Source organism: Leopardus geoffroyi, chromosome D1 (genome assembly GCF_018350155.1).
Source record: "Leopardus geoffroyi isolate Oge1 chromosome D1, O.geoffroyi_Oge1_pat1.0, whole genome shotgun sequence".
NCBI classification, from domain to species: Eukaryota; Metazoa; Chordata; class Mammalia; order Carnivora; family Felidae; genus Leopardus; species Leopardus geoffroyi.
Window position 1 is genome coordinate 70,100,518 of NC_059329.1, and position 144,179 is coordinate 70,244,696.

The 144,179-nt window shown below is 39.6% G+C and overlaps 1 protein-coding gene and 1 long non-coding RNA gene across 8 annotated transcripts; one reads left to right on the forward strand and one right to left on the reverse strand.

Moving 5' to 3' along the window:
• Positions 1–3,704: 3,704 nt before the first annotated feature.
• On the reverse strand, positions 3,705–36,049 carry LOC123601405. 2 transcript variants are annotated; one of them, XR_006714094.1, is made up of 2 exons: positions 35,709–36,049; positions 3,705–4,802 (listed from the first exon to the last, which is right to left on the reverse strand). It is a non-coding gene; the product is annotated as an uncharacterized LOC123601405 (long non-coding RNA). The 2 variants fall into 2 exon arrangements; XR_006714093.1 differs by having other exon boundaries at positions 35,700–36,049.
• Positions 36,050–36,156: 107 nt separating this feature from the next.
• Positions 36,157–114,266, forward strand: FAR1 (fatty acyl-CoA reductase 1). Of its 6 annotated transcripts, none has more exons than XM_045484596.1 (13): positions 36,340–36,478; positions 38,272–38,369; positions 76,446–76,641; positions 80,472–80,647; positions 87,836–88,015; positions 90,212–90,389; positions 91,422–91,466; positions 91,580–91,698; positions 92,563–92,630; positions 94,117–94,288; positions 101,972–102,101; positions 108,172–108,299; positions 111,051–114,266. In XM_045484596.1, the coding sequence occupies exons 3-13, from the start codon at positions 76,453–76,455 to the stop codon at positions 111,211–111,213; spliced, it is 1,548 nt and encodes a 515-aa protein (XP_045340552.1). In that variant the 5' UTR covers positions 36,340–36,478; positions 38,272–38,369; positions 76,446–76,452; the 3' UTR covers positions 111,214–114,266. The 6 variants fall into 6 exon arrangements, with proteins under 6 accessions (XP_045340551.1, XP_045340555.1, XP_045340552.1 ...); XM_045484600.1 differs by lacking the exon at positions 94,117–94,288 and adding an exon at positions 94,598–94,769; XM_045484598.1 differs by lacking the exon at positions 38,272–38,369 and adding an exon at positions 49,103–49,298.
• Positions 114,267–144,179: the final 29,913 nt, after the last annotated feature.

A 144,179-nucleotide genomic window follows, 5' to 3' on the forward strand; every position in this document is an offset into this window, starting at 1 on the left:
GGGCTCTGGGCTGATGGCTCAGAGCCTGGAGCCTGCTTCCGATTCTGTGTCTCCCTCTCTCTCTGCCCCTCCCCCGTTCATGCTCTGTCTCTCTCTGTCCCAAAAATAAATAAACGTTGAAAAAAAAAATTAAAGACTGAATAATATTCCATTGTATGTATGTAATGTATTTATCTTATCCATTCATCTGTTAATGGATATTTAGGTTTCTTCCACATCTTGACTATTTTAAACAATGCTTTAATAAACATCTCTCCTTCATTTATAAAGGATTATTTTGCCAGATGTAGAATTCTTAGTTGCTAATTTGTTTTCTTTTAACATTTTTAATATGTAATCCTGCACTCTGGCCTCTATGCATAGTTTCTGATAGGAAATTAGCTGTTAATCTTATTAACATAATTTATAATTTATAAATTTATAATTATAAATTATAAATCTTCCACCTTTGTTCTTTTCCAGGATTGTATTGTCTCTTCTGGGTCCCTTGCTATTCCATATGAATTTTAGAATCATCTTTTCCGTTTCTGAAAATAGGCAGTTGAAATCTTGATACGAATGGCATTGAATCTGTAAATTTGGGCATTAAATCTTAACAATATTAAGTTTTAATCCGTGAACACAGAATGCTTTCCATTTATTCAGGTTTTCTTTAATTTCTTTCAGTAGTATTTTATCATTTTCAGTATATGAGTCTTGCACTTTCTCAGTTAAGTTTATTCCTAAGTATTTTATTATTTTTAATATTATGAATAGAATTGTTTTATTAATTTCATCTTCAGATTGTTCATTGCTGGAGCATGATCTCTTGTTCATGACAAGTCACTTTTTTTTGCTGTTTTCATGATTCCTGCTGTCTTTGGCTTTTGACAATTTGATTATAATGTGTCTTAATGCATATCTCTTTGAGTTTATCCTACTTGAAGTTCATTGAGCTTCTTGGATATGAAGACTCATATCTTCTATAAAATCTGGGAGGTTATATCCATTATTTCTTCAAAAATTCTTTCTTTCTCTTCTTTTCTTTTGAGATTCCCATTAGATGTATGTTGGTATACTCACAAGTCTCTGAGACTAATCATTTTTCTTCATTCTTTCTTTGTGCTCCTCAGAGTGGGTAATCTCAAATGACCTCAAGTTCACAGCTTCTTTCTTCTGGCTGTTTAAATATACTGTTGAACCCCTTAAGTATATATTTTTAATTTCAATCATTGCATTTTTCAAATCTAGACTTTCTATTTGGTTTCTTTTTTACATTTTGTATCTCTTCATTGATATTATCTATTTGATGAAACTTTATTCTCCTGGTTTCCTTTACTTCCTTGTACAAAGAACATTTTGAACGTTACAATTCAGGAACTCCAGAAATTACATTCTTCCCTCCCTAGGATTTGTCGTAGTTGTTTGTTTATTGAGTTTTCTCAACTAGTTTTGTAAACTCTTGTTGTTGTTGGTTAGGGGCACTGTAGTATCTTTTCCATTAGTTTAGTGGTCAGCTAATGATTTGACAGAGATTTCTTTAATGCCTGGAACAATGATAACAGAAAACCTTCCAATTTGCCAAGAGTCTCTCTGTACATGTTGTGACACATCTTCAATACTCCATCAACAACTCTTCCTGAGCCTTCTTTACTGCTTGAGCAGAACCTGAAGGCCAGCTAGAGGTGGAAGTTCAGTGTCTTCTCAGGTCTTTTCTGAGAATACACTAGCCTTGGATATGCACCCAGCCTTTTAGAGCCTTAGGAATATGTGGAAGCTTTCCGAAGGTCTTATTCTCCAAAACATCTCATTTCTCATACTTGCATCGCAAGCTTTTATATTTTTTCTATTGCTTGCCCCAGTTGTTATCTTTTACCCCAGGCATTAGCAACGAATACATTTGCCTTTCAATATGTTTGATAAGCACTCCCCCAGGTAGCTGCTTCAGACTTTGGAGAGAGCTAAGTTAAGTGAAACTAAGGCAAGTCCTTTGGTTTGGTCTTTCAGGGAACCATCAGACAAATCAAAATATACCACCACAGTTCTTTGAGAATGAAGTTTGTTTTGCTCCCTCTAGTACTAGAAACCTATACCCAAAATGGAAGCTGTTGTCTTGAAGGGTGTTGCTAAACCAGGCAGTAGGGAATGAAGGATGGGGAGGAAGTAAGTTAAAATGCCACAGAGCTCTCTTACTAAGATTTGGCTGTTTTATTTATTTATTTATTTAGCCTTAATTAATCATTTTCCTGGTTGCTATAAACTTTTAATTAGTTTCTGGAGTTCTGAAAAAGTTGGTTTTGATAGTTTTTGCTACTTACTGCTTTTGTGGAGGGACAGAATTTTGGATTTTTGTACTTTGCTCTTTTCACTGATTCACTCTGATTTTGGAAACTCATTTAAAGACTTTCTATTTAAAGGGTTATAAATATATTCCCTTAAATTTTCTTTTACTATTTGAACGATAATGTGTGTTGTTTTTTTTTTAAACACATGGGACTGTAATCCATAAAAAATTATTTCTGTGAACAATGTGAGGAAAAGATTGTAGTCAGCTGAATAGTAGTCCCCCAGGAGCCAGTGAATGTTACCTTATATTCCAAAAGGAACTCAGCAGATGTGATTGGAGAGTTTGAAATGGGGAGATTACTTTGTATTATCTGAGTGGGTCTGATAGAATCACGAGATCCTTATAAAGAGGAGGCAGGAGATCAGAAAGTAGGAAGAGGAGTAGGAGGAAATATGACAGTGGAAGCAAGGGTTAGTGTGTTGCAAGAAATGGACCAAAAGGCAAGAAATGTAGGCAGCTTCTAGAGGCTAACAAATACAAGAATACAAGAAACCTTCAGAAGGAGCACATTGATTTTAGAATTTTGACTTCCAGAACTATAAGAGAATAAATTGTTGTTTTAAGCCACTAAGTTTGTGGTAATTTGTTAAGCAGCAATAGGAAACTGATACAGGTTATTTTGGTCTGAGCAACTGACAGAATGGAGTGTCCATTTATAAGATACATGGGAAGCAGGTTTGGGAAAGAAAGACAGTATTCAAAACTAAAGTTTATACTCTCCAAATGGAGTTACAAAGAAGGGGTTGGAAAAGTTATTGACTTGTGAGTGGGGTAGAGGTGAGGACTAGAGATAAGAATTTGGGGGGGTCATCGACATATAAATGCCATTTAAAATAATGAGACTGGCTGAGATAATCTGGGGAAAGAAGGTAGATAGAAAAGAGGGCTGAGCATTAAGCCTTGGTGGACTCCAATAAATGGTCAAAAAGAAGAATCGACAAGGGAACCCCAACTCTATATGTGTTACTCTGGAAGATAATCAGATAGAAATTTTTGTAGTAGGATGTTTAACCAAAGGCATTGTAGTGCTGGAGAAATTGAGTTAAATCTCCCACTTAAATTTTTAACATGTCGAAAAATGGAATAGTGGTATCATCAAAGAAAGTCATTAAAAATTTTTTTTAAAAATGTATTTATTTTTTAATTTACATCCAAGTTAGCATTTAGTGCTATAATGATTTCAGGAGTAGATTCCAGTGATTCATCCCCTATGTATAACACTCAGTTTTCATCCCAACAAGTGTCCTCCCAATGTCCCTTACCCATTTAGCCCATACTCCCACCCACAACCCCTCCAGCAACCCTCAGTTTGTTCTCTGTATTTAAGAGTCTCTTATGCTTTGTCCCTCTCCTTGTTTTTATATTGTTTTTGCTTCCCTTCCCTTATGTTCATCTGTTTTGTATCTTAAATTCCTCATATGAGTGAAGTCATACGATACTTGTCTTTCTCTGACTGGTTAATTTCGCTTAGAATAATACCTTCTAGCTCCATCCACATAGTTGCAAATGGAAATATTTCATTCTTCTTGATTGCTGAGTAATACTACATTGTATATATATAGACTACATCCCAAGAAAGTAATTTCTTAAGGAAAGAAAGGCACAAATATTTGTGAAATGGCAGAAATACAAAGAGGCTTTAACATATAACTGGAGTTCTTCAAGCATTTAACAAAAAGAGTATGAACATAAGGGCAAAAAAATTTTTATAAGCAACGTACAACTATATTGTAGTCATCATCTGAAGGGATGCAAAAGAAAAATACAGTTAAGAGCAAAATGGATCAGAATTTGAATTTTACTTTGCCTCCTACGCATTGGGTGACCTCAGGTTTAGGAAATAAGTTACTCAACTTCTCTGAATTTCATTTTTTTTTCTCATCTATAGAAACAATCGCATTTACTACAATGAGCTTTGTGTGGATTGGGTAACGCGTTTTAGTGCCTAGAACACAGTTTATATTCAATGAATGGTGGGTTTTCTCGTTCCATGCTCCCATCAGAATCCAAGTCTTAAATATAAGCAATGTGATAAAATTTGACTTGTGGATCTGGTTTTCAACTTATGTTTTGAGCAGAAGTATCAGGCTTACCAAGTTCTATACTATGAAGTAAAGTGAGTTGGAGAGGAGATCCCCAGATTTTAGTAAAATCCCCAGATTTAGTAGTCTTCACAAGTCCTCACAATATCTATGGCAATATAAGGCGCAAGCTCCCTCCACCCTCCTCTCAAGATAAAATTAGAAAGTTTCTAAAGGTCTTTCTAAAAAGTGAGATTTGTTTCTCAAAAACGGAGTTGAAGCCAGATTAGGAAGCCACTATTTCAGAGAAGGGTACTTCAGACATATAATAATTAGACAAGGATTGAAAAAGAGAAAACAAACCCCACAAATGAAAAATCTTCCTGGAGGTGGAGGTAAAAGGAAAGGATTGCAAAGTCCATCCTCTGGCTCTTGTCCGTTGTCATCTGTTCAAGCTTAAAAACAAAACAAAGTAAAATAAATTGTAAAATAAAGTCCTGCTAAATCTGGTTCTAAGCCAGATGCGTCCATAGCACAGCTTGTCCCCCTTTCTTCTTTAAAGGCACAAAGGAAACTCAAAGGACCAGATAAAGGGCTATATTGCTAGCGCTGGAGAACCAGTCACCTCACTCCTGCCAAATGACCAAACACCTCTACACTCCCTCACGATTTAGTGAACTCCCTCTTTCACCTGCTCTGTTCTGCTCTTTGGACACTCACTCCTCCTGCAGTACAGCCTATGGCACACACACGGTGCTACCCTGGAGAAGGAGAAACCCCAGTGAGGACCTTGGGTTGCTGCCTGCACCACTGTTTATGGAGGGACAGGGAGAGGTCTTACAACAACTCTTAGCACACTGTGTCATTCTCTGTGTCTGTTCCACCAAGCTCCTTGTTGTGGCTGTGACTTACATGTAACGATGTTGGATACAAGAGAGAGCATTCAACATATGTGCCATGTTCCCAGCCCTATCAATGGCCCATGTCGATCGAGTAACCCTGTTTTGTATCATGTGACTACCTCTCCCCATATTCTCTGCTGAGGCCAGTCGTGCCCCTGATTGAAAAACCACCAACACATAGGCTGGCTCATGTCCTGTGCAGTGAAATGGAATGAAATGCTTTACCTTACCTGAAGTAAGGGTTTGCTTACTGAAGATTGAATCTTATAAAAAAAATGAGTGCAGTTAAATTTTTACTTTATATATTGCAAGCACTTCCTGCTATCCAGGATGGAAACACAGCTTGCTTTTGGAAGCGGATGAATGGAAATTGACGAATGGAAGCCTAGGGAGGAGAAATTTGTTCAAGCATACTCTAAGAAAGAATTGGGCTGCCCTTACCTGGGGGGTAGGATAACTCACAGCTTCTAAACACTGTACCAAGGAAGTGCAGGGCCAGCACTAGGGTAAAGCAAGCAAGGCACCCAGGATGCAACATTTCAGGAGGTGCTCCCTCTCAGAGTTGTGCAAGTGCATGGTTGGGACATAGAGTTGAAAATCTTCTGGAATTTTACACCCTGGGCACTTTGCTTGCTTCACCCTAGTCCTGGGTCCATGTGGCACTCTAGATTATTAGGTAATGAGCTGTGGCAAACAGATTCATAGTCACAGGAGTTTAATTGCAGAATATTTGAAAGAGTCAGCAAGTTGAGGCACCTGTGTGGCTCAGGCGGTTGAGTGTCCTACTTTGGCTCAGGTCATCATCTCATGGTTTGTGAGTTTGAGCCCCATGTCGGGCTCTGTGCTGACAGCTCAGATCCTGGAGCCTGCTTCGGAATCTGTGTCTCCCTCTCTGTCTCTCTGTGCCCCTCCCCTGCACACCCCTCTCTCTCAAACTAACTAACTAAATAAATAAACATTTTAAAAAGAGAGAGAGAGAGAGAGATTCAGCAAGTTAAAGTGAGAGCAGACGCTCAAAATTCTGATCTCTGAGAGGATAAGAGCATGCCAACCCAAAATATGCCACTTCTGTGTACTAATGATTTTGAGTTGAAGGCAGCTGAGAAACAACAGATTAAGGAAAGGCTTTCTGATCTCCCCCTTCCTACCTAAAAGCAGATCAGAAATTTTCTCTTTAGAAAGGTACTCTACTAGGAAGAGAAGAAGAGTGTCACCATCAGACACTAGGAGTCAATGCCAAGATGGATATGTACAAACAAACCTACTGAAATAACCCTTAGCTTCTATTAGTTTCCCTGTATATCCTAGTCACTTCCTTGCAAACTACCACTCCTGAAAGAGTAAACTCTTCTTTGTCTTGTCACTTCACAAATTTATAATTCTTTGTTTGTTTTTTAAAGTATATAAGCTCTTGGTACTAAACTGCTACTTCAGTCTTCAGTTTTCCTAGAAAGGCTCCAAGTGCATGTAAAAATATTAAATGAAAACTTTTTACTTTTCTCCTGTTTGACCTTATGCCAGTTAATTAATTAATTTATTTATTTATTTTTGAGGTGTTCTAGAAAATTTTTATTTTTTATACAATTTATTGTTAAATTGGCTTACATGAAACTTACCCAGTACTCATCCCTCCTCAATGCCCATCACTCATTTTCACCTCTTCCCCACCCTTTGATCCCCTCTCAGTTTGTTCTCTGTATTTAAGAGTCTCCTGTGGTTCCCTCCCTCTTATGTCAGTTTAACTCTCAGGTCCAGCTACAGAACATAAGAGGGTAGAGGAAAGATTTTCTTCTGCTATGTGGGCCAAGAATATGTTGAAGAGAACAAATGAAATTTTGAGTAATCTGAAAATGCAAGCTGGAAAAAAGATAAAGAGTGAGGACATCAATGGATAGTAGAGAGAGAAAGAGATCCACAGAGTAGCCGATAGGCAGAGTAGTCGGTCATGTCACATTAGACAGGTAATTGTTAAATTTCTACTCCTTAAGGCCCTAGAGCTATTTTGGACCATCTGGCCCTATGGAACCCAGCCCTACCATGGCTTCTGCCACTCATGAGTGACTCTTTCTGTGGCAAGCTGCAGAAAATAGCTCCAACCTTAGCAGAAGAGAATTTATTCAAAAGGCATTGGGATTAGAATCCAACTGACTAGAGGTGGGCGAGTCATGCCTGAGAACCAAGATATCCCTGGAGACAACAGCAGCCTCAGTATCAAGAAAGGTCTGGTCAGAATGTGTAGTACAGACAGAGTAAAACTTGATCATTGATAGCTTTAGTGTGCTTTCCCCTGTGTTAAGAGATTCACATTCCAGGGTGGAGGGGAATATACAATGCCCTAGTTTAGCTTGGGTCAAAGGCCTGCCCTCCTAGCTTGTGTCACAAGCCACATCCCACATAATGGTTCTATCAAATTAAGTGGAAGAGGTGATAGGGGCAAAAGGTAATTGGGCCACAAAGAAGGTTGAAACGATGAATATCGGGAAGCCCAAATAAGAACTGTCCGCCGCCCAACAACATGGCTTTTTTTCCTTCCAGGGGTTCCCACAGACCTTCCCACATGTCTGAGATCCCTGTCTTTTATTCCTGTGAGTACCATTACCCCAGCTACCCCATAAATGTTATTTTTGAATGATTCTCTGTTCCTTGCAACCAACACAGCTGAGGCATATTGCTGAGGAAGACCGTGCTTTTCTGTATTTTCCTTTGTCTGTATCCTACAGAAATTATCAAAACTTCTGGAAATACTCCAAACTTCCTTCTTCAGGGGGTATTTTCTTCTGGATACTTTGGTCTTTTCTGTCAGCTTTCTCTTGGGACTTTTTCCACATGGGAAGGTGTGATGAGAAAAATAACTTTTGTTTTTCTAAGTTGCTACCTAGGCATTTTACGGTACGATGACCTTACACTGAGTCTGAACATTTAGATAAGGACTTGAGTTTAGGATTCCCACCATAAATTCCCATTCTGCCGTCCCCAGAGCACCTTTTAAAATAACAACCTAGTGGGGTGCCTGGGTGGCTCAGTTGGTTGAGCGTCCAACTCTTGGTTTCAGCTCAGGTCATGATCCCAGGGTCGTGGGATCAAGCCTGTGTCGGGCTCCACACTGAGTGTGAAGCCTGCTTGGGATTCTCTCTTTCCCTTTCTCTCTGCCATTCTCTCTCACTCATGCTCACTATAAATACATAAATCACCACTTAGAAATAAACAAATAAAATAACCACAGTTATTAAGGCTGTGAAAAGTTGGTGACCTCTGCCCCAGCCACATTAGTGAGTAATAGGTGCATGCTACCCTATTCTATTTCCTGCTCGTTCATGACCTGACACAGAGGACTGCCCTTCCCCTAGCTCATTGCACATCCACTCCCATTTCTGGGATTTATAAGTAACAAATCTTAGCGCTTTACTTCTTTTGTGAGTGTACTAAACCTGCTTCTTCAGTGAAAACAACCCTGGGGTATTTTACTTGCCCAAAATTGGAACTCCAATGCTTGAGGAGCTATGTGCTGACTCCTGTGGGTGGATTGTGCCCCCTCATGCAGCAGGTCATTTTCTGAATGTTCTTAATTCAATACACCAGCTCCAGTTTTCCAAAACAAAAGGGAAAAGGGTCATAATATTATAGCTATTTCCTTTCTCAGTTAATGTCTTAGCCTGGTATTGCTCAGAGATCAGCCCAAGCAGGGGCAATACATGGGCCCTCCTGCTCCACTGCAAAGGAAACAATCAACAAAACTAAAAGGCAACCGATGGAATGGGAAAAAATATTTGCAAATGACATTCTGGATAAAGGGCTAGTATCCAAAATCTATAAAGAACTCACCAAACTCCACACCCAAAAAACAAATAATCCAGTGAAGAAATGGGCAGAAGACATGAATAGACACTTTTCCAAAGAAGACATCCAGATGGCCAACAGACAGATGAAAAGATGCTCAACATCACTCCTCATCGGGTAAATACAAATCAAAACCACAACGAGATACCACCTCACACTGGTCAGAGTGGCTAAAGTTAACAACTCAGGAAACAACAGATGCTGGAGAGGATGTGGAGATACGGGAACCCTCTTGCACTGTTGGTGGGAATGCAAACTAGTGCAGTCACTCTGGAAAACAGTGTGGTGGTTCCTCAAAAAATTAAAAATAGAAATACCCTATGACCCAGCAATAGCACTGCTAGGAATTTACCCAAGGGATACAGGAGTGCTGATGCACAGGGGCACTTGTACCCCAATGTTTATAGCAGCATTTTCAACAATAGCTAAATTATGGAAAGAGCCTAAATGTCCACCAACTGACAAATGGATAAAGAAGATGTGGTTTATATATACAATGGAATTCTACTTGGCAATGAGAAAGAATGAAATCTGGCCATTTGCAGCAACATGGATGGAACTGGAGGGTATTATGCTAAGTGAAATGAGTCAGTCACAGAAAGACAGATACCATATGTTTTCACTCATATGTGGATCTTGAGAAAATTAACAAAAGACCATGGGGGGAGGGGAGGGGGAGAAAAGTTACAGAGAGAGAGAGAGAGAGAGAGAGAGAGAGAGAGGCAAACCATAAGAGACTTATATACTGAGAACAAACTGAGGGTTAATGGGGGGTGGGGGAGAGGCGAAAGTGGGTGATGGGCATTGAGAAGTGCACTTGTTGGGATGAGCACTGGGTGTTGTATGGAAACCAATTTGACAATAAATTATATTTAAAAAAAAAGATATAATTCACATGCCATAAAAGTCATCCTTTTAAGGAATACAATTCAATGGTTGTTGTATAGTCACAAAATTGTACAACTATCATTACTATGAAATACAGAATATTTTCATCAGTTACTTCCCATTCTCCCCTTCTCTCAACTCTTGAAAATTACTAATTTAACTTTCAATCTCTGTGAATTTGCTTATTCTAGACATTTCACACAAATGGAATCATATAGTATGTGACATTGTGTGTCTAGCTTCTTTTACCTAGCATAATCTTTTTGGGGTCCATCCACACTGTAACATGTATCAGTACTTACTTCCTTTTATGGCTAAATAATATGCCATTGTATGGATACATCACAATTTATCTTCTCATAATTGATAGATATTTGGGTTGTTTCCACTTTTTGGCAATTATGAATATTGCTGCTATAAAAATCATGTACAAATTTTTGTATCAGCATATTTTCAATTCTATTTGGTATCTATGGTGTACAATTACTGTGTCAAATGGTACTTCTATGGATAATATTTTGAGAAACTGACACACCGTTTTCCAGAGTGGCTGCACCATCTACAAAATATGAGGGTTCCATTCTTTTAAAAAAAAATTTTTTTTTAACGTTTATTTATTTTTGAGACAGAGAGAGACAGAGCATGAACGGGGGAGGGTCAGAGAGAGGGAGACACAGAATCCGAAACAGGCTCCAGGCTCTGAGCTGGCAGCACAGAGCCCGACGCGGGGCCCGAACTCATGGACCGCAAGATCATGACCTGAGCCGAAGTCGGCCGCCCAACCGACTGAGCCACCCAGGCGCCCCTGAGGGTTCCATTCTACATCCTCAACAACACTTGTCCATTATTTTTATTTATATTTTAATCATTCTAGTGAGTGTGAAATGGTATCTCATTGTGGTTTAAAATATTTTCTTTTAACGCTTATTTTATTTTTGAGAGAGAGAGAGAGACAGACTGTGAGCAGGAGAGGAGCAGAGAGAGAGGGAAACATGGAATCTGAAGCAGGCTCCAGGCTCTGAGCTGTTAGCACAGAGCCCCATGCAGGGCTTGAACCCACGAACTGTGAGATCATGACCCAAGCCGAAGTCAGACGCTTAACTGACTGAGCCACCCAGGCACCCTTCATTGTGGTTTAGATTTACATTTCCCTAATGGCTGATGATGTTGGGCATCTTTTCATGTGCTTACTGGCCATTTGTGTAACTTCTCTGGAGAAATGTCTATATGCCCATATTTTAATTGGATTATCTTTTTTTTTAACATTTATTTTTATTTTGAGAGAGCGCAAGAAGAGGAGGGGCAGAGAGGGAGGGAGAGGGAATCCCAACCAGTGGCAGTGCAGAGCCTGATGCGGGGCTTGTACCCACAAACCGCGAAGTCATGACCTGAGCAGAAAACCACCTGTATTCTGTATTTATGTATTCTGAATACTGGTGTCTTATCTATGAGTTGCAAATATTTTTTCCATTTGGCTTGTTATTTCACTTTCTTGACAATGAAGCACAGATGGTTTTAATTTTGATGAAGTTCAATATATCTATTTTTTATTTGTTTGCTTGTGCTTTGGGTGGTGTATCTAAGAAATCATTGGCTAATCCAAAATAATAAAACTTTACACTCATGTTTTCTTCTAAGAGTTTAATAGTTTCAGCTTTTACATTTATGTCTTTGATTCATTTTGAATTAACTTTTGTACGTGGTGTGAGGTGGGGGTCCAAATTCACTCTTTTGTGTAAGGATGTGTACACTCTTTTGTGTATATCTAGTTGTCCCAGCATCATCTGTAAAAACAGATTATTTTTTCCTCATTGACTTGTTTTGGTAGTCTTGTTGAAAATCAAATGACTGTATATATAAGGGTTTATTTCTGGATTCTCAATTCAGTTTCATTAACCCACATTGCTATCTTTATGCCAGTATCACACTGTCTTGATTACTGAAGCTTTGTAGTGTTTGTCCTCCAACTGTGACCTTTTTCAAAGTTATTTTTGCTATTCTTGGTCCCTTGCTATTCCATGTAGAATTGTAGGATTAATTTGTCAATTTCTGCAAAAGAAAAACTCCTAGGATTTTGATAGGGATTGCACTGAATCTGTAGGTCAGTTTGAAGAGTATTGCCATCCTAACAATGTTAAATTTTCCAATCTGTGAACACATCTTTGCATTTATTAGGTCTTCTTTAAGTTCTTTCAAAAATTTAATAATTAAAACAATTATTTCTAAGTATTTTTGATGCTATCACAAACAGATTTTTTTTCTTAATTTTCTGACTGTACTTAACTGATATATAGAGTACAACTGATACTTGTGCATTGATTTGGCATGATGAAACTTCAGTGAATTAATTCATTTCTAGTTTTAATGGATTCCTTAGGTTTTTTCTATATATGTTCCCTGAAAGTATAAGTAGTATTACTTCTTCCTTTCCAATTTGGATGCCATTTATTTATATTTTTTGCTTAATTGCCCTGATTAGACTCTCTAGCACTATGTTGAATAGAAATGGCAAGAGCAAACATCTTATTATTCCTGATCTCAGGAGAAAGCTTTAAATCTTTCACCATTAAGTATGATGTTGGCTGTGGCCTTATCAAATTGAGGAAATTTCCTTTCTATCTTAGTTTGTTGTGAGTGGCTCAGTCGGTTAAGCTTCTGAGTTCAGCTCAGGTCATGATCTCACGGTTCGTGAGTTCAAGCCCTGAGTCGGTCTCTGTGCTGACAGCTCGGAGTCTGGAGCCTGTTTCTGATTCTGTGTCTCCCTCTCTCTCTCTGCCCCTCCCCTGCTCACACTCTGTCTCTCTGTCTCTCTCTTGAAAATAAACATTAAAAAAAATTAAAAAAAAAGACATATTGAGATGATCATGTGGGTTTTTTTCTTTTTAACTTTATTGTATTAATTTGGTGTATTACATTGATTTGTAGATGTTAAACCAACCTTGCATTCTTGGGATAGGTCCCACTTGCTCATGGAATATAATCTTATATGCTACTGGATGTGCTTGCAAATTCACAAACATGCAGCTAGTATTTTACTGAGGATTTTCTTTTTTTACTATATTCATGAGGGATATTGGTCTGTTCTTTCATTTTTTCCTTGTGATGTCTTTGGTTTTGATATTAGGCTGATTCTGGCCTCACAGAATGAGTTGGGAAGTGTTCCTTCCTCTTCTATTTCTTTAGAGAGTTTGGTAAAACCCTTAGCAATAGAACTAAGGCCAAGAAAATGAAAGACTGCTTTGTGCTAAATAATTCTACCCTTCTGGGTTATAATACAAAATACTATATACAAAGATGGATTCTAATGAATAAGGTAATAAATATTTAAGAGATAAAAATCAAGCCAACACATTTTGTCCCAGATAACGTTTACCCATACCTGAATTTTCTAGAGGTAATCTACTTAAGCCGTATCATAAATTTATTTTTAGACTAATTTAGTGTTTGTAAAATGGAAATATAGCATATTCTTTGAAAAGCATTCAAGCAACAGAGCAACATATCAATAAATTAAAAAAATAAAATCCTATCACCTAGAAATAAACATCAAACTATTTGGTGAACACCATTTTAGATTATGTTTGATATGGCAGCTATTTATGTATTTAAATGTACTCATTGTTTATCTCCAGTCCTTTTATCTTACCTTCGCTATACTTAAATTTCATGGATATATGGATTTTATTGAAAGTAATTTTTTTCTAGGACTCCTGGATACAGGGATTTCTAAGTTTCTTTATGCTTTGGAGTATAAATATGCTTCCTTATATGCAAACAACTTGCCTGTGTAGTATTCTTGTCTTCTATTTCAACTTTCTAGGTGTTGCTCTATCTTCTGGCACTGAATATTGCTGTGAAAGAATCAAAGCATAATCCAAATTTCCCATTACAGATCACCTTCTTTTTCTGTGTGGATGCCTGAAGAACACTGTTTAATCCTTGAAATTTAACCGAATTTGACAAGTTTCATCTCAGTTCAATCACTCATTTCGCTTTTTTTTCAGAAACAAGATGGGCCTTTTAGTTTGCAGATCTAGTTTCTTTTAATACCTTTTTTTCCCCCCTGCTGCACATTTTAGGCTCACTCTTTTAGGGATATTAATTGGACAAGGTTCTCTACAATGCTTTAACATTTGTTTTCTTTTCCTCTTCCATTGTAGTGATTAATTAGGCCTTCTCTTGCATTAGAAATCTCATTTCAGTTGCGCCTGTTGTTTCTTGATATTTTATATTAATTTGTTAGGTGAAAGTTGGTGCTATTTTGGTCCTTATATTGTCTTCTTAACTCTGCAATCTCCTTTTTCTGTCTCCTATGGTCATTTTATATCGTGTCCAAGCTTTTGCTTTATTAAATTAATATTCTTAGTAAATTTTCTTTAGGTGTAAAATATCATGAAAATTTTTATTCTGTTCCTTAGTACCTAACATGCATAGTATTTTAAACAGTTATAGATGTTTCTTCTTAAACATTCCCCCATCCCTCTAAACTTTCACCATTCCAGTATGTTGCTAGGAAGGGGAGAATGTTTAATGTGTTTTTCTATTTCTACCATATTTTAATTCTATCAGTTAGGATGCTTTTGGCCACAAATAACAAAATCTCTAAAAATGTTTTAAACAAAAACTGTAGTGAAGCCCCCTGAAATCCCCCCCTTTTTTGTAATGCAAGTGCCTGACTTAAGCTTTGACTGCGGAGACATCCATTACAAAGAGACACCCACTTCAAAGAGGGCTATCTCAAACACAGGTCAGACACACAAGTACAGAAACCACCAGGCTCCTTCCCTATACCAAGGCACCTGTGTTTCAAAAATCTTGGTAGATTCCCATAACTGACCTTTTGGGCCACTTGTTTTTCCTCTTCCCATGCTTTAAATCCCTGCTCTTATGTTTTAAATTCACCATTTAATAGTGAGCCCATGAAACCCTAGGCCCCGGCCCTCAACTCCAATAAAGCAGAACCCCAGGCCAGTGTGCACTCAGTCTATCTGCCTACAACCTTGCTGTATGGTGCCATGTGTGCTATGTAATTTACGGGTCCTGTAGGGGCTAAGCCTTCATTTTTACAAAGTTTCTTGATGATTATTGCTGAAAGCCATCTTGCAATCAATAATAAAAAGCACAAGGGCCCATCCAGTCACAACACTGATTACGGACAGTCTGGGACTGGCACAAAACAAAGACATTCTATCTAGTATCTAGAGGTAGTCAGTTCCAAGGCTGGCTCCACAGTTTATGTCATCAAGGATGCAGGCTCTTCCCATCTTTCTCTTCTGCTGTACTCAAAATCAGAAGATGGCTGCCACAGCTCCAAAGTTCAAATCCATACATACCAGCATCCCAGGCTGCAAGGTGGGGGAAAGGACTCTGAGGACCTTGTTATTTTTTTAGCTCTCTCTTTTTTTTCAGAAAGGAAAATCTTCCTCAGAACTTTTCTTCTTTATGCCACAACACTTAAACAGACTTCTTCCATTTTGCCAGAAATAGATCGTGTGCCTTCCCTAAATAAGTCCCTGATAAAGAACTGGATTGTCATGATTGGTCTTAAGACAGCGATTCTCAACTGAAGGTGATTTTTGTTTTCTGGCAATCTCTAGAAATAGTTTTGGCTGTTGAAACTTGTGAGAGATGTTACTGGCGTCTAGTGGGTAGAGATCAGGGATGTTGCTAACCATTCTACAAGGCACAGAACAACCCCCCACAACAAACAGGTACCTGGCCCCAAACATCAATAATGCTGAAGTTGAAAAATCCTGGTATGAGCAAGTCATAATTCATCTCATTCTCTGGGGCTTGGCACATTGCCATCCAAACCAAAATCAGGGTTCTATGGGTATAGATGAAGGGGAGAATATCAATTGAGTATACATACTACCTATCCATACACCATTATCTAGTGAGAGGAAACTGATTTTTAGTTAGAATACTAATCAATAATTTATTTTTCTTACCAAAAGAATTGTTGGACTGTCCTTCCTTTGCCATACAAAGGACAAAATAGAACTCAGGGAGAAGTAAAAGGTCTCAGCTGTATACAGAGAAATGCTTCGGAGTTATGCAGTCAGAAAAAGAGAGAACAATTGGGGTTTAACAAGTGAAAAATACTTTTACAGAGAATTAGAAGAATAAACTTATGAAAAATAAACTAATCAAAGTAGTCCTTAAAGTGAACTTTGTCAATAACTTTATGAATGAAAATAAGGAGTACATAAAATACAAAGTACATTAGGAATAAAAAAAGACATCTATGGTAGATTATCTCAAAAATATCCATTTCCTAATCCTTGGAACCTGTGAATGTTACTTACGTGCAAAAAGATTTTTTTTTTTTTTGTTTGTTTGTTTTGTTTTGCTTTTGGATACGATTAAGTTAGATTGTCATTATATGGGGAGATTATTTTGGATTATCCTGGAAAGCCCAATGTAATCACAAAGGTTCTTATAAAACGGAGGTAGGAAGGGTCAGAGTCAAAGTAAAAAATGTGATGACAGAAGCAGAAGGTGAAGTGATGTGATGGGACCATTAACCAATGAAAGCTAGTGGTCTCTCAAAACCAGAAAAGGCAAGGAAATGGATCCTCTCCCTTAAGCCTCCAAAAGCAACATATCCCTGCTGACATCCAATTTGACTCAATCTCCAGAACTGTAAAATAATAAATTTGTGTTTATTTATCATTAAAGCCACAAAGTTTGTCATTAATTGTTATAGCAGCAATGGGACATCCAAGTACAAAATGACATGGAATAAGAACAGCATGAGACATAGCATGGAAAATCTACAGGACTTGCAAAGACAAGAGGAATTGGAACTGGATCAAAAGAGAAGCAATATGTAAACACTAAGTAAGAGTTTTTACCATTTCTCATAGTGAGAAGGGAACTGGATATTTCTGTGGAAATTCACTGTGTATTTGTTATACTTTGATGTATATATTAACCACAGTTCTCCAGAGAACAGAACCCATTGGAGTTTTATGTCTGTCTGTTGTGTATGTGTTTGTAAGGAACTGTCTCATAAAATTGCGAGTGAGGGTAGGTTGGCAAGTCTGAAATCTGTAAGGTAGGCTGGCAGACTGGAAATTCAGGTAAGAGTTTGAGTTGCAGTTTTGAGAATTCTGTAGGGCAGCAACCAGAAACTCAGGCAGGGTTCCTATGTTACAGTTTTGAGGACAATTTCTTCTTCATTAGGAAACCTTAGTCTTTGCTCTTAAGACATTGAACTGATGAGGCACACTCACATTTTAGAGGGTAATCTGTTGTTGTTTTGTTTTTGTTTTTAGTTTATTAATTTATTTTGAGAGAGAGAGAGAGAAAGCTCAAGCTGGGGGGGGGCAGAGAGAGAGAGAGAGAGACAGACAGACAGAGAGAGAGAGAGAGAGAGACTGATGCATGATGGGCTCGATCCCATGAACCGTGTGATCATGACCTGAGCCGAAACCAAAAGTTGGATGCTTAACCTACTGAGCCACCTAGGCTCCCCAATGGTAAGCTGGTTTATCCAAAGTCTACTAAATTAAATATTAATCATATCTAAAAAATACCCTTACAGAACATCTAGACTAGTGTTTTGACCAAACAATTATGTACTACAGCCTAGCCAAGGTGACACATTAAATTAGCCATCACAATGTATATGTGTACATTTAATTCTATAGTAGAATACACTCATTTATTATCAACAAATCCTTTGTTATGTTCAACAACTTGCCTTATAGTGTTCAGATCTAGATTCTTAATCTGGAATCCATGGACCCCTAGCGGGTCCCCTATCTTCAGGTTAGGGGAGAGGGTTCATGAATTTTTCTGGGGGAGAGATCCATAGCTTCACATACTCTCAGAAGTCTAAAAGGGTCTGATGCTGGCCCAGAAAGGTACAGAGTCCCTATAGACAGATATCTAAACTGAGTGAAACATTTTTGAAATTTGAAGGCAGGATTCTGGTGTTGAACAAGCAGCACCCTTACAGACTGCTCTGGGAGTTGCTCGGTACATAAATACAAAGTCCTCACCAACTGTAAGTAGTAGATTAGATACATATCGTGGCTTTCCAATAAGGTTTTTCATATCTTACTCATATTACAAGAGAGATGGAACAGTCCAAAATGAGTCTCTTGGAAGCAAGTTTTTGGGCATTACAGTTTTATCAGCTATTTAGTTAATACATGGCCAGAGTGAGCAGCAGTGAGGAACTTTCCAAATTCTTAGAGATCAGAAAGAATGCTGACCTCTGAATCCTAAACTTATCAACTCAGCACATATGAGAAGCTAGCAAAATGTCTCCAGCACTCTAAGGACAGCTGTGTCCTTTAAATGAATGAATCAATAGAAGAAACTTAGTATTTTAAAGTAGTTCAGACTGCAAAGGGGCTGCACAAGGGAGTTTCTAGGATGATGGAACTATTCTATATGATACTATGGTTGTAGACCTATGACTTAATGCATTTGTCAAAACCCATAAAATTATACATCACAAATAGTGAACTTTTTTACATGCAAATAAAAAAAAAGTCAACAGGATATCCAAGGATCTCAGGATGGAATGCAGTGACAAATGAATCTGATTGTATTACAAATATATGATATAACCTCACTGAAGGAAGTGGGGAAAACAGAAGCTGACCTAAGGAACTTTGGAAAACCATATTTGGACTGGATACTTTAAGGCTAAAGACAAAAAGGACAGATATAAACACTATAGTTGGTAAGGGCCAGCATTTCTGAAACTGCTTTATTTATCTACTAGGATAAAATAAATTAATTAAAGACAACAGGAGCCAGATTTCTCACTTTAAAGAAAGAAATGAAAAAACAATCAAGGAGAGAAGGCTAGAATGAATTCTGTAGTGCTGTATTAGAATTGGAGATGTCTATATGAACTCATGTTCATTTTAATATATATTCATATAGATACAGAAACAAATATAGATATGTGTTTATATGAGTTAATATCTGTGTGTATGTAAACAAACACACACTTATTTGCTAGCTCTGTTCATTGAGTAGATCTGGAAGCAGAGGCAACTCAGTAGCAATGAGCACGTCCAGCACCCAAATCTTGGTTCCTAAATAACATTCTTCAACAAAAGGACACAGGAAGTAACCTGAAAGAGCTCTCAAATCTGGAAGAATTTGGCCAAAGTTGGAACAATTTGAACCACAAAGTAATAATAGTATTCTATTATAATCCAAAGAATAAATATCCATGAGTCCATACTAATATAAACAATTGAATAAATAAGTAGGTAGGTAAGTGCCAGAGAAGAATCAAATTTTCTTTACAGAAGAATTCAGGACAATATTTGTAGCTACTCCCCTCTCCAGGAAGTCGAGCTGATTCTCCCTTTCCTTGGGTGTGGGCTAGACTTGGTGACTTGCTTCCAAAGCACGGCATAGAGGAAAGAAAAACAGTAATTCCAAGTGGAGAAAACTGGCAAGTACCATCTTAAACAAGTGGGTAAGGTTAACATTATCAGTGATAAGTTACATTGGTATCATATATCTTCTGATATGATGGGAAGAAAAGGCACTTCACCTTTGTTGTAAGCTTCCTCCAAACTTAATAATCTGGTGTGATCATAAGAAAAACCCAAACTGAAGGACATTCTACAAAGTATCTGACCTGTACTCCTCAAAAATGTCAATGTCACAAAGGACAAGGAAAGACTGAGAAACTGTGCAAGATTGGAGAGGATTAAGCAAAACATGGTAACTAAATGCAGTGTGGGATCCTGGATTGGATCCTTGAATAGAAAAATGACATTAATGGAAAAACTGGTAGGATTGGAATAAAGTCCATGGTTAATAGCATTATACTAATGTGAATTTCTTAGTTTTGACAAATGTACTACGATTATGTAAGATGTTAACATTAGGGGGCACTAGATGAATGAAGGTAACCCTCAGTACTAACCTTGCAACTTTTTAGTATATCTAAAATTATTCCAAAAATATAATTAGATTCAGAAAAGCAAAATCTGACAGAGTGTCTAATATAAGAAAAATGTTCTTCCATTGGTCAGGAATATTTCTCCAGGCCTGAGCGGGCTGAAACACGCCTCAGGTCTGCGTAAGAATTCTCTGTTTACCCAACAACTTTTGGATTGCTGACTCAGCCTAGAGGGGGCTGTGGTCCTGTGAAAAAGAAAGCTTTGAAGAGGTCAAATGAGCATACTGTGACAAGAAATATATATCCCCTAATTATAAATCAATCAACTGGCATCCAGGCCAATTGCATCAACCTCAGAAAACTTAGTTATAAATCTCTCACTGAGAACGTGCTTCTCCCAAGGTCCAAACTATACTTTCTGGACTAGCAAATCTCAAATTCAGAGCCTATGATCTGATGGGTTCCCCCTCTAACTCCTGCACACCACCGTCCCTTTATCCACATTGTTGTTCCAGTCCATTAGGCCTCCTGGCAGCCAGCTCTCCTAGCAGACCTCTAGTAACATCATGCTTGCTTTATACAATAAAACCTATTTCTGATACCTTAGCATCCCTGTTACTTTCTTGAATATTATGAATACCAGTTGCAAAAGTAAAATTCCTGGGGTGCCTGGGTGGTGCAGTAGGTTGAGTGTCTAACTCTTGATCTCAGCTCAGGAGCTCACAGTTCATGAGCTGAGCCCTGCATTGGGCTCTGGACTGATATGGAGCCTGCTTGGGATTCTGTCTCTCCTTTTCTCTGCCCCTCCCTCACTTGCGTGGGCGCTCTCACTGCTCTCTCTCGCTTTCAAAATAAATAAACTTAAAAAAAAAATCAAAAGTGAGATTCCCTCAGGCCCTTTGATGTTTTTATTAAGTAAGAGCTGTGCCTGTATTCTGGAAACATTAGGGTACAATACCATTAAACAATTACTCTAAAATCTAGCTTCCACCAGGTTTTTACTGAAACCTGAAAGAAAGAACATGATTCTCTCCCTGATAATACAACATAATACAACTAACTTCTAAGACTTCGCCTTGAACTTCAAGTTCTTCTGGCCAACATTACTCTAACCTGGTTGTCAATAAATTTTAGTAACTATTGCAATGGAGAGCTTTTTACCACTCAAAGCTCACCAAACCCTGTGTATTGAAAACTATAATGTGTTAATGAGTCAACCAAAAGAATGCAGAGCGTTTTATTATGTAATAAGCCAGAATGAAAACTAAGGTTGACAAATATTTGTTTCCTCTTTGTTGTCCAAACTTTATCACACATAGTTTTTTGTGTGATTATTACAGTCTAAACACTTGACTGTAAAGAAATGGGATGAGTAATTTTTGACTGGCAGAATTTTTGTTTTATTACTACAGACGAGCCTGTATTTAGACTGTGTGCCTGACTTGTGTGTATTCTCCCCAGGACAAGGTAGAGGGTGGGATATTTCCTTCCCTTTACACTGGGGATGAGCAGTTAATCCCTCCTTACGTTCCTCTTCTCTGGGGTCTGATCCTAGTCAGGGTCTCAATGCCTCGACTCAGTTTCCCTTCCATTCTGGTCCCCATTTCTGTGCCCTGCCCATGGTAGTGAGAGAACAGTCGCTTGAATTTTGTCATTTACCTTAATAAACCTAAATAAAGTGCATATAATGCAATCTCTTTTTTAAAAAAGTTTTTAAAGTTTGAGAGAGAGAGCACAAGCACGCACGCAAGAGTGGGGGAGAGGAAGAGAGAGAGGGAGAGAGAATCCTAAACAGGCTTCTGTACTGTCAGCACAGAGCCTGACACAGGGCTCGATCCTATGAACCGTGAGATCATGACCTGAGCCGAAATCAAGAATTGGATGCTCAATCGACTGAGCCACTCAGGCGCCCCTTGATACATCTATTTTATTTACAAATTTATTAACTTCCTACTCTTCCCATCTTTTTCATGTAATCATATCCTTTCAAGTAAAGATACATAGTAGGCAGAGTTCAGGGGAGATGATAAGCCTGGATGTTTACATTTGGGAATTGTCAGCATCCATATGACTTCTGAAATTCACCCTGAATGAAGGCACCAGCTTCAATCCTTACACTAAATTTTAGTAAAGCTCAATTTTTTTTTCATTTTTAAATAAATACATTAAAAAATATATATGCAATAAGAAGCTCTTCTATTTTCCTCCCGCACATGCCTGGGGTGCTTGAGTTTGGCTTTGCAAAGCACTGTTCAGGGACAGAGAAATCCAAAGGCTGAGTTCTATGAAATCTCCATTTTCAATTTTACTACAAACTGCCAATTGCTTTTCAAAATGCAATGTACTAATTTATAAGCAATTAATTAAAGAGTTCCTATTTCTTCACATCCTTTCCTAAACTGTATATTATCAGACTTCATACCTGTCAGCCTGTGCACTGACCTCTCCCCTCAGGGACCAGATTTCTGCTCTAACTGGCTAGATGAAGATTCTTCACTCTCACCTTAGCACAAGACTTTTTACCCTTCAAGGTTTGTGAGAGTAAGATATAGTTCTAAAAAAATAAAATTCATTAGTGGACCAATAATTAAATATGAATTTAATAATTTATTCTTTTCTCATCCCTAGCAAATATTTTAAACATAGTCACATAAATAAGTAATAAATATGTAAAAAAAAAAAAAAAAAAAAAGCGTTACAGAGAGGACGCCTGGGTGGCCCAGTTAAAGCCTCCGACTTCGGGGGCGCCTGGGTGGCGCAGTCGGTTAAGCGTCCGACTTCAGCCAGGTCACGATCTCGCGGTCCGTGAGTTCGAGCCCCGCGTCGGGCTCTGGGCTGGTGGCTCAGGGCCTGGAGCCTGTTTCCGATTCTGTGTCTCCCTCTCTCTCTGCCCCTCCCCCGTTCATGCTCTGTCTCTCTCTGTCCCAAAAATAAATAAACGTTGAAAAAAAATAAAGCCTCCGACTTCAGTTCAGGTCACGATCTCGCAGTCCATGAGTTCCAGCCCCACGTCAGGCTCTGTGCTGACAGCTCAGAGCCTGGAACCTACTTATTTTTCTATTTATTTATTTATTTACATCCAAGTTAGTTAGCATATAGTGCAACAATGATTTCAAGAGTAGATTCCTTAATGCCCCTTACCCATTTAGCCCATCCCCCGCTCCCACAACCCCTCCAGCAACCCTGCTTGCCTTTCTTTTTTAAAAAAAATTTTTTTTAATGTTTATTTATTTTTGAGACAGAGAGAGACAGAGCATGAATGGGGGAGGGTCAGAGAGAAGGAGACACAGAATCTGAAACATGATCCAGGCTCCGAGCTGTCAGCACAGAGCCCGATGTGGGGCTCGAACTCACGGACCGCGAATTCATGACCTGAGCCGAAGTCGGCCGCTCAACCGACTGAGTCACCCAGGTGCCCCCCTGCTTGCCTTTCTTAAGTCACCAAGGCAGTTGCTCCTCTGAGTTCCCACTGAATATCCTTTTATTTTTTAAAAAATTCATTTTGAGAGAGAGAGAGTAGGGGAGGGGCAGAGAGAGAGAGAGAGAGAGAGAGAGAGAGAGTGTGAGTGCAGGGGAGGGGCAGAGAGGGAGAGAGAGAGAATCTCAAGGAGCCTCTGTGCTGACAGCATGGAGCCCAACACAGAGATCAATCTCACAAACTGTGAGATCATGACCTGAGTCGAAATAGATGCTTAACCAACTGAACCACCCAGGCACCCCCCCATAGAATATTCTATTGACTGTTCTCATAGCACTTATATTTTATTGTGTTTATCTCTTTTTGCCATCTTGACTGATGCTGTTCAATAGAAACCTAACACAACCCACATGTAGTTTTAACTTTTCTACTAGCCACATTAAAAACAGTAAAAACAGATGAAAAGATTTTCATATTTTTATTTAACCCATTATATCCCACATATTGTCATTTCAACATGTACCTGATATAAAATTTATTAATGAAGTAGTTTAGCTTACTTTCTGGTACTATGCCTTCAGATTCCTGTGTGTTTTTTGAACTAGCATATTGCATATTAGCAGATTGCAATCTGGACTGGCCACATTTCAAGTGCTCAATAGTCACATATATCTAAGTGGCTCCCAGATGGGACAGTTAGTGTGAGCTTCAAAAGGAATCCTATCTTGTTCATTGTTTTATTCCCAGGTACCTGATTTGTAAGAAATGCCTAATAAATGCTTGTTAAATGAATGAATGAACAAATGAACAATGATAAAAATAGCTAGGGTTGATTGTTTGCAATGTGAAAAGTCACTCTGATAAGCAATGTACATAACTTTCCTTATCAGCAAATGCTTGTTGGCATTCAATGGCTATTTAACAGTCATTAGATAATTATGTAGTCTTGGGAAAGCCACTTAACTTCTTATAATCCCAATTTACCTATTTGTGATAGGACAGAGGGTATGGCCAAAGTGACTCTGAAGACCAGTTCTAAAATAGGGTGGATATAAAAAAAAAACTTAAAAAAAATTTTTTTTATATTTATTTTTGAGAAAGAGTGAGCCGGGGAGGGGCTGAGAGAGAGGGAGACACAGAATGTGAGCGGTCAGCACAGAGCCCGAAGCAGGGCTCGAACTCGCAAACTGTGAGATCATGACTTGAGCCAAAGTGGGATGCTCAACCAAGTGAGCCAACCAGGCGCCCCCCCCCAAACAACTTTTTTTTTTTTTTTTTTTTGATGTTTATTTTTGAGAGAGACAGAGCATGAGCAGGGGAGGGACAGAGAGAAAGGGAGACACAGAATCTGAAGCAGACTCTAGGTTCGGAGCTGTCCGCACAGAGCCTGACTGGGACTCTAACTCACAAAGAGCAAGATCATGACCTGAGCTGAAGTCAGACACCTAACTGACTGAGCCACCCAGGCGTCCTTAAAATAGAGTGGATTATAAATAAATGCAGGAGATGGGTAAGAAGTTTAAGGAAACAATGTTGCACAACGGAAAGGTGCATGCTTTGGAATTAGACATGATATTAGAATTCCCAACTCCGCTACCTCGTATATGCTCTTAGGCAATTTAATTAAATCCCCTAATCTTCTATTTCCTTATCTGTTAAATGGAGACAGTTAAGACCTACCTTGTTGTGAGGTTTGTAAATAATATCTTCAAAGTGTTTGGCACTTAGTAAATCTTCAAAAACTAGAAGATAGGCATTATTATTGGCTCTAGGAAGTCTTTTGCACTTTTTTCAAAGATTTAACAATTTTAAAGCTAAGTGTTTAGATAGGGCTTATCATGTGTTAAGTGCTTTAAAATATTAACTCGCTTAGCTTCACAACACCCCCATGAGATAGGTGCTATTATTGCCATTTCCATTTTACCCCTGGGAAACTGAGGTATCGATGATTAACTTGCCCAAGGTCACTTAGTAAGTGGTGTTGCTAGGATTCTACACCCAGGAGTTCAGTTCTGGTGTCAGGGCTCTTAATCACTATGCCTTCTTATTCTCAAGCCAACCATTGCCTAATTCATGAGAAAAAACCCTGCAATTGGCTGCTCTAATAAATATAACATTAATGAACTGGTTTTGTTTATGGAAAACTAATCTGTGCACTCTGCTCTGGAGAGTAAGAGATTAGAGACTGCATCAAATGTAAATCTTAGTTCCTTGAAGAGTCACACCTTTGTATTTAATGACAAATTCTTATACATAGGTGTGGTTTTCTGCCTGAGGTTCTCCCAGTTTGGGGCCTTTGTTTGCAAATATTTCTGGAAGCAGACCTCTCCTTAGAAGCTCAAAGATGTGACAGCACTTATCTTTAGAGACTTAAGGCAGAGTTCTCAAAAAGCACCACCCAAATGCAGGAAGTAGGTGAGTCAGAGTGTATGGCTGACACTTTGGACACATGTGATGCTGGAATACAGATGATCATCTAGTCATCCCCATTTTTGGGCATCTACAGGAGCTCTGTCCTGATTTATGTACCAAGAGAGTTAATCTCCAAGAAAGAAAGAAAGAAAGAAAGAGAAAAAAAGGAGACAGGAAAAAGAAAAGAATAGTCTCCAGGTCTCAGGGAGACCCTGATTGCCCCCAAACGAGGTCTGAACAATGACAATGCCACCCACAAAAAAGGGGAAAAACAACCATCTAATCAGATGAGGAAAGAAACTGACCAGCAAGATGGCTTCTTTTTTTCACAATTATTCTTGCAAAAGATAACAGACAGTATATCAAGAATATTACAAATACTGTTCCTCTTCTTTCCAACATCTGTGAGCTACCAGGACACTTTAATCAATAGAGTAGATAGTTGAGAATGTAGGGGAGGCAAAATTTTACCTCTACTTTAGCCAGGCCTGAGATTAAACTGATATAAGACAGATTAACAGGAGATAACAGGAGAAGTTTATATATAAACTTAGATGTTTTATATAACATGGGACCTCTCATAAGAAAGACCCACAGAAATGGCAAACCCACACGCTTTTACATTAGGTTGAAAAAAAGGCAATTGTGGAAAAGTAACTACACCATACGGGGAGGCTAAAGGAAGATAAGTGTTATTTTAACATGGTCTATTTATACAGGATTCTCTTGGCTTTGATTCCCCCCATTGAAGAATGTTCCTTTTTTCCTGGTATAGGGAGCACACTTTCACACAGGAGTGTTTATCTCCCGCTTTCAGGAAGAACAGGGGAGATGAGACTACCCTTCTTTGCATCTGCTGTTTTTTAAGTGCCTTCAGTTCAAAATAGTCCTTATGCCAAAGTGGCATATTCTGCCTTCTTTCCTTCTCCCCCTTTGACAATTCCCCCAAAAGATTCATGGTCCAGAATCTGAGTTTCTATTCTATTTCTCAGTGATTTAGTCTCTTAGTCTTGAGGATAGGTCCGTTCATTTAAAGAGCTGTATCCTGGGGCGCCTGGGTGGCGCAGTCGGTTAAGCGTCCGACTTCAGCCAGGTCACGATCTCGCGGTCCGTGAGTTCGAGCCCCGCGTCAGGCTCTGGGCTGATGGCTCAGAGCCTGGAGCCTGTTTCCGATTCTGTGTCTCCCTCTCTCTCTGCCCCTCCCCTGTTCATGCTCTGTCTCTCTCTGTCCCAAAAATAAATAAACGTTGAAAAAAAAAAAAAAATTAAAAAAAAAAAAAAATAAAGAGCTGTATCCTAGTTCAGGACGCAATGGTGCAGATGAGGGTGGCTGTTCATCTAAGTTAAATCTCCATACGATATGAGCAATCAGGCATTTACTGAGGGGTATTTTTCACAGAAACTAAAGAAAAACAAATATTAATGGTTAAAAACTTAGTTTCTGAGTCCAGAGGACAGCCAGTTGAGAAGATTTATAGATTTAAGCAAGAAGTTTCTTTATATGGTAGAATGAAGATGTCAGTTGTAATTTGACAAATTTCCTGGTTTGTAGTTTGAATGTCTGTTGTTACATTTACTGGGTGTTCCAGTGAATTTTCTGAGTGGCCCACATGAGTAGACATGCAGGTTGTTTATCTGTGATCTGTTGTGGTGATTTTCTGAAGTTTATATCAGGTCATCCAGCTTTAGCTTGTAGGACTAAGGGAAAAGTGAGAATCATTCTTTGTGATTTCAAGTCAGAAGGGTGGGAAAAATGGTAAATGTTAGTTTGCAGAGTTGTGGCCACATACTGGAGGAAACTAGAATTTCAGGATCCAGACCAATTTGTAGTCAGATAACTAAACCTCGAAGATAATAAACAGGGCTAGAGTCTTTTTATTTATTTATTTTTTTGAGAGAGAGAGGGAATGAGTGAGTGAGGGGGAGAGAGAGAAAGACTCCCAAGAGGGGCAGAGAGAGAGAGAGGGAGAGACAGAAGCAGTGCTCACCCGAAGCAGGGCATGAGCTCACTTGATGCAGGGCTCAAACTCACCAACGGTGAGGTCATGATGGCCTGAGCCGAAGTCAGATGCTTAACGACTGAGATACCCAGGCACTCAGGGCTAGAATCTTCATTGTAAGAGTGGATACCTTTTCACGGAAATGTAGTTTTCTCTCTAGAGTCAATCCCATTTTTATTAAATATAATTACAGTGAAACTATTTTGTTTGTGAAATAAGTTTAGTCTCATTAAACTTGGCCTGATTATTTACATAAGTGTGGTATTTATCACATAGGTTCTTTTCAAGTCTGTTCTGTTGGAACTTTTAATAAGGAATCTTAGATTGAGCCTTTAAAAGCCATTTAAGGCTAAGATATGAAGCCAAGAATTTGCTATCACACTTTGCCTATAGCATACATAGATTTGGGTGAATTCCTCTCTTCTCAAGTACCCAATACATGTTAAGGTTTTTGGGCCTGCCAAGAAGTAACCTTCCTTATTCACCTGTAGGGCTGGGAATCTTGTAAACAAGGCATGGGGCTGGTATTTAAAGAGGCTTTATAAGCATTAGCTCCCTAAAGTCAACCTTAGTTCCTTAAATCCATCTGGTCACATTTGAGGCTATGTACATCATTGTCAAATATGACATTACGGTCCAAGCCTTGATAGTGTAATCAATGTTTCCAATCATGTTCTATTATAAAGAGAACAGATTCTCATTGAACCTATGAAAACAACTATATCATCATGAATAAGAATATTTATGAAGAGCCTCTAAATTTTGGAGGGATCAGAGAGAAAAAGATAAATATTTTAAGTTTTGTTCACAAAGGCATAGACTATCAAATTGAGATAAGTTACAGATAGCTTCAGAAAAAGAGAGAAAAAGGTTTTCTTAAATCTGGAAGACAAAATATTAAAGGTCCAACAATGCTTTAAATAAGAAGTCATAAAACTGTAATCATCATCAGTTCATTCATGTACTTTCTTTTTTTTTTTTTTCAAATAAGCTCTATGACCAAAGTGGGGCTTGAACTCCTATCCCTGAGATCAAGACCTGCATGGTTCACCAACTGAGCCTGCCAGGAGCCCCCATCTATTTACTTTCTGTTTGCTTGATCTTGGGTTAGCAGTTTTATGAACCAATCAGTTTCTCCATTAGAATTCTAGAAATTCTGGAGCCCAGATGGCTCATTGGTTTAAGTGTCTGTCTCCTGATTTCAGCTCAGGTCATGATCCCAGGGCTGTGGGATCAAGCCCTGCATTAGGCTCTGTGCCAAACATTGAGCCTGCTGAAGATTCTCCCTCTCTCTCTTCCTCTCTCCCCTTCTCTGCCCCTCTCACTTGCCCTCTCTCTCTCTCTCTAAAGTAAAAAAAAATTAAAAAAATTTTTTTAAAAGAATTCTAGAAATTCATATCCCCTTTAGTGATGTAATCTTAGAGTTATCAGAAACCTGTATTTTAGAGTACTTGTCAGGGTCCTTTCCATGATCTCTTTAGAGATGAAGCAGTTTTGCTTGTAGTTGACTATAAGTGTTCTCAGAGAACAATCAAGAGTAAAGCAATAATGATTTATGAATGACAAAAGACTTAAAAATAGCCATGGTTAAAGATCTGCTGAGAGTTCACTATTAAAAAATGATACAGTTAACAAAGAACATTTGGTTATTTCTGTGACATGCAATGTTTTCAAGTAATAATTAGAATTATGACTGATTATACAGACAGTAAGGACACTCACAGATTCCTAGGAATTTTGTACAATTTTTGAAATATTGGTAACATACACAAATAAGATCTAAAGAAAGTTAATTATCACTTGTATTTGACAATGTTTCTCATACAATTAACATCTCAAAAAAGCTGATTAGTTTAATCTCATTTCATAAGGGTAGACAACAAATCTTTGAGATCACCTAGGGACCCTTATAGAAATTCCAAAGTTGGTTCCAGGTCAAAAGACTTCATTTTGAATTTGATTTGGGGAAATTTGTCAAAAACACTTAAACATTTAAAATACTCCATTAAGGGGGCGCCTAGGTGGCTCGGTCGGTTAAGCATTGGACTTCGCTCAGGTCATGATCTCACGGTCCGTGAGTTCGAGCCCTGTGTCGGGCTCTGTGCTGACAGCTCGGAGCCTGGATCCTGTTTCAGATTCTGTGTCTCCCTCTCTCTCTGCCCCTCCCCTGTTCATGCTCTGTCTCTCTCTGTTTCAAAAATAAATAAACGTTAAAAAAAAGTAGTTTAAAAAAAAAAAAAATACTCCATTAAGTAGTATCCCAGGGACAAAATGCTTAGCTATTGATCTAATTAAAGTGGTAATTAAAAGATTTTAAAGGTAAATATAGAAAGTCATATAATTGTTAAAAAAACAAACAAACCCTCAGCTCCTTTCGTATCGAAGACTCAGTTTTCCTAAGTAATCAGATCTGACAAAGACAACGTGAAGTGCAGGAAATTATTCCGATAAGTCATAAAATCTTTATTTCCTTGGCAGATAACACAAAAGAAAAACCTTTTATAATCTCTTATTAAAAGCAGACCAATAATCTAAGAAACTGTCATTTTAATGGGGAGAAAATTAAATTCATTTTCTATATTATTGAGGTCATAGAGTTACAAGAGTTACAAAACTCTTATATTTGATCCATTTAATTTTGGCTAGCTTTGACCTTGTAACATAAAATTTGTTTTCCACAAAACTGCAACTTTCTACATCCATTTAGATTTTGTCTTATTCCTTTTCTCTTTCTTATTCTGGAACACTTAGTCATTTTACTTTAGACAAACTACTCCTTTTTTTCCCAAAAACACATCCTACATTCAACATACACTCTTTATTTAAAAACACATCCCATTCTCCTCCTATACTTTGTACACAAAGGTTTTTTTTCCCTTTGTTATTATTTTTAGTAGTTTTATTTTCATATATAGATTATAAATTTTAACCATTAGTAACCTTTATTTTCCAGTCAAAATCAGGAAGCAAGTAATTGTGAACTATTATATATTAACATCCTGCAATAGGTTAGTAAACTTGTGACTACATAATTATAATTATAAATTATAATTATAAAAATTTATAATTTTTAGAGACTTATGCTTTTTCATAGTACAATTTTTTAAGGTGGTAAAAGATATGTTTACTATCTTAAATATCTTTTTTCTCTCTATAAAAATTAAGAAGCCAAAAGTATAAATACTTTTGTTCAGCAATTAATGTTTTAGTATATTTCCTTATTTGAAAATGATCTAGATATCCAATGAATATCCACAATTTAACTTAATATAACTTCAAGGTTTCAAGTTTCCAAAAAGATTTTGGAAACTACTTTTAAGTAGACACAATACTTTGCTTACTGAAACAAAGGTAGCATAATCTTAAGTTATTCTTCTGTAGATAAATCAGCCAAATTAAAAAAAAAAAAATCACAGAAGGAAAGAACTTAAAAGTGAAAACATATGGCTCTCTCCAAGTTTTATTTTGTACTGCTGTGTTTGACATACATAAAGAATTTATTTTTATTGTACATCTTATTTTTAAACTGAATTTATAATTTTACAATCTTAAACATCTAGTAGAGATAAACTCATTGGATTAGTAAACCCAAGTAGAAAAAGTTGTATGTCTTCATTATGTTTAATGTTTACAACTCTGAAGACATGATTGTTTTTATTAAACCAACTAGCTTTTATTTACCAAAAATTGTTCTAGATCTTGTGAACTTGAAAAACACTTGGGTTAGTTTCTGTATTTCTGAGTTTTGGGTATACTTAATTTATACAAGTGCTTATTTCTTTTTACCTGACTAAATAGAGCTCTTTTACAAAGTAATTTTGGCAATATCATATGAAGGTAGAAAAATATCATATTACATAACATATACACCTAGACACAGACATGCAAAAAGAGATCTTAGAGTTTTCATTTTAAATCTCAGCCATAAGTTAGATATAAACTCAGAAACATAAAACTTACTAACTTATATGAGAGTTATCTTTGCCTTGTCAATTTTTTAATTTGCTCTTCCTATCAGTATCAAGAGGCCGTTTGTTTAGGGATGAGAGCTCTGTGAAAAATCTTTTTAAAAAAGATAAAAGTCTAAATATTCAAGAGTATACTGTCTTTTTATTAAAAAAATTTTTTTTAACGTTTTATTTATTTTTGAGACAGAGAGAGACAGAGCATGAACGGGGGAGGGGCAGAGAGAGAGGGAGACACAGAATCAGAAACAGGCTCCAGGCTCTGAGCCATCAGCCCAGAGCCTGACGCGGGGCTCGAACTCACGGACCGCGAGATCGTGACCTGGCTGAAGTTGGACGCTTAACCGACTGCGCCACCCAGGCGCCCCTATACTGTCTTTTTAAAATGAAGTATAATTGACATACAATGTTGTGTTATATTAGTTTCAGAGGTATTTTGATTTAACAATTCTATACATTACTCAGTGCTCACCATCAGTGTAGATACCACCTATCACTATACACTATTACAATATTCCCTATGCTGTGTTTTTCATCTCCATGCCTTATTATATAACTGGAAGTTTCTACCTCTTAATCCCTTTTGCCACTCCTACTCCTATCTCCCCTCTGGTAACCACCAGTTTGTTCTCTTCATTGAAGGGTCTGTTCATTTGTTTTGTTTTCTAGATTCCACATATAAGTGAAATCACATGGTACTGTATTTCTCTGTTTGACTTAAGTCAGAAAATATACCTATTTGAATCAAAAAACAGTATTCCTCTTTATGGTTTAAAATCAGTAAGCCTGGGGTGCCTGAGTGGCTCAATAGCTTAAGCATCTGACTTCAGCTCAGGTCATGATCTCATGGTGCATGAGTTCAGGCCCAGTATCAGGCTCTGTGCTGACAGCTCAGAACCTGGAGCCTGCTTTGGATTCTACGTCTCACTCTCTCTCTGCCCCTCCCCCACTTGCGCTATGTCTCTCTCAAAAATAAACATTAAAAAAATTTTTTTTAAATCAATAAGCCTTTTATCCCTTAACCATAGACATAAGAGGAGTCCCCAAAGAGTGCAAAAGATGCAGCCCTCCCCAAATCCAGTAAGTTCATTCCCAGAGTCAGCTTAAGAACGCAGACTTTCATTGTCACAGGCTTAAGGTAAGAACAGTGTTTATGAACCTGGTGTCTCTTGTTATCTGTGGGAAGATGAGATGCTTCCAACTATAGACCAGCTAATTTGTGTATTGGGTGGTTGACATTAGGATGAGAGTTTCCTAACACTAATGAAGGTGAGGCAACAAGCCCCCTCATGGACAGGGACCTCTCATTAAGACAACCTTCCTTAGGAGCTGGTAATGTTGGACAAAGAGAATGCTGCTTGTCATTTTGCGTCTTGGGTTGCCAGCCTGTTTGTCTGGTTACCTGACTCAAGCCAACACTTGTACCTTCCAGCTGGTGGAGAACTAAAGCCAAGCTCTGAAGACAGAACAAGATGAAAGGAATACCCCATCTTACGATTTTTCCCCCTTATGATAAACACCCCAAAAGACAGACAAGGAAAACAAAGACTAGCAACCTATGGATAATATCAATGGGTAACCAGGACCAAACTTACAAGAGTCACAATTCAAAGAACTAATTTTTATAAATGTTTTTATCCTGTCAATCTTTCTTCCTTCCTTCCTTTCTTTTTCTTTCTTTCTTTTTAATAATCTCTATATCCAACATGGGGCTTGAACTCACAACCCTGGGATTAAGAGTTGCATGTGCTACTGACTGAGCCAGCCAGGCACCCCTGCCAATCTATATTTAGAGAGAAAAAAAGATGCTTTTATTATTCTTGTTTTGGCTGGGCCTATAGGCAGAGATCTGAGATACTGGTATGTGTAGCATATGTGTTTCTGGGTTTATTCCTACATGTTTTCTCAGTAATACATGGTATTTCTCTTTAGGTTGTAAACTTTTTTTTTTTTTTTTTTTTAAATTTTTTTTTTTTTTCAACGTTTATTTATTTTTGGGACAGAGAGAGACAGAGCATGAACGGGGGAGGGGCAGAGAGAGAGGGAGACACAGAATCGGAAACAGGCTCCAGGCTCTGAGCCATCAGCCCAGAGCCCGACGCGGGGCTCGAACTCACGGACCGCGAGATCGTGACCTGGCTGAAGTCGGACGCTTAACCGACTGCGCCACCCAGGCGTCCCGTAAACTATTTTTTAATAGGTTTAAATTATTTTTGTTTGGTGTAATTTACCTTTGTTTACAGAACGGTGTTTCTATAGCAAGGATCAAAAGCACATACAGGTATTTTATATTTGAATAAAATTACAAGGCAGTTGATTGCAATATATATGGCAGCCCGATTCTCAGGGCTCTTGCTGAAAGATGGGGAAAGCATTTGAATGAATGATTACTTTCTTTGGTATTACTACATTTTACAGGTTAGACTCTGGGCAAAATCCTTCATCACCTTTTGTGGAGACTATTACTCACTCTTTGTAGATATATGAATTCTTTGGATCCATTTAACAATGATGGTGCACCGAGGGACACTGGCCAATCCAACAACATGCCCTCCCCGTGAGTTTGTACCATGTTGGAGAGTGAGCCATTGTTTTAATTTTAAGTCCTCCTTCAGAAAGCCCATCTTGGGGGGCCTGTGGTGGGGAGCGTCTCTGCTGGAGGTGCATGTTACATACACAATGACTTTAATCAAATGAGATGCCTTTATGCTCTCAAACCTAAAGTTATTTTTGAATTTCATAATGTACTCATTCAGCAATTACTTAATTTCTTCATGTGTTTTCCTCAGAACTAATAGTTTGTATCTATCTATCTATTGAAAAGAATCAAGATGTTTGCACAGAAACTAAAAAATCTGCAGTGAAAGTATTCTCCAGAAATAGTGTCTGAATTGCACATGCCGATAAATCTCAGCAGTGGTGAACTTAGTTCTTCTTCTGAGAATATGCCCCTCAATTCCCTAGGCTGGGCTCGATCCTCTTTATATATATTCCCTCACCCTGAATTATATAGGAATGATCCATTTGAGGTCTTATACCCTATGCTCTATGGAAAAATACTGTCTTACCTGACTTTACACGCCTAGTTCTGGGACAAGTACTTTAAACCAAGGCATTTATCTGAATTGAACCGCTTAATGACTCAAGTAGTAAATATGAATCATGTAATCTGTTTTGCTGCCGGTGCGTGCTCTTTCACAAGCTAGAATTTGGCCCACAGGTCTTATGTTTGTTCTGGAAAGGTGGTTATTGACCCATTTGTAACAAGTGTTTCACGTTGGCCCGGCGATTTCACAATTCTGCTTCTGGACTGGGTTCTAGGCACACACCATCTGGCGTCACCTATGGGAATGCTTCATCCCTGAGGGCAAGCGGCTTGTTGGCTTCGTGGTCCTGGGCCCTCCTGCGGGAATGACTGTACCTGGCGCGCTGGGCTGGTCGGTGAGCTCCTCCAGGGCAGAAGCCATGGTATTTCAATGAAAATTTCCTGGGTTCGGAGCTCTGGTCGGCCACAAAGTAGGCAGCTCGGTAAATTATTGCAGTTTCCAACTAGGTGAGGCAGAATGGGTGCTTTGGGGCCACCAACGGGGCCAGGCACTGAAATAAGCCCTACACCCTCAAAGAAAAATCACTCGGAACCATCCTCGCGCATCCTGAAGTATCAACCCGTGCGCGCTAAGTCTCTGTGCCCAGAGCTTTCACTCATTTAAAATTCTCAACAATCCTTTTCTTTTTCCTCCTCTGATTTGCAGTTTTTGAACGACGGCTGGCTAAATCCTAGTGAGACTGTTGATACCGCGGGAGTCTCACCGCCATGGGAATGTTATTACAGTTATTCTCACAATCCTTTTATTTATTTATTTTTTATAAAAGAGGGATTATACAATATTCTATATTAAAGTGTCGTGAGTGCACTAACCTGAACTGTACGGCTGGGTACATTTTTACATACGGATACCACCCAGATCGAGAGACAGAACGTTTCCAGCTCCCCGCAGGTTCCCTTGTGCCCCTCCCATCCCCCTGAGGTAACCGTTACTCAACTTCTCTCACCAGCGGGAAGTTTTGCACTGCGGCCTGATTTGGTCCACGGGGCTGGACGAGGCGCACGCTCTGCTCGCTCCCTACAAAGCATCGCGCCGAGGTTCCGGGAGTCCACCACCGAGCGACAGCTCCCGGCTCACAGACCCCGCGTAGGCGGTGCGGGAGCACGCCACAATGGCCGCCCGCGCTCCCCGCACGGGCCTCGCCTTATTCTCCAACCCTTCCAGCGGGTACCTCTCCCGCGCCACCGCCAGCCGGGTGTGGCCCTGGGCGCGACCCGCCGGAACGCTAGCGGCCAGAGAGGCGCTCCTGAGCCCGGGATGTGGGGCGCGCGCCCATTGGCTGAACTTTCCTGCTTGGGCCGGCCGGCCGCAGAGCCCGCCTCCCGGCCCTCTTTCGGCGCTCCCATTGGCCGTTCGCGTCCCACCCGCGCCCGCTCCCGCCCCCAGCCCGCCCAGATGGAAACAGGGTTGAGGGGGTGGGAGGCCGAGGCGGGGAGGGGGGGTCGAGGTATCCTCCCGGTAAGGGGGCGCGAGAGACAAGACAGGCCAATCCGGACAAGACGTGGAAAAGAGGCTCCGCGCCAGCCAGTCACATCGCGAGGTCCGGGTCGGGGAGGCTGACGCGAGTGCGGGCCGCAGCCAATGGGCGTGCCACTACCCGTCCGCTCTTCAGCAGCCGGTCGGGGGTGGTGGAGGAGCGAGTGAGGAGAGCGCGACGGCGGCGGAGACATCGCTGGACGGCCAGGGGGAAAGCGAGGCCCGAGCCTCTGAGTCTAGGTGAGAGGCAGCGACGCCGGGCGGGAGAGGCGAGCTGCGGGCTCCTCCTCGCCTGGCCCGGGCCGCGGCTGCGGGAGCCGGGGCGGCAGGCCGCCGGAGGCGACACCCGCCGCCCCGCCCCGCCCCCGCCCCCACCCTGGGCCGCCCGCTGCCGGGGGCGCCCGCCTGTCTCCGTCCTGATGGTCTGAGCGCGGCTGGGACGGGGCCGCCGCCTTCCAGACTGCCGGGCTGGCGAGCGGGGACGCAGGGAGGGGCCTGGTTTGCAGCCGCCGAGCCTTGGGGGCTCAGTCTGGTGTGGGGAGGCCGCATAGAAGTGGCGAAGGTGGGGGGGGGCGGATAGTTAACGGAGGAGCGGGCTCTTGTGCTCCAGGGGGGCAAAAGAGGCCTGTGATTGAAGGATTTTCTGGTCCGACGAGGAAGAAAGTGATGGGGAAAGGGTGATGCTCAGAAAAGGGTGCCCGGGGAGAAGGTGCGGAACCGGGGAAAGTGACTGGCCTTTTGGAAGTAGGCATTGATAGAGGGTGGGGGGAAATCAGCTGGGAGTGAAGGGAGGTAGGGTTTGTTTGTTTCTGTTTTTGTTTTTTGGAAGGTTAAGATCTCTGGACAGACCGGGACACGTGGGTTTGGAGTAAGAGGCACCTACTCCAACCGGAAGGTCCCTGAGAAAAAGGTTTTAGGTGAGGTGTGGATGGAGGCTGTTTAACTAGAAGGCGTTAGGTGGCCAGTTAGGAGAAAGTATACAAGGAACAGATGAGGTAGGCTTATGTATGATAGCTAAAAGGTGTGGATCTTTTATCACTAAGTGAGCAAGAATAACTGATTTTTTGGGAGAGACTGGAGAGTGTCTCAGGTAGGAGTTAGTCAAGCCAGGTTTATAGGTTCATTCTCTACTCATCGTGGGCCAAGCACTCAGACTTAACTCTCACTACTGACGCTGATTGTGCCCCCCACCCCCACCCATCCCCACCATCCTGGGACAGTTCATCTGATTGTTTTGCCACTGCAGCACACAAACTCACCCTGTCAAAAGTAAAGGCACAAATATTGTTTGCTTTCGATTGGATGGCAGTGCGGAATCGTTTAATTTCATGTTTAAAAAAAATTAGACCATGTTGGTTTAAAGCATGAAGATACTTTCAGAAAATCTGCTCTGTAGGGGAATTTAACTATCTTGTTGGACGCATGTAATACAGCATAAAAATGATGCAAGATCTCTTACAGTAACAGTGCCAATTAACACATAAGTACAATTCTGTTACTGTAGGATCAACCAGTTCCACGCAGTAGAATTTGATTAGGTATCATGCTTGTTGGGAGGTTTTTAGCCTTGGGAAGAGTTTTGTACCTAAGTAGGTTCAACGTTTTTTTTTCACTTAGAGGAAAGAAACACATGGTATGTGTGTGTCACTACTGCTGCCTTTCTGTTTGATGCCTTTGGGAATTTTTATTTGTGGGATGTGGGCAGAGGTTGGGGGCAGAGGAGAGGTAGAAGAAAAGAAAGCGGCCCACTGCCACATGTCCAGAAAATTTAAACGGCCTCGAGGAGGTGATAAGCACCGAGATGTAGTTTCTGCTTGAGGATAGGACAGAGATTTGTGAACAGTTTAGCACTTCTTGACAGACATGAAGTCCCAAGGACGGAAACCAAAGAGAGCATATGTTGTATACGATAGTTCCTTCTTAGCCAGCTCAACAAAGCATCATAGCTAATGGACCATTCTTTAGGAAGTAGAAATAATTTTGTGGAAGAAATTTCTTGGTATTGCTATTCACTGATCACATTTTACCCTTAGGATGACAGAATACCTAAGTGCTGAGGTGCTGAGGTGACTCGGGGCAAAGAAGTAATCTGAGTGGTATGGAGTTAATCAGGGAAGGTTTCCAGGAAGGGGTGAGTTTTGAGACACCTTTTGAAGAGTTTGGATATGGGTTATTGGAAGACTTGAGGATGACATTCAAGAAGTTTGGACAAGCTGTAAGCAACTGTGGATGAGAATGACACATAAAAAATGGATTTTAAGGAGGATGGAACATTTGAATGAAGATTTAAGTGTGGAGATCAATTAAGTCTGTGGTTGTAGCTTAGTTTTATAAATAATGGTTCTGTATGGTGGTTAGGAGAGAAGAATTGGAATAGTTGACGATGGGGGTGCCTGGGTGGCTGAGTCCGTTAAGCTCCTGACTCTCGATTTCGGCTCAGGTCATGATCCCAGGGCAGTGGGATCTAGCCCCGCATCAGGCTCCATGCTGAGTGTGGAGCCTGCTTGGGATTCTCTCTCTCTCACTCCTTCCCTCCCTCCCTCCCAGTGTCCCCCTCTCCTGCTCGCTCACTCTCTCCAAAAAAACTAAAAAAAAAAAAAAGAAAAAAGAAAACCAATAGTTGATGATGGATTGGAGACGGGTAGTAAGGGAAAGAGCATGAAAATATTTTTTTGATTTTTGTGGTAAGAGAATATGTTGAAAATAAGTTGGGTTATTGAGAGGTAGATTTGGTGTTCAACCAAAAAATAATCAGGAACATTTTTGAGTCCTATACTAGATTATGTTGATAATAATAGCAAAATTTAGTGGGTGCTACTTTGTGCCAGACGCTGTTTTGAGCTTTCCGAGTATCATCTTCCTTTGATTATCCCTGTTTTTTAGATGAGGGAACTGAGATTCAGAGAGATTTAATTTGCCTGATGCCACACAGCTAATAAGTGGCAGGTCAGTATTGACAAAGTCAATCAGTAAATTTTAACTGAGCATATGTTTCATGCCAGGCACTGTGTTAACTGTTGGAGGTTCACAGTTGACAAGCAAATCTAAAGGTCAGGCCTGGGCCATTTTATTTTATTAAAAACAAATTTTTTTTTAACATTTATTCAGTTTTGAAAGACAGAGAGAGACAGAGTGTGAATGGGGAAGGGGCAGAGAGAGGGAGACACAGAATTTGAAGCAGGCTCTAGGATCCAAGCTGTCAGCACAGAGCCTGATGTGGGGCTCGAACTCACTGACGGCAAGATCACGACCTGTGCTGAAGTCAGCTGCTTAACCGACTGAGCCACCCAGGCACCCCTGGCCTGAGCCATTTTAAAATAAATTGTCAGGAATTAATAGAAGAGAGACAGTGAAGGGAGAGAAGAAGAGGAGTTGGAGAGACTTTTGTAGATAGTGAAGAATATACTGTTTTGGAAAACTTAGGATAGAAATAGAGAAAGTAGTCAACAACATGTGTAGCTGAGAGACTCTGACGAACCATTGAGTTAAGTCAGGAAAAAAGTTATGTGAATTTAGTCTCAAAAACCAGAATGAAGATACTAAGGTATAAGCTGGTAGTTACTCATATTTAGTGGCAAGTTATTCATATTTAGTGGCTCTATACAAACTTAAAATATGGTGTACAGATTCATAGGAAAGATGTTGGTATGTTCCTTTCTAATATTTTAATCTTTGGCTGGTAAGATCACGGGTGGCTTAAAAATGCTCATATTCTTTGTATTTTCCCAGTTTAAGTAAATGGGCGTTACTTAATATATGGGGGGAAAAGTCATTCTACTGGAATGAGCTAATAGGAAATATGTGGGTGAGCTAGTCTGAACTATGTTTCGGACAGAGGAAAAGATGGCCTTATTTCAGTGTATACTGCTGCATGTGAGATACTTTGGTAGATACTTTCCTGTCTTGGAAGTGACTAGACACATCCTGAAACTGTACGAACTGAAAGATGGCATTTGTTTAATCTGAGGGATCAGGTTACTAAATCACCTTGAGGCTTGGAGATACGGTCTTGGCTCTTCTGAACTCTGAATGTTGTTCTTTTAGTGTTTAATACATGAATTTAAGGTTAAACAAAGCAAACCACTCACTTGAGTGAATCATTTCAACTGTGTCTTTTGGACTTTACACCCTTTCCTCTTCGCACACATTGGTTCTGTAGTTCCTCTCTTCTAGTGGGGTTGTAATGGGCTTAGAGTTTCAGTTCAGTAAGACAATATGAAAGTGCTGAATTTACATGTAACCCCAATTTAACTTAAAATTTGTCATTGTTTTCTGTTCCCAATTTAAAGAAGAAAAGAGATGAATTTCAAGACAATAAAATGAGCTTTTCTTATCAAATAATTATTCAAAAGCAAACTAGTAGGATTTGCCCCAGGATCAGTACAGGTTTATTCCGATCTCTGCAATGGAGATGGAAGAATCTTATAAGTCAAGAAGAACAGGGTCTAGTTTTTAGTTTAATTTGGCTCATAGGGATCATGGGAGGAAATATAATATTTCATCTGGGTACTGTACTGTTCCTTTACATAAATTATTACCTTTAGCTCTCATGCAGTTCTTCAAAGTGGATAGCCTATTACAGATGAGAGAATGAGGCTCAGAGAAGTTACTAAGTAACTTTCCAAAGGTTGGAGAGCTAGGAGGAGAGCTGAGATTCAAACCTTGCTTTGTGAAACTCCACATCTCATGCATGTAAGATCAAGGGCAAGAAATACTTACTTATATTAATAACTACAATTGAAAAAAATGCCACATAGCCTTAGGTGTTCAGTAACTGTTACATTAGAAGATGGGACTGTTGCTCTGTGTGTTTGTCCTGTGACACTGGCTCTTAAATGATGGTGATTATTGTGTGTCTTTTAAGGGTGCATTATATTACCTTTAGAGGTGTATGTTTTCATATTTTAGTAGTTTTTTGAAATGAAGGTGTAATGTACAGAGTTTATTTTAAAATGTTTATATGGGGCGCCTGGGTGGCTCAGTCGGTTCAGTGTCCAATTTTGGCTCAGGTCATGATCTCAACAGTTTGTGAGTTTGATATTTTTGATATCCATGTCAGGCTGTGTGCTCAGAGCCTGGATCCTGCTCCGGATTCTGTGGCTCCCTCTCTCTCTGCCTCTCCGCCACTTGTGCTCTGTCTCTCTCTGTCTCAAAAACAAATAAACGTTAAAAAAATTAAAAAATAAAATGTTTATGCAATGGATACTATCTTTTTTTTTTTTAATTTGACGATCTAATTGTCTCTGTTAAATGGTTCATGGGACGCCTGGGTGGCTCAGTTGGTTAAGCATCTGACACTTGATTTTGGCTCAGGTCATGATCTCATGGTTTGTTAGTTTGAGCCCCACATAGGGCTCTGCACTGACAGCACGGAGCCTGTTTGGGATTCTCTGTCTTCTTCTCTCTCTGCCCCTCCTTCTCTCTCTCTCTCTCTCTCTCTCTCTCTCTCAAAGATTAATAAGCATTTAAAAACAAAACAAACCAAAAAAACAGAAAAATGATTCATGAATTGGACAGCACTCCATCTAATAAGTAGAGAGGGACTCCCAATGGCTACTGTGTCTTAAAATCAAATGTGTGTCTCAGAATTAAGGAAGAGTGGTATATGCATGTAGTCTGCATGTACATTGCCTTAGCAGTTTGCTGTGTGCATTTTCTTCTCATTTCCTTCCTCTACTTAGCTTATAACCTTTTTTCTTTTTAGCATGATATAATATATAGAACTGAAGTATATATTAATAATAAAATAGTCATTCTTTTTAGCTAATGAATATTATAGAAGAAAGTTCTTTGATGTGGAAAATTCAAATTGTACTGTGAATCAGCAGATCTGAGTTTTAATTTTGGTTTTGCTAGCAACTTGATGTGTAACTTGAGGCAAGTCATTTCCCCTCTCTGAGCTTTAGTTTCCTCATCTGTAAAATGGAGTGGGGAAGGGAACCTTTAGACTTGTCCAGCCTGAACAAACTGTATGCCCTCTGTTTAATTAAAAATGTGGGTGCTTTAGATCTCTTTTTAAAAACTATAGTAGCTTTTTACTATTTTTTCTTTCACTTCATCCCTTTGCATTCTCTCCTTGCCCTTTTTTCCCATGGATCCTTGAGAGTACTATTAGCTTCTCAGTGTATTAGAGAGGATGTGTTATTTTTGATATCCTACATTTACTAAGACAGGGTATTTGAGAAAGTAGTAGGTACTTAGTAAATAGTTAAAAGTGAATATATGTTTTGTCTGAGTTTAATCAAAGAATTATTTAAATAAAGTATCGCACAAAAGCTGTTAAAGTTTCATTGAAAGTTCTGTGTAAATAATGAAATGTGTTTTGAAGTAAATTTATCTACTCTCCACTGGGCAGATGTACAAAGACGAAAACTATTGGACCTGTCTTTGACAAGTGCTGTGTTCTAGTAGAAGAAGGAATCTCCTTTAAACTTTGTATTACGGAAAGTTGCCAACATAAAATGCACATCACCAATTTTAAAAATTATAAACCGGTTTTTATTTTGAAGCAAATCCCTACACATTTTTACCAGTTATTACTAAACAGCATGGTGAGTGTAAAAATAGACATGCTAATCTAAGTGAAGTGGAAATTGTTCATATAAATTGTTTATATTTTGAGACTTGTATATTATACTGTGCTAAGCAGGGGAAATTATATAAAATCTGTAATTCAGGAGTAATGACTGAGTATATGTATATAAAACAGAATGTGGCAACATGATATCATATACCAAAATTGGTGATAGAGATTCTAAATGAGAGATGACATTATTTCTGAATGAAAGTAGGATTTAGACAAGGAGAAAGAATGTTAGGGGGTGAGATGAGGGTGATCACCTGGAGAAAGCATGTAGTTAGAAAAATCTAACTTTAGCTTCATAGAAAAAGTCCCATCTTTTAAAAAAATGTTTATTTTGAGGGAGAATGAGAGTGCACGCGTGTGCACGTGTGAGGGGGAGGGGCAGAGAGAGGGAGAGAGAGAGAATCCCAAGCAGGCCCTTCACTCTCAGTGCAGAGCCCAATGTGGGGCTCAATCTCACGACTGAGATCATGACCTAAGCTGAAATCAAGAGTTGGTTGCTTAATTGACTGAACCACCCAGGCACCCCTAAATCTGTATCTCTTTATATCTTTTAGAACCCTACGGCATGTTATTGACATACTTAGATCTTAAATCAGTATTTGAAAAAAGCCAATTTCTGTATTACAAACATGGACACACTTCTTTATGACCGTATCACTGTCTGTCTGGTGAATTATTTGACATGTTCCATTAAAAAGCCTTCTGAGTATCTTAGTACCTCATGTGTTAATGGGTCCATTTTATCTAGAATGTTTGTGTGTGTGTGGCATCAGCTTTCAAATATAAATCACTTTGAGATTGTAAATGGTGGCTTGTATGTGTGTGTTTAAATGTTAATCGTTTGACAGTTTTTAGATTACTTTGAAATATCTAGTTTATATCATTCTTGTCTTTTATGGAATTTTTGCCAGAAATGTTGGCATGACAGTCATATGAGAAATCCTTGCATTTAAGGAATTTTTACCATTATATATTATTATTTTGGAGTATTGACTTAAATACTTTGAAGTATTAACTGAGAATAAAATCTTAAAATATGTTCCATAATGCAGAGATTTTTAGCCAAAGGTCATGAACCTCTTTGAGCATCTCCTCAAATCTTTGTGCTTTAGCCTCAGAAAAATAAACAGTAATCCCCCCTTGTCCATAGTTTCGCTTTACATGGTTTCAGTTACCCATGGCCAACCTCGGTCTGGAAGCAGATGATCCTCCTTCTGACATATCAGAAAGTCAGTAGCAGCCTAATACTAAGTCACGGTGCCTACACCATTTACCTCACTGCATCTCATCATGTAGGCATTTTATCATCTCACATCATTAGAAGTATGATAAAATATTTTGAGAGAGACCACATTCACATAACTTTTGTTACAGTATATTGTTATAATCGTTCTATTTTATCATTATTGTCAGTCTCTTATGTGTCGAATTTATAAATGAAATTTATCATAGGAATATATGTATATATAGGAAAAAACAGTATGTGTAGGGTTTGGTGCCATCTGTAGTTTCAGGCATCCACTGGGGGTCTTGGATGTATCCCCTGCAGGTAAGGGGGGATTACTATACTATACATGCATACTTAGTTTTTCATATAATTCTAATAAGACTCTCAGAACTCATTCAAATACCCTTACAGGTTTATGGATTCAGTTTAATAAACCATTCTATAATGTATAGGCAAAAGCATACTGCTAAAATTCAACTCAAATTTGTTTCTGTGTGTACTGCTCACCTTTTACAAGCAAATATTTTTCATATTTGAGTGATAAAAATTGTGAAACTCATTATACATATGCCTAATTAAAAAAAAAATAGACCAGTCCTTTTTTTTTTTTTTAAGATTTTATTTTTAAGTAATCTCTTCACCCAATGTGGGGCTCAAACTCACAGCTTCGAGATCAAGGGTTGGATGCTCTACCAACTGAGCCAGCCAGGTACTCCCAAAATATACCAATTCTTAGCTGGATTCTTGGGGAAAAATAAACTATCGCCAGCATAATACATATGTTGAATGATTTTACCAAAGATTTTGGAATACGTGTTTGGTACTTCCTATAATAGCTCCTGATGAGGGAAACAAAGGCAGAGAAATGTAGCTTAAATTAAATCCCCTTGCAGCTTGCAGTCCACTGATAAACACCTGAAACATGCAGAGCATGATCTTCCTCAAAACAACTCATGGCTTCCTTACTTCCTTTATGTTTTTCTTTTATTAAACACTAAAAGTAACCTTGTCTTAATAGTAATTAGCCTCTCAAGATCCTGAAAGCCTTGCTTTCAAATTCCTTAGAGACTTAATGCTATCCCTAAACCCCCCTAACTTAAAAGTATATAATCAGTTACTCCTCACAACCCCAGTGCATATCTTTCTGCCCACGGGTCCTGTCCCCGTGCTTTAATAAAATCACCTTTTTACACCAAACACATCTCAAGAATTCTTTCTTAGCCATTTGCTCGTGAACTTCAAATTTCATCATCTGGCGCCCAGGGTGGGGCATTGAGTCTTCCCTTCTGGACTCCGAGCCTTGTTGCAAAGTTGGTGAATACTTTCTCTTTTCTTCCTTTACTCCTATTTCAGGGGCTTTTCAAGGAGTGTGGTCTTATTGGAACACTTTCATGTCGATTGCTCAGGCTGTAATCCTCTAGCCTGTGGAGGAGAAATTCTGCCTTTTGGCTGGAAGTTGGTACTCTGGCCGGGATGGTAATAAGACCCAGATACTTGATGCCCTCTCTTTATTTCTGTCCTTACAAAGTTATCTGTGCTGGGCACGAGACAGCCACCTAAGTGACTAGCACGACTGCTGATCTTAAAGACTCCTGTGTGAGGTTTCCTCTTTATTGGTCTAATGTGATCCCCTCCACATCCCTGGTCTAGCTGCTTCTGGCTGAGAAACTTCTACTGGGAGCTGGCTGAAACCCAACCGGGAACTGTTTCCTAGGGAAGTTGTCTGTAAAGACTATATGTGTTGGAATGTCACTTACATCATGATGGATTTCTGTCTTTACTGTTTTCTGTCAATGTCCTCTACTAACTACAGAATGGTGAAACTTTTCTAGTGTTTTCCGTTGGTTAAAAATGGCACAGCCTTCAAGGAAACTAAGGCATGACCTTCATGGCATCTCCTCAAGACAAGGTAAACTAAGGCACAGCCTTTTACAGCACGGCTTTCAAGGCATGGCATGGGCACAGTATTTTGGTCCATATACCAGGCACCCATTTGTAGTATAGGATGCAATGGGGAAGCTAAGGGATGCTAGCATCCCTTTTCTAGGGCCCCTTAGTGGCTGGTTGGTGATCATAACAGTTTTGTTTGAGGGACTCCTCTGGTCGCTTTGATGCCAAGAACCTCTGATGTATCCTTCGTGGTATACCCCCTGGAAGTTGAGGGCAGGGATTTTTGGTAATGGACCTTCTCTACTTTTCTAGAAACATGGGATCTTCAGTCCCCAGGGACTGTCCCTTGGGATGCCTTTTAACCCACTAGAATCAATTCAAATTGCAAAATTTAGGAAAGGACTGATCTTTCTGTAACACTGACTAGCCTTAATGCAATCTATCGGTTAAATCTCTTCTGCAAGAAACAGGGCAAAATGGACTGAGGTATCCTGTCCAGACTTTCATGGCCCTAAATCAGGATCCGGACCTGAGGGCCACTTGCAGAATGTGTTTGCCCAAATGTGTTTGGCCACTAACCAGGCCGATAAACTTCCTTCTGATAATTGGATGATTGTCTAAACAGGTCTCCTCTGAATGAACCCAGGTTGCCAGAGGAAACACAGGCCATCCTTAATGAAGGGGACACTGACACTCTCTCTTTTACTGTTCCTCCTTCGTCATAGACTCAGGTTACTCTAGCTGTATGTGGGGGCTCTTACTATTCATTTCTTGAGTTAATGACTATGATAATTGGAACCAATTGTCTCTTGTTAGTCTACCTCAGGAAGGAGACTTTTAAGGAATATTCCCAAGCAGCTGCCGTTGTTTCGGGGGAAGTTCCCTGTCTCTGGCCTGACATGGACTGCCCATTTCCACTTGTTGGTGGGGGAAAAAAAAATAATCTGCATATGCTCATTTGTCCAAGCTGATGGCTTTAGGATTGGGAGACCTCGTTCTCTCTCCACTGGCTTTTATCCACCTCCAGCATTCCTGGACGCATCTCACCTCTTCTGCATTCCACTCCCCCTTTTCCTGTTTCTGCACAACTTTGGGTGCAACCTGCATCTTCCATGCTTCTGGCACCATTAGCCCCTCCTCCTTTCCTCGCTATCAAGGAGTGAAGAGCACTCCCTTGGACTTAACACTGCCCACTTCAGATTTCTTCACTGGGACCCCAGGTAAAAATTGACAATGGTGAACAAAGTGATGGACTTCATGAGGGGACCCAAGTGGAACATATTTGGTATTTGAACTAATTTAAGCTTGTTGGTTTAATTAAGATGCACATGTCTTTAGAATTATCAGCACTAAATACAAGACTTTTTCTACCTAGGTTTACTGAAGGTCAGATAAGCTCTTGAATATCTCTGTTGCAATTTGTCAGCAAAAAGATGGCTAAAAATGATGGTTAATTTTATCTGTCTCAGGGTTTTCATGGAAAATTGTTAAGTTAGCTTTCAAGGTCTTTGGTAACCCGAAACTTTTGTTTGGATGATAAACTGGATTGAATTCATTGAACATCCAGGTCTTTAACAAATATGATAAAATGCTTAAGCATTATTAAACATAGGTTTATGCTTTTGACTTATTGCAGAGACAGTAAGGATATTTGGGTCTGTTGGAAAAGCTGCTTTGTGCTTAGTTGATTCATAAATTTGCCATCTAAAAAATTCTGGTGTCACAGTTCCCAATTAGTTACCACTTAGTTTTCACTGGAGACTAAAGTTTCTAAGACTTAAAATTCTGCTAGATGTAACTAAGACTGATGGAAATAGGAAAAGGCAACTCTGTATGTAGAAAAGTAGGAGATATGTAAGAAAAATATAAGGAATGAAAATACATTTTTGTTGAAGGTAAAATAAAATAATTTTGTCCTAAATGAGACTGGTTGTTTGTAGAGAAAGGGCTTGGGACAAAATCTGAATGCAAAGGAAAGTTGTAGAAGGTTCGTGAAGGGAAATCTTTGGAAAGGAATTTTATGTGTGGTTAGGACAGACTAAGGTTGAAATGAAATGGATTTTAAAAATACACTGGTATAAGATTAAAATTCTGCTTTTCTCTCTGTTTAAAAGACAAAGTTTTCTTGGATTGTTGATCTGCTCTTGATAAAAATAAATTTGTAAACAAAGGTCTATTCTCTTTTGTCTGCTGGGAGAACCAAAGCTTCTGTTTTGTCTTTATCAAGTCTTTGATTACTTAAAACTTCAATGTTAAAGGAGCTAGGTTTTGCTAACAACTGTATAACCCTACGTATTTGCCTTTAGAATCTCTTATTGCCACCGTGGTTAAATAAATAAGATTTGTGATGATCTGTAATCCTATTTAGGATGTGCTTTATAACTTTCTAAGGTTTTAACAAACTTTCCAGGATTTTAAATTGTAAGTGAAATCTTTTTGACCAATTGGATGTTTTTATTTGGTACGTTACTTGGAAAGCCCTGTCAAACATGATGGTAAGCCTTTGGTTGTGTTGCTTGGTAAATGCTATAACTGCTCAAATATATCCATAAAATCCCCAAAGTTTTAATATGTTTTGGCATAGGGTCATCACTTGATATTCCAGTTGTGGAAGTGTTATGTGTCACAGAAATAACGGAGTTTCCTTGTCAGTTGCATCATACTGAACTCTCCTTTAACCATGTCCATTTTTGAGTCTTTTGTCATTTATAGTTATTGTTCTGATGCTCTTACAAAACGTGTTTCATCTTCAAGGATGTTTATAAAAAGGAATTTTAGGACAAATACATGTATTTGACATCTTTAAGATCATAAAACAAATGGGTAAAAATTTACAGAACTAAAAAGTTGCATTCAAATTGAACAAGAATTGGTAACATGGGACTAAATAAACGGAGGGAGATTATAGTTTTGTGACTCTTGTTGGAAATATTGTTGGTTCTCTAATGTTTGCCCTTCCAGGTTAAGTAAACTTTCTCTTAAGATATCTATGACATACAGAAAACTGATAAAGTATTCATTTGTAAACAAACTAAAGCATTTAACTTTTCTCCCTACCTCAACCCTCTGAAATTCAAAAACTCTCAGTAAGTATTCTTTCTTTCATGGCAATTACAGTTGTTTGCATAAGTTCAATAAGAATCTGTTCTCCTTGTAACAGGTCACCATTGGAAATACTGGTTATTTTACCAAGTCTTTGACTGGAATGTCATATTTGAGAGCAACATACATACACTCAGATATGACCAAACAGTTTTAAGGAACTAAGATTGACTTTATGAAGCACGAAGCCAGTAAAGCCCCTTGGAAATGTTGGCCTGATACCTTGCTTACAGAGTTCCCAGCAGCCTTGTTAGGTGAGTAAAGATGTCACTTCCTGGCAGGTGCAGCCACCTCAGGATACTTTGGGACCTCTTAGAAGGAATTTGCCCAAATGCAGGCATGTCTGATGGCAAGTACTTGGCATGGCTTCTGGCCTAGAGAGGCTACTGAAAATTCAATCTAGAGAGAGATTCCTTATAAAAAGTTCCAGCAAAGCAAAATTTGAAAGATCTATATGACCAATCTCTGTTCTTGCTGAGCTTATGTAAATAATTAGGCCTAGTTTGTTAAAACTGGACTTGTTCTACAAATGAATTAGTCTTGATTTGGCTATCTCTAGGAATGAAGGTTGTTAGAAAAAATTATGTTTCATGGCAGTGCTCCTTAAGACAAGGTAAACTTTATGGATGTTAAATTCGAGTTCTGATTGTCTTTAAATGTTTGTTGTTTTCCTGGACTAGACAACTTGAGGTAAACTTCAAAGGAATTGTCACAAAACTCAAGTATAGACAATCTTTTTGCCTGTTGCTCTATGGGCCATTCAGAGGGATCACCACAAACATTTGAGTTACAAACCAGCAAAACCCATCTGATTCCCACCGCCTATTCTCACTCCATCTGAGGATGCTTCAGGCCTGACATCTAAGAATCTTTTCCCTGGCAGCCCTCGAGACTCAGACACTCGGTTTTGTAATTTTGCTCTAACCATTAACCTGTATTTTTTTTTCTTGTTTCTCTTAGAGTGCCTCCAATTGTTTATTAAACAAAACAGAGTCTGTATGTTGGTTCATACCACCTATTACACAATCAAAGCCTTAAATGGCTCAAAATAACATCATTAAACACTAAAATAACTCAAATGCATTAAACAGTTCTACAAAATAAAAAATGGCATTAGCTGTTTTAACTGCTGCACAAAGTGGAACTTGCACTCTCATAAAAACAGAATGCTGTGTATACTTTCCAGATACCACAAAAATATTTCTGAATATCCAACTGACAGATACTCAAATTAGCGCTTTAAATGATCCCTCTCTTTCCTTTAATAATTGTTTAAACTCCTGGACTGAAGAAAGATTTTTGTCAACTATCAAAGGACTCTTATTTGGGCCTCTTTTCCTTCTTGTTATTTTAATCATGTTTTGTTGTTTTCTCCCATGTCTCTCCACCTGGTGCCAAGACGCCTTCACTGCCACAACTTCAAGCCAGCAGATGATACTTTCTGTTCAAGGACACTCCCATATGTTATCAACTCTAGATATAGCCACCTTAGCCTTTCCTAACTCCTATTAAATTTTCAACTGACCAACCTTGACCCATAGATAGGTACATCTCTACGCCTCTATTCAGCAGGAAGAAGCTATGGAAGATGAGACCTACCTTCAGCAACCTTAAAGATTTAAAAGGGTCACAGTTGTTCAGGGAGGAAAATGATGAGGGAAACAAAGGCAAGAGAAACGTAGCTTAAATTAAATCTCCTTACAGCTTGCAGCCCACTGATACCCCCTTGAAAACATGCAGAGAGTGACCTTCCTCAAGCAACTCATGGCTGCCTTACTTCCTTAATGTTTTTCTTTTATTAAACACTAAAAATAACCTTATCTTATAGCCCCTCAAGGTCCTGAAAGCCTTGCTTTCCAATTCCTTAGAGACTTACACTATTCCTAACCCCCACTAACTTAAAAGTATATAATCAGGGGCGCCTGGCTGGCTCAGTTGGTTAAGTGTCTGACTTCAGTTCAGGTCATGATCTCACGGTTTGTGAGTTCAAGCCCTGCATCTGGCTCTGTGCTGACAGCTTAGAGCCTGGAGCCTGCTTCGGATTCTGTGTCTCCTTCTCTCTCTGCCCCCTCCCCCACTTGTGCTGTCTCTCTTGGTCTTTCAAAAATAAATGTGTAAAAAAAAAAAAAAAAAAAAGTATATAATCAGTCACTCCTCACAATCCCAGTGCAGCTTTTTCTGCCCACGGGTCCTATCCCTGTGCTTTAATAAAATCACCTTTTGCACCAAAGACGTCTCAAGAATTCTTTCTTAACTGTTTGCTCAAGAACTCCACCAAGTACTGTCCATCCTGAATTAATAGGAGGTAGAATATATGACTTTTAAGTCATATATTAAGTCATATTTATTTATAAATATATAAATACCATTTTTTCAAAGGTAAAAAGAGAAACTACTTTGGCCTAACTTGCCCTTATATAGTTGAGATCTGTGGAGGAAAGGGTTTGTTAAAGTATTTTGAGTTGTACATTTTTAAAAAAGTTTATATATTTTTGAGAGAGGGGGAGAGAATTCCAAGCAGGCTCCATGCTGTCAGCGTGCATCCCGTCATGGGGTTTGATCCCACGAATTGTGAGATCATGACCTGAGCCAAAATCAAGAGTTGGACAGTTAATCAACTGAGCCACCCAGGTGCCCCTTTATATATATGTTTGTGTTAAAATTACTCCTACATGTGATAATGGGGTTTAGGTCTGAAGGGATAATGGTGTTTTGGTCTGAAGGGATTGATTCTCTATTAAGTCCTGAGATTGTGTTTATCATCCATCTAGTTTGAATGATGATTCTAAATAAAGTTCTTAGAAATACATGGTTTTAAAAACTTGTAGGTTGCACCTAAAATAAAATCGTAATGATGGTTTTGACATTAGGCAGAAGCCTCAGGAGATAGGAACAGTTGAATTAGCCGCTAATGAGACACTGGACTGTTTGAGGATCTAGTGAATTTTAGGTGTATTGCTTTAAAGTGATAACCTTTGTGACCTGTTAGAGTTAATAATTCTCTGAGGATCTAATGTACTACTGGGAAAGAAGTTAACTCTAATACATAGACTTTGAGAGCTAGAAGAGGAAGCATTTAACCATTAGTGATTTGGCCTCCTTTTCAATGAATTTTATGAAGGATGAGAGCAGTTAATTGACTGGCACAAGGTCAGGTGGTTAGTGGCATTCCCAAAAGTGTAGTTACTCATTAATGAGTTTTGGTAGGTCTGTTGTGCTTATTTATTTTGACTGTTTTCATTCTGGATCTCAGTTTTTAGAAAAGAAAGTATCTTTACAGTAGGGTTTTTAGCATTGTGGCTTTAAGTCTCAGTTGATAAATTGACTAAGAATTACCTGAATTTTTATACTCTTGGTGTTTTTACTTTGCTGTACGTGTTCTCACCCCATCTTTAGCACAATAACCCACGGTTGTTACAGGCTTATTGGGTAGGGTTTTTAGGAGCTTAAATCAGTTTCACAGCTGGAAACAGATACTAAGAATCTACAAAGTCATCAAACACTTCCCTCATGTTTTCTTTTTTCTTTTTCTTTTTTTTTCATTTGAGAGAGAGTGTGCACATGGGCGAAGAGACAGAGAGAAAGAATCTTAAGCAATCTCCACATTCAGCACAGAGCTGATGTGGGGCTTGATTCTACAGCCCTGGGATCATGACCTGAGCCGAAATGAAGAGTCAGACACTCGACCAACTGAGTCACCCAGGCACCCCTCTCTCATATTTTCTGTACCTTTCTGGGCTGATTCCTGCCTGACATTTAGTTGCAAGCTATATCTATGAACCTGGCAAAATTTTAAAGGTAAACCAGGAAAGGATTTTTGAGAAGAGGGTTTGTTATGGGATTTAGTCCTTTTGAAGATATTTTTTGATGATTCCCAGAACTAGAGACTGGAGGGATCACTCATATCCAAGTTCAGAGAAGTTATTCCGTAAAGGGCCTGATTCCAAGTCCTTATATTACATTTGGTTGGTGTAGATTTGATAGGCAGGGAGAGCACCTGCCCCTACATTAGTGGCCCTGTAGTCAGGGTAGGACCCTTAAAACAGTGCTTCTCAAGTTGTTTTAATCCCAGCCATTTAGCTGGGTCATTTTTTAACTCAATAATTCCCACTTTTGGTGGAAAAAAAAATAATTGTCAATGTCCAGGCATTTTGGAGGGAGAGAGGTTTTCTTCAGCATTTAGGGATATGGATAGTTCCTAGTTGAATTATGAAAAATATATTTGTCTTAAAGTCTAGACTAGTTAGAACACTGTAGGTCTCAAATCCTCATGATGCAATTGTTTAATACATTCTGCAGGTATAATAAAACAAATAAAATGTATGAAGCTTAACTAATGCAAATTTTTAATTAAAAAGTAAAAATAATAACTCAGACAATACAACTTCATCAACAGTGAGTGCCTCTCTTGAAATTACATTGGGGCGCCTGGGTGGCGCAGTCGGTTAAGCGTCCGACTTCAGCCAGGTCACGATCTCGCGGTCCGTGAGTTCGAGCCCCGCGTCAGGCTCTGGGCTGATGGCTCAGAGCCTGGAGCCTGTTTCCGATTCTGTGTCTCCCTCTCTCTCTGCCCCTCCCCCGTTCGTGCTCTGTCTCTCTCTCTGTCCCAAAAATAAATAAAACGTTGAAAAAAAAATTTTTTAAAAAGAAATTACAGAATTTCACCTTTTGAGTGTGCGTATGTGGTAGGAGCTTTGTAGCATTGGGAGTTGCACCAGCCAGAGTTATTAACTGTATACAGATTGAAGTCTTTGGTACTTTTGAACAACCTGGTCATTTTTGCACGTCTTAATAACTGACTTGATAGTTTATTCATAAGTAGTCTTTTAAAAAACATTAAAAAAATTTTTTTTTAATGTTTATTTATTTTTGAGACAGAGAGAGACAGAGCATGAACGGGGGAGGGCCAGAGAGAGAGGGAGACACAGAATCTGAAGCAGGCTCCAGGCTCTGAGCTGTCAGCACAGAGCCCGACGCGGGGCTCAAACTCACAGACCGTGAGATCATGACCTGAGCCAGAGTCAGATGCTTAACCGACTGAGCCACCCAGGTGCCCCTTAAAAAACTTTTTAAGTTTATTTATTTGGGGGGGGGGGGGTTGGGGTAGAGAGAGAGGGAGAGAGAATTCCAAGCAGGCTCTGTGCTGATGTCCGCACAGAGCCTGATGTGGAGCTCAGTGTCACCAAGTGCTTGACCTGAGCCTAATCAAGAGTCAATGCTTAACGGACCGATCGTTAACTGAGCCACCCAGCCACCCCAATTCATAAATAATCTTATGCATCAAAGGAATATCATGCTAAAAAAAATTTTTTTTCATGTTTATGAGAGAGTGAGAGAGCTTGTGGGGAAAGGGCAGGGGAGGGAGACACAGAATCCGAAACAGCCCCAGGTTCTGAGCTGTCAGCACAAAGCCCAAAAACTGAGATCAAGACCTGAGCTGAAGGGATGCTCAACTGACTGAGCCACTCAGGTGCCCCAGAAGATCATGCTTTTTAAATCATTGGGATTTAAATCCATGGGAGATTTGGCCTATTTTTGGATAATCATTACCTTAGAAGGTAATTTGTGAGCTTTTCAGGAACGTTGTTTCCCTAGCTGTATTGGGAAATTTATGAAGGCTTAGGGGTCTGTGGCCTGCTTTACCTGGGGACATTTGGTAGTCTTCGATATGCTAATACACTTTATTGATTTCTAGTTGGGATAAAGTATACAGTTTCCCAGCCCCATTTACCATGGTTTGGAAAATGCTGCCTTGGAGGATGTATGTACCTGTTTTTAGGTTCAGCCTTGAGAACAGATTCAAAAGGTGCATAAGAAGGTGACACAAGAGAAACAGGAAATACAGCATACAGCATAAAGCAGAAGCTTCAAAGCACTTTTCTGCTGTTCAGGGTTGCAAGGCGTTTGCTGTAATAATCAGACGGAGTCTGAACTGCTTCTAAACTGAATCTAAACTACTTTTATAACCAGTGAAATACCTGATTCTGCCAGCTTGTTCTCAAAGATCTTAATCTTCATGAACAGATTTTGGTAGTTTTAAATTACACCACACAAGATCTGCCTGAGTCCATTTTTGGGAAAATCTGTAGGTGGTCAAATGTAATGTTTGTGGTAAATATGATATGTTTTCCTCTTAACATTAGGAATTTGAAATATTTTTGTGTTAGTCTTTCGATATATTATGGAGTCAAATGCACAACTCCCATGAATTGCTAAGCACAATTTTAGTTGTGTTGGAAAAGTTCAAGAAGCCCGGTGTTTGGTGGTACACTTAAAGTATTAGTACGCCTATGTATATTTGAATCCTATATTTTCACTTTTCTTTTTTTTTTATTAAATTTTTTTTTCAACGTTTATTTATTTTTTGGGGGACAGAGAGAGACAGAGCATGAACGGGGGAGGGGCAGAGAGCGAGGGAGACACAGAATCGGAAACAGGCTCCAGGCTCTGAGCCATCAGCCCAGAGCCTGATGCGGGGCTCGAACTCACGGACCGCGAGATCGTGACCTGGCTGAAGTCAGACGCTTAACCGACTGTGCCACCCAGGCGCCCCTCACTTTTCTTTTTTAAAAAAATTTTAGTATTTATTAATTTTGAGAGGGAGAGAGAGAGCACGTGCAAGTCGGGTAGGAGCAGAGAGAGGGAGAGAGAGAGAATCCCAAGCAGGCTCTGTGCAGTCAGTACAGAGCCTGATGCAGGGCTTGAACTCAGGAACTGTGAGTTCATGACCTGAGCCAGAATCAAGAGTCAGACACTTAACCATCTGACCCACTCAGGTGCCCCTGTATTTCACTTTTCTGAGTAAGTATCAGGATAAAAATTTTCATTAAGGTAAGGAGAAAGCATTGCACAATAGTTTAAGAAAGAATCACGTGGCTTATGACAACTACTTTGTAAAAATTATTTTCTCCCAGAATAGAATTGAAGATATGGATTTACTACAAGCAATTACCAAACTGTTAATCGGAGCTCAACCCTTCTTCGTAGGCTTTACAGTAGAGAAGTTACCCCGCTGGTACAGGCCTTGAGGACAGAAACAGAAACAAAGGGAAATGGATATTGCTGAAAACTTTAAATTTTCTTGTCAGCAGATAATCTTCATTCTGTAGAATTGACATTTACTTTCTGACGGAGGAGAATTTGACTTTTTAAGATGTCTTTTGTTTTTTTACATCACTCCAAGGAATTTGGAGTCTGAATTTTGTTAATGGCTAAGACTTTCCAGGATAATGAAGCCTTAGAGTGCATGCTTATTGGAGTATGTGTACAAAATAGTTATGTAGTGCCCCTAAAAGAACTAATGAACCTATTGAGATTCCTTACCACCAAGAAGTATCTCAGACACTGAGGAAGATAGGATTCAGAGAGTTAAGTATTCGTATGCCAATGTCTGTGTAGGCAAACAGAGTGCCCATTATATCTCCTTCAATGGGTGCTCACAACAGGGTTGGACACTAGCATCTTTTATTGAAAAAAGAAATGTTAACCAAGATGCTACAGCCATTCTTTTGTTTGTGGAAAAATGCCTCATAAGCCTTAATTTTTGAAAAAGGAGAAAGGAACCCACTATTCTTACCAGCTTGAGTACAGTAAATAGTGTACATTTTGAGTTTGCATTTTGGCCCCTTGTTTGTTGCTTACAGCTTACTTGCAGAGGCAGTTTTTTTTTTTTTTTTTTTTATGTTGAGTTTTGAAACAGCAAATAATGATTACAGAGTTATTAAAATATAGCAGAAAGACACAAGACCAGTGGTTTCCAGTATGCCTCCAGATGGAAGACAATCAGAAATCTTGAAGTATATATACTCTTCATAGTCAAACTGAAATGAGTTGGCTTGCTTTTGGCCAGAAGTGTGTCAACTCCAAGTGGTAACTTACTGATTAGAAGCTGACAAGTAAACAAGCAAAAATGAAATTTTTATTCAGTAAATGAGGTTGTTTGGTAAAAGGCAAAATATTTCAAAGTATGAGGCCCGTGCAGCCATTTTTTTTAGTTTTGGGTGGCTGAAAATATGTAATAAGAAACAACTCTTTGTTGTTCCCGAGGGCCATGAAATAGGTCCAACATGGGTTAAATAGTTGGCAGTCTCAAAAGTAATAAATTTGTCATTATTTCACCATGTTCTTCGTGGCAGGTGGTGTTGTCTGAAGATAGTCTTAACAGTATCTCCCATTGCACATGCTCTTTCATTGTGACCTTGACTCTTCTCTCATCCTGAGGTGGGGTTTATGGCCCCTTCCCTTGAATTTGAGTGGTCTTGTGACTCATTTGTAACCAGTAGAATGTAGGAGTAGTTATACTTGTGTGACTTTCAAGGCAAAGTCAGAAGAGGTTACAGAGCTTCTGGCCTAGCTCACCAGAATACTGGTTGTGAAGCCTGTAGCAGCTTTGTAAGCAAGCTAGCCTGAGACTGCCATGCTGCAAAGAAGCCCAAACTACTTCATGTGGAGAGATGCAAAGGATCTAAGATCCTGAGCTAGAACTTTTCAGCTAGAACTGTTTAGTTGAATTCCTTCCCAAATTCTTAACTCAAAAATATCGTGAGAGAGATTAAAATGGTTATTGTTGTTTTAAGGTACTGAGTTTTTTAGTGATTTTGTTACATAGCAGTAGATAATCAGAGTCCTGCTTTTCCTGAATCTGCTACTATATCTTGAGATTTGACAATGTGCCAATGCACAGTAAGGAATACACCCCAATGATTGGTTCTGGGATCTCAACATTAACCTTATTTTGATCTTTCACTTTTGGAATATAAAGCTTTTTTTTTTTTTTTTTTTCTGTTTTATCCTGCACCCATTTGGAAAAGCCATTCCATTTTTAAGTATTTAGTAGAGTGTATTTTGGTAACTGAAGCTGTATCACATGTGTTGGAAAGTGTCCATGATATTATGGCATGAGAGCACATGCATCATCTTTAGAAGATCTTTCCACTGTACCCTAATTTTAGTTGCTATGGTATTTGGCTTTCTATTAGTTTCCTAGGGCTGCTGTAACAAAGTACCACAAACTGGGTGGCTTTAACCAACAGAAATTTATTGTTTCATAGTTCTGGAGGCTAGAAGTCTGAAATCCATGCTCCCTCTGAAACCTGCAAAGGAATCCTTCCTTTCCTCTTCCTAGGTTTTTGGTAGCAATTTTGATGTTCTCTGGTTTGTAGCTGTATAACTTTAATCTCTAGTTTTGTTGTCACATGGAGTTCTCTGGAGTTCTCCCTCTGTATCTCTGTGTCTTCACATGGCCCTCTTCTTATAAGAATACCAGCGATAATTGGATTAATGACCCACTCTGCTTTAGTGTGACATCATTTACTTTAACTAATTACATCTTCAAAGATCCTGTTTCCAAATAAGGTCACATGCTGAGGTACTGGGAGTTAGGAATTCAAAAGATCTCTTTTGGGGGAACACAGCTCAATCCATAACAGGCCTCAAGGGAGATTGGTATAATTCTGTTTTAACCATTTACGCATTTTTACTCCAGATTAGATGTGAAGGGGGTTTTTCACCAGTACCTATGAAGTCTGTTCTCTGCACATTAAGTCCATCTTTTCGGCATGCACACATAATACACATAAAATTTGATTGTAGTTTTTAATGGTTTAGGCTCATTGACCCTTTGAGAATCTGATAAAAGCACTGGATTCTTTCCCTAGAAAGATGTATAGATGTATGCTTGGGAGTGCGTACTTGTGCACATACACAACAACATTTTGTTAACGTGTTCTTGGACCTCTACCCCTATCCCTGCTCCCCAAAGTCTGTTCATGAACTTCTGGATTAGAGAGTTAACAAATTTAGGTTACTTAGAGATACCTAATCCCCATCTCTTTTAGTGGAAAAACAAAAGGAAAAACAAGAAGCTGAGGCCCTCATGGTTATTGTAGCTACACTCAGTTTTCTGGAGGATTTTCATTTTTATGTGATATTTATCATGTGCTTAGTCTCTTTTCCTTCTCTTCCTGCTCCCCACTCCCATATAAAACCTTTAGCTAAGGAAAATTGTAAATAATGTTATACTTTTCTGTAGAGAAGAATAGTCTAGGTTCTTTTAGACGTGGATCAATATAAACAGACTTTTATATCTTGCTACTCTCTGTTATTTTTTGATTTTTACATCAAAATTATTTTATAAAGGATAGTAATCTAGGGTTTCTGAGTCTGCAACAAGAGTGTATCCTGTGCTCTTCTTCATTTGTAGCCTTTTCTCCAACATAATATTGCCCAAACCTCAGCCCTGAACATTTTAATAGGCTTTCCTTTGAAAAGTAACAGATTTTTTTACACACTTTGAAACAGACTATAGGTTATGTCTTCATTTTGCATTTAGCCTCTGGCATATTTCTGTTTCTGAAGCCTGGCATTCATGTATTGGCTTGTTTTTGACGATATTACATCAAACAAATATTTACTGTCTGTTTTACATGATACATATGGTAAGTATAGTAGTTGTGAAATCACAGATGAATTTTCAGACCATACTGGTTTCCCTTTGATGCCTTTCTCCTTTGTATTCATTTTTCTGAATATGAAATATTGGAAATCATTGTTTAGAATAGGGGTTGGCAAACTGACTTTCACACTACCTTCCTCTTTGTGAATGAAGTTTTACTGGAACATGTCCATACTCATTCATTTACTTAATTATTCATGGTTGATTTTGTGCCCCAAATGGCAGAATTGAGTAGTTGATATTAAGATTGTATGAATGGCCCACAGAATTGAAAATATTTATTATCTAACCCTTTACAGAAATCTTTGCTAACGGTTTGTTTAGAATATTTTGTAATTCTACCTTCTAAGGATACTTAAAAATTTTTTTTTTCCTACTTTTTAGTTATGGAATCTAAAGGATATTAAAAGACCATTTAGCTCAACTTTTTATCTAGTGTTTGAATTTCCTTTGGTGTTGCTACCACGTGGTCGTCCAGATTAAAGGTCTAGGACAGTGAGACAAAACGGGATTGGATGTGCTATGTTAAACACAGAATAATAACCCCTGGTTGGAAGTCAGTGACTCCCATTGAAAAGATAAATGGACTATCTTATTCTTTGTCCATTGGGTCTCCCTGCTGTCTTCGTTGGTAGGTTTTTACTTTGGGTTTGTTTATGTGGTGAGGGCACAGAGGAGCCAGATTTTAATAGGAGGACCGCTAAATGGATCCTTATTTCAAGATAATAGCTATTAAGTGGTAGAAATTTATAAGAAGATTGATTGAATGGTGAGACATTAACTTGAGACTTTCATATTCAGTGCTTAGTTTTCCTAAATAAATTGATAACTGCTAAAACATAGAACTAAGTCCTTACAAATATACTTTGTCAGATTTTACTGTTTGTGTTAAAAAATGCTGGTGCAGAAAGAAACATACAGGTAGAACAAGTCCAGACTTCACTGCAGAACTGTATTTGGTAGTTCTGTGTACTTGACAACTTAGTGAACATGGTGAACATAGATGAGCTCTCGGGAGATGGAAGAGAGGTGCATCTGATCCCAAGGTCAAGATTATCCTAAAGAGGAATGAATTTCTCACATTGCATTCAGGAAATCCAGTCTGTTAGAGTCTAGTTGTTCAACAGTTTCTTAGTTAACATCTGGTTTTTAATCTAATCTAATAATTTTCCATCTAATAAAGAGAAGGAATGAAAATGTAAGTTATTTATAAAGATTAGCAGAAGATAATATCCCCCCCGCCTTTTTTTTTTTTTTTAACACTACCCTTTTTACTTTTACGACGATTTGTCAAGTGCAGCTCAGTCTCTCTGTCTCTGTCCTGTTTCTTGGTTTGTCTCTCTCTTGCCCACTGTCATATCTCGAGAGTGTTCTTTTTGCTGTAATAAACTTTCCTGCTTCTGTCGCAGAAGAAAAAAAGATTTGTCAAACTTTTTTCCTAACAGTGAAAATGAGTTTGTAAATAGAAGACAGAATATAGTGGAGACTGGCTAACTGAGAAGAAAATTTGTGCTTTCGTATATTTTTTGGTACCCTCTGATTTTTCTATTTTATAAAAAGTGCTTTTAAAAATATATAACACAATGCACCTAGTACATAATTTAACAATGTACAAAAGGATATGTAGTGCAAAGTAAATGCTTTTCATCTCTGTTCCCCACTTACCAAGTTATCCCTCCCAGAGATAACCATCATTACCAATTTTTTGGCTTTTTTTTTTTTGCCAGAAATAATCTATGTATTTATAAGCACGTGCATACTTTTTTTTCATTCCTTTTTTGTTCATAAAGGGTGGTGTATCTTATAGGATATTACTTCTTGGCTTTTAAAATTTATCTTGAGTGCTATTTCTTATCAGTATACATATGTTGAACCGCCTCATTACTTTTTGAGATGCGGAATATGCCATTGTAGGGATATGCCACTTTGCTCATTCACCTGTTGGTGGACATTTAGGTTTTCAGTCTTTTGCTATCTATGTTGCATTAAATACATCATTGCACACACTTGTAAGAATAGCTGCAGGATGAACTTTCAGAAATAGAACTGCAAAGGTAATGAACATGTAAAATTTGATAGATATTGTCAGATTCCCTCCCATGGTTTGCACTAGTTTATATTCCTACCAGCACATAAGAGAGGCTGTTACTTGTGGGGGCACCTGGCTGGCTCAGTCGGTAGAGCACGTGACTCTTGATCTTGGGGTCATGAGTTCAAGCCCCACGTTGGACGTGGAGCATACTTAAAAAAAAAAAAGAGAGAAGAAAAGAGTGTTTTACTTGTGTAAAAACTCTATCAATTTTTTGGTCTTTGTGAGTCTCATAAGTGAAAAAATAAATCTTGTAGTATTCATTTGCATTTTTCAGAATGAGTAAGATTGAGCATTGGTTATAGATGGAACGTCACATTTTATGTTAAAGACCATGGATATGTAATGTAAAGGTGTGTGTGCATGTGAAAGTGGGGGAATAGTCTTGATATTTTCTTTGTTCCTTTTTGTCTTGTTAAGTAAAACAGATTATTACAGATTGTTAAATAGTCTTGGCACTCAGGATCACTGGGTCTAGTACAGTCTTATCACTCAGTGTGGTTCCTGGCATCACTTAGGAACTATTAGCAATGAGGAATCTCCGGCTCATCCTAGACCTGTTGAATCAGAATCTGTGTGCTAACAAGGTCTCCAGGTCATTTGTGTGCCCATTAAAGTTAGGGAAGCACTAATAGAGAGATTCACCTGGCCTAAAAATAAGGCTGTAGCCTCCCAAAGAGGGTATACAAATTAACCTTTTGGCTGGGCAGGGGGTGGTGGGGGGCGGGGGGGGGGGGGGCTGTGGCTCATGAACTTAGTTCTAAATTGGACTGGTAAAAATATTTAAGGTGTGAAATTTTGTGCCTTGAGAAACGGGAGCAGGGGTCTTTGGATACAACTTTGTCACTAGAATGTTTCATTTCCGCAGGGTCCAGAGGGTCCAGAATTTATTAGGATTGAAATAAAATTTTGAAATAGGGGCTCTAGGTTTAGGGCCAGGTTCTGGGGAGAGGTAACTGATAAGAAAGAGCTAGGTCGGCTAAGCAGTTCTAAGCGTCTGACTAGATTTCAGCTCCGGTCATGTTCTTACTTATGGTTTGTGAGTTCGAGCCCCAGGTCGGGCTTTGTACTGATGGTGTGGAGAGCCTGCTTGGATTCTCTCTCTCTCTGCCCCTTCCCCATTTGCACTCTTTCCCTCTCTCAAAAATAAATAAATAAACTTAAAAAAAAAAAACAACAACAACTGGGAATCGGGGAGATTTGGCCTGGGGCAGAAGTTGCCACCCTCTGGTCTAGACTCATTCTATGAGTACAGGGAATTAACTGCAGCTTTTTGAGCAGGTGGATGTGTCGTCTCAGAGGCTCCTGTGGAATTATTTAAACCGATAGTGAGATCTGGGAAAAAGGCATGAAAAAACAGAGCACCTTTTAACGATGTAGGAAAAAAGCATCTGGAAAATAAACTTTTTTTGAAGTCTAATACAGAGAAATTCACAAGTACAGTTTAATCAGTGGCTAATCATAAAATGAATTCACTTATGTAATCATACTCAAGGCAAGAAATAGAATATTAGAGCCCCAGAAGACCACTGTACCTCCTCCCTTCTCCCTAGCAGTGACCACAATAGCTTGACTTCTGACCCCTAGATTAATTTGCTTTTATTTGAATTTTGTATGAACGGAATCACACTAGCTGTATTATTTTGGCATCTGGGTTCTTTGACTAGTATTGAGAACTCTTTCGGTTTCATTGCTATATAGAATTTTTCTGTTAGAGTATGCCAGTATTTATCTATTTTGTTAATGAGTATTTGAGTTTTTCCCACTTTTAGGATGTTGCAAGTAATACTTCTTTAATCTTCTTGTTCTTCACATCTTTTGGTGTTCCTTAGTAAATGTCACCAGTTTTCCAAAGTAATTGTATCCACTCTTGCTGTACTACTAGTGTTGGGAGTGCTCTAGTTGTTCTGTACCACCGTCTGCAAGTTTGAGACCCTCCAGGGTAGAGGGATTACCTGGGTTGCTCCTAATAAAACTGCCTTGGGAGTATAGCCTGATTTCCTACCTTAGGAAGCATTTGATGGCTTGTTAACCCTGTTAGCCAGTAAGTAGGCATGTCTTGTCAGTTGTTGTCAGGCCCTCAGAGGTTTGGTTTAAGCCTGCTTCTGCTAAAATCATTCATTTCCTTCCCCAATTAAAAAAAAAAAAAAGGGTATATGTGCATGTGAATATACCAGTGTCCTGTCCAGAGATAAAATAGCTGTTAGTCTTACTTTGGTAATAAAATTTTTTTCTACTCTAAAAATTAAACTCATAATTAAGTGATTTTTTTTTTTTTTTTTCCAGAAAAGACCCCTAACACATTTCTAGACTAAAATATTGTAGTTTGGGCCGACTGCCAAAGGATCATACTGAGAATCACTGCCAAAGAATATGGGGAAGATGAATAAGAAAATGTAATTACGTTTCTCATCATTTGTTTATTACATTTAATCCTTACGCAGATTCTGTGAAGTAAAGGGAGGGTTGGGTATGCTATCTGTATCTTAGAAATGAGAAAACCAAAGAACCAAATAGGTTAAGTAAGTTCACCCCCAAGATAAATGGGTGAAACTGGATTCCAACCCAGCTCTGTTAGACTCAAAGCCCAGGGGTTCCCACCATATCAGGGTCATCTGAAAGGCGTTTCCACAAAAGGCCTACATTATTTAGCAGGAAGCAGTTTATAGCAGAGCCTGATTTCATACAGTACTGAAAATGGGTTCACTAGAGATTAGTTTCCTACTCATTGTAGGGGAGGAAAAACTCTCCTTCTCCCCTCTTGAGTTCTATGGCTGGTGCCTGTTAAACTGACAAGAGCCAGATTAACAGGAGGAGAGGTGTGTGTGTGTGTGTGTGTGTGTGTGTATTTATATATTATATAAATAAACACTTTTTTTTTTTATGTGGGCTAGGGCTTCACAGAAAAGACATGAAAAACCAAAAAGAGGTGGTTAGACTTGAGAGCTTATATACCATATTAACAAAGGGTGACAAATTACGAAGTGATGGGTGGGAGAATGGGTGAAATAGGTAATGGGAATTAAAGAGTACACTTATTATGATGAGCACTGAGCAATGTATATAATTGTTGAATCGCTGTGTTGTACACTTGAAACTAATATGACATTGTATGTTAACTGCACTGGAATTAAAATAAAAAAGCAAATGAAGTTAATTAAAAGTGCAAAAACATTATGAAGAAGTGACTAGACAAAGGAAAAGGAGTTTGGGCTTCTAAAAGCAGTAAATGTAGGAAGGTAAATATATGAGAAAAGTAATAGAAGATAAAGGGTTATTTTAGTAACGTTTGTTGGTGCTGACTCATCTCAGTGCTAACTTTACATCTTCTTCATGACCATAAAACTCCCTCAGAGTCTTCATGGCAGTCCTCATTTCTCAGAAGTTTCTGCTTTTAATCAGATAGGGGAAGTTAAGGGAAGACTTGTTTCTGTATCTGTTAAATCTCAATTGCTCACAGTAATCCATATGGCAAAGTGACATATTTAAGTGTATATTCTGATCCACCATGCTCCCTCACACAACACTACTATTATTCACAGGCAGTTAAGTACAATACATGTTTTCAAGTCACTGATCCATAGGATTACTTTGGTATAGATACCTGCAGAAACATGCTTGAATTTGTTGCTTATCTTAAGACAGACCCCAGAGCATCTTGTCTTCTACCCTGTCTTACCACCTCTACTGACCTGGGTTTTTTGTTTCTAACATTCCGATGAACGATTTTATCTAGGTAAGGTCTTGGCAGTGGGCTGGGTGCAGTGGAGTTGGAAATAAATCCACTAACCTTTGATAAGGGCATATTTCTATTTTTTTAAAATACTTATTTATTTTTGAGGGGCAAAAGAGAGGGGGGACAGAGGATTCGAAGTGGGCTCAGCACTGACAGCAGTGAGCCCGATGCGGGGCTCTAATTTATGAACTGCAAGATCGTGAGCTGAGCCAAAGTCAGGTGCTCAACATACTGAGCCACCCAGGCGCCTGATAAACGAGTATTTCTGAGGATAATGTCTTTTTATTCAGACTGATAGTGAAAATAATTAAGCCCATCTAGATGGTCTTTGAGTCAAGTTCTGCTTGATGGACCAACTTCTTATGTTCTCTTTGTTGGCTGCCCTCAGGGAAATCCTGGTAAATCTAATTGCCTTTAAATTTTAATTAAGAGTCTACCTGACCAGTTAATAGTTACATTTCTATTTGTGTTGCTAGTTTGGCCCATCAACTTTTTAATGTATGTGTGAATTTGTGAATGAATTACTGAGAGTACGAGCAGTGGAGAGGGGCAGAGGGAGAGGGAGACAGAATCCTAAGCAGGCTCCCATGACTCTGGGATCATGACCTGAGTGGAAATCAAGAGTGGACTGATCCACCCAGGTGGATGGGTGCTTTTATTGTCTCTTCTGCTTTTATTGTCAAATGATTTGGAATTTTAAGAATTCTTCTACCAGAATTTGCCTTTTTTCATGTTAACATATTCTGTGGAGCAGATTTGTGTCTATCATATGTCTGAAGGCCCTGTAGGGAAAAATGCAGTTCTGTTTACTCCTGTAGTGAATTGTGCAAAATGAAACAGACCTTCAAGACCATCTTTTCCAACTTTATACTTTTTCTGAACCTCTTTTCCAGTGCTGTGCACTCAGTCCTTATCAGTGAGCTGATGCCTTTACCTCACCACTAAGGGCAAGTAGAAACTTTATTCCCCCCTGCAAAATGTGGGATTTAGTGTGAAGATATTGCTTCAAATTTGGCTCTACCCATGGGTGTGCTGAGTGACCTAAGGCAAGAAAATTATTAAGGAGGCTTGTGGAAAATTATATCTGAAAACATGAGAGATACAACTTTTTGTGCTTAATAGATTTTCCTTTTCCTTTATTTTTATTATGTATTTTTGTCATCACTGGTGAGTCTTCTGTCAAACTTTGGCTTCAAGCCCTTGGAATTGCCTCTCATTCCTTCTTCCTACCTTGCCCTGCTCTCCACATAATTGTTCACATTTGTCTTTCTTCTTAACAAGTGTCTGAAACAACTAGTTGACAGAATATTAAGACTTTTAATTACAGTTTTCAGCTCTAATTCAAGGAAAGGAATTCCTATTTCTTGGTACTGAAGAGCTGCTTTTTTTTTTTCTTTGCTAGATTTTTGTGGCTTTCTGAATATTCTAATACCCTAATCTCTCACTTTAATAGCTTTATCTATTGAAAGAACTCCTTTAAAAAAAAAAAAAGTTGAAATGGGAGGTGTAGGATCTGCTCTTTACTTATTTATCTTAACCAAGTTTCTAAAACTAATGAGACAGCATGATTAGCTTTCCACTAATAATAAGACATTTATTGGGAGAGTACCGTTATGTTGCAAGGGTGCAGTTTATATTGACTGAGTGAGTGCTATGTTGAAAGTTCTCTATGGTTTCTCCATTTGTGGCCATTTCAGGCTCTTTTTGCCCATAAGACCTATTTCACGTTCCCTTTTTACAGATAAGAAAACAGGTTCAGAGTAGTAATTTTATCTTAGGATCTCATGGCTTCAAAGTGGTACCATCTGGACTTCAAGTGAGTGAACGTAGGAAGTGAGTGAATGTATCTTCATTTAAGTACATTTGTAATGTTTTCTTAATGTAAATATAAATACATAATATAAAAGCACTAGAAAAACCCACTTTGGCAAGAATACCTTGAAAGATTAGAAACATTTGGTACCCAGCATTTTTACTGGTCTTTTGAAAGATTTCTGCCTCTTTAACTTTTGAACCGTAAGAGAAGGTTTGTTTGTTTTTTAATTTTAGTTGACACACAATGTTAAATTAGTTTCAGGTGTACAGCATAGTGATTCGGTAACTTTATACATTATCTTCTGCTTACCCCAAGTGTAGCTACCAACTGTCACCATACAACTCTATTACAGTACCATTGATTAAATCCCTTATTCTGTACTTTTCATCCCTGTGACTTATTCATTCCATGACTGGAACCCTGTACCTCTCACTCTTGCTTCACCTGTTTTTGCCTATCACCCCACCCCTTTTCTCTGGCACCACTAGTTTGTTTTCTGTGTGTCTGGGCCTGTTTCTACTTTTTGTTTGTTTTGTTTTTTAGATTCTACATATGAGTGAAATCATATGGTATTTGTCTTTTTCTGTCTGACTTATTTCACTTAGCATAATACTCTCTAGCCAAGATATGCTGAGTAATGTTCCATTGTATACGTATATCACATCTTCTTTACCCATTCATCTATGGAGACTTAGGTTGTTTCCATATCATGGTTATTGTAAATAAATGCTGCAAAGAACATAGGAGTGCATTATCTTTTTGAATTAGCGTTTTTGTTTTCTTTGGGTAAATATCCAGTAGTGGAATTACTGAATCATAGGATAATTTTGTTTTAATTTTTTGAGGAGCCTCCGTACTGTTTTCCATAGTGGTTGCACCAACTTACGTTCCCATCAGCTGTGCAGGAGGGTTCCTTTTCTTCCATATCCTCACCAACATTGTTGTTTTTTGTCTTTTTGCCGCTAACCATTCTGACAGGTATGGGGTGATATTTCACTGTGGCTTTGATTTGCATTTCTCTGACAATTAGTGATGTTGAGCATGTTCTCACATGCCTGTTGGCCATTTCTGTATCTTTGGAGAAATATCTATTCAGGTGCTCTGCCCATTTTGGAACAGATTGTTTTCTTTGTTTGTTTGTTTGTTTGTTTCGTTGTATAAGTTCTTTATGTATTTTGGATATTAGCCCCTTACTGGATATATCATTTGCAAGTACCTTCTCCCATTCAGTAGGTTGCCTTTTCATTTTGTTGATGGTTTCCTTTGCTGTGCAAAAGCTTTTTATTTTGGTGTAATCCCAGTAGTTTATTTTTGCTTTTGTTTCCCTTGCCTGAGGAGACATGTAGAAAAATATGGCTAAGGTTGAAGTCAATGAGATTACTGCTCATGTTTTCTTCTTCTAGGAGTTTTATGGTTTCAGGTCTCATATTTAGATCTTTAATCCGTTTTGAGTTGAGTTTTGTGTATGATATAAGAAAGTGGCCCAGTTTCATTCTTTTGTCTAGTTTTTTCAACACCATTTGTTCAAGAGACTGTCTTTCGCCATTGTATGTTCTTGCTTCCTTTGTCATAGATTAATTGGCCATATGAGCATGGGTTTATTCCTGGGCTCTCTATCCTGTTCCACTGACCTGTGTGTCTGTTTTTGTGCCAGTACCGTACTGTTTGGATTACTGCAGCTTTGTGGTGTGCCCTAAAATCTGTTGATTGTGCTAGCTCCAACTTTTTTCTTCTTTCTCAAGATTGCTTTGGCTATTTGGGGTCTTAAGTGATTCCATACAGATTTTAGTACTATTTGTTGTAGTTCTGTGAGGATAAGGTATTTTTTAAAGAAAATACTCAGCTGCCACTGTTAAGTGGTGTTTTCTTGAAGGCAGCTCAAGAACAGTAAAAATGAATATGAGTCACATTTTATAGCCCCTCCGCCCCAGCACGCAGGAATGATAATGTTGCGGTTTTTCCTCAGCATTGCAGTGCTGCAGCTGTTTTTCAGCAGATGATAGCTTTTGATGTCTTGCTATGTAGAACTCACACGGTCGAAATTGAAACAGCATGCTGTAGGATTGGCAGCATTTTCTTTCCTGGCATTTTCTAGTAGCTTCTGGCTACATTGGCAGGGCTATGTGGAAGATGTTACAAGTCTGGACTTGCCTTAAAAGAATTCTCATTTGTGCTGGCTTTGTCAATAAGTTAGCAGTTGGGTGAAATAAATGTATCGGTGGATGGGGGGAATCAAGGATACTTAGAGTTTGAAAATGCCTAATGCTTGTGAAGTTTTTGGTGACATTGTGATAAAGTGGGAGATTTATGGGAATTCTGTTCTTTCTTCCGTGAAGAAAACCGTGTAACTCACATGTAAACAGTACCTGAAACTGGTTAGAAGCAGTTTCATCCTGAAACTGTCTTAGCAAGCAGCCTTTGTACTGCTACGCTTGAGGAGAAAGAATTAAGTTTGGTAAAAATTTTCTATCTACAGATTTGCTTTTGAGGCTTTAGAGGAAAGACGTCATTGTAGATGAGGGAAAAAATATGTAGTTGTGTTAGTTTAGGGTTGAGCCAATCGCATATTCAGGCTATAAACCCTCAATTATTAAAGGAAAAACTGCCTGATATTTTTTCTGTTTTAAATGCATATGTACACCTGTGGAAAACTTTCTTGTGCCTGGTATCTAATAGGTACTTAAGAAATGTTTATTGAACACATTTTTACATATGAAGAAAATGAAGCTCAGAGAGGGAATTAGATGACTTGTTCTAGGTCATATTCTCAGCACACTGTGGTTAACATTTGTAATCAGCATATAGTTGTTATCAATACCTACTGGATTTATTAGGTATATTAATGCAGTTTTTTTCATATCTCCCTTCGGTGGGCTATAGTTTTAATTAGGCTTTCGGTCACTGAAATCTTGAAATAGTCTTGCTTAGACCTGAAGCAGGTTATAACTAGAGTAACCATATAATTTACCGTGCAAACTAAAACACTTCAGAGGGCTATACTCAGAATTCAGGTGGGATAGCATGTACAAACCAGCTTTGTTCCAGGCAAACTAAGACCTATGGTCACACGAGGTTTTTATTTTTTAAAGTAAACTTTTTATTGGCATGTAGCATACATTCAGAAAGTCCATAAATCCTGAGTGTACAGCTTAATGAATTTTTAAAAACTGAGCCAACCTGCCTCAAAAAATAGAACATTACTAGTCTCCCAGAAGCCCCCTCCCACCCTCTTCTGGTCACTGCCTCTTCTTTGCAAGATAACCATTCTTTTAACTGATGAGTTTTTGTCTGTTTTTGAACTTTATGTAAGTGGCATTATATAGTATGCACTGTTTGTGTCTGGCCTCTTTGGCTCAGCGTTCTTGTGGGCCTCATCCATGTTGTATGTAGTGATTGTTCCTTCATTTCATTGTTTTTTAATATTCCATTGTGTTGAATATGCTATAATTTATACAACATACTATTGACAAACATTGGGGTTGTTTTAATTTGGGGCTAACAGGAATAGTGCTCCCATGAACATATTTGTTGATGAGTCTTTTGGTGAATGTATATACTCATTTCTCTTGGGTATATAATTAGAAGTGGAATTGTGAAGTATGATATATGAATGTTCAGCCTTAGTAGGAATGCCACTTTTGCTAAGTGTTAAACCTGTCTGTACTTCCTCTAGCAGTAGGTGAGCGGTCCAGTTTCTCTGCATCTTTACCGATACTGTGTATTGTCTGTCTTTTTCATTTTAGCCATATTGGGGACAGTGTAGTGGGATCACATTGTGATTTTAACTCGATAACTACAGATGGTGAGTTCCTTTTCATGTGCTGATTGACCATTTGGATCTTCTTTGGTAATGCCATTTGGATTCTCCTTTATGTTTGCCTCAAGCCTTTCCCATTTTTCTATCAGTTTCTCTCTTCTCCTTGTTGAGTTGTAGTTGTTTATATATTCTGGGTGGTAATCAGTTGTTATTATACATACCACAAATATCTTTTCCTCTAATTTGTCTTTTCTGCTTATTACAGTGTTATGGGATGAATTTAATTTTAGTGTCCTCCAGTTTATCGATATTTTTCTTTTGTGGTTAGCACTTCTTGTGTCCTATTTAAGAAATGTTTGCCTACCCCAAGATCATGGAGATGTTCTTTGTCATTTTCTAGGCCTGTAATTAACCTTTCACATTTAAGTGTATAGTCAATCTAGAGTTCATTTTTTGTGTGTAGTGTGAGGTAGAAGTCAAATTCATTTTCTTTTTTTTTTCTTTTAAGTTTCTATTTGTTTATTTTTTTAGTGATCTCTACACTCAACATGGGGCTCGAACTCATGACCCTGAGATCAAGCGTCACACGCACTTCCGACTGAGCCAGTAAGGGACCCCCAAAATTCATTTTCTATATGGATGGCAAATTGACTGCATTATTCTTTGTCCTAGTACCACATTCCTGCAGCTTTATAATACATCTTGATATACGGTAATGAAGTTCCCCAGCATTGTTGTTCTTAGTACTTGTCTTGGCTATTATTGGCCCATCGTATTTCTGTAACATTTTAGGATCTTAGTTTCCATCCACAAAAACAGCTTAGGTTTTGATTGGGATTGTATGGACCCTAAGGATGGTGAGTTGACATTTCATTTATTTAGAAGTTGTCTTCTAATCCAGGCATGTAGTAAATCTCTTCATTTATTTAGGTATTGTTTAATTTCTCTCAGTGTTTGGTAGTTTTCAGAATAGAGGTCTCAAATATCTTTCAGATTTACTTCTACCTTCTGGTAGTTTAAAAATTCACCGAGGTAAAATTTACACAATATAATGAACCATTTTAAAGTGAACAATTTAGGGGCGCCTGGGTGGCTCATTAGGTCAAGCGTCAGACTTTGGCTCAGGTCATGATCTCGCAGTTCGAGCCCTGCATCGGGCTCTGTGCTGACAGTTCAGAGCCTGGAGCCTGTTTCAGATTCTGTGTCTCCCTCTCTCTCTGACCCTCCCCTGTTCATGCTCTTGTCTCTCTCTGTCTCAAAAATAAATAAACGTTAAAAAAAAAAAATTTAAAGTGAACAATGTAGTACAGTTCAGTGTTGTGCAGTCACCATCTCCGTCTAGTTCCAAAACATTTCCATCACTGCAGAGTAAAGCTCCTTAAGCATTTTGTCTCCACTGCCCACTCTCCCACCCCTCAGCCCCTGCCAACCACCTGTATACATTCTGTCTCTAATGGATTTATTTATTCTGGATATTTCATATAAATGAAATCCTGTAGTATTGATATTTTGTATCTGACTTATTTCACTTAGTATGTTTAAAAAAATTTTTTTGGGGGGCGCCTGGGTGGCTCAGTCGGTTAAGTGTCCGACTTCGGCTCAGGTCACGATCTCGCGGTCCGTGAGTTCGAGCCCCGCGTCGGGCTCTGGGCTGATGGCTCAGAGCCTGGAGCCTGCTTCTGATTCTGTGTCTCCCTCTCTCTCTGCCCCTCCCCCGTTCATGCTCTGTCTCTCTCTGTCTCAAAAATAAATAAAACGTTAAAAAAAAAACAATTAAAAAAAATTTTTGTTTTTACATTTGTATTTATTTTTGAGAGAGAGAGAGAGAGAGAGAGAGAGAGAGACAGAGCATACTTGGGGGAGGGGCAGAGAGAAAATGAGACACAGAATCTGAAGCAGGATCCAGACTCTGAGCTGTCAGCACCAGAGCCTGATACGGGGCTCAAACTCACAAACTGTGAGATCATGACCTGAGTCGAAGTTGAATGCTTAACCAACTGAGCCACCCAGGCGTCCCTCACCTAGTATGTTTTTGAGGCTCATTCCTCGATTGTAGTATGTGTCAGGTCTTCATTCCTTTTTATGGCTGAATAGTATTCTGCTGTAGGTATATACCATAATTTGTTTATCCATTCATCTGTTAATGGACATTTTGAGCTGTTTGTACTATTTGGCTGTTGTGAACAGTGTGCTGTAAACACGCATTTACATGTACTTGTTCGAGTACCTGTTGGCAGTTTTTGGGGCATATGCCTCAGAATGGAACTGCAAGGTTGTATAATTCTGTTTGACTTTTTAAGGTGCCACTACCTTTCCCATAGCAGCTGAACCATTTCACGTTCCCACAAGCAATGTGCACGGGTTTTAGTTTCTCTGTGTCTTCCTTAATACTTGCTGTTTTCCATAGTGTTTTGGTGTTTGGGATGGTATCTTAAGTGGTTCCAGTTTTTTGTTACTTCATTTTCCATGTTGCTGATGTATAGAAATACATTTGCTTTTTTTCCGTATAAACTTCGTATTTAGCGACCTTCTTAACTTCATTTAATTCTAATAGTTTATTTATGTGTTTATTGGATTTTCTCTATACATCTGGATTTTGGATTTTCAAGTGCTTTCTTATTCTTCTGTTCCTTTTTCATGTACTTTGCTATTTTATGGATGCAGTATTTTTGTGAATGGCTTGGAGAATTTCTTTAGAATTTAAATTCTGTTTAAAATTTTATTGCCCTTGTTTCCTTAGTGGTTGATTCTGTTGCTTTTCATTTTGGTTCTTCTTAATTTTGTTAGGTATTTCTTAAATATCTGGTGATCTTTGGTTATCTAGTCATGTTTATGAAGGATCAGGGTGGTTGGTTTTGGGGGCTGATACTGGCTGGCTTCCTCTCAGTTTTTTGTGGTCTGTTTTTCCAGAAGAGCTTTTCTCTAAATGAGATTACTGATGCAGAATCCTGTGTGAGTTTATTTGTTTTTTAAATTTTTTAACGTTATTCATCTTTGAGAGACAGAGACAGAGCATGAGTGGGGGAGGGGCAGAGAGAAAGGGAGACACAGAATCCAAAGCAGGCTCCAGGCTCTGAGCTGTCAGCACAGAGCCCGACGTGGGGCTCGAACTCACAGACCGCGAGATCTTGACCTGAGCCAAAGTTGGATACCTAACCGACTGAGCTACCCAGTCGCCTGAAGTTTTATAGTAATTTTATTTTATTTTTTATTTTTTTAAATGTTTATTTATTTTTGAGAGAGAAAGAGACGGAGCACCAGCAGGGGAGGGGCATAGAGAGAGGGAGACACAGACAGGCTCCAGGCTCTGAGCTGTCAGCACAGAGCCTGATGTGGGGCTCGAACCCACGGACTGTGAGATCATGACCTGAGCTGTAGTCGGATGCTTACCTGACTGAGTCATCTAGGCGCCCCTTTGTGAATTTGTTTTAAGGGCCAACAGCAGCCAGATAGATAGGCTTAGGACCTAAAATTTATTCTAGGGCTCAAGTGCTTTGAGACTTTTTTCTTTCGTTGCTTTAGTTTCCTCTCTCTTGATTCTCCACCTCCCCCACCATTTGTGGATGTCTGGAGCAATGTCAGGCTCAGCCCCACTTTTCTTTTGTCCCTAGCACCCATGCTGGATGTTCTTCTCAGCAGATCTGGATACTAAGCCTTGGGAACTCAAGTTTATACCGGAAGTAAGGCTGTCTTGAGTGGCTCTGCTGTTCTGTGAGCAATCCTTTAATTCCCTTGATTTCCCTATGACTTTTATTTTATTTTAGAAACAGAGTGTACACAAGCGGGGGAGAGGGAGAGGGAGAGAGAATCTTAAGCAGGCTCTACACTCAGCACAGAACCCCAACGCGGTGCTCAATCCCAGGACCCTGGGACCATGAGCTGAGCCAAAACCAAGAGTTGGACACTCAACCGACTGAGCCACCCAGGTGCCCCTGATTTCCCTATGCTTTAATTCAGTTTATTTATTTTTTTATTATTTAAAACTTTTTTTATTATTATGTTTATTTATTTTGAGAGAGAGAGAGAGACAGAGTGCGAGTGGGGGAGGGGAAGAGAGAGAGGGAGACAGAATACAAAGGAGACTCCAGGCTCTTGAGCTATCAGTGCAGAGCCCCACATGGGGATCAAACCCACGAGTGTGAGATCATGACCTGAGCCGAAGTTGACGCTCAACTGACTGAGCCCCCCCAGGCACCCTTTTAATTCAGTTTCTTGATTCTGGGCTTGGTGTTCTCTGTTCAGGGAATTGGGACATTTCTTGCCTCCTTATAAGTCCTTTCCTATGCTTGCTTTGCTTGGGTTGCTATTTCTTCTGCTATGGCTTTTCTGTCAACTTAGTCTTTTTCTTCTAGAAACTCTTTCCTTCTCTCCATTCTGCTTGTTTTTATTTTATTTTATTATTTTTTTTATTAAATTTTTTTTACATTTATTTTTGAGAGACAAAGAGAGACAGAGCACAAGTTGGGGAGGGGCAGAGAGAGAATGAGACACAGAATTTGAAGCAGGCTCCAGGCTCTGAGCTGTCAGCACAGAGCCCCACACGGGGCTCGAGAACCATGAAATCATGACCTGGGCCAAAGTCGGATGCCCAACTGGCTGAGCCACCTCCCTTCTGCTCTTTAATGGGTCTATTTCTTATCTTTAGATGTTATGAATTTATTATTTTTTAATTATGAAAGTTAGAACATAAAACACGTGTATCTACTCCCTAACTTAAAGAAAACATAAATCGAAGTTCCTATTCTCTGATTGTATTGCACTCCCTCTCATGCGACTGTTAATATCATCTTGTGTGTGCATTTCTGAACAACAAAGAGCATTGTTTTGAAAGGGTTTGAGCTTTGAATAGTGACATACTGCATGAATCCTTCTGCATCTTGTTTTTTTCCATTCATCATGGTTCTTTTGTTTGTTCAGTCTCTTAGTATACTATCTTTTCTGCTGTTTTAGTGGAATTTGGACAAAGGGGATAATTCAGCTCACGTATTTCTTACTATGACTTTTTTAAAAGGGAGATTTAAGCACCTTTTGGATATATTGTCACTACAGACATGGAAGAGAAAGGACTTGATGTTACCTCTTCTTGTTTCAACTGGTGATGATAGGCGAATATGATACCCCGCCATGTTATACAAGCTAGACAATTGAGTCTTCCTGCTGACCTCTATTTGGTGTTATAAATTCTTTTGGAGACAGTGAAATAGAATTCATTTGTGTGTAGGATTTAACTGAGGTTTAGTTGAAGATTTGAGTTCTTATTGCTGGAAAGAATTTTTAGAAGTCATTTAGTACAAACTGGACTAAAGAAACCCAGGCCCAGAGAAGGTGAGTGACTTGTCTGAGGTGATCCAGGTGGAAAACACAGGGGCCAGAAATCACTTTTGCAGTTTGTTATTCTTTCCACTTTACTACAGTTAATCGGAGGTTAAAGTCCCCTTTTGCTAATACTCAACTTTGACTTTTGCCTGTTTATTTGAAAAGCAAGAGATTTTTAGTGCATAAGAAGTAACAAATCTTTGAACTGATCTTTATTTGCTGTGTTTTCCTTAGGATCAGAATGGTTTCAATCCCAGAGTACTATGAAGGCAAGAATGTCCTCCTCACCGGAGCTACCGGTTTCCTAGGGAAGGTACTTCTGGAAAAGTTGCTGAGGTCTTGTCCTAAGGTGAATTCAGTGTATGTTTTGGTGAGGCAGAAAGCGGGACAGACACCCCAAGAGCGAGTAGAAGAAGTTATTAGTGGCAAGGTAAGTGTAGAAAATGATCACTTGGAGGAAAGAAAAGAATGTGTGTATGTATAATTACTGTAATCATCATCAGTTCAGTTTATTTCTTCGGTGTCCTGAAAAAATTAGTACCAAAAAAAGAGTCTTGCAGGATGGTAATAAATGGGATATGACTTGTGATCAGTAGGAGAAAGGAAGGTTTCCTCTGTGATGGGCAAAATTGTATAACAAGTTCTAAAATAGCTATATGGTACATACTTAATGTGTTTTCAGAATATTTGGAACATATTGTTTGTAATTACTAGATATTTTAAATAGTATTCAGAATAATAATAACGAAGACGTAGTTTCTAACTACCTAATGTGCTGTGATAACACTTAAAAATTTGTAAGCACTGACTGCTTCCCATAACAGTATTAGGAAGTAGAAAAGGCACATATTATTATTGCACAAATAACATGATGACAGAGGGGTAATATAGGATATGACAATATGTCATGTATTTTGAACCTTTAGAAAAATATTGCTAAGAAAAAAATGGAAATGAGCTGGAGTAAAATTAATTTCATAATCCTAAGCTTTGAATTCTCTCAGAATGAATGAATTAGATTATCTGACATTCATTGATAGTAAGTTTAGTACAGTAGCTATGTAAGTTTTTAGTTATTAGGTATTATCTAGTACCTTTTAATCACTTGTAATTAGTATGCTTTAATTCCCTTCCTGATTACTCCCTCCCCTAGTGGGAGGTGATTCATTGTTACTCATTTTTTATATTTCAGAAAACATTTACTATGCATATTCAGTGCTGGGAACTTGACTTGATTGATGTAGGGGGTTGAATGGAGGGATAAATAAGATAGAATCCTTGCCATAATGAAGACTGCCTATAAGTTAGAGAGTTTTTAAGAGAGAAGAGAGGGTATAGAAGTGTCAAGAGAGACCAAATAGGAACAGTTATATTGAAGTTAATGTCTTGGTTGGAATTGGGGCCCGGGTAAAATGTCAAAGATTTGGGCATCTCCTCTGGGACCTCCAGGGCAGTGGATCTAAAGACTTTTCTCCCCAATAAGTCTAATTTGTAAAGAGAAAGCATACCTTACGCTTATTAAAGCCTGAAATTTATTGAACTTACGTGACTTAACCAAAACATATGACCATTATTTTCAATAAAAAGATACTTTGTCCTCATATATTTGTCTAAATTTTGACTAAAGTAATCCATAAAATTGTGTCATTTTATCTATGCCTTTAATTCCTTCCTGGTCCGTCCTGCCACTTAATCCTAGGCCACTCATTCCCCATTATGTATATAGCATTGCTAGTAAATCAATAAGATGAGTTCTTTTTATGTCAAGTATCAATGAATGCACACTTGAAGTTAGTAAGAAACTTAAAGGTAAAGCCTGCTATGATTTTGAAACAGGAGTAAAGAGCATAGGCTAGGAGCATATGCTGTAGTGGGACATTGTCTTATAGTGCAGTTTCTCAAACTATTGACATTTTGGACAGGATAATTTTTCGTTATCAGGAGTTGTCCTGTGCATTGTAGGGTGATCAGCAGCATTCTTGACTCCACCTGCTAGATGCCAGAAGCCCCTTCCCCCCACACTCCCAGTCGTGACAATCAAAAATGTCTCCAGATGTCACCAGATGTTCCCTGGGGGGTACAATTTCCCCAAGGTGAGAACCACTGATGAATGTCTCTGGGAAAGGAAACTCCATTAAGATGGTGATGATTAACTAAAATAATTAACCACAAAATAAATTCTAGAAAGGGAATAAAGTATATCAAAGAGGGCATTAGTGAACATAGTAAAGGAGGAACTAATTGGGGTACCGGTGAATTAAAAGCACCAGAAGACATAGTATTGAATAAATAGCTAGAAAGGGAAGAGTGTCAGGTTTGAGATGTAACTTGTGAAACAGCATGAACCTGTCTTGGTGGTGGAGATATCTGATACGATGGGGAGTTAAAAGGTCCTTGACAATCTGGGAGAATGAAAAATGTAAATTCAAGGTGTTAAAAGTACTTTTCTGATCATTCCTCAGGTTGCTTTTTTTCTGCTTGCCCCTTAAATATTGATATTCTACAGAGTTCTGTCCTAGGCCTTGATCTCGTCTAGATCCAGTTAGGTGATTACTCAGCACCTTCTATTTTATGTGAGACAAATGGTTGTATTTTAAATTAGCTTTGGAAAAAGCTTCATCTAGTCTGGACCTTGGGTGCTCATCACTGCTGCTACCTGGGTGGTCTTCTATTCCCAGGGCTACCTGCATGGGGGTAGTAAAGTCTATTTGGGTGGCCTGGCTCTTCTCTCCCCTAAACTCCCAGACCCACGGAGCCAGTTGTTTCTACTAGACCTGTCTTCTGGATGCCACATGGGCGCTTCACACCCATCCTTCAGAAAACTGAACTTGTATCTCCATAACTGTACTTCTTGCTCTTCCAGTATTTTCCACCTAATGAATTTATTCACTTAACAAGTGTTCATCATGTCCGCATCTTGCCAGGCGCTCGGCTATTTACGACCTGTGTGCTGAGCAAAGTAGGATGTGGTCCCTGTCCTTGTGGAGTTCACATTTCCTTATCCCTCATGTTGAGTCATTGGCCAAGTCATACTGACTTCTTTTTAACTCCCCAAACATAAATGCTGTCTCACTTTCAGGTGGTTATACATGCTGCTTTCTGTGCCTGGAACACTGTTCTTCAACTTTATAATCTCTGGTCCTTCCCCAGCTCGGTTAGTTGTTTCTCCCATACAGTCCCATAGCACTGTAATATTACCCTATTTTATTACCTTTAACACTGTATATTAATTGTTCGTTTGTCTGATTTTTCCAATCAGACTCTAAAGAGCTTGAGGCAAACATTATTGGTTTGTTTTCTCAGTGTCTAGAAGGTGCCTGGCTCATATGAAGTACTTGGTAGATATGTAATAATTAATATAAGAACACATTAATATTGAAGTCGCTAGCTAACAGCAGTAGAAGGGAAGTGAAAGTGAAAATTATATGTGCTGTCTATAGACTTTCTTTCCAGATCGAGAATCTCTGCTTAAACTGCAAGTATGGACTTGAAATGAAATGGAGAGTCAAAGTGTAATAAAGGAGGGATCTGGAGATAGCATCAGTGCTCTTCTGTAAAATCTGGGATGAAAAATTAAATTTGACTCACAACTGAATGTGCCTTTACACTGTAATCATTTTGGGATCTAACTGAATCTTTAGTTAATTTATTCCTTCTGGAATACTTAAATAATATTGAATTTTTGGGTTAGAATCCTGTATATATGCTATTTCTCAAGTTTGTCCAGAGTCTAATCTGCATATTTGCTTACCAGTATTTTTTTTCCTTCAACGTACTTTCTTTTTTCCCTTAAAATTTGGTCTCAGATTTTATGTAGACTACGAATAATGGTATTGTACTGTAATCAACTGAAATGGAATAAAGCCCAAAATAAAATGAAGTGATATATTAAGATCTGGATTTTAGAAATTTGAATGATCATTTTAAACATTGTCCTAATGTCTGTACTGTTTAAGTCTGAGGGACAATATAATCTAGTCAGCAAAGGCGTGAACAGTTCAGATTTAACTCTGTAAACTACTAGCTCTGTGTCCTTGGCAAGTTACTTAACCTCTGTATATCTCAGATTCCTCATCTGTAAAATGGGGATAATAATGTGGGCTTCGTAGGGTGTTTTATATACAGAATGATGGCAATTAAGAATAGAAATTTTAGGATGAACTTAGTTGGCATTTTAAGAATAGCGATCCTTGGTGGGGTGCTAATGGGTTTTACAAAGTTGAAAAATACTGCCCTAAAATACTTTTTCCCCTTGGATAGCTCTTTGACAGATTGAGAGATGAAAATCCAGATTTTAGAGAGAAAGTTATAGCCATCAACAGTGAACTCACCCAACCTAAACTGGCTCTTAGTGAAGAAGATAAAGAGATCATCATAGATTCTATCAATATTATATTCCACTGTGCAGCTACAGTAAGGTTTAATGAAAATTTAAGGTAAGTAAAGATATTATATGATATGTGAACTTCAACATAGTTAAAAGATCTATTCGAATTATTTTTAGTCAAATTGTTTTGAAAGTGATTTGAAACTGTTTGCCCTGTGTCAGTTGTAGCTTTTGGTGACCTAAAGAGTGTTAAAGGAGTTTTTCTCCTTGTTACCAATTTAAAAACATTGGATAGCTAGTGGCTGTGTATTAGAAGAAGTTGCCATGAATTTAAGTGTAGGGCAGGGAAGCAGAGAGTAGAAGAAAGAGAAATTTACCTTCAGTAGGAGTGTTGGTTTTAACAACTAATAGTGTTTGTTTCCTCTTCCTCCACTTTTTCAGAAGCCTATACCCCAGCAGATTTATTTTTCCACTTCACACATACCCATCTGAAAATTAGAAAAAAATTAGGCTCAGGTTTTGTAGCATAAAATGGCTTATAAACTTAAGTCATACCTTGTGTTTTTTTAAAAAACTTGGTAGCAGTGTTAGGGATAGGCTACATTGGACATGAGTTTAATTAGAAAAATAACCTGGACTTCTGTCCAGATGCCTTTTCTTTTTTTAAAAAAAAATTTTTTTTTTTTTTAACATTTATTCATTTTTGAGAGACAGAGAGAGACAGAGCATGAGGAGGGAAGGGGCAGAGAGAGGGAGACACAGAATCTGAAACAGGCCCAGGCTCTGAGCTGTCAGCACAGAGCCCAAAGCAGGGCTCAAACTCACAGACTGCGAGATCATGACCTGAGCCGAATTCGGATACTCAACCGACTGAGCCACCCAGGCGCCCCTGTCCAGATGCCTTTTCAAGAAAAAAGCTTTTTAAATGTTTACTTTTTTTAAAAAAAATCTAACAAATATGTACTTCGAAAAATGGTGCTTATTCAAAGGATTCTTTTTGATGGTATGTTCAAAAATACCATTTTATAATGTTAATCTAATTGTATGGTCGATTGTATGCCAGTTAAAGTGGTGCAGATTATTTTAGGTTTCACAATTACTTGAAGGCCTTCCTAGAATGTTTTTAAGTTAAATTTTGATTATAAAGGGTTTTGAGATTATTTCTCATCAAGTCTTCTATATAGAAGTATAAACCTTAATTGATACTATATATATACAATGTGACAGTTCGGTGCCAAAGCGTTAAAATATGTTTTGCCTATGTTCCAGGTGAGGGCACTGTAGTAGTCACTTACATTTCTTTAATTGTACTTTATAGTTTTCAGGGTATTTTCTCATGCATTATTTTATTCTGTGCTAATGTTACCACTGTGATATCGTGGGCAAGTCCATTTTATACTTGAGTGTACCAGAAAGGACATGAGCTTTGGAATTACATACCTTAGTTTTAACTTTGACTTTATCTTTTATTATCTGGTGATAATGATTTATTTACTTTTTAGTTGTTTCTGTGCAGCCGTTATGTGTTCATGATTCAAAAGTGACAAAAGAATCTTAGTAGAGGTATGGTAGAATCTCACTTTCATAAAAGATGTGTGTACATATATGTGTATTTAGATAACATCTTTCGATACTTGCCACTTATCTTTGGATAGTGTGATTACAGGTAGGTTTTTAGTATTAAATAGTCAACAGATATTCCCCCCCATAGTTCTAGCTTTCATTATTTTTCATAACCAACAGAAAATTCACACAGCCTTATGAAACTGTTTTCAAGAAAAACAGGTATATGTTTATTGGATAGTTGTGCTGTAGGTGCTTTTAAATGGGAAATTGATTTGCAGACTGGCAATATTAATTAGGATGAAACTCCTCAAAGTGACTTACGTACCAAATTTTCAAGGAACCTTCTCCCTCTGTCTATCCTCCTCAGGGTAAACGGGGCTACCATTAACGAAAGGGAAATCTTTTCATTATTCTCTCTTTTACTAGTGATCTGATAGTGGAATGGGAATTATAGATGAATTATAAACTCTATTGCCTTGTCAAGGCATCTGTATTTACTGACCTAACCTTAGTCATTACATTGAAATTATTGTTTTCTGTTAAGCAGTTTTAATGGATATTAACATGTAAGTGGGAATATTGCAACATTAGATTTGGGCCATACATTCTAAAATACCATAGTTTAGGGGGGCGCTTAGGTGGCTCAGTCGGTTGAACATCCGACTTTGGCTCAGGTCATGATCTCACAGTTCGTGAGTTCGAGTCCCGTGTCAGGCTCTGTGCTGATGGCTCGGAGCCTGGAGCCTGCTTTGCATCCTGTGTCTCCCTCTCTCTCTGCTCCTTCCCTGCCTCACACGTTGTCTCTCTTTCAAAAATAAATAAAGATTAAAAAATTTTTTTTTTTTAAATACCGTAGTTTGGTATATAATAACTGCTTAAAAAAGTTACTCTTTATAATCATTTTTTAAGTTAACCCACAAATAAAAAATGGCACAAAGCCTTTATTGCCAGGGCAAAAAATAACCCAGATTATACTTCCAATATTATACCCAGTATTTTGGGAGAAACCAAGATAAATTGCACAGAGATCCTGTTTGCAAAGTCCATATAGTCTAATAAGGGAGATAGATTGCTTAAATAACCATAATAAAGCGTAGAAAATAAGGAGTTACTGAAGAACATACATTAAGTGCTGTGAGAATTGAGAGGCAGTAGAGCTCATTTAGTTTTAGATATGGTGGTTTATAAACCTTGAGGTGGGAAAAAGTGGGTATCAAGATTATGCATTATAAAGAAATACTGACCTGAGAAAGATGAGGAGAGAGTGATTTTGAGGATAATGAAGGGAGTTTCTTAAATAGTTGATCCTGGGTTTTGGTGCCCCTAAGGAATAAGGAAAGTGAAGGTCAGACAGGGCCTGTGTAGTTGAGAGTAGGAGAGTATCAAGAAACTAGTGTGAGATGTCAGAGATGTAGCAATTGGAACATGAGAATATGTGACTATGAACTTTATGAATAGGAGAGTAGGTGTCAAGAAAGGAGTAGAAGTGAAGATGGATGATGAGATCAAGAAGCTAAGTTGAGTCTAAGGGCATCAACTCTCCACTTAAGAATGCATTATGAATCTTAGGAATTCCTGGAAAATGTGTTAAAAATGCAGAATCTTAGACTATACTTGCAAAATTCAGACCCTCTGGTTTGGGATAGTACCCGGGAATCTTAATTTGTAGCAAGACCTCTGGGTATGATTTTAAATTATAGACGTCTGGGTCTCTTACCTTAAGATTGATTAATTGGTCCCTGGACATCTGTGTCTGCATCTTCATTAAATTAAAAAAAAAAAAAATCAGCAGCAGTAGTGGTGAGATCTCACTTAGGAAGCATTTTCTCAGAAGTGGGGAAGGAGGAAAGAGATATCAGAATGGCCTGGGGAGCTTATTTAAAATATAGTTTTCTAGGCTTCAATTCAGACATTACAAGGTGTCTGAGGGTGAGGTCCAACAATCTACATTTTTTCTTTTCTTTTTTTTTTTTTTTTTAAATGTTTATTTATTTTGAGAGAGAGTGTGAGTGAGCATGAGCAGGGAAGGGGCAGAGAGAGAGAGAGAATCCCAAGCAGGCTCCGTGTTGTCGGCACAGAACCCAATGTGGGGCGTGATCTCATGGAACTGTGAGGTCATGACCTGAGCCAATCAAGACTCTTAACCGACTGAACTACCCAGGTGCCCCAGTCTACATTTTTAATAAGCTCTCAGGTGTCTGTCATGGCAAGCATGAGATCTCTGGTATAAGGTCTTAGTATTATCAACACATATTTTGTATAATTTTTTTTAATGTTTAGTTTTGAGAGCGAGACAGACAGAATGCCGCGGGGAAGGGGCAGAGAGAGACACACTCACAGATCCAAAGCAGGCTTCAGGCTCTGAGCTGTCGGCACAGATCCTGATTTGGGACTCGAACTCATAAACCATGGTATCATGACCTGAGCTGAAGTTGGACGCTTAACAGACAAGCCACTCAGGCGCCCCTATCAATGCAAATTTTGAACAGTCCAGAATGTCTGTACAAGATAGATTAACAAGAAAATTTATTGGCAGTTAAAGTTGAATTCTTCCTTTTTTTTTGGAACGGCTTCTATGTCCATGTTAATGACAGGGATCATAATTATAAAGATTCGTTCATTTTGCCCCATCTTCCAAAAGCTAATGTTATTTAAGATGCATTTATGACTCCATATAATCAAACCGTGAGAATATTTTTTTTTTTTAATTTTTTTTTTTTTCAACGTTTATTTATTTTTGGGACAGAGAGAGACAGAGCATGAACGGGGGAGGGGCAGAGAGAGAGGGAGACACAGAATCGGAAACAGGCTCCAGGCTCTGAGCCATCAGCCCAGAGCCTGATGCGGGGCTCGAACTCACGGACCGCAAGATCGTGACCTGGCTGAAGTCGGACGCTTAACCAACTGTGCCACCCAGGCGCCCCCGTGAGAATATTTTATACACACACACACACACACACACACACACACACACACACATATATTTTTAGTATTAAATGCTTTCTGATCTAACATGTCAGGGTCTCAGCCTGAAGTTCAATGGAGTAGAAATTGAATGGTGGTAAAATAGAGCGAGATTATTAGCGTTGCAGAGATACTAAAAGTTATTTATGGGGGCATAATATGCCTTCAGGTTTGGGCTCTCAGGTACAGGAGTAGTAGACAGGTACACAAGTGTTCTCTCTGAAGTTATTCCTTATTTCCAGTGACCCAGAAATTCTGTCACCGTCCTCAGGAACCTGTAACAGAATATCCTTTGTGTACTGCTCCCAAAACACTATTCTCCCTAGCTTCATTGTTTTGCAAATGCAAAAGAAAATAGCTTATTGCCTTACAGTCCAGTGGACTGTATCTTCTCTGTGAAATGTCTTTTTTGCTGGAATTCCACTTGAACAGATTCCCTCCCACCTCACTTGAGATAAGGAAGAAAAAAGCTATACTCCTGGTTGTAAATCTCAAACCAATTATTTCATAAAAAAAAAAAATCCTTCTAGTATGTTTTCATGAACCCTCGGATTCTATTAAATTTAAAGAAAAGATAATGCACAGGAGTTATTCTCTCATGAATTATTTCTTGTTCTTGGTGACCCAGAACTTGTTGTCCCGTCCTCAGGAACCCGTAACAGAATATTCTCTGTACACCTCTTCCAAATCAGTACCCTCCCCATCCCCACTGTTGTGCAAAGGCGATAGACATCAAAGCCCTGCTTTAGAGTCAAGTGGACCAGATTCTATCAGTGACCTATCCTGGCCTTTTAAAAGAATAATTGGATTTTTTTTTCTTCTTAAGTACTGAAAATGTAAGAATTCTGGAAAGTACTTAAAACCACTGATTGTTATTTTAAAACAAATTCTTTTGTTGTCTCTCTTTGAACATAAAATGTAAACGTAGGATTTCTGATTTAGGGAAACAATTTCCACATTTCTAATTTCTTTCATTGTTAAAATTTTTGTGATGTGCTGGTATTCCATCATGTTGATATGCCATAATTTATGTATTGTTCCCTAGATATAGCAAATTTAGGGAATTTTTATTTCTTTCTTTGAAAAATTAGTGTTAGGTCAAGATTTTCCTCCAAGATAATTTCAGTAGGTTAACTAGATGAGTAATTACATCCTTTTTATACTTCCTGCTACTACTTTGTCTTAATCTCTTTTGGATCAGCTTTATCAGTGTAGTTATCAACAATGTATTACTTTGCCAGTTTTAGCACAGTATTACTGGTATTATATCAACTTTTTCCCCCCTTTCAAGTAACAAGCTATAAATTTTAATAGAAAAGGTTAATAGAAAGCAAAACTATCCACCATCTCATTACCTTTAGTAATACTTACTGAATGCCTGTTTCAGTGCCTATTGAGGAATAATGCTAAATACTTGCAAGCTTTTCATTTCATTTAATTTTATACAAATCTTAGTAGGTAGACTCTGTTATAGTTCCCATTTACTCGTGAGGAAACTGAGGCCCGAGTGCTTGACTGATGATGCAAGGTCACCCAGTGCTAGCTGATAGGTAGGCCAAGTCAGAATTTGAAGCCAGGTCTTACTCTAGAGTCTTGTTCTTAATCCTGCTTTACTTTTTATAATGTGTATATTTAAAAAATATTCATGCAGATATCCCATGTTTTTACAGTTGTCATATAATTATTTTAAATGACTCTTTTCTTTGATTGTGATAAAATACTACTTTGTTGAAGTTTATTCATTTCATTCATAGTGAATATCCGGGCTCTCTAGCCTTTCACTATTACTAGATGATGCTTCATTGATTAGTTTTCTACATATTTACTTTTGCATTTGTGGAATTATTTACTTTGAATAAATTTCAAGAATAGAATAATACGTGGATCATTTTTGAATCTTGTGACAAAATGTACCCATTTTATTATAATCCCCCTTTGAATTTTATAAGCTAGTCTTTAAAGTGTTTGGATTAATTACTACACAGGGAAACAAACGTATTCTGGATTATATGTTATAATATAACTTCATGTGTCTGAGTTTTCTTTGACTATTTTAGCCTTACTGGTGACTCTGCCTTAGAATTTTATAATTACTTAACCATTCTGCTTTCTTCTCTTTTGTAATTCCACATCCTGAAACAGTATACTTCTAAAAATCAAAGTGCAAGAAAAGTCTAACATGGCTTCAAAATGTATGTATAAAAGCCAAAGACTGAAGTTTTCTGTTTTTATTTCTGGGTTATTTAAAAATTTTAATTTGTACTTTTATTTACTTTTTTTTTTTTTTAATTTTTTTTTTTTTCAACGTTTATTTATTTTTGGGACAGAGAGAGACAGAGCATGAATGGGGGAGGGGCAGAGAGAGAGAGGGAGACACAGAATCGGAAACAGGCTCCAGGCTCTGAGCCATCAGCCCAGAGCCCGACGCGGGGCTCGAACTCACAGACCGCGAGATCGTGACCTGGCTGAAGTCAGACGCTTAACCGACTGCGCCACCCAGGCGCCCCTGTACTTTTATTTTTTAAATACTACTATAAGATTTATTTTATAATCAGAAAATCTTTCTTTTTAAACACAACGGATAGAATGGATGCTCTTTATATTGAAATAAAATACGCAAAATCAGACCTAAGGGATCAATTGTAAAGAAAAAAAAATCTCTTCCTAATGGAAATTAATTTTTTTTTTTAGCAGGTGAAATCAATTCCTTTCGAATTTTTCACTGGGAAAGCTTCCCAATTTTTCATTGTCACTTTTTCTTTTACAGAGATGCTGTTCAGTTAAATGTGATTGCTACACGTCAGCTTATTCTCCTTGCACAACAAATGAAGAATCTGGAAGTATTCATGCATGTATCAACAGCATATGCCTACTGCAATCGAAAGCATATTGATGAAGTAGTCTATCCACCTCCTGTGGATCCCAAGAAACTGATTGATTCTTTAGAGTATGTTTGTTTTAAATTTATACACACTTGCTTTGATCCCCAAACTTTGGAGCCAAAGTTTTATCTATTTATATGTGTCTCTTGGTCTATTTCAGTTTCTCTCTCTTTCTTTCCACTTCTCTTCTCTCTCTGCACCTACATGTATGTGTACATTTATCTCTCTTATTCAACAAATTATTACATACCTACTCTGTGCTGCTTATTGTATAGATTTATATCTGCATGACTGATGGTGAAGTCAGTGTTGAGCTTGAACTTTTGACCAGGTGTGATGGTTGGAGGAAGGTCTCTGAACAGCTCATCCACGATAAAGTCTGCATGGCCAGGATTTCATTTGTTTCAGGCTGCGCTTTCTCATAAAGTGAAACAAACAAACAGAATCAGAGCAAAAACAAAAAGTAGGGTCTTTTCTTCTTTAATGGACTAGAATTATAGAAAATTCCCGTGTACATCATATCTAAACATAATTGTTAATCCTCATATAATAGCCCTGTGGGCTTCTTTTTTTTTCTTGTCTGTTTCCCTTAGGCCTTCTTTCATCCCCCAAATCCTATCCACTTTCAGTTATTGTCCCCTGCTTTCTCATATTATCTTCTTCCAAAGGGCACTATAGAGTAGTCATTGCTTCTCCAAGTTTTCTCCTAAAATAAGCACATAATAAGTCTTTTTCTTTAAGGCTTTCCTGCTAATCAGTGTGAGGAAACAGACAGATTGTAAGAAAATAAGTAAAATAAGAATGGGAGCTTACCAAGACATTCTTGTAATTCCCTGGTTTCTGTTTTCTAACTCCATTTCTTAGATGGTCCCAGGTCCCATGGACCTCATGGTCTCAACAGGTCAGTAGTCAGAAGTGTTTAATATCTCTGGGAGAAGTTGAATGTAGAAGTTAATGAAGCTTTTTACTTTTTCTCTTTTTAGCAATTGGTGTATCCAAACATCTAAGTTTCTGAGAAAGAGCTTGTAACCTTCTAATTCTGCACCTCCTTTCTTTGTTTACAAAGAAATGTAGCTAACAGATAATTTTAGAGTAACTCGTGGATTGGCTTTATGAACTCAACTCCCAGTGATAAGTCTTCCTGCCTAATGTCTCCTTGGTTTAGCCAGTTTGTTGTTGTTATTGTTGTTGTAATGTAGCAACTGTTCCATTTTTCAAGGCTCCTCTCCACTGTGGAATTGTTCCTAAGTTGAGTAGCAACCTCCCTTCAATTTTGTTAGGTTCTTTTTCTTCCACACACAAAAAGTACTTCCACATACAGAAGAAAGCTTACCTTAATAATTTCTGTTTTGTGCTTCCTCATCAGTTAGTAGGGTATCTTTTGAGTGTGATAATACACTAAGTGTACAAGTCTGTGTAACATTATAAACAGTAAGGAAGAGTATTTGCAGACAGGTACATATATAATGGAATTGGAAATGGAGAATTGGAAAGACCATGGATCTCACCTAGTGTATCACCCTCCTTTTATATAGGATCAGAGTGGACCTTTTCTTCAGAGATATTGAGAGAATTGGAGGAATTTTGTGACTTCATAGTAGGTTGCTAGTTGAATTTTTATAGCATGGTTCAGTTTATTTTGATCATTTATTTTAGTATTTGTTAGTCTCGCTGGTGAGAACATAACAGTTTTTAGTGCTTTACATGAACTACTTAGACCACTAGATCTTTTATATTAATTGTAAATGTATGTTCATTGCAACTGTTTATTGCAACATATTATGCTGTTTTGGTCATTATATACAGGTCTATAATTCTTAATATGAAATCTAAATTTTGGAATTTATTTGGACTTCAGAAAGGAAATATAATCTCTGTGTATTATGCAATATGAAATAATGAGATCTGGGATAGTAACCCTGATCAAACATATTTGAAGTGTATGAATATGTACCCTAAGTGGTAGTTTTTACAAGGCCACAGATCAGTTGAGATCAGTTATTGCTACCTACCATATTATTTATGAAAGAACTTGTGGCTTTCAGACCTTTTTGGATATAGAAATTGTATATAGGAGATGTGGACTTGTAGTTGATGTTTAATGAAAGTAAAATTAACTTCCATTTATTTTTTTTTAGTAAAAGTTGTCAAATCAATTGAGTCAGAGCAACAGATACGTTTGAATATGCAAAGTTAAGTGGTTTTGATTTTATAGTAAAACATCTGAAAATACTTTTGCATGCAATTTCCTTGTTAACCAGGTGGATGGATGATGGCCTGGTAAATGATATCACACCAAAATTGATAGGAGACAGACCTAATACATACATATACACGAAAGCATTGGCAGAATATGTTGTACAACAAGAAGGAGCAAAGCTAAATGTGGCGATTGTAAGGCCATCGATTGTTGGTGCCAGTTGGAAAGAACCTTTTCCAGTAAGTTGTTAGAAATCTTTGTAAATAATGGAATTGAGAATTATAAGTTTTGTCTCTGTTTAAAAAGAGTTGGCAGTTGTTTGATATAAAAGCAGGTGTTATTTACTGTGCGTGGCTTACTGTGGCAAAATTGTTCTCATAGAGACACTTCTCTTGGTACTTTTATTTGTAATGTAATGCCACGGATATAGAAATGCAGGTAAACATTTTAAAAATCTTAACTAAAAATTAAATCAAAGGCTGTGCTATTGTCTGGAGTCAAAGCATATCTCGCCTTACGCGTTTTCTTTGTGACTGACAAGATACTGGACTCTGACACATCAACATTTGTGGGCTTTTAAACTTATTTACTGATTAGTTTCCCTTGTGGAGGTGAAGGGAATAGAGCTGAAAATATTCAGGACCTTATTTTATTTCATTTGCTTTTTAGTACCAAAAAGAGGAAAGCCTTCCAACGTGTAGGCTTCTCCCTGTATAGATCACAAGCTAAGAAAGGTATAAGACATTTCTATGATAATTTGCTGTGGAAAAGCAGGACATTACGGTATTTATGAATCCCTGGAGTAAGATGATATAAACTAACAGATGAATTGATTTAGGAAAAATCTGGGTCTCTATAATTATAGGAAGTATAGTCTCTTATGTTGCTTTGACAAGTGTTCTCTTTTCCTCTGTTTTATTCTGAGGAGGATTTTCCTTTTCCCCCTAATCTCGCAATGCTGCCTCAGTAAATAGCACAGAATCAAACTTGTGCAAGTTTAATTTAGCTAAAATGTTTGGCAGGTATAAACTCCTTTTTATAAAATTCTCTTTGTAGAGAGTTAATTAATGGAAGAGGAGGTAACTCTCTGAAAATGACTTCAGGGCAGACTGCTTTTGTTTAGGAAGGAGAGAGAGATTCTGGCCTGAATCTAGTCTTTTAGTTTTTAGAAGAAAACTGCTAAGTATACATATGGGGTTGTAGATTTCAAATAATAAATCTCTAGTTTTATAATATTTCTAAGCTCACTCTATTTTTAACTTTTGTATTAGGGATGGATTGATAACTTTAATGGACCAAGTGGTCTCTTTATTGCGGTAAGTAAATCTTTTGATTGATTTAATATTCTACATATTTTTCTGTTTTCTGTATGTCTCATATATGCATTCTGGCTTATATATCTTAAGGTGTTTTTTTAATTTCAACAAAGGCAGGGAAAGGAATTCTTCGAACAATGCGTGCCTCCAACAATGCCCTTGCAGATCTTGTTCCTGTAGATGTAGTTGTCAACACGAGTCTTGCGGCAGCCTGGTATTCCGGAGTTAATAGGTATATGAGGTGACAATGTCACTTGTTAAATATGTAGTAACTGCACAGGGAAAACGGAGCTAATGACTAATGTTAATTAATTCTTACTGATATGTATAGGTATTACCACTTCCAATTGCAAGAACTGGTTTAATCACAGGTAATATAGCAAGTAGTTCCATTAGCTATAATTAAGAATTAATGTTAATTTTCATATACTACCTACAGGATGGGACAAGTTCATTCGGGATTAAAAATGAGAAAACCCCCAAACCCTACCACCCCCTGTTGCTTTTTAAATCCAAACTAAAACTTGGTATAAACTCAATGTATAAAAAATCTGAAACTCTCGGAGATGGCACACTAGAGCAGCTTGAATCAACTCAGGCCTCTTTTTAAAAGGGAGTAGTAGCATTTACAGGTAACTCTTAATATATTTTTTCCCTAATCAATAAACTGCCTTATTTTTTTTAAGCCCGTATTTTATATCCCAGAAAAGGAGAGATACAATTATATGTGTATATTGTTTCTGGTAAAAGAGAACTCAGCCCGTAAGTTTTTTAAACTAGAGCCTCTGAGATAGGACGAGCTGTAGTTGTTTGTCACATTTAAAAACAGATAGTCCTGCTAGTATAAGCAAGAAAAACATGAAAAGAAAAACAATTTTTTTTAATAATTTTTTTTTGGTAGGGGAGGGAAAAAAGGGTAGTTTTATATAGTCCTTCAGACACAAAAATTAATCCTTTAAGGTTAATTTTTAAAATAATCAATGTAGAAAAGGTACCCAGCATCCTTATTTCTTCCTACTTGAATATTGTATAAGATTTAGATTGGATAAGTCCAGCCTCTTTTTATGTTTCATTGCTTTGATCTTTGTCTTTGCAGACCAAGAAACATCATGGTGTATAACTGCACAACAGGCAGCACTAATCCTTTCCACTGGGGTGAAGTTGGTATGATTTTACCTGTGTTTTTGAATGTTAGAATAAATCTTAAAGAACTTCAAATGTTCACTGAGTTGTTATGTTAGAATACACCCGTGAGGCATTAAAGCCCCTGAGTTACCAATTTATTCTTACTTTAGTTGCCACATTAGCCAGTACTGCTCTGTGATCCTTAGCAGTACTTCACAAATTAAAAAATATCCTGCAGTATATTCCCTCCTTGGCCCACCCTTGTCTGTTTTTCTGCTGCTGTCTGTGGCAACCCTCACAGATGCCCGTGGCAATGAAACAGGGCTTCTTTTCCTCCCTTGTGGGTGCTCTCAGTCCTGATGTTGTTGATCCAAAGGCAATATCCTTTCCAACTACAAGAGTTGTTATATCACAGGAGCTAGCTGGCTGCCCCAAGAGTAATGAATTAAGGAGTTAGCAAGAAGGATACGTTTTGTCAGAATATTTTCTATGACGTTTATTAATCTGTTTAAATTCACAAATCCACGGAGTATGTATGCTGTGTTGCTTGTTCTAAATTAGGAATAATATAACTTAAAGCCTATTGAAATTGAATAATGTTTTAGTTCATGTTTTCAAATTTAAAGTAAAATATATTTTTGGCATTGATTTAGTAATAGGTCTTATTTTACCTCTCATTGAATGATTTTTGTCACCCTTGCAGAACAATTTTGATTTTAAAGTAAGTCTTTATGTCATTTGTCCTAGGGTTTTTCCGTGGCATTTTTATTTCAATGTAAAGATTGACCATTAGGGCATATGAGGAAAAAAAAAAAAAATCTAGGGCGATTTTAATTTTTGGATAATTATTTAAAAAGTATTCTTTTAAGAATTTTAAAACACTGAAATGAGTTAGGTTTTTTGGTAATCTCTCATTGTGTTGTAAAAGTTTAGTAAAAATCAAGTTGAACGTTATTTTTAAGTGGATATCTCAATATACACTTCTATTAAAGTATTAACATAGATCATAGATTTGATTGTGTTGATAATGTATTAACTAAATAAATTACAGCAGAAGTTAATTTTGGGTTGTTTTAAGCTTGTTGATGTATGTTAATTTGAGCAACTTAATTATTCATAAGCAAAGGATGATGATTTTCCTTTTCTTTTTTAAGTAAGTACAGTAATAAGAATCTGGAAAGAGGAACAGAAAGAAAGAAGCTATCGTGAGAGGTGAAATATAGAAAGTGACATTGTAAACTGACATAGGTAAAACATTAAAAGGATTTTTAAGAGTGAATTTTAGCAAAAATTCATTCATCTGATTAAAATTCATAAATAGCGGCAGTCCTAAAACCACCCGAGCTCAGCAGTCTGATACCCATATTCTCTTAGTTATTATCGAGAGTAGAAAAGTTTGTTTTTTAATTGAGCGAACTCTGACATCTTTGGTAAAATATTTTGCTTTGTAAAAACATGATTTTTGTTTTTCAAAACTTCATTACATGGTTATTATCAAAGCTGTTACACAACTTTTCTTCCTCAGAATACCATGTAATTTCCACTTTCAAGAGGAATCCTCTCGAACAGGCCTTCAGACGGCCCAATGTAAATCTAACCTCCAATCACCTTTTATATCATTACTGGATTGCTGTAAGCCATAAGGCCCCAGCATTCCTGTATGATATCTACCTCAGGATGACTGGAAGAAGCCCAAGGTAATGGTGACTGGCTCTGTCTTATCTGTTCCTCTGACTGTTAAACAACCCATGCTTACACTAAAATGCATATGAATTAACTCTGTATTTGTTTATGCTTATGATAAGGCTTAATGGCCTTTTGTGAATGAGAAGACTCTTGAATTTAAGACTTTGTCAGAACAGTGAAGGTAGTGTTGTCACTCTAATTTATTCTAAAGTTTGGATAATAAATTATTGTCGTGTGCTGAATTTTAGGTCTAACTTTAGGTCTTTTTTTCTGAATAGCAAATAACATTCAAAATGCTCTGATGCTTATTTTTCCTACAGGATATTATCTAAATCATTTCTTCAAGATGAATCCTTTAAACCAAGTATTCAGGCGCCCCAATGTTAAGTTGTATTCCAACAACTTATTGCTTCATTATTGGAAGGGTGTCAGACATACAGTACCTGCATTATTGCATGATCTTGCACTCAGGTTGACAGGTCAGAAACCGTGGTAAGAGGAATAGCAGTAAATACACCTATGTATTGGTAAGGTGGTGGAAGCTTGCTGGAGAGACGAAAAGTCTGCTAGCATGAGCTTTACCTTTAGAATTACTAACCTGAATAATCACAATCACAATCAGGACGCTAGGACATTTCTTAGAAATTGAGGATATTTGGGGAGACTGTGGATCTCATTTTATTGGGCCATTGATCCTCCAAAATCCCATAATAGAGGAAATGTCCAGCATCAAGGTTGTCATTGTTATTATAAGCTGAAATTGAGCCCGTCTCTCCCCCTTAAAAACTTAGAGGTGAGTCTATAGGGGATTAAGGGTGAAATATTTTGCTCTGAGTGGATTGTGGAGTTTTATATGAAAAAAACGTAGAATGCTTCTAAAAATTTAATTGCTCGAAATATCTCAGCTGCCCATTCAGCTTATAATATGGTAATTACAGTTTTTGACTAATTTTCCAGGTTGAGAATGTCATAGTTTAAAACAAAATTTAACAAATGAAAAACTTTCTATGTTCTTATGGTTGTTATATAGCCTTTCTTTCTTCTTTTCTTTCTTATTGAAACCCCACAGACTTAAAGTCCTCCCTTCCCACTGTCTTTACCAGAATTATAGTGAAATGTACCACAAATATATTTATTTTTTTTAACTACATTGGCATTACAGTGGAGACTTTGATTGGAGAGTTCAGGATTTGAGTATTTATCTATAAAGAAGATGCTGATTCCAGATCTTCCATCAACTGTCAAAAAATAAAAGTGAGGTATCTGCCAGTTATAGTGTATCAGGATCTGAGTTACTTGTAGGGCTTTTCTGTGGATTCAGTTGTCCGTTACGTTCCTAACCCAGTATGTTAAGTATTGAAATACGTGAGAGGTGTTGAACAACTTTAGACTAGATAAAGAAATACTTCATGGAAAAAAGATCCAAAGTGTATCAAAATTATTTTCACGTTTTTCTAGAATGAGCTGCGAAATGCAGTATTTGTGATTGGCATCATTCTTTCCTGGCTAAAAAGCAAATGTAAAATTTATGAGAGATGGCATTGCATGCTTGCTTGATATTAGTAAGGTTATTGCACGTTAGAGCAAAAAAGTCAAAACTACGTCTACAAAAGTAAAACAGGGTAAAAACAAAGCCTGCCTGATACAGTAAAAGGGGCTTGAAAAAAAGTAAACTTGAAAAATGAATGAATAGCCAAAATTTATTAAATCATTTATAGTAGGTGTTGCTACATAACAAATCATCTCAAACTTAGTGGCTCAGAACCGAAGTTATTTTTTATTTAAAAAATTTTTTTTTGACGTTTATTTATTTTTGAGACAGAGAGACAGAGTATGAACGGGGGAGGGTCCGAGAGAGAGGGAGACACAGAATCTGAAACAGGCTCCAGGCTCTGAGCTGTCAGCACAGAGCCCCACATGGGGCTCGAACTCACGGTCTGCAAGATCATGACCTGAGCCGAAGTCGGACACTCAACCCACTGGGCCACCCAGGCGCCCCAGAACAGCAGAAGTTATTTTATCATTTCTTTCAGTTCATTGTTTCTCTCAGGATCAGGAATTCAGGAGGGAATCCGCAGGACAATTTTGGCTTGGGAGACTTTCACAGGATTGTCAGATTCAGATGGGGCTGAAAGGGGGCGGGCAGCGGAGCACCTTGTATCACTGTCTCTTCGTAAAGTGGCGGCAGGATCTCTTCCTATAGTGTCTTTTCAAGGACTGGTGGTAGCCTTAGGGGAAATGAACTGCTTATCTGGTGACCGAAGGCTTCAAGGAGAAGCATTTCAGCAGGCTGGTGGAGCCGTGTGCTTCTGACCTACCTACGGAAATGATACAGCACTACTACCTACCAACCTATTCTTTCAGTCACAAGCCAGTCACATGTCCTCTGAGAGTCAAGGAAAGGGAATGTAGAGAATGTTCAAGATCATGTAAAATTGAGCAAGTGAGTTGAAAGGTATTGTTGAAGCCATTTTGGAAAGTGCAATTGGCTGTGGTCAGCCTCCTGGCCACGACAGTTCATATTCCTCCCTTGTGGAGGATACGCTTATTTCTTCCCCCCTACCAAGACCTTCCTTGCATCAGCTTGAAGCCCCTGTTGGGTCCGCTGAATCTGGCACAGTGGCAGATGAGGCTGTTTAGGAGTGGTTTTGCAGGTATAGTTCCTCAAGTGTTGGTCTGAAAACCTATGAATGAAAGTGATAAGTTACCTGCTGCCTGCACACCCAATATGGATAAGCATAGGAAAATGACTGGACGATTTTGCGCAATCACTGGTCTGTAACAGTTTTGAATTCCAGCTAGGCATGTTTGATGGTTTCTTAATTAGGGTTCAGTCCTACTCTCTGGTTGTTCTCTGAGGCTCTTGGCTCTGCCCTCTGAGTCATCCTTCTTTTTTCATTAAAAAAAAAAAACAAAAAAAAAACTGTGTTTGCAACTGAATCATCTTCTTACCCTACTTCCTTGCCCATAAAAGGTTGTGAGTCCCTAGGGCTGGGATCAGCAAACTTTTTCTGTAAAGGTCCATGTAGTTTCTGCTGCTGTTACTCGCTTCTGCTGTTAAATGTAGCTTCCAGCTTGCAACTACTCAACTCTGCAGCCATAAACAATATGTAAATGAATAAGCATGACTATATTCCAATAAAACTTTATTTATAAAAACAGATGGCTTTGGCCCCTAAGCTCTGGTTTGCTGAGTCTTGATCCAGAGGCCTCTATTCACTTAGTACGGTCTCTGTCCCTTTAAGTATAAACTGATAGGATTCTTTTTCAAACTGTACACATTTCCTGTATATCTAATTTTAAAGCAATCTACTCCATTACATCAAAGCCATACCCACAGAACTCTTTAGGACATGCCTTTTTCTATCTTGAGTTCCTTATGAGGTTGCTATGGAACAATACTCTTAGATTCTGCCTCCTCAACAGTAGAGTTTCTGTGAGACATGTCTTTAAGATTTGGAGTGAGTTTTTGTTTATCTGAAAGGTTCTGTGAGGTACTATTTTAGATCTTTCTGAGATCTTAAAGAGTCTTACATCTACTTTCTGGATTTGATCTATGCTCAGAAGCCTTTTTCTTTTTCTTTTTTTTTTTGAGAGTGAGTGCAAGCAGGGGAGGGGCAGAGAGAGAATTCCAAGCACGCTCTGCACTGACAGTGCAGGGCCTGATGCAGGGCTCAAACTCATAAACAGTGAAATCGTGACCTGAGCCGAAATCAAGAGTCGGAGGCTTAACTGACTGACCTACCCAGGCGCCCCTCGGAAGCTCTTTCTTAACTGATTCCTGGCTGACATTTTACATTCCTTCCCAGATTCTACTCAGTTCATTTTTTTAAATGATCATCTTTGTTCTTTTTGAGGAAACCTTCTCAGCTAGATCAAGTTTATTAGGTACGGTTTTTATTTTTCATGTTACCACAAGTGACACTTTCGTTCTTCTAACTTCCAACAATATTTTCCCCACTTTCCTTTAAGCCCTCACCAGCATCTTCCTTTAAGCTCTTTGAAGTTCCCACCAACATTCTTTTCTTGGTCCTTCTAGGTTTCATTAGTGGTCTCCTCAAGGGCCTTCGGATTCTGTTACGACTTGATCCTAAAGCCAATACTACATGTTTTAGATGTTTATTATAGCCCCTCATTCCCAGTACTGGTTGTATTGATACTTTCCTGGTACTCATATCTATTCTGTTACCTGTGCTGCATGACAAATCACCTCAAACTTCGAATCTTTTTTTTTTTTTTCATTTGAAGTATAATTGACATCAGACTTAGTGTCTTAAAACAACAATCATTTTATTTATCTCATGATTTCTGTGGGTCAGAAATTCTAGAAGGCTTTAGTAGGTGGTTCTAGCTCAGGGTCTTTAAAGAGATAGGGGCTGGCTCAGGTACACTGTGGGAGTGGTAAAGAAAAGGGATTGTTCAGAGCAGCTAGAGTGGCTGGGCATCTTTCTCACATCATGTGGTTTCAGAGCCTTTCTGTGCGGTCTTTGCATATGCACTAATTTGGACTTCCTACAACACAGCACCCTTAGAGGGAGTTGAATGGTATATGTGGCAACTGAGGTCCTCAAGCGTGAGTATTCCAGCGAACAAGGCAGAAAGCTCTCTAACTTTTTTTTACCTACCCTTGGAGGTTACATAGTGTCATTCCTACCTCACTCTGTTGGTTATACGTTACCTTTACCTCTCGATGGAGCGATAGTCAAGGTGATACTGTAGGTGAGCGTGTAGGATAGGAGGTAATATAATCACCTTTGGAAGTTAAAGTCTGCTCCAAATAGAAAACATCAAGTGAAGAATCTTCTTAACTGAGGTTTGTCCTGTGCAAGACTAAGTATCAAAGCAGGAATGATCCTTGACCTCTAGGAGCTTATAGTCTAAAAGTAACAAGAGCCAGAAAGGTTTTTTATTTAGGCAATTTTATAAATGTTAAGTACAAAGTCTTATAATTCATATTATGTAATTTGTTCAGATATTTACTGAGCAAGGTAGTGGGCTTTATATCTTATATTGGGGCCTTAATATAGTGCCTCCTTCTTTATTACAGTAATGTTAATCATGTCATTCGTGGGGTCTACTTGTTTACCTTATTCTGCATGTCAGCTAGATAAAAATCTAACTTACATATATATCTTAACATAATTATAAAAAGTACAAATCAAACATGCATCTTAAGGCTTCCTGGTTTAATAGTCATTGGGGAGTAGGATGCATGACATTATTGCAAATAGAAGCAGTAGAAATTATTCACTGTAGCTCTTGAAATGCAGTAGATATTTCATCACTCTTAGAAATGATGTTAAAAAAATGGTTCCATAGCCTTATTTTTTTGGTTATTTATCTTAACTCTGTCTAGCTTAACTTCATTGAGTCTGATATTTTTCATCTTTGTGATTCTTTTTTTAATTTTTTTAATGTTTATTTATTTTTGAGAGAGAGAGAGAGAGAGAGAGAGAGAGACAGAGCATGAGTGGGGAGGGGCAGAGAGAGAGGCAGACACAGAATCTGAAGCAGGCTCCAGGCTCAGAGCTGTCAGCACAGAGCCTGATGCGGGGCTCAAACTCGTGAACCATGAGATCATGACCTGAGCCGAAGTCGGATGCTCAACCGACTGAGGTACCCAGGTGCCCCACATCTTTGTGATTCTTAATAGAGGGCAGTATCTCCATCAAGGAACATTTGAAAATATTTGGAGACGTTTTTTGTTACTATACCTAAGGGAGGGATGCTACTGGTATCTAATGGGTAGAGGCCATTAGATGCTGAACAGGACAGCCCCCCACAAAGAATTATTTGGCCCAAGATGTGTGTAATGGTGAAGTTGAGAAATCCTGGACTAGATGACCATGAAGAGCTAGCCCTACCCTAAAGGATTGTGACTATTTTTTGCAGGTTGCCATAATAAAGAATACATACTCAGAACATACATGGCGATGTAGTCCCAGGCATCTATCTGCTCATAGGGCATTTTAACCAGAGTGACTATGCAAGGTTTCAAGTTTCTTTTTATCCCCATAGTATTCAATCCGGTACTTTAATTGCTTGATAAATATTCTGTGAACTTTACACATATATGGCCTTTCAGATTTCCTTCTCCCTCTCCCAATTTTTTATCATAATTATGTTTTGAATGGCTGAATGGTTGCAGGGTAATTTGTCACTTGAGTGAAACTGAAGATAAGACTAGGTGAGAATTGTCAGTGACAAAGAAATTAGGAAGAAAAACTTGTTAATAAGATGTATGTTGGAAAATGATGTTAAGTAAATATGTGTGTGTGTGTTATTCAAGTATACTACACTGGTTGTAATGGTAGATATTAGTTTAATTACAGATCTGTTACATCTTTTTGTTTTGTTTTGTTTTTTAGGGAAAAAAGAAAAGGTCTAATCTTTTCTAAAAGCAGCATGTCTTGTTTTTTCCCCCGCCATGTGCTTTCTATCTGTCTGAGCTATCCCTGTCCAAATACAACCTTCAATGCCCAATAATTCTTTTTGTGTTTGATGGAGGTTTTATTTTGGAATTCTTTTCTTGCATGAACCAGTTTTTCTCTGCATAGTCCATGTTGTCTCAATTTCTCTTAGTATTCTGGATTCAGGGTTTCTTTCTAAATGTATTGAATATGTCATCAGAATTGCTTAGCTAATGTTGCTGTTTTGACTTTCCCCCCATTTCTGGTGGTCTAATTTTCTCCCACTTTCTCCATTTCTAAAAGCCCTAATTTTGGGACTTTCTAAACTATGTAAATGCTAATCCTTATTGTGGGAATATAAATAATTCTTTTATTTTCCACAAATTATTTTTCTGTTTATCAGAGGTCAGGAATTTTTGGTGTGTGTTTTGTTTCAAAAAGTTCTTTCTTCCCTTTTCCTACTTACCATAGGTAATTATTACTGTATAGATGTTACTGCTCTGGTTAGTGTTGTGATATCAATGACTTACAGTGAGCCACGATCTATAAAATGACAGATTTAAAGATTAAGGTCCCTCATCCTTTTTAAAAAGGAACAAGCAAGAAATATCAAACAAAAATATTTCTGTAAGGATGAATAATGGGGGATTTGGGGAGGTAAGTGAATATCTTGAATATCTATTTCAGAAAGTTTTCAGCATCAGTCATTGATTTCACAGCACATTCAGACAATCAAGAGTGATACCTGTCTGTGTTAAAGAGGAAATTAATCTAAAAATGTATGTAGAGAGAGATGATTAAATGGCAAACGAATATTTCTGTATACTTTGCCTCCATGATGCTGAAGAGTGGAGATCACAATATAACTCCTTATGTTATAAATTCACAGGAAATCTTAGTAATTTTAGCCAAACTAAAATGTGATTTAAGGAACAAAGAACAAAGGAATACTAATTGAATCCATTTATTTGCTTAGGATTATAGAAGAAAATTTGACCTTAAAGTATTGTATTTCCTATGAAAATTTTATATATCAGTAGAACTCTGTTTAGGCAGTATTAAATTCATTTGCTGCTGCTTAAATTTTTTTTTTCATTTTGGATTTATAAAATGTTCTTCCAAGATGCAGAAATATTCTCTGGTGGTTTGGTCACTTACTGAATGAATTACAGAATTATAATTTTATTGCTACTATCTCAATATAGAAATTGCACCTTGGGTGGTGATGAGATTTTTTCCTAATCTATGCGAATTATGAATCTGTCAATTTTTCTCATAATACAGGATGATGAAAACAATAACTCGTCTTCACAAAGCTATGATGTTTCTTGAATATTTCACAAGTAATTCTTGGGTTTGGAATACTGACAATGTCAATATGTTGATGAATCAACTAAACCCTGAAGATAAAAAGGCAAGTATTTTCTGTTTTATTTTAGAAAACATAGCATATTAATTGGACAGCCATTAGCAACCTGAGAAATAATTGGATATTTTCCAGTCATTAATGCAAAAAGAAAGACATTTGACCTATTTATATGTGTTTCATTAAAGCTTCAATCATAATTGTTGGTGGTAAAATAAAATTGCTTTATCTTAGAATTTATAACGTAAGTACTTGAGAGTGGCAGAGATGTTTTCAAAGTATGATTGAAATATTGGTTCTTTTTTTCCCTTTAGTGAGATTCAAAGAGAAACTAGAATTCTTTATGCATTTTTCCTTCAGTTTGTTTTCTTTGAATTTTGAGAAAAAAACCTTCCCTCTGAAATTGTTTTACCTCATATATTCTTTAATTTCTTATCATTCTACATTTCGCCCTCTGTTCGTTTGAAACTTAAAACTCTTTGTGTGTGTTCTTTTTGAGGTTACCTTAGGTATTTTAACATACATATCTAACAAAGTCTAAATTAAGCAATTTCTATAGCCTCTATTTAATGATATTTAGGACCTTAAAATGTTTAAACTGTGGTTACCACCCCACTAATTTGCATAGTTATACATTACTTTAGTTCTGTATTGAAACCCTGTAATTAGATATGACTTTGTTTAGTTGTATTTAGATTTAACTAAATATTTACCAGTAGCTTTGCTATTCGATCTTCTCTTTAGGACCCTTTTCTTTCAGTTTGAAATGTATCCAGAATCCCAGAATATGATTTAGTAGGCAGTCTGTTAGTAGTGAGCTCTCAGTTTGTGATTGCCTGGCATGTCTTTATTTCACTATTTCTGTAACATGATTTCAGTACATGAAGGATAACTTTCTTTTTATGTTCCTTTAATATTTCACTTATGTTGTTGCTGTTGAAAAATCAGTCTAATTTGCTGCTGCATTACAGGTGCCCTCTTATTCCTGTCTGTTTTTCAGAGTTTTTCTTTGGTGTCCTGCAGTTTCACTGTGAATGTGTCTAGGTATAATTTTTCAAAATGTATCCTGTTTCACAAGTGGGCTTCCCGGATCTGAAGTGTGAAGTGTGTTAGCAGTTCAGGACAATACTTAGCTATTGTTTCTTCAAATATGGCCTCTTTGGGGTGCCTGGGTAGCTCAGCCAGTTAAACATCCAACTCTTGATTTCAGCTCAGGTGATCAACTCACGGTTCCTGAGTTCGAGCCCCGCATCGAGTTCTGCACTGTCAGAGAAGAGTCCGCTTGGGTTCTCTCCTTCTCTCTCTGTTCATCGCCTGCTCACGCATGCATGATCTCTTTCTCTCTCAAAAATAAATAAACTTTAAAAAAAAAAATATATATATATGTATATATATATATACCTCTTCACCATTCTCTTCTTGTGAAATTTTAATATATTTTACATCATTCTTTCCTCTTTTAAGTTTTATCTCATATTTTATCTCTTTGTTTCTGGCTGGAAAGCTAATGGTTAATAAAAGGTCTGTGGCAGTCTTTCAGCCCTGTCTGCGCCACCCAGTTGAATAAGGGGGTTCAGTTATTTTCATGTTTAGAAATTCAGTTTGTTTCTCAGATCTTACAGATGTTCCTTTCTTTCTCTTTTTTATTTTTTGATTTTTATTTTAGAGCAAGCGGGGGAGAGGGGCAGAATCTTTTTTTTTTTTTAATTTAAAAAAAATGTTTATTTTAGAGGGAGAGCTCATGTAAGCCGGGGAGGGGTAGAAAGAGGGGGACAGACAGCAGATCTGAAGTGGGCTCCGTGCTGACAGCAGAAAGCCTGATGTAGGGCTCAAATTCGTGAACCATGAGATCATGACCAGAGCTGAAGTTGGATGCTTTACCAACTGAGCAACCTAGATGCCAGAGAGAGAGAGAGAGAGAGAGAGAGAGAGAGAGAGAGAGAGAGAGAACCCTAAGCAGACTCCACACTCAGTACAGAGCCTGATGCAGGGCTTGATCCCACAACCCTGGAATCATGACCTGAGCCAAAATCAAGAGTCGGACACTCAACTGACTGAGCCACCCAGACACCCCTCTTACAGACATTTCTTGAAACATGGTAAACATAATTGTTTTAAATTCTGTGTCTGATAATTCAAACTTCTAAAGGCTGTGCAGTGGTAACACCTGATCGTCTGTTGTTTATGCTGGGTCTCACTCATGGCACCTTGTTTTTTTTTCTTATTGTTTGACTGTATATTCATATTCCTTGAGGATTTCTGTGGAAATTTTTTGAAGCATATGTTGAAATTGCACTTTTCCAATAAGGATTCACCTTTGCTTCTGCCAGTAGCCCAGTGAGTGATTATTAGCATTAACTAGCCAGGTGGCATTAACAGGCCAGGACCACTTTAAGATATCTGATTAAGTTTTTAGCCTAACTCAAGTGAATGTGGGCCTTAAATAGGCTGGTTCATGCTTCTAGTTTCTCAAAGGAGATTTCTTTTTCATCTTCCCAGGGGCAGTTTCCTTTCTCTTTCCACGTCTTTCTTTAAAAATTTTAGTACTTTGGGGCGCCTGGCTGGCTTAGTCGGTTAAGTGTCTGACTTCAGCTCAGGTCATGATCTCTCATCTCATGAGTTCAGGCCCCATGTCGGGCTCTGGGCTGACAGCTCAGAGCTTGGAGCCTGCTTTGGATTCTGTGTTTCCGTCTCTCTCTGCTCTGTCTCTCTCTCTCAAAAATAAACATTAAAAATTTTAATGTTTTATTTAATATATCCAAAATAATATATAATTTAAACAAATTTAAAAATCACTGAAAATTTAAACAACTGTTTATATGATATTATACTTTCAATTTTTTTATACTGAGCGTTTGAAACCCTGTGTGCATTTTATACTCCACAGCAAATCTCAGTTCAGACCAATCACTTTCAGAGTTCCCAGACATGCATGTGGCTTGTGGCTACCATATTAGATAGTGCAGATTTAGTACATGTTACTGGTCGTGCGTAATAAAGGCACTGAGTGTGCACTTTTTTTTTTTTGCCCACTTCTGTGTGTGGTGGATTTACTTCTTTTTTTCACCCTTGCTCTGAGGATACAGCTTTGGGAATTTTTATCTTTTTGCAGGAATATTCTGTAAGACACCTTACCTGATGGGGCCATAGGCTTTATAGCCAATCTTCATCCTTGCCTTCAGCATCAAAACAGAAGGTCCCAGTTACCAGGGTTCTGCAGAGAATCCCAGGTTAAAAGATTTGTGGCTTCTACTGATTCCTTATGTTCTCCCTTCCCATCTTCCTTGTCCCCATCCCAGTGCACAACACATACTGCCCAGTGGATTATTAGAAAGTGACCATCCAGGTGAAGAAATAGAATATTTTTGTCCCCAGAAGATCCCCTTGTGCCCCCTCCCAATAACTACCTTTCAAAAGTAACAACTATCTTGAATTCTGCCATTAAATAGTATACCCATTTTTGACTTCATACAAATGGTATCATACAGTATTTTTTCATTTCTTTTGTTGATAACATATTTGGGTTATTTCCAGTTTTTGGCTGTTAGGAATAATTCTTCTTTGAGCCATGTGCACACATTTATATAGGATATATATCTAGAAATAGAATAGCTCAGTCAAAGGGTATTTGTATGTTCAATGTAGTTGATAATGCTAAACAGTTTTCCAAAGTAGTTGTACTGATTGACATTTTGTGTGGCAGTGTACAAGAGTTCCTGTTAATATGCATCCTCCCAACAGTTGGCCTTTTCATTTTAATTTTTAATTTTAGACACTTTGGTGGGTATATGGTGGTATCTCAATGTGATGTTAACGTGCATTTCATATTACATAAAAAGTTTGTAGAAATGGCAAAAAACGTCAGTCCTACTGAAAATGGGCTAGAGATGAACAGTTTACAGAGAAGTAAATGCAAATGATTAACCATTGGAAAAGATACTCAACCTCACTCATAAAAATGGAGATGCCAACTGAAATTAGACTGAGATATTTACTCCTTAACAGTTTGCAAAAATGCAAAACTTGACAGCCTACCCTTCTGGTAAGGCGTTGGCCAGTGGGAGTTCCTATATACATTGTTGGTAGAAATGTATCTTTCTCTGTCCTTGTATTTCCAACTTTCTGTATCCTTAACTATCAGATATTCCTCTTATAAGCAGCATATAGTTTTACTGTATTTTACTTTTTTCAGTTTGACAATTTTGAACCCTTATTTGGAGGATTTAATCCATAATTTAATTTTGATAACAGATTTAAATCTAACGCTTAGTGCATTCTATTTGTCTTACTTAAGTTTTTGTTTGTTTTCTTTGAGGTTATTTTTTACAGTTTTGTATTTTCCCCATCTGTATCAGTTACATAAAATATACTCTTTTTCAGTTGTACTATTAGGTTTCTCTAAAGATTACAGCATCCTTCCTCACTTCCTCAAAGACTAATATAATATTGATACTTCTTTTTTTTTGGAGAATGCAAGGCCTAATACTTTTGTGCTGTTGTTACATATTTTAATTCTGTATGTGTGTTGTATGCCTCACCACCATTATTCTTAATTGCACTCTACTAAGTATTCACATAGATTTACCAGCATAATTGGCCTTTTGTGGCTCTTCATTTCTTCTTCTGTCTCCAGACTTCAATCCAGAATCCTATTCATTTGGCTTAAAGAATACCCTCTGGTGTGCTTCTTCCTCTAGTGTGAGTCATCTGCTGATATCACATTGTCTCAGTTTTTATTCTTCTGCAAACATCTTTATTTTTCAAAGATGTTTATACTGTATAGAACTGTGTGTTAGCAGTTTTCTCTGAGCACTGGAAGACATCTTCTCATAGTCTCTTGGCTTCTATTGTTTCTTTTGAGAAGTCAAGTGTCAGTTTAATAGTTGTCCCTTCGGAGGTAACCCATAACATCTTTTTCTGATGTCTTCAAAATTTTCATCTTTGACTTTCAACAGTTTTATTCTTGATATGCTCAGGTACTTGCATGTGTATGGTGTATGTGTGTTTTGAATCTGTGGCTTAATGTATCATCATTTTGGAAATAAAAATTCCCAGCTGTTGTCTTCTCAGATGGTCCCTCTGTTCCATTCTTTTTCACTCTTCCTGTGGGAGTCCAGTTAACATAGTCTCATAATCTCTCCCATCTTAAATCGAGCCTCCATTTATTTTTTTTTTTAAATTTTTTTTTAACGTTTATTTATTTTTGAGACAGAGAGAGACAGAGCATGAACAGGGGAGGGGCAGAGAGAGAGGGAGACACAGAATCGGAAACAGGCTCCAGGCTCTGAGCTGTCAGCACAGAGCCCGACGCGGGGCTCGAACTCTCGGACCGTGAGATCATGACCTGAGCCGAAGTCGGAATGCTTAACCGACCAAGCCACCCAGGCGCCCCGAATCGAGCCTCCATTTAGTGCAGTGTTACTTTAGTGATTTATTTATGGTAGTTGTTTTTGGTCTGCAACTTGATATTTTCAGATAAGTGATGATAAATAGTGACTAATCTGTTTCTCACTCTAAAAAATAATCAGATCGTGTATGGAGAAGCACTGAGCAGTGCATAGCCTTCTTATTTTGTCACAAAATAACATTTTTGTAAAGCTTTATTTTCTAGATTCATCTATCCTTTTCATCAGATGTGCTCCTTACTGTTACCTAAACTCCTAAGCTAGCTGTCATAAAGTCTTTTTTTCTCTTGAGGTCATTACTGTTCTATAGGAAAGGTAATACATGTGGTTTGCAGGATGTTCAGGAAGAAATACTGGAAATATATTAATATGTGTATAAAGTGGTGAGGAACACATAGATTATTTGGACAATGGGATTTAATTTTTTTTAGTGTAAAAAGAAGGTTGCTTTTTCCTTACACTTCATGTATACTTCTCTTTGAATGTTGACATGAGCTTTCAGATTATCTCCTAAAATGTTTCTGTGTTTCATGGGAGGTATAAAATAGGGATTAAGAACTTCTTTGTGAACAGCAGTAAGATTTTAAAAGTTAATACTATAAACATTTTGTAATCTTGTCATGTGGAATTAGCCTTTAAAAAAAGTATGAATTTTTGACCAGTTGTGAAAAAGTTATTCAAGAGAAAAACTGATGGTTGTTTTGTTTCTATAGACCTTTAATATTGATGTACGGCAGTTACATTGGGCAGAATATATAGAGAACTACTGCATGGGAACTAAGAAATATGTATTGAATGAAGAAATGTCTGGCCTCCCTGCAGCTAGAAAACATCTGAACAAGTAAGTTTTTTACGTGGGCTTGATTGCATCGTGTCTTCCTTATGAATTATCACACAGGTTTTTATTTTATTTTATTTATTTTTTGGTGAGCTGATATATTGCTAGTGTAATATTTTATTTAGGAAAATGCTTACATTAGCACTGGAACCATGGTAGTATTTAGCCTAAGGTTGTTCAGACTTACTGTCTTTATCCTGTTCCTTAGCACTAAGTTCAGGTGGAATTTAGTTTTGAAAATCACTATTTTCCTTTGTATTTCCTTCCTTTGTATTGCTGCTGAAGAAGTAAAGATATTAGGAGAAAATAAAAATGTATTTTAAACTAGAGGTAGTTATTTGAAGTGTTGTGTTTTTTCTTTTGTTTTTTTCCCTTTGTCAAATACATCTTTGGAAGAGGAAAAGCGATATAATAATACATCATTCAGCATAGAATTTTTTCTTTGTTTTTAAAACAAGAGTTATAATTATTCCCTTAGTCTCATTATAGAAGTAATATATACGGATTGTTTAAAAAAACTCAAAACACAGGAAAAAATCACTGTTACCCATAATTCAGAGATGTAGTTAATTTCAATAGTAACCTCTTTTATTTGTAGTGTTTTTATAATACAGTCTTTATAACAGCTTTCAAGACTTTCACATTATTCCTCTTGGTCTTCTGACTTTATGAGGCTTTGCAGGGCAGCTAGTTAAATAGTTGAGGAAATGGAGGTTTAGGGAAGTTGTGTTTGCAGGTCATATGCGTTAGGCAGCAGAGCAAACTAGAATACTGATTTTTGACTCCTAATTCAAAGCTCTTTTATTTTTGAGAGAAAGAGACATGCAGAGTGTGATTGGGGGAGGGGCAGAGAGAGAGAGGGAGACATAGAATCCAAAGCAGGCTCCAGGTTCTGAGCTGTCATCAGAGAACCCAATGCAGCGACTTGAACTCACAGACTGGCGAGATCATGACCTGAGCCCACGTCAGACGCTTAACTGACTGAGTCACCCAGGTGCCCCATGAGCTCTTTTGTCTATACCATCATTTGTATATTATAGTCCTATCTTGGATTGCCTATTGAAGGTGATGGAATTTATGTAACATTTTTATGTACCTGAACATTTGTATTCCTTTCTAACACCATTGAAAATATAAAAAATGTTTTGAAATATGAGTACAGTAATATTAATGTTACTCTTTGAGACTGGGAGGGCCCTTCTATATGGACTCATGCCATGCTTCTTTCATAGATGAGAATTTGTCCAGTTGGCCTTTGATAATGTGACTGTCAGCTGTAAGTGAAGGAGTGAATTTGCATGTCTGACAGCTTAGAAGTACCTAAAGATGTTTAAAAATATTTTATTTTTTTGTCTGTAGGATGATGTATATAATGCCGAAACCTTTTTAGATTAGATGGGAAGCTCCAGAAGGGGCATGTCTGTTTTACCTACAGTATACCTAGTCCTGGTCATACAGAAAGATGCTCAGTAATACTCGTTGAATTAATAAATTTGTGTCCCAATTTTTTTTTGTTATAAAAAATCTTTGTTTTATTCATGGTTAATAGAGGTAAGGTGTTGTTTGATGGACTGCATGGTCAGGTTTGTTTGACTTTTGCAGACTTTCTAATTTAAGGGCTTCTAGTTAATTTTAAATAAGTTTCACATTAGTAATGGATTTGAACTCTTTTTTCCTTTGGTCTAAATATCAAAGTTTATTGAAATAAAATATAACCTATCATAAAAAATACTAATATCACTGGTTACAGTTTTAAGTATATTAACAAAAAATCCGACATTTTAATCCTAGAATGACACTATCTATACTTGTGGTACAATAACAAACATGAAGTTAAATATGGAATAATGAAGAATTCTATCAGAATATTTTACACTTTCCCATCTATGTTCAGTATGCCTTTTTTAAGGAATATCCTCTGGAAGTGAAACTTTTGGAATATGTTTAAAGACATAGTTTTTTAGGGGTGCTTGGGTGGCTCAGTCGGTTAAGCGTCCGACATCAGCTCAGGCCACGATCTTGCGGTCTGTGAGTTCGAGCCCCGCGTCGGGCTCTGGCTGATGGCTCGGAGCCTGGAGCCTGCTTCCGATTCTGTGTCTCCCTTGCTCTCTGCCCCTCCCCCGTTCATGCTCTGTCTCTCTCTCTCTCAAAAATAAATAAACGTTAAAAAAAAATTTTTTTTTAAAAAGATCTAGTTTTTAGAATTAAATAGCTTTAATATAATTAACATTTAAAATAATAACTTTCTTTCATAGAAATTCAGTTCAGTTCTAAGCTGGGTGGATGATTTTAGGTGTCATCATTTGAAAAAAGTATTTCAATGCTGTTTTGTATTAATCTCTAGGGTTGCTATTATTTTCAGACTGGAATTAAAGCTGGTCATAAAGCAAAATGGATGAATTGTTCCACAAGTAGAAAGGGCATTAAGGTAGTAAAGAAAAGGAGAAAAGAATAGGTGCTCATACACAATCTGTATAAACTCTTTGAGAACTCTTTTTCAATTGGCCAGTCTTGGCCTAGCACAAAGAGATCTATATGTCATAGCAACTTCCCGAACCAAATAGTTGGACAGTAGAGTGGAGGAAGAAAACTTGTTTCTTCTTGCTGCATTTCAAAATGACTTGCTCTGCAGTCATTATACCGTAATGGATTTGAGCTTTGATGAGATCAGCAACTGGGCATTGATTATTTGCCATCCAACAATATTTTATTCTAGAAAACATTGTCTGATATGTCTCTTGATTTGCTTTCCAGGTTGAGGAACATACGGTATGGTTTCAATACTATCCTTGTGATCCTGATTTGGCGCATTTTTATTGCAAGATCACAAATGGCAAGAAACATCTGGTACTTTGTGGTTAGTCTGTGTTACAAGTTTCTGTCATACTTCCGGGCATCCAGCACTATGAGATACTGAAGACGAGAATTTAGCATTAGAACATCTATGCATATGGTGGTCTAAATGCACAAAATGTAAAATGTACTTAAGTCATCTCACCTTTTGTCAAGACATTAAACCATCTTAGATCAGAGTGTGGAGTACAGTATGGTACATTTTATGTAACATTTTAATGTTTATGCTTACAAAATCTAGTGAACACACTGTGGTTATGCCAGCTCAAATCTACAATAACCACCAAAACCATGACTTAACATTTTGATCCCTGGGGACAAGGGGTGGGGTGAGGGTAGGAATGGGGAAATAGGAACACTGACCAGTATAACTGTGCAATTCTGGAACATATTGATTAAAATATGCCTTAACATATAGTGAGTTTCTAATTCTAATATATAGTGCAGTGGAAAGCATTTATTTGGACAGGAATACATAGCTAAGTTGGTAGATATTTAATTCTTCGGTGTTTGGTTTTTTTCATCAGTTGAAGTGGGTTTTAGTTTTGTTAAAATTATAGCCATACTATTTTTACATCATTTCGTAAGTTATTAAGTGGTCTCCAACGTGAAAGACATGTTCTCATTTTCCTTTCTCTGATTAGTGGTCTGATGCACATCATTTTTTTGTAAGCAATCAGTTGCTTCCATTATCAGAAGGCTATATGTTATTCTAAAGACCCTACTGGATCTAATGAGTTTGAGAATCCATATCACCATATGCTATGTATTTTTTGAAGGAAAATGAGAACGAATTCAATAAGACTATTAGTGTCAAAAAGAAGACGAATACAGTTTTCTTCTCCACATTATGACCAAATAAAAATCAGTCCTGTGAAATTGTGTTCATGTTTTGAAGCTGGAGGATTTCTTGAGACTGGCAAAGAAGGGTGCAGGTGGGGAGGGATTCACCATATTGTGCTCTCTTCCCTGTGTACATTATATTAATAGGACTTTTAAGGCTTATACAGTCTTTCCAGTGAAAACTGATAATGCTTTATTATGGAAGAATATATTTGCAGATAGTCCTAACATTAAGAAAATGTTCTCACATGTGTGTAAACACATACTAACTTTTGACCTTGAGAGCTGAATTCCTTCAAGAAAAATAAAATAGTGCATAAAATAACGTGTATAAAATTAAATAAAGGACTTTATTTACATACCACCTAAAGTAGCAAACTGTTGAATGAGATATCATTTATTTTTTCTGCATGTAGTTTTAAAGAGATGCATTATAGAAACAAGTAATAGCAAGAAAATTAATGTGTATTTTAATGATACATTATTATTCCCTTTAAACCTTTAAACCTTAATAGTAGTAAACTGTCCTTACTGTTTTAACATACGTTTGGTTTAACAGATTGATCAGCATAACATGTTCGAATTTAGCTGATCAAGTTGTACTATATTTAAATCAACAGTATATCTTGAATGTGTTTAATGAGGTCAGTTCACAATACAAAAAGTTACATAGAACTTTACATCTTACTTTCTCTGTCAATTTAAATGCAAGAAGTTTATTTTGTTATTGTGAAAACCTAAATATAAAGGAAACCACCTTCTTCCATGCAGGTGTGTAATCTTGAGAAGGAAAAATGCTTCCATGGTGAAGCCAGATTTTCTGTAGTAAAACTTTTAAACATTATTTTAAAAGAAATATGTATGTATGTGTGTATATATATATATATATATGTGTGTGTGTGTATATATATACATATATATATACATATATATATATATATATATATATATATATATATATATTCTCATATATTCTCATATTCTTTGAAACGATACTAAGTCTCTGGTCTAGGACCATACCTTGTGTAAGGCGTGAGAGACCATGACAGTGTCTAAAAATGGAATAAATGATGATGCCTTTAATTTAAAGTGGCCCATAATTAACTCTAGATGCTCTGTACATTGAGTACTCCATCTCTCCAAATACATTTCCGTAATGGGTTGAAAACATGCTAACATTTGTATGATGTTTGTGCTCTGCCAGATAGTATACTTAGAATCAGGTGAAGTGTCTTTGTATCTTGCAAAAGAATCAGGTACAACTTTGACAGGCATGTGAAGTACAGAGGGGGGTATGTCTTCTGAACCATGTCATTGTTCTTGTAATCCAGTGTAGGGAAATGCTAGCTAGGCAGGTGCTGAGGCCACTGCATTAATTTTGTGTGTTTAGAATTCTGTTGTCAGAAGAAACTCATGAATGAATTAATATATCATTGTAGAACTTAGTTCTGAAATTAGTGTGAAGAATACATAGGTTGTTAATCCCCACCAACTAGACTTAAGCTTAACTCAAAGATTTTGGAAATCATTTTTGTTGATGTCATTTGTCAGACAGAGTTTAGTTTTGTTTGATTATATTTTCACACGAGCTCCATTTTTAACATAATAGCCTAATAAATTTGACATTTCATTTAATTCATTTGATAAAAAGCTATATTGTAAAACATTTGGGTTTTTTCACCTCTCTTCACTCGTGATTCTTATAATTCTGTGTGTTTGTCAATTGTGACATCATTTGTGGCTATATTTAAATTTGACTTGGCAACATTAATATGTTTTAAAAGTCAACAAAGAAGCATGGCAATGTGTTCTTTGACTTAAGAATGGTATAAACATGGTATAAAAATGGTAATAAAGATTGGAAGTAGGGAGGAAAATAATCTTATTTCTCCCCTTTTTTTGTGTGTGTCTATAGGAACTGGTTCAGGGTTTTTTTTGCTTTTTGTTTTAAATGTAAATTGATAATCTTTTATAAGAAGTAAATAGAAGCATTATTGGGTGCCTTTGTTTGTAAACCAAAAAGTAATAAATGAATCCCTATATTTCCATTATAGTATTTATTGTATTTTTACGATAATTATCCTGAAAATTACCTGTGAGATGATGTGGTTAGAATTCCAGGAAGCAGGCCTCACGTATGCTACTTACCTTTTTTTAGGTGCACTTATTACCTCTTGTATCTTAATGTTATTTAATTCTGAGTTTTTTACAAGCATTTTAGGGGAAGCATATGGACAGGATGAATGCCTTTCATTAAAGTATTATTTTCATGTATTTGTCTGGAATGAGGTAGTTTTTACCAGGAGACTGTCAATGTCTCATTGCGCTCCAGCCACTCTCCCCCACGTTGAATGATACCGTTTTAATTTATGGGTACATTGGTAGTAATTTATCTGTTGAGGGAGGATGAGGGATCACTCACTGGTAATAGAGACTAACCGTAAAAAAGAAGGTGTTGGGCTTGGTTTGGGTGAGTGTAAATGGCCTTTTTCCAGGCCACCTCCAAGCCCTGACTCGAAACCATTAGCACTGATTTGCTCTACTCTGAGAAAAACTCTCTAACCATTTGCATGAGAAACTAGAGACAGTAAGGTATGCTGCATAACTTGATAGAGAAATGAGTTCATTAAACTTATAGTCTCTGTGATAAAAGAAATATGAAATATTTTCTTATTGAATAATTAATGTTTTTATCTTAAAGCATTTTCTAGTCATAGAATGAATTTATCTTTTTTTTTTTTATGGTGGTATGTTCTTCTATTTCTGTTTCTCTTAAGATTCCTAAGCAAATCATCTTTGTCAATTGAGCATAGTTGTGTCTAATTGTTAAATAATTCCTTGATTTTTCTTTATTAAAGACAAGTTTGAGTAACATTAAGTTTGACGTGCTCCTTTTGCAAGTTGATGGCTGTAAAATACATTTATGTAGAAAAACACAAAGTGAGAAGTATGAATTTAATATCTTTACTGTAGGCCTGAAATGAAAGGAATAAGGCTATAATTGTTTTTCTTTCTCTTTCTTTCTTTCTTTCTTTCTTTCTTTCTTTCTTTGTCACAGATCACAGACACTGCCTTTAATTTTATACAAGAAAAGAGGCACTGGAGATTTTTCTGAATTCATTAAAATAAACAAATATTCATAGTTACGGTCTTCGAAATATTTACCTTAAGATTCTCTACTAGATGTTTAACTTCATTTTCTTTTTTTTTTTTTTTTAATTGTTTTTTTCAACGTTTATTTATTTTTGGGACAGAGAGAGACAGAGCATGAACGGGGGAGGGGCAGAGAGAGAGGGAGACACAGAATCGGAAACAGGCTCCAGGCTCTGAGCCGTCAGCCCAGAGCCCGACGCGGGGCTCGAACTCACGGACCGCGAGATCGTGACCTGGCTGAAGTCGGACGCTTACCCGACTGCGCCACCCAGGCGCCCCTAACTTCATTTTCATATTACAGCTTCATGGGGTTGAAGTAGGTGTCCTCCAAAGATGCTTTGGAGACAAAATTGCTTTATTTTCCGCTGGTTGTACAGAAAACCTAATACATTCTCGCTGTCTGTCTCTCTCTTATGCGTAAATCTGTTTGATCTTGAGATTTAGTGACCAAGTGTAACTAGAACGTTTTAGTCTGAACCGTGTAAAAATGCTAATATTTGATCATCTTAGACCTATAAAGGTCTAAGGCTTTCATATGACTCAACCTAGTATTAGAGCTGCTTTTTTGGTTTTATTTTTTTAAAACATCTGAACCTAAACATACAGAAGAATGTGGTTTCATTTAAAATAGTCATCCTGGGAGATTGTAGATCAGTACTTAATTTTTTTGACATTTAATACCTAATTTTCTGCTTTATGTTGTATCTTTCATAGATTCTTGTCATTTCTCCCCACCTGGTTGTTGGTTTCTTGAAAGGCAAACCAGCCTTGTACCCTTCATGTAGTAGAAGTAACACTAGCGAACGTTTGTTGAGCATTTATGCTGTGTATCAGCCAGTACTGTAAACATTTTACATATATCAACCCACTTAGGCCTTTTAGCAACCCTTTGAGAAGGGTTCCTCTATCACCTGTGATTTATAGGTGGGTAACTGAGGCAAATGGTATAACTGTTTACCCATGTTACCAGTTCTAGTGGCAGAGCGTAGGTGTGAACTTAGGTAAAGCCCTGCTCCACAATGCCCAAGACAGTACTGTAGGAACATAAATGTTTCTGGACTATTCAGAGAAGTTGCCTGACATGCTGTTGTTCTAAATGTCTTTATTGGCTTCTTCCTTTTATCTTATTTTTAAAGTTTATTATTTTGAGAGAGAGCATGTATATGAGTGGGGGTGGGGGAAGAGGTGGGCAGAGAGGGGAAGAGAGAGAACCTTAAGCAGGCCCCGCACTGTTTGGAGCAGAGTCGGATGCAGGGCTTGAACTCATGAACCGTGAGATGATGACCCGAGTCGAAATCAAGAGTCAGACCCTCAGTCGACTGAGCCACCCACACGCCCCTTTATTGGCTTCTTCATTTTAAAACCCAGCACTCATCAAAATATTGAGAACTTACTATGGGTCTGGTGCTATGTTTTATACTGCAGTTATCTGTTTATCCATTCGTATCACTCACCACACTATAAGCTTCTCAGTGGTCCAGACATGAATATAACACACTGCCTGCCCTTTAGGATTTGGTGATTTAACATACATAAGTACACAATTTTAAACAGGCTTTTTGTTTATTTATTTTGAGAGAGAGAGAGAGAGCAGGGGAGGGACAGAGAGAGAGGAAGACACAGGATCTGAAGCAGGCTCCAGGCTCTGAGCTGTCAGTGCAGAGCCGGACGTGGGGGCTCAAACTCACAAACTGCGAGATCATGACCTGAGCAGAAGTTGGACGCTTAACCAACTGAGCCATCTAGGTGCCCCAAGTAAACATAATTTTATACAACATACAAGGAAAGAAAAAGACGAGATACTAAAAGCACTAAAAACACTGCTTGGTGTTTCAGGGAAGAGCTCATATAAACACCTGACATTTAAGTTGTGGTTGTAAGTCTGATTGGAACAAGGCTGGGATCGAGATGCATTCCATGTATAGAGCAGAGCACATGTTAAGGCTGGGCAGTGCGGTGCAATGAGGAAATATTTTGGTGCTACAGGGGAAGACGACGAAGGGAAGATGAAGTTAGGGGCCAACGAGGGCCTGTGCATGGTCAGTGCACTCTAGGCTGTGGAATACCTCTTGTCTAAAACACTCCGTTTCCCCAGCCAAAGCCCACCTATTAAATATCAATAGATTTGTGACTTTAAATGTACTGACCCATTACATTTATAAATGAAATTAGTTTGAGAGAAAAAAGTCTACTCCTACCGTGTCCCTAAGTACTTTTGAGAATACAAGCCACAAGAGTATTTAAACAACTAGTTTCTGGTCTTCAGTTTTTTGATTCTCCAAGTAGGATCCCTAGACCAGCAGCATCTGCGTCTCCTGGGAACTCCATAGAAATGCAGCTTTCCAAACCATCCCAGACTTAGTCAGAAATGGGTGGGCCCGGCAGTCTGTTACACAAACTCTCAAGTGACTGTAAAGTGCATTGAAGGTGGAGAAGCTCTGGGCTCTATAGTCAGTCTTTGTGAGGTACCAGCAAGGTCCAGGCAGAGTGCTGTTCTAGGATCTGGAACAAGGTCTGGAAAGTTCTACTTGAAACTAAAAATCACTATAGAAAACACCATACAAAACACATAGTAATACATAGAAAAGGGTCTGGCCTGGCAGGGATAATGCCAAAACGTTCAAGTTAGCCTTGTGTGGTGGAGTTATGGTTGGTTTGGCTTTTTGTCCTTTATTCTCATATTTTCTAAGTTTTCTGCCGTGAGCCTGAGTTTTCTTTTTCTTTTCTTTTCTTTTTTTTTTTTTTTTTTTAACCAAAGCAGAGTTTTTATTTTAAAATAACTTTACAGATGTGGGTGCATGGAATTTGGAAAAGTAACAAAAATGTAAAAATGTGTCTTTTCTCCAATAAAGAGTCAAGGTCCATTCATTCTGGATTTTTAACTCCAAATCTTGAGGTGGAATTCAGTCTCACAATTAAGGAATGACAACTTACTAGGCAGCAATGACCCTTGAAACCAGGTCTTTGTTCATATTCTACATTGGTTAATTGTGATTTGACAGAGAATCTGCTCCCATTCAGCTCTTGGTAGACCGAGAAGGTGTTCCTCGTTCTTAAAGCGGAGTTCTGGAACCAGCGCCGTGGGGATCTCTCTTAACTACCATAACATGGTGCAGGCAGTTGAAAGTGTTGCTAATTTGAGAATGTCATCTTTGAGGAAATCTGAAATGATCAGAGTTCTGTGGCCTTAAGCTTTATGAAGACAGGACTTGCCCCACCTCCCCCATTAGATTGAAAATACCTCTTCACTTTGATTTCTGCATTTGATTGTGAGCTCTCCCTTAGAGCAGGGCCTGTTAAAGTACCTGGCACATAGAAGTTACTCAATAAGCCTTTCGACTTACTGATAACGTGAAGTTTGTTTTGTTCTTCCTTCTGTGAGTCACAAGATTTTAAGCTCCCTCCTCATGTACAAGATTTTGCAATTGAGGAGACTTTGCCGAAAAGGATGTGAAAGTGGTTTACACTGTTAACCATTTATTTATTTTTTTAATAAAGCTAGAGATGCTAACAAAACAAACAGTGCACTTGCCCCAAGGTAGAAACTCCACAATTGACAAATTTTACCAAGTCTTTTATTCAACAAGACTTTTTATCCACTAATATAAAATCGTGCTTAAATTCTATCTTCTAAACCCTTAGCAGGTTATAATCAAAATAATAACTCTGGGGGCGCCTGGGTGGCGCAGTCGGTTAAGCGTCCGACTTCAGCCAGGTCACGATCTCGCGGTCCGTGAGTTCGAGCCCCGCGTCGGGCTCTGGGCTGACGGCTCAGAGCCTGGAGCCTGTTTCCGATTCTGTGTCTCCCTCTCTCTCTGCCCCTCCCCCGTTCATGCTCTGTCTCTCTCTGTCCCAAAAATAAATAAACGTTGAAAAAAAAAAAAATTAAAATAATAACTCTGATGACTGTATTACCTCCAGGGTCTTTCTTGATAAAGATATCTATTCAAAGAAGCCTAGTTGAAGGGCGAGTTGATTTCTGGAACGTGGTGATTCCTAATGGTGTGTGCTTTAGATTAGAAAAAACTCGGGGTGAGCTTTATGAATGCTTAGCAGTGCTAAAGCCATTGGGAGGGTGGGCTGTGTGTAACATCTAACAGCATTGTAGAATGACCTAATGGAACACTTTTACATGACTACATCATCTGCCTTCCCCACTATGCCAGAATCCATCTTACAGGCCTGGGCCAATTTTTGAATTGTTTTCCAGTTCATAGTGCGCAATGCACTGTAAGAATTGCCTACCCTGCTCTGATGTCTTCAATCCTCAATTCCTTCATTCATATAATATCAGTATTGTCCTAACTCCTGTCATGTTAGGACCATCCTCCTACCTCTCCTGTATTGTCAGATGTACTTTACCTGCAAGTACACTTTGTATATCCATACTTGGTTGGCTTGACAGACCATCAAATTCTACCTATCTGTGACCATCCCAGAGCAAATGAACTGTTTCTTGAAGAAATGTCAATACTGGGGTCCCAGAAGGGATTTAGCATGATCATATCCAGAGACCCTCCTCCTTGGCACAAGGGCAGACATATTAGCGTCTTCTCAAAAAGACACGTACACAAAACCATCCCCATAATTTTACCATTTTTCCCTTGGCAAGAACTTTCTAGTTATTCCATTTGAGTTGAGTTTCTAATTCTGATGCACAGTCCCCTGTTTGCCCCTAAGACGAAGGTTCCTATGTGCAGTGTTCTTCCTTCACCCCACAGACCTACTCTTTGCAACTGATTTCCATGCCTTGTCTGGTTCCTCTTCAAAGCATGCTCTGCCAGCAGCTGAATGATCTTCCTAAATCACAAATATGTTCATGTTTACCCCTATATACTTAAAACCCTAAGGGACTCCCCTTTTGCACACTGTCCCCAGGACCAAGCCCATACTTCATGACACGGTTTCAATAGCTCATCATGATCTGGACAACTTCTTGGCTCTCACATTCTTCCTATTCCTCATGTCCAAACCACTTGGTGTTTTACCAAATCTCTCTAGTCTCTCTTGCCTTGATCACGATATCCCTCTACCTGCAAAATTGTGTCTACTCTCTCCAACTTTCTCATTTCAGTTTAGACATCAAGTCCACATCAGGGATGCCTTCAACTGCAAATAGCCAAGAAAGCCAGATGGCAGCTAATTTTTTGTGAGCATTGATTTACTGTCACCATCAGCATTATTGGTATTATTTATAATCATAAGTTCAGTCTTCCAACCTATTCTTAAGTGATCCAGTGGCTGTGATAAAACTCCATTCCACATTCCCATTCCCCTGGTTCCAAACCGGGGATCACAAACAGGTTTTATCTTAGCTATTGTTGCCAATTGGTTAATAACTGATACCCATGATGAAAAAATTTTGAGACTCGAGACACTCAGCAGAAGAGAATGCCTTGTGTGATCTGTCGTGGGTGCAGAAAACAAGCGTGGCATGTGTGCAATGTGTCTGCCGTCTTTTGCCAAACTTGTGCATCTCTAAACGGCTTGGAATAAAAACGGTTTCACAGTTAGCTTGTTGGGATGAAAAAGCACAATTCTAGATGAGGAAAAGCATTATGATTACTTTTTCTCTAATTGGCATACCTGGTGCATTGTTCCACTTTAAATGATAAAACAGCCTCACTTTTCTAGGATTAAACCCAATTTAGTTGTAGTATAGTTATTATTTTTTGTGTACATTACTCAGCTCAGCTTGCTAGTATTTCTACTCATCAGTCAACTTTGAATTGTTACAACACTTAACACATAAGAACCTTACAGCAGTAGTTACATTTATCTCTTTCCCATTTTTCATGCCTTTGTTGTCAAAATTCTTTTTTTTTTCAACTTTTCCAAGTATTACAAACTGCAGAAACATTTTTGCTTCAAATAGTCTACTGTTTTTCGTGCCAATGAACTTAAGAAAACAAAACGTAGTTAGCATTTATGGAGTTCTTTATTCCTTCATGTAGATCCCTATTTCCAGCTGGTACCATTTCACCTTGGCCTGAAAGCATGAACATTTCTGGTAGTGTAGGTCTGCTGGTGGTGAATTCTTTAGCTTTTGTTTATCTGGAAATGTCTTTATTTTATCTTCATTTTGTAGGATATTTTCCCTGGAAAAAGAAGTCTATGTTGGCAGCTTTTCTTCTTTAGCATTTCAAATATATCATTTTAAGTACATCATTGTCTTTTGCTCTCCATTGCTTCTCATGGGAAGTCGGTGATTATTCTTATATTGCCCCCTTTTAGGTAAACATGCACGTTTTCTTCTGGCTACTTTTATTTTGTTTTCAGCAGTTTGACTATCATAGATATGTTGAGTTGTGTGGTGTTTTTTTTTTTTTAAATGTTTATTCTGCTTATGTTTTACTGAGTTTTGTCTGGGGTCTGTGGGTTAATAATAGTTTTCATCACATTTAGAAAATGTTGGCCATTATTACTTCAAAATTTTTTCTGTGTCACTCACACGTTCTTTTCCTCTAAGACTCCACATATATATGTATTAGACTGCTTAATATTGTCTTATAGACACTGAGGCTATATTTAATTTTTCAGTCCCTTTTTCACTCTGTATTTCAGTTTGGATCATTTATATTGATTTGTTTTCAAGTATACTGATTTTTTTTTCTTTTTGTAATGTCTAATTTACTGTTAAACTACATCTAGTAAAATTTCATGTCAGATATGACAATTTTTAGTTCTACAGTTTCCATTTAGCTGTCTTTTTATAGTTTTCATTTCTCTACTGAAATTTCTTACATCAATCTTTTCCTTTAAATCTTCCATATACTTATAATAGCTCTTTTCAAGTCCTTAGCTATTAATTCCAACGTCTGTGTCCTCTCAGAGTGTGGTTTTTTAGGGAGCCATTATGTTGTTGTTGTTGCTGCTGTTCCTGGTTGTAGGTCACATTTTCCTGTTCCTCCTTCTCCTATCTTATAATTTTTATTGCTTGCTGAACCATGTGGATATGACAGTATTGAGAGTCTGGACTTTGTTTTCTTCCTTTAAAGAACATTGAGTTTTGGTTTTGTAGGAGTTAATTTGTTGGTAGATCAGCTTAAAGGAGTAGGGCTTTCATGTAGCCCTTATTCTAAGGCTAGAACAGATCTACTCCTACGTACTTCTGAGCTCTTCCACTCAGTGCCTGGGGGCCACTTTATTGTGTCCAATCAGAATATAAACACTTCGGATTGTGTAACATTCAGAATCTCCATTTGGCTTACACAGACCCTGAAGGATAACTCTTTTCCTGATTAGTATTCGGTCAAAGACCCAAGGGGGTCCATGCGCAATTTCAGGAGCTACTGCCCTGAAGAACCTCCCCCCCCCCCCTCTGGTATCCTGAATTTCAATTTCCAAGCACCTCAGCAGCTCCAGACTCTGATCTTTATTTCTTTCATATAGCAAGGCTACACTCAATCCTAGGTTCCCCAAGGTTCTGGAAACCCCTTCTGAGAGAGCCAGGTGACCTTGGTATTTCTGGCTGTCTGATTAGGGATGTGCCTGATATTCAGGAAGAAGCCTGCAGCTCCCTTTGTCCCACTAGATCCAGCGGAGGCAACCAGCTCCCTGTCCACCCCCCCACTCCTTGCTAAATCCATCTGCACTCTCATGCCTTCCAAACCACCGAACACCAGAGGTCAGTGTCAGTGGAAAGGGCGGGACTGGAGGGGATTTAGTTCCTCCATCATCCCCACCAATACCCCCTAGCCATTGCATGGTATTCTTTGATAGGGATAATTTGTCTCAAAGCTATGGAAAGCTTGAATATAAGAATCTTCAGTTCTGAGCCTGGGTGGCTCCGTCGGTTAAGCGCCCAGCTCTTGATTTCGGCTCAGGTAATGACCTCACAGTTTGTGAGATTGGGCCCCATGTCGGGCTCTGTGCTGACAGTGCTGTGCAGAGCCTGCTTGGGATTCTCTCCCTCCCTCTTTCTCCCTCTCTGCCCCTCCCCTGCTCACTTGCATGCACTCGCTCTCACAAAATAAATAAAGAAACATTAAATAAATAAATAAAATATTGCTGTCTTTATCTGTAGATTTAAAAAATTAATGAGGCCACTTGGGTTCTTGGGAACAGACTCTGAGTTGGGGTTTCAGAATCAAGCTGTTTACTAGGGATTGACACCTGTGAGAAGAAGGAACTGAAAACAGGTTGGCAGAGGAGGAAATTAAACTCTGTTGGAGGCCTGCTAAGGCTTCAGCCCTCTAGCAGGGAGCTTGGGAGTCACTATTGCCTGTTAGGTGCTTTGCATCAAGCCGAATGACTGAACCTAGATACCCCACCCCTCTCCCTCAGTCACCGGATCTGTGTTGCTCCAGTTAGGGCAGAACTTTGGGTATGGCAACTCTCAGAGCAAGACAGACCCTGCAGGAGCCGTCTCAGAGGCTGTCTGCTGACCACGCTCTGCATTTGAGCAGCACATCCTCCCTCGAAGAAGAATGTGGTGGTACATCTCTCAGGGCTACCACAAAAAAAGGTGCTTGCTGTGGAAATGCAGCTTTAGGACAAATACTCTTGCTGATCTTCCCAACCCGATTGTCACTCCTAAACTCCATCTGGTCAGAAAATCTGGAGCCAGCTAGTCTCATCTTTTGAAATACCAGGAAGTAGTGAGGACTGGACTGTCATGGAGCCTCACTAGGCTAAAGTTGGGGCAGGGGCCACCCGGCAGCCTTGAACATGCATTGATCCACACATCCATCCATCTGTCCATCTCTCCATGTGTCCGCCCACAAATGTTCCCTGTGTTAGGCTCTTGGTCAGGTGTTGGGAAGGGACCTGTGGTTACAACCCCTTCCCTGCCCTCAAGGAACTCAAGAGGCAGTGGGGGTGACATCACAGGGGCACAGCAGTCATCACTGTGACCCAGGCAGATGATTGGACCTACAGTAAGAGGGCCTCAGCAGTGGGTTGGTCATTCCCACTGCTTCTGGGCCCAGAAGCCAACGTCAGGCGAGTGGGAGGCACTGAGAAGTCAGCGCATGGGCAGAAGTACCAGCATGAGGCCATGGGCAGACTGAGCTGGCAATAGCTGCCAAAGGAAGAGTCAGGCCTGGGCCTGGGCTGCATGAGGTGGGCACAGGCAATGGGCTTTAGGGGAGACTCAAGGGCATGTGGGCACAGGACACAGCTGAGCTTTGAGGGACCAGCGAAAGTGCAGCGGATCCAGAAATGGAGGAGTGAAGAAACAGGCTGGGCAGATGTAGGAGTGGAGTAGGGGTGAGGCACCAGCGGTGTCTGTGACCAGCAGGAGGGGAACAGATTCAAGTGCAGAGAGAAGGTCAGCTTCCGCTGGGGTGGGAGGGTACTGTTGCTCAATGTTCTTTCTCAGATGTGCTTACTTGGTGCTTCCCTACTCTCTCCCTGTTGCTCTATTGCCTTCTCCCTGACCCAGGGCTGACCTAGGAGGCTGGGTTAAGGGTTGACCAGGGAGCCTGTGCATCAGCATCTTCAAAGAGAGAAAGTCACAGTGCGAGAAAGAAAGGGAGATCAGCTCTGAAGGGGGCACCTGCCCGGAGCCTCTCACTTGGCCAACTCACTCTCCCCAGATAGACCTCATTTCTCAGGCCTCTGCTGTTTGGGGAGCTTGAGACAAGCCCAGGACTCTTCAACCTGAAATATTGTCTCTGTCTGCTACAGAGACACAGCTCCCACACCGGAAACATACACGATTATTCTCATTCAGGCAGGTCCGGCCAAGCTATGAGGAGAGACACCCCTCCGGGAGGTCTAGCCAGTATCCCAATAGGCATGGCTGACAGGGGCCTGAGGAGGCAGACCCACAGAAGGCCTGGGGAGGCCTTTGGAAACTTGAACAGTAACATTATTTCAGGGCAATTTCCGACCTTCCACCAAAGCCCTGGCGCTAGCTGAATCGATGACATGAAAAAGGCAGCTTAATGTTGCACAAGATAACTTGCTCTTTGGAGAAAAGAACACGGAAAGAAAGGAATAGCATGGATGCTCAGGCTGTTGTTTTTCTACCAGGGCAAATAATCTTGCTCCTAGGCTGCAGGGAAAATCAACACACACGTGTTCTGGGCATTGCTGGTGGGATGCTCTGCCCACTGCTCATGTGATCATGGAGTGCCTTCTTCACTCTTCCCAAGTTCCCACATCAGTCCAGATTCCTCCCCACAAAGGTCAGAGCCTCAGGCAGGGGCCCCTCTGCTCCCAGGCTTACCTCTCAGTGTGACCACCCTCCCCTGGGTCTCAGGAGCTGCACCCCTTCTTCAAGTGAGGAGCCCCCCACTCCTCAGGTGCCCTTCTCCCCACGACTGTTCCAGAATACCTAGTTATCAATCACTATTGCTCCCCCTGCCTCCTCCTCCTGCTCAAATGGACCCCACTGACCAGCAGGCACTCACTCCACTGGCTCCTTCTCACACTGGTGCCTTCTTACTTCTCCCTGTCCCCTCCAATCTTGACAGAGTGGCCTGTTTTCTTTGCTTGGCTCTCTCCCTTACCACCAACACTTCAGCACCTTGTACTCTAGCTGGTCACACCCAGGAGGCGCTTATCAGCAGGTGGTTATCTCATGTGCCCTCCTGTCTGCACCAGCTGGCACCACTGACCACCCTATCATCCTTGACTCCCCTCCCCGGCTTTCCCTAACAGTTATATCCCACGTTTCCCCAATCTCCTTTATGGATGTTGCTGGGGACTAAGCTGCAGACACCTCTCTTGAGCTTCAGATCCCTGTTTCCAGAGTCTTCCGGTCACCCCTCAAGGATGTACACAGACACCTTCACGGTCATCTTCCCAACTTCCAATTCTTCCCTCTCCTGTGTCGTCCGTCTTAGCCAACGGCCTCAGTGTGTTTGCCCTGCCTGTAACTTGGGAGTCCTCCCTGTTCCACGACTCATGAACTTGCCTCGATCCTCCTCCTCTTCCTCCTTACCCTCCTTCCTTTCCCCTCTTCCCTCTCCTGCTCTTCCCTATCCTCCTCCTCCTCCTGTTCCTCTGCTCAACTCTGGTCCTCATCACCTCTTAGCCCAAGGACTTCAACACCCCCACTCTCTGGTAGATCCACCCCCTCCCCTCTGGTACTCCACAAATTCATTCTAGGTAACGAGAGCCATCTTTTTAAAGCACACGACTGATCATTTCGCTCTCTGCTAGATACCTTTGATACCCTTCCCTTGCCTTAAAGCAAAGTATGGTCCAGTCCCCTCAATAGAGTCTATAAAACCATCCTTGATCTGGCTCCTGTTGGCTCCTCCAGTTGGCTTCCCCTCTCCCTCCCTGCCTGGCACTTTATCCTCCAACAACACCAAGCTGAAGCCTCTGCTGCTTTGCCCAGGCTGTTCCTTCTGTCTGCAATGTCATCCCTAACTTTAACTTTCCCTACTCATTGTTTAAGGCTTGATTCAAGTGTTCCTTCTTTGAGACACCCTTGTCTGGTCCACAGACAGATCTATGATAGCTTTTGGCATAAATGCCTTGTAGTTATGCACAAAGAGTGTTCTAGCTGAGCCTAGAATGGGGGTCAGAACTGGTGGACAGGATGCCTTCTTGGATTCTGTTTGCATGAGCGGATAAGCATGAGGGTTGTTTGGGGAGAAGCACTGAGTGTGGGATCAGAACGCAGAAAGATGGCAGACAGAAACACACAGGAGGCGTTTATTCTCTGCCAAGCCCCTGGAAATGTTGGTGAATCTTGGGGTGGGGGGGCGGTGAGTCACATAGTCTGGGCTCAGACAACATAAATTCAGGGTCCCCTGGTGACAAGGACCAATGCAAATGTGAGGAGAGGCCGTCCTCTCCTTCTTGGCAAGGAGCCCAGTATCACTTTAGCACCTTCAGGCCTAGAGGTTTGGGGGAGGGGCAGCCTTGGCTCCCAGCCCTACCATGTATGGCTGGCACAGGTTGTGACTTGTACATGCACACCCAGGCAAAGGGTTGGGAGTGGGACTCAAGTCCACCCAAAGCAAGGAAGAGCTTCCTCTACTTTGCACAGAGGCTTTGTGTTCTTGTAGCAGCCATATTGGAGTAGCTATGGCTTTTTCAGAAAGGGCACTGTCATTTCTTGGTGTGCAGAAGCTCCCCTTTGTAGCTGTGAGGCTAGAGGACATTGACAAGGAAGAAACTTGGGTGGGCTGTAGAGTGAGGGTTAAGTGTTGGTTAAACTGATGGATTAGTTCATGATTACATGTCAAACATTCTTTGGGAACTTTGAGAAATATTTGAGGGACCCTTCACAGGGAATTAACTCTGAGTGAGTTTATTTGAATGAATGGGCCCCCATTTGTACTCGCAAGTTATTGTGGACTGGGAAAATTGAGTTTATATTTTCAGTTTCCCCACAGTGGCCCCCAAAAGCTGATGATTGGACTATTCTTATTCCTTTTTTGCTCCCTGGGCCTAAGCACAGTGCCTGGTGCTCAGTGGATGGACAGATGGATGAAAAGACTGTTCTGTCGATTCCTTGTTCCAGGTCGAAGGAATTTGGTGAGGGGCACAGCAACGTTGCACGGGTCAGTCCTAAAAGCAATTAATATCTCTCGTTTCTTCATGCAGGATAGTAGCGCTCTGACAATGAGGCTTGACCCTCACCCAGGAAGATGCAAAGAAAAGGAAACAGTGGTGGATGTGGCTTGTGCTCTGGTTCTAGTGGCTGTGAGCAGTGGGCCTTTATGGTGCTCTGGGGAGCGAGGGGTGGCTCTGTGAGGTGCTGTGTCCACAGGCACAGGCTTCTCTTCCTCCATGAGCAGCCACCATCTTGTGCAGCCACGATGCCAGCCCAAAGCGAGAAATTGGTAGAGTCCACCTTGGGCAGCCCTGGAAGGTGACGCCCCACGCAAGCTCTGTTCCCCTTCCTGCTTCCGTTCCATAGCTCTCCTGGGCCCCATTCTGAATTGAGCGAGGGCCAAGAGAGCCCTCTGAGGACCATGTTCTGCCACGTGGCTGAAAGAAGATGCCTGTCTTCATTGCCTGCAGGTTATCTGGATTTAGGTCCCTTTTCCTCCCTTCCAACAAACCACCATTTTCTCATGACAGAGGAACAGGCTGATGTTAGGGAAGGAACCAAGACCTTTAGAGTCAAGCAGACCTAGGCTCAAGGCCTGGCTCTGACACCTGAGCACCTAGGCAACTCATTTAGTGTCTGAGTCTCAGTTTTCTCACCTGTGAAATGGGCCACTGTGGATGAAATGTGATCAGGTATGTAATGTACCCTGGGCAATGCCCGGCCCACAGTTAACGTGCTTCGTAAATGCTAGCCACAATCATCAACAGGCAAGCCAGCTCTTTGGCCTGCTCCTAGAATGAAGACCTTCCTACAGGCTTAGAGCAGAGATTCTGACAATCCAGTGGTGCCACCTTTACTCAACCTAAATATGCACAAACGACAAGGAACAACAAGGAATGTGGGTTTTCTTTCACTGAGCTGGTACACCAGGTCTGGGCAGTGAATTCGATTTGGCAAATAAGGTTTTAAGGGCCTGTTTGTGTCCATACTTAGTCTGGAGTTTCAAAGGGAGGCCGCCGGGGACAGGACCACTGGGAAATCTGAGCAGGAGGCCCAGGGTGAGGGATGGGGCAGGGGTGGGGTGGGGAAGCAGCCTGGGGGAGGGGGGCACAGGTGGGTTGGAGGTCTGAGTACCCCCACTTAGGCTTCTCCTTCCAGGGCCCTGCAGGGACGTCTGCTGGGGTTTAGAAACGGGAGAGTATCCCTGCAGATGGGAAGGCATTCAGTAGCTCTGCCTCACCTGCCAGAGGCCCCCACACCAGAGTCTAGCCATGAGGCCCTTCTGAGCTTGGCCCACTTTATCGTTCCACCCACCGTGCGCTCTGACTCAACGCTTCCCCTTTCCAGCCCCACCGATCAGTTTCTCAACACAGCTGCTACTGTCCGCTGGGGCAGTACAATTCTTCCTGACGCAGGACTATCTTGAACATTCCTGGACGTTTGACTTCGCCGGCCTCCACTCACTGAGTGCCTGTAGCCCTCACCCCCCCGCCCCAAGATTCATTTCCAGATGCCTTCCCCCTTTTCCAAGTGCACCAGGCCCTGGACACGCGCTCGGAACGTCCCTCCGCACCCCGCCCACCCCGCCGCCTCTCCACCTAGCCCTCCGGGAACACCCGAGTCAGATCCCACGTGTGAGGAAGCGCCCCCTTATTCCCCGAGGCCCAGTCACAGCTGCGGTCCCTCCCCACTCCGCAGCAGATCTCCGCTCTTGGAGGGCTGTCCGGAGGTCGATTTCCTTCCTTCCCCCGCACCAGCTCCCCAAGGGCAGGAGCACATCTTAGAAGCAGCTGTGGGCTTCTCACATCCCTCGCCCTCATCTGAGCCGGAGAAGCAAAAGGTGCCTCACGCAGGGGTCCTGGGGGAAAGCGGCGTGGTCCTGGGCAGAGCGGGGCGGCACTAAGGGGGACCCGGCAGGGACGCAGCTCTGCTTCCCCTGCCACCTGGCGGCGATCCCGCGCCCCGCGATGAGCCGGGCCCGGGGTGGGGGGCAGCCCGCCAGTGCCCTGGGCCCCTGGGGCCGCTTAGGGCAGCGCTCCTGGCGGGGGCTCGGTATTCCAGCAGCTATCGTGATTAGCATCACTGCGACAGCCTGTGTTTGTGCAGCTATTTACAGCTTAAGGAGCTTTCATTTCACCCACACTCTGCCACTCAAACCACAAGGCAACCCTGTGAGGTCGGCAGAGCCTCAATTGTTATTTTACAGGTGGGTAAAGGGAGGTGAGTAATATCGATAACACCATCAGCTAACAGCATCACTTCTCCCACCTCCAGTCTTTTCCCTGCCCTAATTATTGAGTGGTTCACACGTGCCAGGCAGCGGCCTAAGGAAGTCTACGAACCTCGCATAACAGACTCCTGAGAGTGGCTTTTCCTGACTCAGAGTTTGGGCAAGGCCCTAAAGCCATGTGCCCACACATTTCAAAGCAGCGCTGTTCCCAGAAATAGAGTCACATATGTAATTTAAATTTTCTAGAAGCCACATTTTAAAAAAAGAAGGAAAAGAGGGGAAATCAATTTTAATGAGCTATTAATTAACTCACCCAATATATCAAAAATAGTATTCCAACATGTAATCGATATAAAGAATATTAGTGAGGTATTTTCATATTGCTTTATTCACACTGAGTCTTCGAAAGCTGGTGTGTCCATTATACTTCCACGACATCTCAGATTGGACCAGCCATATTTCAAGTGCTCAGTAGCTGTATGTGGCCAGTGGCTGCCATATTGGATAGTGTGGTTCTAAACAAAGGAGTTTGGCTAAGAAAGGCTCAGCTGACTGGAAGTCTCTTACCAGGTTTTCACCCTTATCCTACCATCAATGTCTGGATCATTTATAAGAGGAGGTAGGGGGTTGGAGGGTAGGTAGAAGTGAGGATTGAGCATTTCTTTGAAAAGAATTGTTGGCATGCTGTGTGATTCCCGTCCCCTGTCTGTGGAGGAGAGGAGGTTAGACCCCCTCTTCCAATTTAAGCCATGTAAGGGAAGCTTCTGTACACTACACAGGCTGATGGCTGAGTAGTGCCTGGAGAAGCCAAGGAATGCACCTGGCTGGAGTTGACCCTGATGTCAGAGCAAGGAGAGAGGGCTGTGGAGTGAATAGGTGGGTTGTGCATATGGTAGGGCAAGGGGCATGTTCTTCCTGGGACATTTGTCACCTTGAGAGAGCCACTGCATTGTAGTCCTGCCAGTACAGAGAGGCTGCAGGGACTGAGGGGCCACTTGTGAGCAGTCAGCCAGAGCTTCCATCACTCACAGCAGAGCATGGTGCGATGGGAAGGGCTTGGGAAACCCATAAAAGTATTCCATGAGAGAAAGAGCCTGTACCTTGGGACCTGCCACCCAGAGGGTCCTGAGGCTACATCACAACATTACCTATGGAGGGCCTTGCCCTTTTCCTCAAATCTTCTGCGCATCTCTGCGTATGACCTGGAAGATGCCCCAAAATGGCAGCTTGGTGAATGGAAGGCAATGGAGTAAGGAAGAGGGAAGAAACTGCCCATGAGCTTCTTTTCCTTCTGTGGCTTCTCCAGTAGTGGCAGGCATTATGGTGGGCTAGGGTGGGCAGGAACTGAAGTTCCTAGAGAAGGACACAGGACTACGTAGGCTGGGCCCCCATGCCTTGCTTTTTGGCAAGGCTTTTGCTTACTTCTGTGACAATCATTCATCCCGCGAATATTTGCTGAGCACTCAATAGTAGTTGTTATTATCACTATACTAGCCTTTCATATTTGGATTAAAATTTTTTCTAATTGGTGATGACACTATCAGCTATGATTAATTATGAGGTTAATGTTGAAGGCTTTACCATACAGGTAATCAGAGATCTCTGTTATATGCAAAATAAATCCAGCTCAGAGTAGCAAAAATGAAAAAAAGTAGTGGAGTGGATCATGTAAGTTAGAAATTTAGAGGGTGATTGACCTCAGGAATGTTGAACTAAAAAACTCAGAGAGGGGCACCTGGGTAGTTCAGTTGGTTAAGCATCCGACTTTGGCTCTGGTCATGATCTCGTAGTTCACGGGTTCAAGCCCCGTGTCAGGCTCTGTGCTGACAGCTCAGAGCCTGGAGCCTGCTTTGGATTCTGTGTCTCCCCCTCTCTCTGCCCCTCCCCTGCTCGTACTCTGTCTCTTTCTCTCTCTCTCTCTCTCTCTCTCTCAAAAAAGAAAAACAAGTGTGAAGAAACTCAGAGAATATTTGTTCATCTTTTAGAATTTCTTCCCTGCTTTTCTTTGTGTGAGAATCACAAACTCTCATACTGTAAACAGCTTCTTCTGCCAAGCTAGGGAAGATGGCTGTCCAGTGATCCAAACCTGCGTCTTTCCAGCACGGTAGCCCAAAGGCAAGATAGCATCATTCTCACTAGTTCCAGCCGTAATGTCCCTAGGACTCTGGTCTGACGGACGCAGATGCCCACCATTTGGAGCTGGGGATTAGGGAAAGATAAAGCGTGGCAGTTGATTGCATCTCAAACACAAGGACTGGGGGCAAGTTTCTTTGAGAATATTGGCAGAAATGAGATGGGGAAGCATGCCAAGAAGATGAAACCATAGTTACCACTGCCAACTCTGGGGCATATGTGCAAAGAGCTATGGAGCAGAGAAGAGGGTGTGACCAGTATTGCTTCCTTAAGGAATTCCTAACAACCTTTGTCAAATACCTTGCTCAAGTCCAGATATGTTACATATTAATTTTTCTAATAATCTTGGCTGGATATCTCCTATCTGCCCCTCCAGATCTGCTCTCCACCCTTCTCCTCTACCCTGCTCTCCACCTGCTCTTTGCCCCAGGAGGTTGACTTATCTGGACTATATCAACAGTTCCTTTGCCCTCTGGTTGGATTTTCAGTTGAGGTTGGCCAATAGAGACAGGGAATTGGACAGAAAGAGAAAGACAAATCGAGATATTTATTTTCCAAGCTCCCTTGATGTCAGATTACTTCAGGCCGCCCAGGTTCCTCCACCAAAGGGGGTGTGGCTCTGCTATAGTAACTCTGTCTTCAGGTTCGCACTCACCTTCAGGCTCAGGGGGGGTGACATCCCCCCTGTTGTAGCCCGGGGTACTGTACTACCCCTTGGGTTTTCCTACATCCTGTTCATCTTTGTATATAATTCCTTTATAAAATTCTAAGGCCATCCTAATTTGAGTACACTATCAGTTACCTTACAAAACCCCTCTCTGCAAAGTAAATGAAAATTGGTTGCTTGTGATTGTCTTTAAGCCATATCGACTCCTTACGGTCTCTGCTTTCTTTTCGAAGCATTCACACACCATTCTTTGTGCCTATTCCTTCTAGACTCTTGTAGAGAGTCAGTGTCAAGTTTGGCGGCCTGTTGGTTTTTGGAATGCTCTCTTGAAAAAGTATCGCTGCCTTTGCTGGTTATGAGCTCTTTAATACCCTCCCCTATGCTCTAGCATGCTCTGGATGTTTGGCCACTTCACTCTTTTAGTGTTTCAGTCAGAATAACCAGGCCATGCCCTGGTAACAAACAACCTCCAACACTCACTGGCTTAAGTAAAAACAGGTTGATTTCTTGTTCCTGCTAAGTGTCCATCGTGGGTTGGCATAGGGCTCTGCTCATAGTGAACACTTAGGGACCCAAAATGACACCAACAGATGGTGTCGATCATTGTGCCGGGGGAAAGAGAGTTCTAGAGTGTCTTGCATGGACAATTAAATGTTTGCCCTGAACGTGAGACCAAACTTGTAACAAGGCCTCATACCTCCACATGCCTCCAAAAGGGCCAGGAAGGCAGTCCTACTGTTTGCCTGGAAGGTGCCTGTCCCTTTTGGAGGGCATTTAATGGTTTCAGATGTATCTCTTATCTGCCCAGTTGGGGCATAATACCTCTCGGGACAGAGTTGTTTTGTACTGCTTCTTTCTAGCATATGTCTGGACCACGATCACACTCAGTGATTACCCACTTGGCTTGTCCGACCATGATTTTAAGGGTGAATGACATTTGAGGGGCACCTGGGTGCCTCAGTCGCTTAAGTGTCTGACTCTCGACTTCAGCTCAGCTCATGATCTCACGGTTCATGAGTTCGAGCCCAGCTTCAGGCTCTGCACTGACAGCACAGAGCTTGCTTGGGATTCTGTCTCTCTCTCTCCCTGCCTCTCCCCCACTTGCTCTCTCTCTCAAATTAAAAAAAAAAAAAAAAAAAAACTTAAAAAAAAGAAGAGTGAATGATATTTGAAAACAGGTGTGCTGGGTGTTATGCTATTTAGCCAGCAGTTGCTAAGAGGTGTGTGTGCAGGTGTGTGTGTATTTCAACGTCAATGGTAAATGCTAGTTCTTACAATAGCAAAATCTCATGTAAAAAGTAAAATCCATACAGAAGGACAAATGTCGCTTCTAGATGTGCCAGTTCTACCATCAGGGTTTATTCTGAAGTAAGCATACGGTTCAGTATGGAACCAACACAATACCTGGCACATATTGGGCTACTTTTTTTTGAGTGGATGAATGAGTATCGTCATCTTATGCACCTAGCCTCGTATCCCAGCTTTTGTCGTGTTGCTGGGCAACAGAGAACATATGTTCACTTTAAGCATGATGTAGCATGGAAGGGCTGAGCTATAAGATCATACCAATGAGGTGAAATACTGAGGGTTCTGACTCTAGCACAAAAACAGTAGAATCTGGGGGGACTTTTATTGGAAAGAGGACAAGGCATGGGTGGGGATTCACGTAGGCCATATCCACTCTTTGCTGGCCACTGCCAGCCTCACCTGTGTAAATCTACCTGGCTTTGCCAGCCTGAGAGTATAAGACATGGTTGAATGAACTTTGAATTTCACATCTTAATCGAGGTGGGTCCCATCTGCTTACAAAAGGCTCCAGGTGGTCTCAAAGTCACCCCTAGGTATTTCTGCTTACGTGGACTCAGGCTGAGTCCATTCATGCTCTTCCACTCCTTGATGCCGGTCAGTGTCTGCAAACCACTCTGTCCCTGCTAATGGTGCCCCTGGGTTATTACACAGCCCTGTCCGGCATGCTGGCCTCTGTTGGTGGTGCCCCAAGCCCTCAGTGGGGAGTCAGGTGTGGTGTGACCATCTCCTCCCCAACTCTGAGTCACCTTAAAACAGCTCGCAAGTCCTTCAAGAACAGAGTGTCCTCCGTTTCTGACTTTGTCCTCTTTCCTCTTCACCTTCACCCTACTCCTCACCCTAAGCCGACTCTATTCTCACCCTCCCCACCCCTACCACTTCCTGCCCTCCATCCTCCACCCCTGGTGGGGATGGCTCAAAACTGGTTCCTCAGGCTGGGCCAGGGATCTGTCAGCATTTCTGTGTGGTCACCTTGGTCCTCATCATGGCCAAATAAGGAGTGGGGGGTAGAGCCAGGATTGAAACCCTTGTCCACCCTTGCACTCACTCTCCCCTAAAAGCACACACTGAGACCCTAAGATAAAAATGAAATGCAGAGATTATCTGTTGCAAGTCAAAACTCTTTAGTTCTCCTCTCCCCGGATTTGTCCCTCTCCAGGCATTCCTTCGCTCAATAAATGGCATCACACCACATCCAGCCTGCTCAGAAAGTGCGAGTAGTGCTACTTGCAAAAGGGAGCTCACAGTCACCACATTGCCCCTGTCCTCACCCTGGTCCAAACCATTATGTTATCCTCCACCTGGTCAACCGTCAGTGACCTCCTACCTGGTCTCATCGCTTCCAGGCTCAGCCCACTTATTTCTCCATTAAACGATTCCACTCAATTCTCCATAAATAGATCCCTCATTGCTGGGTCTCCTCCACCACGCTAGTCTTCCTTGTGTTTGTTGATCATATTTCAAAATAATTCACGTGCGTGTTTCTCCCCCCATCCCCCCCCCCCCCCCGAGCTCACTGACCTCCTTGACTTCCCCCGCAACAGGCAGATAGAAGTCCCTTACTGTGGAATGAGTTGCAAAACCCTGCAGATATTTAACTGTAAGCAAAGAAGAGAGTGTTGCTTTTCTAAGCACAAGACTGAATATTCCAGCGCAAACTTGCAGGGTGACTGTTCTTTTCCTTCCGGGAGAGACGATAAGGGGCGAGAACGGATTTAAAACACCTGTCATCCACTACGGACATGCCGCCGTTCTATGCCTCAGCACCCTCATGAATACCTAGGATGTAAGGTGGGGGTCTTGATGACGAGGGATGCAAGAATCAAGGAGGGAACCTTTTCCCTGTCCAAGGGAGAGCTGGATAGAACCAGTTTGTAATTGCCACTGAGCTGGGGCAGCAGTGAAACACAGCTCCATCATCACACTTGTGAGACTGTTTGGTTAATATTTATCTCCCTGGCTAGACTATAAGCTCTGTGAGGACAGGCAGGGGCTAGTTTTTGCTGTCAATTCAGCAGTGTCAGACACATGGTAAGTGCTCAATACATACCTGCTATTCAAAATATGAACCAATTATATGTTTATGTGCAGGTGGATATTTACAAACACACATGGGGCATGTAAGTGTATATGTATGTGTGCACATATCGATACACACAAGGTTGAGGCTTCAGGTGCTCAGTGTTCACACTTGTTTTTCAAACGCAATGTTAGCCAGTAGAATTTTATTGAAGCGTGGTAAGGACTTAAAAAGGTGCTAAAACTCATAAAACCTCTGTGTGCTGCGATATGAAGTCCTTTTTTTTAATTTAAAAAAATTTTTAAGTTTATTTATTTTGAGAGAGAGAGGGAATAAGTAGGGGATGGGCAGAGACAGAGGATCTGAAGTAGGCTCTGTGCTGACAGCAGAGAGCCCGACACAGGACTCGAACTCCCGAATCGTGAGATCATGACCTGAACTGAAGTCATATGTTTAACCAACCAAGCCACCCAGTCGCCCTTTAAATTTTTTTGACTGGAGATAGATAGTGTTGGTTAGGGAGCCAATTCTCTCTAACATAAATGAAGGTGCTTTTTGAAGGGATGTAACCATCTCCTTTGGGCAGATTAGAATGAGATTATAACTAGCCAGGGCTGTGTGGTACACAGCTTTAATGCCAGCTGTGGCCAGTGAGATGTGGTGCCTGGTGACCAAGGGACCCTAGAGAGAGTTGACTTAGAGCAGACAGAAGAAGCAAGAGGAGAATGGAGTGGAATACAGTTGTGCTCACTCAGAAACTGCAGGAACGAGACAGTAGATCAGAGACAAAAAGTTTACATGATGAATGTAAATGAACTTATTATGGTTATTTGGGTGTTAGAAACATCACACTCCAAAACGGATTTGGCTTAGTCCTTTATCTGTCGGAATTAGTGGCAAAGCAAAGTCTATCACTACGTGTGCCTCTGTGTGTGTGTGTGTGTGTGTGTGTGTGTGTGCATGTGTGTGTACATGTGCATGCCTACATGGCACAACTTTCCTGCCTGCTGATTGTGCAAGAGCCCTGAGGGCTTATGGGCAACCCCCAAAGAAGGCTCCTTGCAGGTGGATACACCTCTTGGTTCTGCTTGCCCATGTTCTGTTGGATCCATTCAGATGCAGTGACCCCCCTTGCATGTTATAACACACTTTAACCCAGAGATCTTGGCTAAGATTCCTAAGCCCTTGTGCCTGGTGGCCAGGATCCTTAGCCGTTTCTGTTCGGAGTCTCTCATAGTTTTTTGCTACTCAGCATCCAACCCCTGCTTCTGTCAGTTATAATACCCAATTTTCTAAGTTTCACAGAAGAAGCATGTGACTGGCTAATTCGAGTACTATGTCTCATGGATTTAGTGATTGGCCAAGTAACTGACATATATTCTATTGAAAAGCCAATATGATTTTTTGGAGACAGCTTCTGGGGAACATTACATGGATCCTGCCAATGAAATCAACAGAGAGAGGGAAATACAATATTGAGAGATGGATAAAAACAGTTCTCATGATATATTTTAGATCCCTGGATCAAGCCATACCTGACGTTAGTTACCCATGCACTATTTAGTAACCAACCGATAAATCGCCCAACTTCCATTGTCTTTTTCCCCCTTAAGCCCGGTTTACCTGTGTTTTCCATCATTTGCAATAGAAGGTATCCCAACAGATACTGAGTCCTGCTCCTGGGAACTTTAAGTGAGGCAAAGGTCATGGCTATTTATGAATCCAGCATCTCACCTCTATCCTTCAAGTCTCCAAGAATATAGTTCTTTTCTGGTTTGGGTGTTTTCCCTATTTTCAGCCCCTGGAAGACTTCCCATTCTGGAGCAATCCAGCTCAAGGTTCTATATGACTAGGCCCTTGAAAATAAACAAACAAAACCTGTTAATTCTCCCACGAGGCAAAGGTTACTTAGATCTCTTGGACACAAATGCTTGGCTGATCTTCCAGAAAGGGGGGGAGGGAAAATCTACCTTTTCATTTGCTTATAGATGGGGGAATAGGCTAGAATAGATATCTCAATAACTTACCTGCTAGTTAACTTTAAAGGTCTAATGCTAAGACAGCAAAGTCCTAATAATAGAGCACCTGACCACTCACTTTCAGGCTTGTTTGAAACACCGTAAGGATAAGACAGCAGAGCAAGACAGGAGGCACCTGATCCGGTGCTCCCTGACGAGAGAATTTTGGCCAACTGGCTAGGTGACCAGAGCTGCACTTACATGGCAAATTATAAATTTAGATGCCTCTAGGGCCAGGTGGGTAACAAAACTAGTGATCTGGGGGGAGGGTGGAGGAGCACAGGCAGCAGCGGGGACCATCCAGAACAGGGGAGGACTGTTTAATAAAGAGGCAGCCGATACTCAGCTCAGCCTCTTGTCACCATGTGGGAAAATGGGCAGTGTGGCTCCAGTTTAAGAGAAGCCCTAAATTTTGCAATTTCTAAATGTTGGCAGCTAATTAAAGAAATAAATTAAAAAAAAAAAAAAGGCAAACAGCACTATCCAGCCAAACAAAATACATAAGCTGGCAAGTTCCACACTTTTCTGTTTCTTTGTTTAAGTCCAAGATAAATAGCCTCTCAGATATCATCAGAAACCAGATTCTCCAAATGTCACAAGCTACTAGATGGGTTCCTGGCTTGGACCACCATGCGTGGTGTCTGAGTTGACCTGTTCCCCTTTTCCAGGTACTGGATCTGGCTCTCCTTTGGTGGGTGCTTCTCTCCCTCCGTGTCCATGTGGTTTAGGTGAGGCTGACTCAACCTCTGAGTGTTAGGGTCAGCCCACAACCCTGTCCTGGCCAGAAATCTCATCCTCCTGCCACAGTGGACTAGGGCAATAAGGCAATTCCTGGATTTCTTTTTAAAAAATTATTGGGAAAGAGAAGCTCTGTTTCCTCTGAGATTGCTAGCTAGCTACAAGGATTATGCATCTGGAGCGTTCATGTACCATCCATGGGCGAGGCTTGGAAAAGAACTGCCCTATCACCAAGGAAAGCAGCAAATAGGGAGGGTGAAGGTGGGAAAGAGAAGTATACAGGGACCAAATGTGAGCTCCTGGATCCAGCTACACCTGAAGCCATATCTACATCTGGACTTCGAATAGCTTAGCACAATTTCCTCCTTAAGACAGTTTTAGCTTACATGCTCCCACTAGTAATCAAAATAAGCTCGTCAAATAATAGTGTGTTACTCACTTCCTGATAGCACTTCAGACATAACTGAAGCCCAGAGCCTTGGCTGGGCCCCCGTGGCTGGGTGATGGGGATATCTGTGAATCCAACATTGAAATTGTAGGGAGAAGGCCAGAAGAAGAAGTGGGGCCGACAGATTCACCCTTTCTGCAGGGGTTAGAGTCAAATGTGTGCTAGGGAAGCATCCCACGTTCAGTCTGTTTTGCTATAACACTTGTGTGTTGTGAGTGATTTTAACAGAAATTAGCTCAGATGTGTTGGATGAGCGGTGGGAACGATGTCCGTGAAATGTGGAAGGTGGCACTGGTTCATGTGTGATGCTGCCAGCTGGCCAGGAGCTGAGGGCGCAGCGCAGGAACACAGCTTGCTGCAGCAAGCAGAGTGGGGAGGCGGGAGGAAGTGACACACAGTTGTCCCTTGCTTCGTGTCACCTTAGTTGAGCCACAGTCTCTGTCTCAGGAGTGCTTCCTGCTCGGTGGTCCCTGATCCTGGGCATCAGTTCCTTATCTCCATGACTCCATTACAGCTTCTCTTACATTGCCTTCTATCAGGCCTTTCCTTCTTTCTTCCTTTTCAAGTCAAAGTCCTTCATTTTCTGTAGATTTTTTTTTTAATGTATTAGGAGCTGAGCATTCTTTTTAAAACTCTGCTGGCATTTAAAAAAAATTCAGATTGTTATTGCTTTGGTTACTGCTCTGGTTGCAAACTTGTGTATGTTTTGAATTGTCTGCCTCAATCCTATTTTCCCATAAGCCTTATTATTTTTAGTGTGCAATTTTACAGAAAGTGTTTTCTCCCTCCCCCAGGAACGCACGTATCTTGTTATTGCAGAAACACCTGCATTTTTTACAAAAGAGCAGAATGATAGATGGGCATCGGTATGCTGACCTTGGACCATGTTGCTTCAGTTCTCATTCATTTCCTTGCTTTTATATGGTATTATCAAGGTTCAACCTGTCTTTTAATCTTTTGTTTGTTTATTTCTTTAGTATTGAAATATAGAGACTTACACCTGAATCTCAGGTCCTAATAGGGTGAACCTGGAAGATTTTTGTGGGTCTCTGAATTTAATTGTCAAACCAGGAAGGCCTTGCTGTGCCCCCTCAGCATCCAGGAAGGGCCTTTAAGCAAAACCATATGCACCAACCACACAGCATAAGCAGATGCTATATGCTGTAAAGGACGTGAGATTCAGGCAGCTGGAAAATTGTGCTACAAAAATAAACACCCACTTTCTGCAAATTGGGCAACTCTCATTAGCCCTGGGAAGCTCATTTTCATGGTTAAGTAGTTAAGCTGCTGATTAAAGGCACAAGACCATTTAGGCACCTGCTTATTCTTTCATTTGCTAGTTTCAACTTCGACCAGGAGATGGCGCTCTTGAATGTAATTTGGCAGAGGGCTCCTCCGCGTTGGCTCTACCAGGCCAATTCAGCACCTGCAAATACTTCCTTAAACTAAGCAAATGACTTGGATTTTCCGATGGGGAGAGGAATGCAATTGTAAAACCAGCTAGAAGCCTGGGTGGCTAAGAACATAATAACACCACCTGTCATGTTTTCATTTGAATTTAAAAATTCAATTAATGCTGATTAGTGTTGGGGGGGGGGGTCGGGGGGAGCAGGAATAGCCCCCAGTGCTGTGATGTTAAACCAGGAAGTAATACTACTTTGAAGGAAAAAAATAAGGCATTTGAGGAAGAACTCGTTTTTGATTTGACCACATTAGAATAAAGACAGCTTGGTGCACTGGAGTCTGGTAGACCTGGCTTTCTATCTTCTATACAAATGCCGCATATACTGGCCTGTATCTTCCAGACTTGCCTTTGCATGCTACCAGATGACTTCAAAGCCATTATTCCCAGTACTGAGTAAACCAGGAAGTTTTGGAGCCAATTTACATCTCTTCAAACATTGCTTTTTAGGCAGCGCCCACCAATATTTGAAGAGCAAGTTCTAGAATGTGGTGGCTTTAGGTCTGAATCTTAGTTTGCACTGAGATGTGGGTCCAAGAGAGTGATGTCTTAAAATAGGATCATAACGTGGCTTGCCGGGTGCCCTGTATGAGGCGCTCTGAATGCAGTATCTCTTTTAATCCTTACAACATCAAGAGGTGTTCCCTCTTGATGATCTTTGTTCACAGATGAGCCTCACAGAGGCTTAAAGAAGCTAAATAACTTGCCCAAGATTAAGCAGGTAACAACTATTACAACTAGGGAATTGTTCAGCTGGTTCCAGAATCCACACTCATTACTGTGCTGTTGATATCCCCCCAGAACAGCTACAGTTTCTTTCCTACTTCAGACTTTCTTGACTTTCTTTTTTTTTTAATTTTTTTTTTTTTGAGAGAGAGAGACAGAGTATGAGTGGGGGAAGGGCAGAGAGAGGGAGACACAGAATCCGAAGCAGGCTCCAGGCTCCGAGCTGTCAGCACAGAGCCCGAGGTGGGGCTCGAACTCACGAATCGTGAGATCATGCCCTGAGTGGAGGTCAGACGCTTAACTGACTAAGCCGCCCCGGTGCGCCTATTTCTAATTTTAAAGAAATTCTAAATAATGCCTCATATTTCCTTCGTGTACTCTGATGGAAGGTCTTGTTTGTCCCTTGCAGCCCATACCGCCTGCACACTTTGGAAACCGCCAGCTTAAGGTGAGACCGGCCAGGTCTGGCTCTCCGCTCTGAGACAGAGATTCTCTTCTGTCAGCGTTCAGGAGAGCTCAGGTCTTCAGCGGTATCAGGGCTGGTACACGTGTGCTGAAGAGCCAGCCTATCCTTTCCCTGGGCTGGGGAGGGAATGAGTATCAAAATGATCTCTAACTTGGTGAGGCTGAGACAAAGGGAAATTATAGGGACTGAACGATGCCCATGCCTGGGGGTCCAGGGTGTGCAAAGTCCATTTGCCAAGGCATTGTCAAATGGTGTGTCGGTTTGTCAGGGTTGCCACGACAGAGCACCACAGACTGGCTGCCTGAGACCTGAGAAATTTATTCCCTCACAGTTCTGGAGGCTAGAAGTCTGACCAAGGTGTGGACGGGGTTGTTTCTCTCTGAAGGCGTAAAAGAGGTCTTGTTGCAGATCTCTTTTCTAGCTTCTGGTGGTTTGCTGCCAATCCTTGGTGTATCTTGGCTTGTAGAGGCTTCCCCCTTATATCTGCCTTCATTTTCACATGGCAGTGGTTTTTTTGGTGCATGCCTCCGTCACTGGTGTTCTTTTTACGAGGATGTCACCCATGTTGGGTCGGGGCCCATCCTACTCTCGTATGACTTCATCTTAACTAATTACATCTGCGACCATTCTATTTCCAAATGAGATCATATTCTGGGAGATTGGGGGTTAGGATTTCAACATCTCTTTGGGGGGGGGGGGATAAAATTCAACCGTAACAGATGTCCTCTGCTAAAAGCTGGCTTCTATAATTCCCCCTTGTCTAAGCTTTTCTATGACTGACCGCTCCCCTGATGATCAATGTTTACTTGCTTTACGTCAGGGTTTCTGAACTTCTTGGTGCTATTGACATTTCGGACCAGATAATTCTTTGTTGTTGGTAGGCTGCCTCGTGCACTGTCACGAGATGCCAGTAGCACTCCACCCCTCCCTGAGTTGTTACAGTCAAAAATGTCTCCAGACATTCCCCAAAGTCCCTTGGGGTGCAAATTCACCCCCTTCTAGAACCACTGCTTTGGATAGAGCAACATGTTGCAGTGAACTCCAGCTGCGCCCTGGGGTCAGGGACTCATTCTGCTCCTGGAGACTTTGCATCTCTGTGCTCTCCTCCATGCTAGGTCTACTTCCCATTTCAGTCCTGGAAGTTGACCTCTCAGGCAGGGTATGCCCCTCCCAGGAGCTCCCAAGACCACTTTTTCTTTTGTTAGTTGTGTTTTTGATGTCACCTGTGTATCTGGACCAGCATACTACAATAGCTCTTACGAGGGAGTATTGAAATAGTATTGCTTGATTCTTCCCGATGGGACTCTGAGCTCCCTGGTAGGGGGCAGGGAATGGGGAACAATAATGCTTTATTAAATTTGTATTCTTAAAAGTGCCTAGTGGTTGTCTGCATTTTAGCAAAGTGGTTAAGGACGTGGGCTCCGCATTTGGGTGCCTGGGTGAAAATCCCCTCTATCACTGTGACCTTGAGCTTCAGAGACCTCAGTTGTAAGGTGGGGACAATGGTAAGCAATTAGCATTGTCCTGAGGATCAACTGAGCAATGCCTGTAAGGCAGTTGGCAGAGGCCCTTGAACTTGATAAACATGTTAGCTGGGCCATTATTATTATCTCAGTACTTGGCATAGAGTGGACCAGTAGGTGCTTGCTGAATCAGTGACTGATAAAGTTTCATTAAGCAGAGCAACCCAGTCTCTGTGTAGAGTCACAATCCTGGTGGGCGCACAGGGGGCAGGGAGGGGGGGTCATCCCCTTTCACATAAACTCCAGGGACTATCCCCAACCAGGATTGTGACTCTACATGGAGACTGGGTTGCTCTCCTTAATGAAACTTGATCAGTCACCGATTCAGCAAATAGGTGATGCTTGCTAAGAAACGTGTGTTCTTTTTCATAGTTGGAAGCTTCTTCCCCCTCCTCCCAAGTGTGTTTCTCTCCTTGGTTTGTGTCCGCTTCTCTTTGGAGGATTCAGGCTGAGTTTATTGGACGTTAAACTCACGCCAATTTTAAAAAAAATTTTTTTTAGATTTTTTTCTTTTTTTTTTGAGAGCAAGAGACTGAGCGCAAGCAGGGGAGGGGCAGAGAGAGAGGGAGACACAGAAGTTGAAGCAGGCTCCAGGCTCTGAGCTGTCAGCACAGAACCCGATGTGGGGCTTGAACTCACAGACTGAGAGATCGTGATTTGAGTCAAAGCTGGACACTTAATCTACTGAGCTACCCAGATGCCCCAAGCTCACACCAATTTTTTTTTATTTTTTTCATGTTTATTTATATTTGAGAGAGAGAGAGACAGAGAATGATCAGGGTAGGGGCAGAGGGAGAAGGAGACACAGAATCCAAGGCAGGCTCCAGACCCTGTCAGC

Excerpts from the sequence above, each read along its gene's own strand:
- FAR1 (XM_045484595.1), top strand. The coding sequence starts at position 76,453 with ATGGTTTCAATCCCAGAGTACTATGAAGGCAAGAATGTCCTCCTCACC. Across the intron at positions 76,642-80,471 it reads AAGAAGTTATTAGTGGCAAG|CTCTTTGACAGATTGAGAGA; the intron begins GTAAGTGTAGAA and ends CCCCTTGGATAG. Across the intron at positions 108,300-111,050 it reads GCTAGAAAACATCTGAACAA|GTTGAGGAACATACGGTATG; the intron begins GTAAGTTTTTTA and ends TTTGCTTTCCAG.